This window comes from Monocercomonoides exilis (assembly GCF_001643675.1).
Source record: "Monocercomonoides exilis strain PA203 chromosome Unknown scaffold8-1962414, whole genome shotgun sequence".
NCBI lineage: Eukaryota > Preaxostyla > Oxymonadida > Polymastigidae > Monocercomonoides > Monocercomonoides exilis.
In genome coordinates, this window is record NW_027150553.1 from 653,146 (window position 1) to 791,557 (window position 138,412).

The following is a 138,412-nucleotide window of genomic DNA, read 5'->3' on the forward strand; positions in this document are numbered from 1 at the left end:
TATCGTTCATCCATTCGGCTGTCCCATTGAATTCAACTGAACATGAAATGCTCAATCAAACAAGACAAATCGAATAATTCGATTTTTCTTTCATCAGAGCAGACAGTATGACAGAACATGAATCAATGAACTTGTCACTCCCTTCATTCAGACTGAATGCGATTCAAAAAAAGAAAGATGAATTCCTTCCATTGAAGACTGTTCATTGTTTTCACCCAAATTAAGAAATGGCGATTTGTGCACCATCTTTGTGTTTCTCAAGACTTAGTTGCTTTTGCTGTTTCATTTTTTCAGTCTCGTTCTGTCTGAAAGAAAACCGCTTTTTCTGTTGAATTTGCAAAACAATTCGCAGTTCAAAAAAAGTTCATTTTCTGCTCTTCTTTTGTTGTGTCTTTGTCTGCTTTTCAAAATGAAAACCTTTGTTGTTGGAGTTGGTCTCTCAAATAAAACTTTTTTTGCTTAATTCCAAATTCCAAAATGTCATTTTGGGCTTGGCGAATTTTGTTCGGTTCTTTCTCCAAATTAGTTTGTTTTGCATTTGCATCCTTTTGACACAATTGCCCTTTTCTTTTGCTCTTCTTATCTTTTTTGATTTTTGAATTCTTTCATCTTCAACAACTCAACGAATCATTTTAATAAGAAGATTAAAAAGAAGGCAAGTTGAAAAAAGATCACATTGTTAAGGTGTGCAAACATTTGTTCTCCTTGTTTCAGTCAGAATTGATGAATCCAAATGAGAAACATATTTATTCCTCAAGAATCGTTTTATTTGCCCGTTTCTATTTTCTCACAAAAAGAATTTCATTTGTTTCTTAGAAGCGGTTGCAATTCCATCTCAGAATGCATTTGCTTCAAATTGAAAAAAGACAAAAAAAAATATCATCATTATGAATTTCTGTTGGTTTGATCAATCAGAAACAAAAAAGTTTTCCATTCTTTCCCATTCAGCCGAGCTCTGCTGTCTCGTTGAACATTTATTGCAAAAACAATTATTTTATAGAACAAAGCAATTTGTGTTGAAGTTGAACTTGCTTCTTGAAAGAAAATAAATGACGTTTGAATTTTTCGTTTATTTTGTTGAGAAAAGAATGAATATGAACATGTTATTCACTGAACATGATAAGCAAAAAGGATTTTCGAGCTATTGATAAGTCTATCGATGAGTTCAAAAAGAAGTCATCAAATGAGCATTTTTCAGGTTTGTTCATGATTCTGTGATTTGAAAGCCCAATTCTGTTTGTTATTTTATCATTTTCGAAGAATTTCTTCGTGAGCTGGGGCGTTGCGATGGGAATGCACAAAGACAGAAAATCCTTGAAATGAATGAAATAATTGAAGAAATGGAGGAAGAAGAATTTGAATCTGTCTTCACAAAAGAAATGTTCGATGAAATGGACGAAATGATTAAAGAGGGGGAAGTGAAAATTGAAAATGCTTTTTATTTGCTGAAACACCTTGGATATTGCATCGTTTTGAATGACATGTGGGTTTCAGGTTTTGGGTATTCTTCATTGAACAAAAGATTCGAGAAAATGATTATAAATGAAAAAGAAAAGACAGAAGATAAGGATGAAAGGCTTCTGGTTGATCTTTGTAAAAGTTATGCTTGTATAAGCACCTTCTTCTCAAAGGAATTGATTTCAATCTGTGTACCGTGCCTTCTGAAAGCTGCATCGAGCAAGAAGAGAAACAAGGAAACCCAAAAGGAAATAGAAATGGCGTTGTTTGCTATATGTCACATTGGGAAATGTTTTGTATGATTTTTCTTTTCTCTCTTTGTTGAATTGATTTTGCTTTTTTTTATCTATTTTTTTTTGATAAGATATTGGATTATGAACTGTATCGTTATAAGATCAAAGAGATTATCCTTTATCATCAAAAACACAACAATCTGACTCGACTTGCATGTCAATCATCTTGGCAGTTTTTGGTAAACGGATTACCATACTACGATTGCTTTGAAGGGGTAATTGTGAATGAACTGCATTTTGCGAGAGAAGCAGCAAGAGAATTAAAAGAGCTGATGAAAAGTGTGGATTGGAAGAGAAAAAAAGAAGAAAGAGGAAGAGAAACGAAAGAAGAGCTTGTTTTATTGAGATGGCTTAAAACCTTGGAACGTTATTTTCTCTCTTGCACAATGTGGAATGAAGAATTTGTCGGACTTTTAAACAGTATTGTTCGGGTATTTCTGGCAGCTAAGGATAATTACAGAGAAGTGTACCTTCAATGCATTCATTTATTGAAAAAAATAGCAGATAATAAAGCGATAGAAATTGACGTCTTATTGAAAGGAGGAGCTGTTAATGCAGTTTTGGAGAAGATGCAGCTACAAACATTGAATAAATATGAAACATATCAATTCATGTTATTTTTTATTGAGATTTCAATTCGATTGAAAATAAAGAAGAAGGATGAAGTGGAAGAAGCGAAAAGAAAGGCAACAAAAAAAGAGTTTTTGGAAAAGATGGAAGAAGAAGGATACGAAGACACCATCACAAGCTTTCATGAAATTTTTATTTTTTTCAACAGACAATATTGTCATGGACTGTCGTTGAATATTTCAGACTATTTTGTGAATGTTTAAAGAAAAAGAACGTGTTGAATTTTGAAACTCAAAAGTTGTTCTTTCTTTTCTTATCATTTCACAAAATGGAAAACAATCCTTTAAAAAGCTCTTCATGGATTTCTCAACAGATAATTCTGCAAGGAAAAATTCGACCGTTGATAATTTTCTGAAAGGTTCAAATACGAACATCATCTGAATTAATCAAGTGTGTTCCAATTAAAAAAAAGTTTATTCTGTTGCTGCATTTATTTATTTGATTAGAAAGTTTTGTCCAAATATGAAAAACTATATCTTTATTTCTTTATTTCTGAATTTCAACTATTTTTTCTTGTTTAGTTAATTCAACAATTATCTTGAACAGTTTTTTGACACTTTTTTTGTGAAGAATGACAATAAAAATTTGTATGAGAAGAACCATATTGACTTTATTTTTTCAATTATTTGTTAAAAATATCGTTTTTTTTCACGCATATGCGGACTTGAAGAGAAACACCTGTGAAATCATTGATAAACATGTGTGTGATTATTTTCAAAAAGAACGTGTCTTTGAAAATGGGTGATTATTTTTGTAATCATAACTATTTTCGGGGTATCGAATTTTTATATTTCGTTTGTCAATGAATTGAATATTATTATTCCAGTATTTTTTAAATTGCATTTGTATAATGAAGCACATTTTAAATTGCATTAATGACATTTTTTTGAAGATAGTGTTATCACTTTTATATGTTCACTGACAAATATGCAAAACAAATTTTCAAACCAAATATTTTTACAAAAAAAAAATGATTTCAAAAAGGATCAGCCATATTTCAACACATCGAATAATGTGAAGATTTCAATAATTATATCTAATATGGCAATGTGTGCTTAAAAAAAAATATTAATTTGATTTCATTTTTTTTATTGAAAAAAAATGGTTTGCTCAAAAAAAAAAGGAGAATTTCAAATAAGTTTTTTTTCTTTTGTCAAAAAAATATTTTTTTGGAAAAATCATATTTGTTCAATTTTCTGAGGAAATAAAAATATAGCGCATTTTGATTAGATTCTTGTTCCGGCCAACGAAATTACATATGAATTGAATAAATATCATTATTTATGAAAAATTCCAATTTTAATAAAATGTTAAGTGCCTGAAGTGAAATTCTTTCGAAATGTTTGATATTCTTTTTCACTTGAGTATGAAACAAAAGATATTTTCACAAAAATATTATTCAATTGCCTGATTGCCTTTGAACCATTTTGGATATTTTTTGAGCAAGCACTCAAAATGAATGATCCACATATTTTGTTTGATGAACAAAATCGAATGTAATTATTGACTATTATGACAAATGAAATTATTGAAACAGGATGAAATTCTTTCGGGTTTTGCTCAACTTTTTGTGAAAATGTCCGATTGTGATAATATCCCAAATTGTTTGAAACAGAGAATTCCAACGCTGATATTTATGATCAATAATTTATCTTTCAAATTTTTTTGATATTCATGAAATTCATGTTAAATTAACGTTTTGAAATTTTGGTAATTACTATTTTGAGAGTTTTCTTATGTCATTGATTCTGACAAAATCGTTTATTAGAAAATTTGAAGTCTTTGATGAAAAACTTATTTCCCATTGAAATAAGAACCATTTTTTTTTTGAAAAGTGTATTTTGAAAAAAAAATTTCTTTGTGATTCTATGAGATGGGAAATTTATTAGAATGTGTCAAAAAAATGTTTGTTCACAGAATGATGTGCTGATATCCGATATTGATCGTTATCGATGTGATTGGATAGGGTTTCGACTTTGAAATGAACTTATGAATAAGCGTTAAAAAGGAGAAAAAATAAAAACAAGAAAAGAACCAAATTTTTTCTTCATTCTCAAAAAATGACCATTATCCCTAATTTTTGTCCTTCACTTCTTCCGATTGTTGACTTTTGTTTGAAAATCATTTTTAACATTCACTTTGTTCAGTTTTTCATTTTGCATATTTTTATGTTGAGGAGGAATCAAAAACTTTCAAACAAGTGGACAAACAAAAAATGAATGAAAACGACTTATTCGAAATTCATATTTCAAAAAATCTCACCACTTATTTTTTTGAAAATCCTAAAAAATTTCCATTTTGAATTTGTCTCATTTTGAACATTTTTTTTTTTTAATTACAATTTCTTTTTTTCAAATCTCAAACAATAGAAAACAATGAACTTCAAAATCCTTCGAAGAATAAAATATCTAAATACAAGTGTTTGAAAATTTAAAATGGATTTTTGTCCTTTTTCGTGAAACAAGTTGATATGATATTTTGAAAAGACATTTTTCTCGAAAGATAATTATTGATTAATTCAAATCATTCTTCTTAAAGGCAAGAATAATTTGCATAACTGTAATAAAGTCGTTGCACACAAATGCGTTAATAAGTTGAAAAAATAAACAATAAATAATTACAAATGTTGAGTTTTTTTTATTTTGCGCAACCATAACAGATGCTTTGATAACTATAAAATCCAAATAAAACCTTATTGTGAGAGCAGCATCAAAAGGAAAGGGCAAGAACTACTCTGCTCTTTGCATGCGATGGAGATGCGGAGGGGAAAGGGTTATAAGCGAGGGTTTTTTTGAAAGGAGGGAGAATAATCAAACACGTATTCATCCAGACAGCTCAACAGCTAGAACAAACAAAATTCGGAATAAAGGCAATACGTCCAACAGATGCTTCAGCAGTGGGAACCTTTTCATCTGCAAGAGCCAAATTGTTGCAAACAGCGGAGGAGATGCTGATCATTTCGTCAAAACGCAACAAACGTCATCCGCGTCGACAGAGAATGCCTTTGAGTGCTCCGCTAGTTTTTTTTCCAACGTCACCTTTTTTTTGTTACATGTATTATGTTTGCCTTGGCAAGAGAAGCCAAAATTATTTCATTGATTTTGCCAATATCCCAAATCAACATCCAATTTCATTCCGATTTGCATTCTTCTCCGAATATGCTCCCATTTTAATTGCGAATTTATTGGATTTGCGAAAAATGCATTGGTTTCCTTGAATTGAAAAATAATTCTCGGAATAGCACTTTTGCATCAATAACTTTGAAGTTGTTGAGAGGTTTGAATCATTTATTTGTAAATTCAATTCAATTAGCTTTCCCGTTATCTTTCCCTTTTTAGATAATTTAGCACGAGATATTTCGAAGATACACCAGATTTTGTTCAAAGACGTGCAATTGATCAGAAAAGCTGTGATTTTGAACGATTTTTCATTGGAAGGCTTTGGACAGAAAGAAAAGACAACATTGTTGGAGGACAAGGAAGAGAGCGAATGAAGAGAAAGAAGAAGATGGAAAAGAGAGTGAAAGGAAGGGGTTGATGAGAAGGAGAAGGAAAGAGATGGAGGCAGAGCCAATGAAGAATGGAAAGCAAGGAACAAGAGATTGCGAAGACAGAAGAGACAGACGGAGAAGGCTATTAGAATTTGACAATGAGAACGGTTGGCTAACGGAGAAGGAAAAGATGCATGCTTTCTTGTTTGCAGTAAAAAATTATTTTTTTTATTTTTTCTGAATGATGAAAGATTTGTGGAATTGGAAAAATTGAAAGCTCAAGAATTTTTATTTTATTTTTCTTTATTTTGCAAAATGTGTTTATTTTTGAGAGATTACAAAAAACAAGTTTGATCCCTTTGTATATTTCTTTGCAATTTTTGATGTTTCTGATTTTATCAAGAATATATGCAGAGAAGGTTTGCATGACATTCACTTTTGATTGGAACAAATGGTTTCTTTGAGACATCTTTTCTCAATGAGAAAAGCAGAGAAGGATATTTTTGAATTGCAGAACATCAGCTGTTTGCAAAAATGAGTCAGCATTAATTATGGAGAAGAAGCAAGAAAGAGGGAGAAGAATAACAAAGAAGAGGTTATTTGGATGTTCGTGGGTTCGAAGCAGACGAAGCTGAGTGAAAAGACAAAACAGGTGAGAGTATAAAGAGCATAATGGAAAAGAAAGAGGAAAAGAAGAGGAAAAGAAAGAGAAAGAGGAAAAGAAAGACTCGCCATTTGATTTCAATAGGTGAGGCGATAATTGATAGCTAGAAACAACACATTTCAAAGTGAAATTAAGAGCGTATATGTTTTGACATTACTTTAATTGCTTTGAAAGCCTTTATTGGACAGCAGTTTCTTCTGAAAAGGTTTTTTTTTTCTTTTATTCAGTTTTATTCCTATTTTTTTTTAAACTGTTATATTAAATTAAATTTTTTTGTGTGCAAATATTTCACCTGAATCAGCATATAATTCATGCCCGACAATAACAAAAGAAGAAGCATGCTTTGGACGTGCATCAACTGTTTTTCAAAAAGCCGCAAAATGATTGCAAAAGAAAAACTTTGATTTTTCCAATTGTGTTGAAAACAATTATTAAGGGATTGTTTGATCATCCAGAAAATATTTTATTTTTCAAATCAAAATTTATCATCATTCCGCATGAGAATGCATTTGTGCATTTTTGCATGCTTGCTCCTTGTGAAGACATTTGAAGCACAAGATATCTCTGGAACATCCGCATTGGAGAACAAAGGTTTTCTTTTGGATTGTTATTATTTCAATAATTCTCTTTATTTTGGTCAAGGAAACTCAAATAATACACAATATCTGTCAGAGACTGATGTTGAATTATTATTTGAACAGAATGCATTGTTAGAAGTGAAAAGATTACAATCAGGACTTTCTACAGTGAAAAACACATTTTTGGGATTCTCCAATTCTACAGTTGGACTGAAAAATGTGGCACTTGAACATTTATTTTCATCTTTGATGTTTATTACTGAAAAGTCGAGAGTCATGTTGGATTCCTGCAATTTGCTCCAAAAATCAACATCTCCTTTTCTTTTGCAAAGAGGGTCAATCAACATGGTGAATTTGAGTTTGATTTCTCAAAAGAATCTGAACCCTTCCAGTCTCATATTTTCATCGGATTATTCAAATACTGCTATTTTGAGAAATTCCATCATGGAAAATCTAGTTGCATCTTCTTCAGACAATTTTCTATTGTCAGGAAAGAGCAAAAGTGAAGAGATTGATAATTGCGCCTTCAGAAACATGTCTGTGAAATCTGATAAGAAAAGCGATCATTATGTGGAACATTCATGCTTTCGAAGTTCAATGGATAACTGCCTCATTTATTCGTGTGTGAATGCATTTGAAGGAGGGATTTCGAGTGGATCTTATTCTTCACATGAATTTGTCTGTAAAAACACAACTGTAAGCTTCGGGAAAAGAGAAACGAATGCTCTTGAGAAAAAAGGGCAAATGAATTTGACAAATAGTCAATCATTTTCGTTGTGTGAATGGGAAGATTGCACAGCCGAACAAGGAGGTGCTCTCTATGTTCATGACAATGAAAATGCGACTTTAACTGTTGAAAATTCGTCATTTGTGAGATGCAACGCTTCATCCACAAGAGGTGGAGGAATATATGCTTTGAAAATCGCTGAATGCATCGTGCAACATTCAATATTTGTTCAATGCACATGTGCTTCGACAACAGATTTTGGCGGAGGAGGAATAATGGGAGAGTTTATTTACGTTCAATCAATGGCTGATGATTGCTCCTTTCAAAATTGCTCTGCAGGAAATGATGGAGGGGCACTTGAACTGTTTCCGACAAACACTCAAAGACAAAAACGTTGCGTTACTAATTCTTTGTTTGATAACTGCCGATGCAACAGTTCCTCTGATAGCGCAGGTGGAGCATTTATTCATTGGGTTCCAACGGACAAAGTTATAATTTCAAACTGCCTATTCCGAAATTGCAATTCAATGTGCGGAGGAGGCGCTGTGATACAGTATATAAATGCTAATAATAATGGAACATTGCTTTATTACTGCTTTTTTCACAACAATTCATGTGTGAAAGGAGGGCACGATATTGCTCTTCAAGAATCGAATTCAAACAATATTGATTCCACCTGCTATTCAACAAGAAATACAACAAACAGAGTTAGCATTATATATAACTCAATTGTTGATAAAAGTGAATGGCTTAAAAACTATTTTGAAAGAATCAGATTTGCCTCCTCAGCGCAAACAGAACCAAATTCCATTGACACATATGCATGTGGACGGGATGAAAGCCATCCATGCAGAACCATCAGCCATTGTCTCACTCAACTTATTCCAGACTTTGTGAAGGATATCAAGATCCTATCAGGAACGATTACAGAGACCAAGAATGTGGATTGTGGAATTAACACTTATTCAATTTACGGTCAAAGCGATATGAGCACAACAGTCCAAACAGAATTAGATGCAGCTGGGATGTCTCTTTTTTCTGTCTCGACAGGCGCATTCTCTTTAAATTTCATCACCATTGAGCATGATCCTATGCAAACGAATAATCGTGGCTCAAGGCTATTTGAGATCACAGGAGCAGGAGAGATGCATATCAGCAGGATGAACATTTCTGCTGGAAGTGAACAAACCGGAAATTCAGCATTTGCTACAGAGCTGATTAACATTCAGAGTGGTATGCTGCAGATGGAAAATGTGAACTGGGCAAAGACAATCTCATCAACCTCGTTGTTTTCGCTTTCTTCAACAAATGAAATATCATTGACGCTTTCAGGCTGTGCCTTGAAGGGTATTGAAAGAACAACGAGCGGAGCGGCAGTGATGTCGTTTTCCGATGACAAGGCAAGCATTGATGTGAATTGTTGCAGTTTTGAAGGATGTGGAAGCAGAACATCGGCTGATGGGGGATCGATGATGCTGTGTGTCGGGAGTGAAAATGAAGTGAAAGTGAAAGGCGGACCTTTTGATGGATGCTTTTGTTCAACAACAAATGGACTTGGGGGAGGAATCTTTCTTCGATTGCTGAATGAAAATCCCAATTTCCTGATATCCTCTTCTTTTGGTGCAAACACTGCCAAATGGGGGAATGATATTTTTGTCATTTCGCCAAATCTAGAAGTGACTGCAAAGCCACAAAAAATCACGTGTGTGACAGCCACCTTGGATTCTATTGAGAAGGTGAGAGGATATGACAACGGAAACACAAGTGTTGCTATACCTCTGTGCATCTATCTCCTTCCCACTCCAAAAGAAATAAATGTGAGTGGCACAGATGCATCTGACAATTCGCACTGCGGAATCGTCAAATTCCCCTGTTTGACTTAAAAGCACTCCCTCACACGTAAAACGGGGCAAAAGAAAGTTGTAGCGAATCTAATGATTATGATAGATGATGAACTTAACTTTCCCAATCGCTATAATGAAATTCGAGGAAATAATGATCAAAGCGGTTTGACAGTTTCTGATACCACAGCAGGAACAAATATGGCAGTGGTGACAGTTGGGGTTGAAACGGAATTATCGAAACTCATCTTATCTCTTCCGTCATCCCTTTTTCTTCGCTCCATTTTCATTCTCTCTTCATCATCATCTCTTCTTCTTCAATTCCAAACACAAAAATATGCACATTGATCAGATGGCGAAACTCCAACACACTTGCCTCCCTTTCACCATAATTGTCTCATGCATTTACGCCACAGCATAATCCTCCATGCATCCAACAGGATCCAAACCACAATTTCAGATACACTCTTCTCCTTTAACTACCATAAAATCATCAACAAGTCCACTTCTGCTTTTTGCAGATTTTTCTTCTCCAGAAACTCAAGCAGCACTTCTTTCTCCGCATCCTGCGACATATATCCCCTGTCTCTCCACTCTGCCACCTGCATCCTCCCTTCTGCTTTCACCCCACCTTGAGCCCTCGCTCTCTGCTGCAACACACATTCGACGAAATAATCATCAAATGTACTTGATATAGAGCAAACAATTTTCTCAGCAAGAAGCGTAACGTACAAAATTACGTGAGAGTGCTATCATACTTCAGTGAATTGCTTTATGTCCTTTTCGCATTGCCACTTTGCAGCACGATCGATCCTGTCGCTTACATCAGCACCTCTGTCGACATCTACGAAGATGTCGTGCTCATCAACACCGCTTCATACGTATACACACGCACCTCATGCATCTTCTCCCACTCCACAAACTTCCTCACCTTCCATTCTTCCTCAATCACCTCCCACTCTTCGCTCACAACATTCAAAAACTCCTGCACAACCATATGCTTCATCTTCATTCGTTTCCCCAAGCCATTCAACTCCAGCCGTTGTTTCCTCTCTTTCCTTCTCCTTCTTCTTCATCTTCTCCTTTCACTTCTTCGGTTCGACTTCCCTCTGTTCTATCAGCGCCTGCTTCACACTCATCTCATCCAGAGATATCTCCTCAACGAATCGCAGTCATCCCTTCTTCTTTTCCTCAGCATTCGCCCTGCTTGAAAGTTCAAGAATTCCAATATAGCATTTCGCTTTCTTCTTAGTCGCCGTCACCACATTCATCAACTTCTTCTTCTTCTTTATCTTCTTTATCTTTTTCTTCTCCTTCTTCTCCTTCTTCTTCTCCTTCTTCTCCTTTTTCTTCTCCTTTTTCTCCTTCTCCTTCTTCTTCTTCTTCTTCTTCTTCGTATTCGTATTCGTATTCGTATTCGTATTCGTATTCGTCTTATATTTCTGCCACATCCCAATCAATTTCATCATTTTCTCCGATGCATTCTTCATTTATAATAATAAATACATGACGAATCGGAAGTGATGTTCTTCTTTCGTCTTCTTCTTCTGATGCTTTGCTGTCTTCGCTTTCGCGCAAAATTCTATTTCATCAAGAACAGATGAATATTCAGATAAAGATGAATGCTACTGAACTGATATTGAATGAATGGAGAGAAATCAAAAGAATAGGAGAAATGAATAAAGAAGATGAAAAAAATGAAACAAAATTAAAAGGAAGAAGAAAGAAATGCAAAGAAGATGATTCTGGTTGTTGAGGGAGAACAGATAGAATGGACAAACTGGAACAATCACTCACAATGCATTCAAATCATCAAAAGCAGCAGCAACAACATCAACATCCTCTTTTGAACAACACTCCATTTTTTTGCAAGAATAACAAAAGTTCCCATAAACCAAGTATTCTATTGACATCTGCTGGTGATGTTAGTTATTCGTTCGCTCCTCTACATGCACCGTTATTGCAAGTTGAAAATGGACATCTCTGCAGAAAATATGAAAGAAAAAATATTCTTTCTTTCAGAGAACAGAAAGAAAAACGTCTTGAAAGAAGATTAAGCTGAGGCGAATAAAGAGATGGAAACAACTTCACAACAGCGGAGACGTTTTCTTTTGTTTGATATGATAAGTGGAAGGAAAGGCGAGTAAACGCCGATTTCCAACTTCGATTTTGTTCAGCTTCAAGAAACTCATTCGTCATCTTCTGCTGCCGAGCTGCTGTTTCAGATGCATTTGCAGGTGCAGAATAATCTTCGGTTTGATTATTCTTCTTCTCTTCCTAATTCTTCATCTTTTCACGGTTGCTCACTATCTTTTCTGGTTTCATCTCTTCAACCACACGGAAGTGCAGGCTATTAGATGAAAAATTCTGTAGTGACAGAGACGAAAGGGAAAGATGAAGCTTAGCTATGACAATACACAGAGATGCAGGCGCATTCGGCTGGGTGCTCATATCGAAAGGTGAGAAATGTGGAGAAGAGAATAAGGGGAAAGGAGGATATATAAGATTAGGGAGAACGAAAAGGTGGGAAAAACGAAGAAGATTCTGAGAAGGATGCTGCGAGTGCACAAACACCAGAATCTTTTGAAGGAGCATTGAATGAACAGTCTAATTCACTAAATCTGAATAATTTGATAGAGCAGCCACCAAAACAACTTAGCAGCAAGAATTTATATCTTCTATTGTTTCATCCTCTATCCAATCGTCATAACAGACAGTTGAATACGAGGCAGCTGAACTTTGCTGGTCGAAATGCACTGCTCTTTTGTGGCTTCTTCTTCTAAAGCAGATAAAGAAGCAGAAGAAATGCAAATGAAGATAAAGAGAAATCAGTTCCTGGTTTTATTGAATGTAATGCACGGAGATAAGATAGAAATTATTTTAGAGATTTGAGTTGAAAAGAAGAATAAAGGAAGGAAGATGAGGAAAGAACATTCAGATCAAAAGAGAATATGTTGATAAACAGAGGAAGATGCTTGAGAAGGGAAAAAAAATTGAAAAGCAAAGCTGCAAATAGGGGCAAATGATGAAATTCAGAAGAAATCAAAAACATGAAAAAAGTTAGAGAATAAGGAATATGACGAGAGGTGATGATAAAGAAAAAACAAGAGATAGAAGAAAGAAAGAAATTCCATTGAAGAATAAGAAAAGAAAAGCAAAACCTGTCATTTTTCTCAACGTTATCAGCTATTCCTGCGTTCCACACTCTTTTTGTTGGGGTTGTTGAATCACAACTTTCAAACGGAGATTGAGTAATGGCATCACCATTGAAGAACACATCATTTCCCCTTCCATTTGTTACTGTATTTCCATCGAAGAAGCAAAATGAGATGAATTTATTTCCGCTCATCCAATTTGACGTTCTTGTGCAGCACAACGCAGCACCACCGTAGGAGGATGGATTTTCGACTTTGCTGTTTATGAATTGGCAATCATTAACCAAAAATTTCTCTGGTTTATTTTGTGGGGGCCAATGAAATGTGAGAGAGCCAGCAGAATCACCACCAGAATTTGCGACACACCAACATTTGGAAAACAGGAATTGACCGTTTGATGGCAAAGAATATATATCAAAATACCAGCCGGTTCCACACCAACTTGTTATTGAACAACTTTCCACTCTGTTTTCTGAGAACGTCCAAACAGAATTTGATTGTGGGTTCCTTGCGTGAACTGCTCCTCCATGTAACGCAGAGCAACTTGTAAAATTGGATTGGATAATACTTAACTTCAACGAACGATTACAATACAATGCTCCGCCATTATAATTACCTGTGGTTGAACAATTGAGAAATGAGCAAGAAGTGATTGTGAGATTTGCATTTGTGCAAATAACTTTAAGTGCGCCTCCATGATCACTACCACCAGTTGAATTATTCCATTCGCACCATTCGAAGAGATAGCTGTTCTCGTCAAACGAATCCAACCTTCCAGGTTTCGCTTTTTGAGATTCAGTTCCAACATGAACAACAGCAGCATTTGATAAAGAGCGTGTTTGGTGGAGGAAAGAATCATTGAAGGCAGAGAGAGAAGTGGATGGGCTGTTGAGGTTGGGGAGAATAGCGCCATAGATGGGGTTGTGGGTGTGTTTGAAGATGGTTGAGTGGATGGAGAGAGATGGGCGAAGGGAGAATGAGGGGATTTCACTGATATTGATGACGGTGGAAGTGGAAGTGGTTATTGTTGAGATGAATGAATTGAGTGAGAGAGAAGGAATGGATGGAAGGGTTGGATGAGATTTGGGAGAAGAAAAGAAAAAAAGAAGAAATAAATGAGAAGAAGAGTTTATTTGAAAAAGCCAAAAGGGATGGAAAAATTTGAAACGGCGAAATTGTTTAAAGTTATTCAGTAATTCTTTTTAAAATTTTCGTTTGCAAAATATATTATCATATGTGCTTTTATCAAGGAAATTACAAAAAGATTAGCGAATAATAATTACATCAAACAAAGTCTATTTTATTTTTGTTTTATAAACTTTTTTTTATATGTTATTTCGAATTTTTTGGAAAAATATATATAAATTGAAGAAAATTCATTTGAAATTATTCATCAATAAACTTTCAATGTTGAATTCATACATTATTCAATATGGATATGTTCAATTGAAAAATTCCGAATTTGAATTATTAATTTTCGAAATTGATTTATTTTTTTTCCAATTAGAATTATTTTTGGTGTATAAGATAGAAATGACATGTTTCAGAAGATATTGATTCAAATAAATGTATTGTATTATCTTTTAAACTGAAAATAACAATTGAAAATAAGGAAATAAAATGAAGAAAAAGAAATAAAAATTTCTCTGATACACATATGTCTATATATATCGAGATTAAAATGAATACAAAAAAATAAATATTATCCAAATTGAAAAGAATGTGAATAATAAGTTTGTGACTGTTACAAAATTCAAATACTGACATCCATGAAAATGTTAAAAAACGATAAAACGTTTATTCCATTTTGTGCACAACTTTGTTATATTGAATGATCAGTCTTCATCCATTCTGGAACATCAGTCTTGACATAGTTATTCCAAAATGTTTTCATTGTCCATCCATTCTTGTTGCTAATGCATTTGTCATGTCTCATCCATCGAGGTGGTTCTGTTTTGACATATCTAATCCAGTACATAGCCATGGTCCTTCCATCCTTATCCGCTTGCGTAATTCCATGTCTCATCCACTCCGGCGGTTCTGTTTGAACAAATTGAATCCACAGCATGGCCATTGTTGATTCATCATTGTTGCGAAGTGTGATGTCATGTCTCATCCATTCCGGGGGTTCTGTTTTGACGTCTTGAATCCAAATCATAGCCATCGTTCTTCCCTTCTCATCCGCAAGCGAAACGTCATGCCTCATACATTCTGGTGGTTCCTTTTCAACAAATTGAATCCATATCATAGCCATTGTTGCTCCATCATTGTTGCGAAGTGAAACATCGTGTCTCATCCATTTCGGTGGATCGGTTTGAACAAACTGAATCCATAGCATGGCCATTGTTGATCCAAAATAGGTGTGAAATGTATTGTCGTGTCGCGTCCATTCTGGAGGTTCTGTCTTGACATGATAAATCCATAGCATCGCCATTGTCCATCCGTTCTTATTGCTAAGTGAAACATCGTGTCTCATCCATTCTGGTGGTTCTGTCTTGACGTACTCAATCCACAACATGGCCATCGTCATTCCTTTATCATTTGCAAGCGTTATGCTATGCCTCATCCATTTCGGTGGATCTGTTTTTTTCTCCACAATCCACTTCATCGATAATGTCCTCTCACTCATCCAGCCTTGCCCATTATCCATTATCATCCACAGTGGAGGATCTGTTTTGATGATTGCAATCCAGTGCATAGCCATTGTTCGTCCTTCCTTGTCTGCAAGCGTGTTGTCGTGTCTCATCCATTCTGGCGGTTCTGTCTTGATTTCCCTTATCCACCACATCGCCATTGTTCGTCCATCCCTGTCAGCAAGCCAAATTCTATGCCTCATCCATTCTGGTGGTTCTGTCTTGTTCTCAATGATCCACCTCATTCCCGGCGTTTGTCCTTTACTATCTTTCAATGTATCATCAAATTTCATCCATTTTGGCAATTTAGTTTTAACAAAAATTTTCCAATAATCTGCCATTGTCGATCCGTAATTATTTGTAAGTGCAATATCGTGTCTCATCCACTCTGGTGGCTCTGTTTTTACGTGTTCAATCCACTTCATCGCCATTGTCCTTCCACTCTTATCAGAAAGTTCTGCATCGTGCCTCATCCATCTTGGCGGCTCTGATCGAACATCTTCAATCCAGTGCATAGCCATTGTTTTTCCTTTTTCATCTTTAAGTGTTACATCGTGTCTCATCCACATTGTTGGTTCTGTCTCCACATATTCAATCCATATCATTGCCATTGAGCATCCTTTATAATTTGTATATGCAATATCATGTCTCATCCATTCTGGTGGCTCTGCTTTGATATTCTTTATCCAATGCATCGCCATAGTGAATCCTTCTTTATCACCAAGCGTGATGCTATGCCTCATCCAATCTGGCGGTTCTGTCTTTGCATGTCTTATCCAATGCATCGCCATTGTCTCTCCACTCTTATCAGAAAGTTCCGCTTCATGTCTCATCCATTCAGGGGGCTCTGTTTTGACTTCTTGAATCCACTTCATCGCCATTGTCTCTCCACCGCTATCGCGAAAAGTAATATCATGTCTCATCCATTCAGGGGGCTCTTTTCTGATGTGAATGATCCACGTCATGGCCATTGTTTCTCCATTCTTATCATCAAGTGTAATACCGTGTCTCATCCATTCTGGCGGTTCTAATTTATTCTCTATGATCCATAGCATTGCCATTGTCTCTCCTCCTCTATCGCGAAGTGTAATGTTGTGCCTCATCCACATTGGTGACTCTGTCTTCACATTCTCTATCCACAGCATTGCCATTGTTCGTCCAAACTTATCGGCAAGCGTGTTTTCATGCCTCATCCATTCTGGAGGTTCTGTTTTTATCTCCATAATCCATATCATCGCCATTGTTCTTCCCCACTTATTCCTTACCGAAATATCATGTCTAATTTCTTCTGGTGGCTCTGTTTTGTTCTCCGTAATCCAATTCATTGCTCTTGTGTATCCATCTTTATCTTTCCTTGGATTTAAAGAACCCTCTTCGTTTCCCATTCAGATTGTCTTTTGGATCACAAATAATTGTGTGCTCCTTTCGTTTTCCTTATTTCAACATATGGGAAAGATCTAAAAAAGCTTATTATTTGTGCAAGAATGCACATATGCAGACCTCAAATTTTTTGAAAATTTTTGCAAAAAAAGAAGAATACGGGAGGAATCGAACCCGCATCCTTCTCGTCCTGTCGCAACACCCTAACCTGTTGTACTATTTCTGCACCCCAAAGGGTTCTATTTTCACTTATTCTTTTATCTATATCCCTAACCCTAAAAATTTGGTCGATTAAATAATTCACTTTTCTCATCAAAACCCTAAAAAGAAGATTCGAGCAACCCTGGGTGACGTGAAAAAAAAAGTTCGTTACGTCCGTCACCAATTTTCCACTTAGAAAAAAAAAAAATTATTATTATTATTATTATTATTTAATTAAGAAAAGAACAACCAAAAAACAAAATATAAAATATTTGAACATTAATAATTTCTTTTTTGAATTTTTTGTGAATGATCAAGATATCCCATTGCAGAACAATTCATTTTTTAAACAAAAATAATCTTCGAAATGGCTTATTCATAGAACAAATCAGTTTTATCTTGGTGCGAATTCAAATTTTTTCACACTTATTCTTTTATAAAATTTCAATTTCTTTCTTCTTTATTAACATGTGTTTATTTTGTTTGAATTGTTGAAGTGTGACACTTTCCAACTAATATTAGTCAAAAAAAAGGGAGAAGAATATTGAAAATACGTATTTGGGTTTGCGTTTTATGTTGATGCTGAATTTGTAATGATTGTGATAATATCTTATTTATTTTATTCAGAAATGTTTTCTGACTTGAAAGATGCAATGGAGATGCGCAGACAGCAAACTGAAGAAATGCATGGAGTAATTGATGCTATGTGTGACAAAGAATTTGATGCTGTGTTTGCAGAAGAACAGTCAAAAAAATACACAAAATGATCGTTCATTTGAAATTGAGTCTGGAACTGAAGCTGTGTTTCTGGAGGATGTTGAGTATTGGAAATTTATGATGAGCGTGAATATTGATGGTTTGAATCGTTCGTTTCTTTGTGAAATATTAGAAGTTTATTCTCGAAAAGTAGAAGAAAGAAGAACAAAAGAAAGAAATACTCTGGTTTATCTTTGTGATTGTTATCTGCTGCTCTCTAATGGTTAATTTTCAAAAGAAGTTCATTCCATTTTTGTTCCTTGTTTTTTGAAAGCTGTTTTGAACAAAGAGGAAAATGAAGAACTGCAAAAAGAAGTGAAAATGTGATTGGTGTTTTGTGTTGCATTTGGGCAGAATGTGTGAATATTTTTTTTGTTTATCCGTTGTCAGGTTTTTTTTTTTTTTTTTTTTTTTTTTTGTTTTTTGTTTTTTGTTTTTTGTTTTTGTTTTTATTAAGTTTGCCGAGCAGAGACTGTATCTGAATGGGAAGAAGGAGTAATTTGATATCATCAGGAACACAACATTCTTTCTCATCTAAACTATTATTCTATTCGGGAATTTCTGATTCAAAAATTCTGTTTCAAAAGAAGCTTGGAAGGTATTGTTGAAAATGAGCTGCATTTTGCGAGAGAAGCAGCGAGAGAACTTGAAGAGCTGTCGAAATGTGTGGATTGGAAGAGAGGAAATGAAACCAAAGAAGAATTCATTTTATTGAGATAGTTCAGAATTTTCGATTATTTCTTTGATTCATGCAAGCTGTAGAATGAAGGATTTACTGGACTTATTGAAAGCATTGTTCGAGTGCTTCGAACAGCAAAGGATAGTCATGGAGAAATAAGCAAAAAATGCTTTGAATTAATAAGAAGAGCAGCAGATAGCACAGGAGTGAAGGTTGAAGACTTGTTGAAAGTGGGAGCTGTTAAAGTTGTTTTGGAGGAAATTCAGCAATCAACAATTGATCACAAAGCAGCATATGACTGCTTATATTTTTTTATTTCATTTCATGGGGAATGAAAGAAAAGACTGGTAACAAAATGAAAGAGGCAAAGAGAAAGATAACCAAAAGGGAGATGCTCAAAAAGATAAAAGAAGAAGGATATAAAGATATCGTTGCTATTTTTTTGCGAATAGATTTATTTTTTTTATGAAAAATATTTTGATTAATTGCCGATGAATATTTTTGTCTATTTAACGTATGATTGAGAAAATAATAAAAATGAATATTGTCACTTTGATGTTTTATTTTTCTTTATTTCTCCATTTCACAAAATTGAAAACAGACTTTTATTCGAAATATGAAAAAGTTTTGTTTGTGAATTTTCTCTTTTCTTTTTTTTTTCTTTTTTTTTGAATGAAATAAAACTTACAAAAACAGAATCAATCAAATAATCTTATTGCTTCTTTTCTTCCACAAAAATATTCGAAATGACTGGCTAGAACACCATTGTGCTTAGAAGAATTCTCAAACTTGTTCGTTTGTTAAATATTTCGTCCCGTTTAATAACCTTTTTAGAAATTTATTATACTTTTGGCCTTTCATAGCTTTGAAAATCAAATATGCAAAAGCGTTCTACGGTTGCGCGTAATTCATCAATTTTTACAAGACAATTGTAAATAACGCTTCGCTCGTCATTAAATGTGAGCATCCCTCCTATATTTGATCTTTAGCACCTCAAGAAACAATCATTTTTAGACAATTCATTATCTTCAACAACTGAATTAATCTCCAAAAGTTTTTCAAACACAAAGATGTTGAATCGACTTAATATTCATTTTTCTTTCAAAGACAATATAGCAGTTTAAATCATGATTGAAAATATTCAAAAGAGATATATTTAAAATGAATAATAACAAAATCAAAACCTCGACAACAAATCATTTGCAATGTTGTGCAATTGCGTTGAGAAAATTATAAATGGCATTATCATGTTCTTTCTTTTAATGCATGTATTTTACTTAGAAAAAAATGGAGAATTGAGGAAAAAATAAGAAAAATTATGGAAATAAAGCAGAAAAACAAAATCCATAACAATTCTTTAACATAACTGACAATTTGGTTCTTCTTCGCATTTTAAAAGCATTAACACATTTCTGACTTAACGTGACGTCTAAGACAGGTGACGTCAGTGACTTGCCAAAATTCCGATTACCGCTCACACGTCAGTGAAAAATGTGTTATGGAAATTTAGATAAATATTTTTCTTTTCAGTTTTTTTTTTCTTTCTTTTTTCTTTTTTCTTTTTTTTTGTGACGTGCAAAAATCTGTCAAGTCCGTCAAAAATCGAAAAGGTCACGTCAGAAGTCACCACGTCACCCAGGGTTAGATTCGAGACACAACCCTTCACCTAAAACAACTTTTTTAGAGAAGATTTTTATGATAACCCTAACCCTTAAGCAACCACAAAAATCTGAAATAGAATTTTTTTAAACCCAATGAAATTTATTATGGTTCTATGATCAAAAGGGTCCGTATATGGGTTATTCTTTTTGAAAAGTCGCAAATGTTTAATTTTCAAATAAATCAAAAATTTCATATTTAGCTCAAGTTTTCGTTGGCATACACCAAACTTCACTAATATGGAATCTATTTAAGGATAATGCTATTTCACTCGTTCCAAAGAAGATTCGTAAGTGGAAACGAAAATTTGAACAAAATATGAAGATTAAACATTATTTGAAAATAAGACATTTGCGATTTTTCAAAAAGAATTACCCATATGGGGCAAATTTTTTCATTTATGAAAAAAACAACGATTTGTTCCAAACTTTTTCTACTACCTTGTCATGAGAAATCTTGCATTCCTATGTAAAAATAATACAGAAAAATTCTTAAACAAAGAAAAATACAGTTTGTGCAAAAAATACCGGATATCGCAAAAAATACCGGACAAGATCGATTTCTCAATAACAGCAAGAAGAAAAATTCTGAAAATTTTCCTCAAAATACAGGCATAGGTCTATTTTGTACCAGTTTAAAAAGGCTTTTTAAAATATTTTTATTAACATATTATTAATTCTCATAATTATTGCAAACAAACTGCTAATGGAAAATCGAGTAATTCTTCCATCAAAAACTTGATATTTTTTCTTTTTTTCTCAACCCATAATTTTATCTTTTTGATCATGATCTATTTAAAAAGATTTCATTACAATGCCATTTTAATGAAATGATACTTGATCATATTTGACATTGTTGCATTGACAATTTCCTTGTTTTTATTTGAAGGAATACAGACCGATGAATGTTTGAATGTAGAGTATATGAAAAAATACACATTTGAATGTTTTGTTCGCCTTAACAAATTTTTTTACTGATATGACGCAAGCAGAAATATGTTGTTCCCCTTTAATGATCAGATTTATAGTATGTTTATTAATTTGCATTGATAATATATGAATTTTTACATGTTTTTTCTTTCTTTTTTTGTTTATCGTTTTTTTGATGATTCAGCAATTGTGTGTTTAAGTGAATGACATTTTCATATTATCTTTTTGTTAGCATCACTTTATATTTCTCCATTCAGAGGAGGATAAAAGGATTTCAGCAATTACCTTTTTCTGTGCAAAATATGGATCAATTGTTTGTTTTTTATTCATCATCATCGAATATCGTTAAGTTGTGTTTTAACAAAAAGCTTACACAACTTTTCAATATGATTTATTGTCGTTTCCCTTTCTTCCACGGATGCAAATGCTCAGCCGATTCTCCACTTGGCCACGATGCGAATTATGTCGATTATAACAATGTCTTTTTGAATTCAGACAATCCAATTTATGAATGCTACACAACAAACGCAGATGATAAGAGAGTGTGCTATGTGTATAATTATTCGAGTTCAGGGAGTTGGGTGTATGATCAAACATCAAAAAAGGATTGGCTGAAAGACAAGACGATATATGTTTCAATGAATGGAAATGATTCATATGAGCTGTGTGGGGCTAATACAACAAATCCGTGCGAAACAGTGAAGAAAGCATTTGAGATGTGTGAGGTGCAGATAAGCTTGGCAATCACGCTGATGGATGGGAATCACATAAGCGAGACAACAACAATTGAGATTGGATCAAAGAAGATTTCAGTTATTGGAATGGGCAAAGAGAAGAACGTGATTGGAACAGGAGCTGTTTTGCTTTTATTCTCTGCTCTGCAGTATTTTTATTCTCTTCCTTTTATTTTTTTCATCTCCTTCAGACTCGTCTTCTTCGTCTTCTTCGTCTTCTTCGTCTTCTTCGTCTTCTTCATCTTCATTTATATCTTCTATTTCTGTTTTGTTATCTTCTATTACATTTCCATCATCGTCTATTTTTAATATTTTGGCTGTTGGAATTATTTGGCTGGAAGCTATGCTGAGAAAAGGAAATAAACAAAATTTGGAAGCAGAAGAGGACCAATTTCATTGGCCGTGAGATAGAAAGCGGAGATGGAGAAGAAGGGTTTTGAGATTGAAATTGGAGGGATGAAGAAATACTAGTCGGAGGAGGAGAAGAAACGACGAGGAAGAAAAAGTGTGTGAAGAAAACTCAAAATAAAAAGGTTTGCTGTATAATTTGTTTTGTTTTTCTTGTACAAAATTAATCTTTTGATGTTTCTGTAATATTTTTTTCATATTTTTCTTTGAATAATTTTATATCATTTATTTTTTATAATTATTTTATTTCAATAAGGATTTTTGGGTAATTATTGAAAAGGGATGAAAGTGAATGGAGTTTTTAAAAGAAGACATCAGATTATAGTGGCAGAAAAAGAGAATTTGTTGAAGATGGATAATGAAGAATGTTTGAATGTTGTTTCTATTCAGAAGCATTGAAGAAAAAAGATGCTTTTCTGCTTTTAATGGGAGCTCATCGTCTTCAGCAGAAGAGGCGGGGAAAGAATCTGACTTTAGAAAATATTCTGCTACATGGCGCGGAGATGCAAAACAGGTATATAATCAAAAAATTAAAAGAGAAGGAAGCGTTTCAGTATGCGAATCTCTCATCTCATCTTCTGCCCCGTTCCTTTCATCGCCTTCCATCCCTTTTGTATCCTTCTCTCATCTGATATTTTTCAATATTTCAACAGCAAATGATGCATGCTCACCTTCAACCACAATGTCAACCCAAACCACATGTTTTATAAGCAGCTGCTCATTTTCATCGGTGTGGGATGTTTATGATGGGGGCATTGTCCCCTCGCTCAGCAGCCCCTCATCATCCTTGTCTGCCTCGAACACCTCGTTTGTCAGGTGCTATCGCACTCAGAATGTTGAAGTCAATGGGAGTGAAGGGAATCCATCGAAACCAGCGAGACAGCAGATAGCAGACAATGGGGCGAATTCGTTCACTTGGTGTGTGTGGAATGGGTCAAATACAACTGGAACAAACTCTGGTTATTCTTATGGAGATTCAAATGGCGGAGCGATTTACATGTATAACAAGGCATCAGGAACACTTTCAGTGAAGTTTTGTTCGTTCAATGACTGCACTGCATATTGGGATGGTGGAGGAATTTTTTGCGTTTCAATAAATTCCATCAAGATTGAGAACAACTCATTCAATGCGTGTACCGCAAAAAATTGGGCTGGAGGAGGGATGCTTGCTGAATCAATTTCGTTGTGTGTCAGAATAAGTGGTTGTGAATTCAAGAGTTGCAAAGCGAAAAATTATGGAGGAGGGCTTTATATTAACAATTTTAATGTTTCTGGAACCAATTGTATTGGGACAGAAAGTGGGAAAGGGGAGAGCGCTTGTGTGTTTGAGTGCTCTTTTTCTACATGTTCTCTGACAGGTTCACATGGTGGAGGAATGTATTGCGCAAAGGTTCCAGCTGGATTCAAAATGTCGAGCATCCAGTTCCTTTTTTGCTCCGCTTTTCAAGAAGGAGGAGGAATGGAATTGAATCCGAGTCAATCAGAAGCTCCAAGCAACAATCATTATTGTTATTTCATCTTCTTCCACGATTGAAGTTGCAGTAATTCCACTTCATCTGGCCGCGATGTGTATTTTTCTGATGGAAACAATCTTTTTTCTTCGAACAATCCGTTCTACGAATCGTACACAACGAATAGTAATGATAAGAGAGTGTGCTATTTGGTAAATGGAGCATATCAGCATACAGAAAAGATGTGGTGGCTGAAGGAAGGGATGAAGGATCGGTATGTTGGAGTGAGTGGGAATGACTCGAGCAATCTGTGTGGGATGAGTGAGGCAGCACCTTGCAAGACAGTGGAGCATGCGGTGGGGCCGATCATGGCGCAGCTGAGCTCTTCGATCACAGCGCTTGGTGGAAAGCATATGAACGAAGAGAAGACGATCAGTGTTGGGGAAAAGAAGATTAATGTTTTGGGGAAATGAAAGGAGACGAGCGTGATTGGAACAAAATCACTTTCATTATCTTCAACAACGCTGTTCAGTGTGACGGGTGGGCAGTTGGAGTCGAAATATTTTTGCTGGCTGAAATAACAGAAAATCCCAGGTTAAAAGACAGTCAACTAAAAAAAGACCATTCGTATTTGTGCTGGCTCGGATACAGCTGCCAATAACTGCCTTTGAGGTGTTTTAACAAAATTCTACTGCATCCTCTCGTCTCCAAGCTGCACTCCTCCCAATCTCCGTTTCCATTGCTCCCATCGCATCCCCAGCTGTTTTGGCCCATCCAGACACCAGGATCATCGAAAAATTCTTCTGTTGCGAAACATCTCCAGCTGCGCCCTGCCGAGAAATAAAAAACGAAAAAAAAAAGAAATAAAAAAGGTGCAACACATTAACAGCTCCCTCATTAGGCAAACAAAATAGCGCACATCCACCAATATGGCTGAAATGATAACTTAGTGAAAGGAAACAATGCAACCCGCCGACGCCAAGCTGCCTCACAAGCCCGCTCATACGGCCAATTCACTACATTTTGCAATGACAGCAAAAAGAAAGAAGCATCAAAAACATGCTCCATGTGCAGGCACAGCCATCTGGCCGATAAATCTCTGCCCCATTTCCAAGTCAGCCCAGAGGCTCAGCACCAGTACCACCTCAAGGATCGAGTCGCACCCCTCAGAGGGTGCCATGTACCATGTCTTCTCCAGGCTGCAAATCCTTTTTCTACATGTTTTTCGTTTTTTATTTCAAATAACATATGTGCGCAAGTCATTCATTGAACTTTTCCCGATCTCTTTTTTTAAACGAAAAAATTCTTCAAAAATTGAGAAATGAAAATTTTTCAAAAGCAAAACAAAAAACGTAAACATTGTCATTATAGTGTTTTCTGTGAACTTACAGCAAAATGCAGAATCTGAAAAACTTGAGATGAATAAGATGAGTTCTGATTGGATAAGAACATAAAAAGAAGATGGAATGAAAAAAGAAATAAATGAAGTGAATTAAAAATTAGAGAAAACAGATTTTGAAAGTCATCCACAAAAAAACTTGACGATTTTTGTGGATTTTTGAGTTGATTGCCATCCGTCCCAACGTCGCATCTTTCAAATGATCGTTTTCCTTCTCTTTCCATCTTTTCTTCCTCCTCTTCTTTCTCTCGAACCAACAGACTTCACACTTCCAATCCTTTATATCTCCTTTGATTATTATTTCTCGCTTTTCCAAAATAAATTGCCCCTGCTCTCTCGTATATTTCTTCGACTCCATCTGCTGCTCCATGAGGCTTGTGCTCTTAAAAAATATCCTCATCTTTGTTTGCTGACTTTAAAAATGCATTCTCTTTCATCGATTTCACTCCCCATAAACTCCGGCTCATCATTCTCTCTTTTCTTTTCGTTCTGCCTGCTTTTTCTGTTGTCTCTACTCCGAAATGAGCAGCTTCTTCCACTTCCTCCATCTCCAACAGGCTCGCCGAAGGTTAAACCAACATTTCTGCAGAATACGGATTTTTCACACTCAAGCACATCACGACTCCTATCATTCGCTCATCACATCTCTTTCTTCTCTTATATTTCTTATTTTTTCTTTCACAAAACATTCCTTCAAAATTCAACACAAAAACAAAGCTCAAAAATACATAACCTCATTTTCCCAATGCATTGAATGTCCCTCCTTCCTTCCTTCTGCACTGCCATTCTTTCTTCCCAGAAAAACTATACATGAAAAGATCTGCTTTACTGGTTTCCTGCTTTCCTTCTTCCAACGAGACGTCTTGAAGCCGAATTCCAGCTGTTCATCTCTTCTTCTTCCTCTTCCTCTTCCTCTTCCTCTTCCTCTTCCTCTTCTTCTTCCTCTTCCTCTTCCTCTTCTTCTTCCTCTTCCTCTTCTTCTTCTTCTTCCTCTTCCTCTTCCTCTTCCTCTTCTTCTTCTTCTTCTTCTTCCTCTTCCTCTTTCTCTTCCTCTTCCTCTTCCTCTTCTTCTTCCTCTTCCTCTTCCTCTTCCTCTTCTTCTTCTTCTTCTTCTTCCTCTTCCTCTTCCTCTTCCTCTTCCTCTTCCTCTTCTTCTTCTTCTTCTTCCTCTTCTTCTTCTTCTTCTTCCTCTTCCTCTTCTTCTTCTTCTTCTTCTTCTTCTTCTTCTTCTTCTTCTTCTTCTTCTTCTTCTTCTTAATTACAATCATCTGAAAATTTATGCGACTGCGAAGAATGCAACTGCTCCAATGAACTTTCTCCATTTCCTCAAAATTTCAACAAAAGATAACCCAATTGAAGTGCGAAAACAACAAATAAACCACAAATACGTCTTTTCCTCCCCTGCTTTTGATAATCAGGGGAATCCTCTTCAGCATTTCTGCTGCTTCAGCCCTTCTCATTCATCAATGGCATTCGATGCAAAACCTTCTGACTATTTCACTTCGCTTATTGCATCTTATCCAACTGTAAAGTCTCCATTGGCTTCTTTGCTGTCAGATTCAAATTGTTCTTTTAATTCTTCCTCTTCATCGTCATCATCATCATCATCATCTTCTTCTTCTTCCTCTAATAATCAAAATATTCCCCGTCAAACAGATCCCTGCATCGCTTTCCCATTCAAATCCACTTCAAAACTTTCCTCTTCCTCTTCCTCTTCCTCTTCCTCTGAACAATCAACATTCACACCATTCTATCCCTCTCTTCTTTCTTCTTCTCTTCCTCCCCCTCCTTTCCTCCCTGCCCCAATCTCCCCCGTTTTCACCCCAGAGCCTTCTCCAGTCATTTCCTCTTTCTTCTCACATGTTCTGTTTCCAGCCCATCGCATCGTCAGAGCGGTGTTTGCACACACTAACCACTCGTGTCGAGGAAGCATTGCACCCATTTTGGATTTCGTGCTGCCGAATAACACTGAAAGAGCAGGGCAGACTGTTGAATGCTGCTTGAATGAAGAGAAATTGCTGTCAAAAGAGAAATCAGTTGGAAGTGATATTGTGAATGACTTGTCATCAGAATCAGTTATTTCATCTATTTCTCCTTCTTCCTCCTTCCTCCACCACCCACTCCATCTTCCGCATCTCCTTCACGGGAGACACCAGCCCCACCCACTTCTTCTCATCTGAGGCGCAGTTGTCCACCATCCTCCTTCACGAGTGCGCCCAGCAGGACTCCGATGAGGGACACGCCGTTCAGCAGCAGCACTCCACAATCTCACAGGCGCTCCTTGTGGCAGAGTCCATGTGCCCTGTGTGTTCTGTCCTCACTCACTTCTCGCAGCGGTTCCCGAAGTCGATGAGCGGGACGGAGATGCTGAAGAATCTGGGCGCAAAGAAGAGGGAGATGCTGGCAACGCTGTTGGCACTGCGGAAGATGAAGGAGATGAGAGAAATGAGGGAAATGAGGGAGATGGAGAAGGGAGAGACAGACAAGAAGGAAGCGAATGAGGGAAAAAGAAGCAGGGAAGAGGAATGCGATAAAATGATTGGGAAAAAGACAGAAACGCAAGACGATGAACACAGGGACAATGAGGAGAACGGTGTGGAAATTGAAGCAGCAGCGAAAGAGACACACAGTGCAGAACGAATGCTGGAAAAGCTGGAGAGTTTGGAGGAAGTTAGAAGCGTATTTGAGGAGTTGTGTGCAGATAGCGAGGCAGGCAAAGAAGCCCAAACTGTGACACTTGAAGCAGCAGTAAATGCTCTGATGAGAATTGCAGTGGACGAGACAGAAGCAGAACACGACGAAGGAGAAGATGAAGATGATGACAAGATGATTGGTGAGGAAGCACACAGAGTGAATGAGTTGGATTCCTGGCTTCAGAAGATATTACGCAAAGCAGCAGCACTTCTTTCAAAATGTGATTTCAATTCAACAATTGGTCCAGTCACAGACGTTGTTCTAGCAACGGATTATCTCAGCATCTCCATCATTTCGCGTAAAGATGCTATGGAAAATACCTTTTTGAGGAAATCAATTGAGCAATGTTCTGGGCAATTCAAAAATGGATACTCAACATTATCAAGTGCATTTATCTATAAACCTTCAAGCGTAGATTCATATTTGTTATTGCTTGATATTTTTGCGCTTGCCAATGATAACGATTCTCCTGAAAAGAATAAATGAAGCCTATTTTTTCCGATTATATTTTTTTATTATTTTCAAAAGATAAGCCAGTTTAAAGAAATTATTTCTGATCAAGGCATAGCATAATAAATTTATTACTTCAAAGAATTATTGTTTATGGAGCAAGCAACGACCATCCATACAGCCCGTTTACTACCCGCAACTTCTGATTCAAATGCATTGTTGTCACCTCTTTACAGTGCTCCCACGCTTCGTGAGGCCTTCGAAAAGCAAATGCCGGGGTTTTCAACGTTTGTGAAACAGCGCCAAAAGGAAACGCTTGAAAAAATAGTTTCTCCAGAATATCTGAAACGACTGCTTTCAGATTCTTCGGAAATGGCGCTCGCTTCCCTTGCACGCAAATAGCACACTCGGATTCTTCTCTTTTCATTTCTTCTCCATCAAAATCATTTCATGCACATTTCGCTTTGTAAATTTATTGAGTGTTTGAGTTCCTTATGTATGATGGTTTATTAAACGCATTTTCTGTCGAGAAATATTTCTCATCTTTATTTGCATTATTTTTCATTTCATCCAAGTCTTTTTCAATAAAAAATATTGAATCACTGAAAAACATCTCAATCAACTCTTTCATGCTTAAAAAGCAATAACTTGCAATTCAAAAAGAGAAAGAAAAAAAATTTAAAATATCACTTAGATTGACTAAAAAGAATAAATGATCCAAACAGATATGGAAATTGAACTTTAAAAAACACTCAATTCATAATAATATATATTTCTGAGATTAGCTCCCTTCAAGAACCAAAATCGCCGAGTTAAAGACTTGAATTTTTGTTCTCAGTGAACAATCCAAGCTTCTTGTGCACTTGCAGAAGCATTGCTTATTTCAAAATGCATATGCATGAAAAATCAGCTGTAAGCTAAGAAGCCAAAATTTTGCATCTTTGCATGATTCAGAAGATTCCTTTAATAAGAATCGGTTTGAATTTTTAAAAAAACCCAAACCAGTAAGAAATATGGTGTCTTTCACTAAGACGCTGATTGATTTTGGCAAACGCTTTATTCCATTCGCGTTTATTTCGCCATATGGGAAGATTGCTCGTTCAATGGCGAAAAGATTGGAATTCCAATAATTGAATCAAACAGCCCGCAAGCTTTTTTTGGAAAAACTGTTTTCAACTCCAGAAATTGTACGCTCACAACAATATCGCAGAGCGCAAAACCAGGAAAAACGAAATCCCAATGCCCCAGGCCATCAGTATGTAGCCATCTGCTCCAATTTTGAAATACATAAAAGAAGATGCCAGAACAAGCCCTGCCAGAAGTAGAAAATAGATAAATTCAAATGCGACATTATAAATGTTGAAACACACAAAATAGCAATAATTATATTTGTTTTAATTCTTTGGGAAATGATAGAATTTGATACCAATCAAAAAGCCGTAAACAAAGCCTGACAGAGCGCCAATGCAAATGGCTACAATCACAAACACAAAGCCCCGCAATTTAAATGACCTGAAGCTGAAAAGGCTCGCAATAAAAAATGCAGCAGAGGTGAATATCGTCGACCAGATACTTATTGCCAACCAAAGGTCGACTGTTTGATTAAACGTTTTATTCAGTTCATAGAAATGATGCTCCATTAATCTGTATTTTTCCTCGGGTTTTATGCAAAATTGGAAAAAATTTTGAGAGAAAAATTTTTCTTTTTTTTCAAAATGGGATTATGCAAAAACCATCTGTATTCTTCATTTCTTTTTTTGCAAGAAGACAAATTCAGAAGTTTATAATGTGTCACTTGTTTTTTTTTTTTTTTTTTTTTTTTTTTTTTTTTTTTGTTTCGTTTTCAGGAAAAAATGACATATGAATATTCTCATGCAAAATTTTCAAATGAAACTTTTCAAAAATTTACAGAAATTTAATCTTTTCTTTCTCTTTCAATTCTCTTTTCCCTTTCCTTTCTCTCTTTCATTCTTTTTCTTTTGCTTTTTTTTTGAGAAAATTGAAGAAATTTTTAAATATGAAAAGATTCAAGCGAATAAAGAATTATTTGAATAACAAAAGAAAACGAAAATGAAATTTCTCTCTCCAATCTCTTTTTTCTCGCAATTACTTCTCCTTTCGTTTCAGCATATTCTCCTTCTTTTGACATATAAAAATAAAAACAAAACGATAAAATAATACAATACATATTTTATTCAAGTGAAAATATCAAAAATTTTCACGAAATACATAAAAAAATCATCATATTAGAAGTGTTGAAAAGTTTTCCAAATGAATAAAGATATTATCAAAACTCTTCAAAACAAAAAGAGAAATCACTCTCCTTTATAAAAATTAAAAATTTGACTTTATTTAATAAAATAGTTGAGAGAAAAGATTAAGCAAAAGTGAATTTGTATATAAGGTATGGAAGAAGAAATTCTTTGAATTGAATCCTAAATTTCTTGTTGAAGGATGGAAAAGTCCTTCGAAAAGGACAAAGACCAGCAAATATCATAAGAAATGTTGAACTGTGGTAAAACTGCATCTCAGATATTTGTATGTCATCTGATTCAGATGAAAAATTGTGTTTCTTTCTGTCTCAGAAAGCAAACATTTAAAATGAAACAATCAACCGTTCATCCAAGATGGTACCTCTGTGTCAACATGAATTCTCCAATGATCCCCCATGGTTTTTCCTTCCTTGTCTCTCATGACCGCATTGTGCCTCATCCACTCTGGTGGCTCTGTCTTGATGTTTCTAATCCAATGCATCGCCATTGTCCTTCCACTCTTGTCAGCAAGCGTGGCATCGTGTCTCATCCACACTGGAGGATCAGCTCTCACGCAAATAATAAAATACATTGCCATCGTCCATCCATCGTTGTCTGCAAGTGTTTTTTCATGCCTCATCCATTCTGGAGGTTCTGTTTTCGTATGTGTAATCCACAACATGGCCATTGTATTTCTATTGATATTCCCTAATGTTGCATCATGTCTCATCCATTCTGGAGGTTCTGTTATAACTTCTTGAATCCATTTCATTGCCATTGTCCATCCACAGTTATCTTTATGTGTAATTTTGTGTCTCATCCATTCAGGCGGTTCTGTCTTCACATTCGCAATCCAGAACATAGCCATTGTCTGTCCTTCCTTGTCTACAACTTCATTGTTGTGTCTCATGCATTCTGGTGGTTCAGTTTTGACATGTTGAATCCACAGCATTGCCATTGTTTCTCCTTTCACGTCTGCAAGTGTTATATCGTGTCTCATCCACTTGGGTGGTTCTGTCTTGACATGAAAAATCCATATCATTGCCATTGTTGCTCCGTTATTGTTTCGAAGTGTGATGTCATGCCTCATCCATTCTGGTGGGTCAGTTTGAACAAACTGAATCCATATCATGGCCATTGTGTATCCATTCTTATTTCCAAGTGAAATATCATGCCTCATCCATTCTGGTGGTTCTGCTTTGACATTTGCAATCCATATCATGGCCATTGTGAATCCGTTCTTTTTTCCAAGTGTTGTATCATGTCTCATCCATTCTGGTGGCTCTGTCTTCATACTCTCTATCCAATGCATAGCCATTGTCCATCCGTTATTGTTGCGAAGTGTAATGTCATGTCTCATCCATTCAGGTGGTTCTGTCTCGACAACAATAATCCATATCATGGCCATTGTGTATCCATTCTTATTTCCAAGTGAAATATCATGCCTCATCCATTCTGGTGGGTCAGTTTGAACAAATTGAATCCATATCATAGCCATAGTCCATCCGTCCTTATCTTTAAATGTAATGTCATGTCTCATCCATTCAGGTGGTTCTGCCTTGACAACAATAATCCATAGCATGGCCATTGTGAATCCGTCCTTATTGCCAAGTGAAATATCATGCCTCATCCATTCTGGCGGTTCTGTATTCACATTTGCAATCCATTTCATTGCCATAGTACAGCCATACTTTTGAGAAAGTGTAGTATTATGTCTCATCCATTCTGGTGGTTCTGTTTTGACATTCTCAATCCATAGCATGGCCATTGTGAATCCGTCTTTATCAGCAAGTGAAATATCGTGTCTCATCCATTCTGGTGGTTCTGTTTTGACATTTGAAATCCATATCATAGCCATTGTTGATCCATAGTTGCTGAGAAGTGAAATATCGTGTCTCATCCATTCTGGCGGTTCTGTTTTGACTTCTTGAATCCATATCATAGCCATTGTTGCTCCATTATTGTTGCAAAGTGTAATGTCATGTCTCATCCATTTCGGTGGATCGGTTTGAACAAGCTGAATCCATAGCATGGCCATTGTTGATCCAAAATAGGTGCGCAATGTAATGTCGTGTCTCATCCATTCTGGAGGTTCTGTATTCACATTTTGAATCCACTTTATCGCCATTGTCCAACCATCTTTCAGAGAAAGTGCGATATCATGTCTCATCCATTCTGGTGGTTCTGCCTTGACAACAATAATCCATAGCATGGCCATTGTGAATCCGTCCTTATTGCCAAGTGAAATATCATGCCTCATCCATTCTGGCGGTTCTGTATTCACATTTGCAATCCATTTCATTGCCATAGTACAGCCATTCTTATTAGCAAGTGTAGTATTATGTCTCATCCATTCTGGTGGTTCTGTTTTGACATTCTCAATCCATAGCATGGCCATTGTGAATCCGTCTTTATCAGCAAGTGAAATATCGTGTCTCATCCATTCCGGTGGTTCTGTTTTGACAACTATAATCCATATCAATGCAATAGTCCAGCCATCCTTTTGAGAAAGTGTAGCATTATGTCTCATCCATTTGGGAGGTTCTGTTTGGATAAACTGAATCCATATCATGGCCATTGTGAATCCGTTCTTTTTTCCAAGTGTTGTATCATGTCTCATCCATTCTGGTGGCTCTGTCTTCATACTCTCTATCCACAACATAGCCATTGTTGCTCCGTTATTGTTGCAAAGTGTGATGTCGTGTCTCATCCATTTTGGTGGTTCTGTTTTGATGTCTTGAATCCATATCATTGCCATTGTCCAGCCATCCTTTTGACTTAGTTTAAAATCATGTCTCACCCATTCCGGAGGCTCTGCCTTAATATCTTGAATCCAACACATAGCCATTGTAAATCCTCTCTTATTACCAAGTGCATCATCATGCCTCATCCATTCTGGGGGTTCTGTTTGGATTTCTTGAATCCATATCATCGCCATCGTCCATCCATCCTTATCAGCAAGTGTAATATCATGTCTCATCCATTCTGGAGGTTCTGTCTTCATACTCTCTATCCACAACATAGCCATTGTTGCTCCGTTATTGTTGCAAAGTGTGACGTCATGTCTCATCCACAGTGGAGGATCTGTTTTGATGATTGCAATCCATATCATTGCCATTGTTGACTCATAATTATTGCGGAGCGTGATGTCATGTCTCATCCATTCTGGAGGTTCTGTTTGAACAACTTGAATCCACAACATAGCCATTGTGCATCCATTGTTATCTTTATGTGTAATATCGTGCCTCATCCATTCCGGTGGATCGTTTTGAACAAACCGAATCCACAGCATGGCCATAGTGAATCCTTCCTTATCAGCAAGTGCAACATTGTGTCTCATCCATTTCGGTGGTTCTGTTTTGACATTATAAATCCACCTCATCGCCGTTGTTTCACCAAAATTGTTGCAAAGTGTGATGTTATGTCTCATCCATTCTGGTGGCTCTGTCTTCACATATTTGATCCACAACATAGCCAATGTCCGTCCGACCTTATCTGCAAACGTATTGCTATGTCTCATCCATTCTGGTGGCTCTGTTTTTCTCTCCTCGATCCACTTCATCGACAACGTCCTCCCATCCTTGTCGGAAAGTGCAATATCATGCCTCATCCATTCTGGAGGTTCTGTATTCACATTTGCAATCCATATCATCGCCATAGTACAGCCATCCTTCTGAGTTAGTGTAATATCGTGTCTCATCCATTCTGGCGGTTCTGTCTTCACTAAATGAATCCATTTCATCGCCATTGTAAATCCGTCCTTATTGGCAAGTGCAGCATCATGTCTCATCCATTCCGGTGGCTCAGTTTTATTCTCCATGATCCAATTCATGGCCTTTGTCCATCCAATAAAATCTTTCTTTGGTTTTAAAGAACCAGCTTTGTTTCCCATTTCCTTGTTATTTTTGAATAAACAGGCAATTTCTTGTTGCTTGCAAACAAGTGATTCAACAAATATGTTTGATCTTTCAAAAATTCTGTTTTATTATGGGTCTTTCCCAATATTTCGAATAATAAACAACACATAATGAAACAATTAATTCAATAAGAATGAGACTAAATTATTAGTTAAAATAATGTCAAGGTCACGTCAAATTTTCTATAAAACACTTATTTTGTTGGAAGTTTCAAATTTTATGTCGAAAATGAAACATAATTGTTTAAAAATTAATTAGAAATTTTTTATCGGTTTTTAAAAAAATAATAATATGAAAAGAATATTAATGATTTAGCCATACACAAAGCATAAATTAAAGTATTAACATTTTTTTACCTTTTTTAATTTAACAATTAAGGTGACAAATAATAAAAAGATATTCTGTAATTTTTTCACAAAAAGAGAGGGGATAAAATGTATTATCCCACTTTTAAAAAAATCCGATATGAGACAATATAACGATTGTGAAAATGTGAGTAGCAGAGATGAAATATGAAATGTGAAGATAACAATAATTATGAAGAATCCATTGAAAAAAATATTGAAAATTTTGAAATAAAAGCACTTTTCGTGGATGAGTTCATATCTGGAAAACATAAATATGATGGAATTTTCCTGCATCGGAACAGAGAGTGAAAATGGGGATATTTTTGTGTGTTTGAGAGCATGAAAGTTTCGTGAACGCTCACAAATAATAACAGCTGAGAAATGTTTAACTAAAGTTTTCCAGTTGAATTCAAAATGATGAGCCTCCAGTTCATTTCGTGCTCAGCGGTGTCGAATGGTAGAGGAATGGTGTTGTATCCAGACCAATCAACAGCCTTTTGTTACAATTGTTATTACTATTTCTTATTCTTCCACGATTGCAGATGTAGTAATTTCACTCCATATGGCTATGAAGTGTATTTTCGAAATGACTATATACTCTTCTCATCAAACAATCCTTTCAGTGATTCTTATTCAACGAAAAACAATAATGCTTGAGTGATCTGTTCTTATTATGGTTATCTGCGTACAGAAAAGAAGGATTGTCTTAAAGAAGGGATGAAGGATTGGTATGTTGGTGTGAGTGGAAGTGACACGAGCAATCTATGTGGGATCAGTGAGTCTGCTCCGTGAGAGATTGTGTGGAATGATCAGATCGGAAAAAATCAAAAAGGAACCAATCATCAAGAGTATAAATGGAATTACTCTGGAGTTAACAGGAAGATCATAGCAGAAGAGTTCTCCTATCCAATACAAATCCATTTTTATTTACCACTCTCTTTTAAAGCATGCTCTCCTCCTTTGCCATTTTCGCAGTCTCGCTTTGATTGCATGGGCTGCTCATTGGCTGAACAGTTCAAGACATGCACTTCCATTTCAGCTGCCAGAGATGGAATTACTACCTCTGTTCAAACATTACATATTCCTCTGTCTTCAAATAGATCGTACTGTTCCTCTCCCTCTCCCACTTCTACTTCTTCTTCTTCCCATCCTCCTTTTTTTTCTTTATTCTCTTCTTCGTCACAATTTCCATCAATGTTTTATCCAACTTCTCCGGGTGTACATCTGAATTGCTTTCCTCTTCCCCAGAGGCGCATTCCGCTCTGCTTTATCGTTTCGAACGACATCCATGGCAGGATGTTCAGAATGAGTTGAAAGGAGTGGATGGGAAATGCACAGGGGCTATCAGGTGCAAAGCGCTCGTTCTCTCGTTTTTCAACACCGCTTAGAAACGAAGAGAGACGAGAGCATGTTCAAATAGAAGAGGCAAAGAAGCTGGATTTCAGATGCAAATTGAGTGCAGAGGAGAGGAAAGGGAGGCGGTTGGAAGGGCCACATGCGAAGATGAAGACGAAAGAGAAAGACGAGTATCACACATCTCAATTGAAGCTTTCGACACAAGGTTTCCACAGGCATCAACAGAAAGGAGGAAGAGGGATTGGGGATGAAAATAAGGATGTGATGATGAAGACTTACATCAGCAGACATTTCATCCGCTCGTTGGTTCACTGTCATCCACTTTGTTGCACACTCCACACTTCACAGCTTCCTCAACATTTACCACTCCTCCTTTTTCTCCCTTGCCGCACACACTATTATCTGCACCTTCTATTCTTGTTGGAACTCCACTGAAGCCACTCGCACATTTATCTCCCGCCACAGACTTTTGTTCACTCACACAGAAGTTCCTGCTCATTACAAGCTGTTGCTCCACCTCTTCTTCTTCCTCCCGGCTTTTTTTTTCATATTTTTTTCCAATATCCTCAACAAATGTTTTATTCGTTTGTGTTGTTACTCAAAAGGATAAATATCATTTCAAACTTGAAAATGAAAAGAAAAGGCAGTTATTCAAAGTCTGCCAATGAGTAACAGATGTTAATATTCGTTGATAAATAACAGATAATCAGGCACATTATTTGGATTTCTATTTTTAAGTCAACTTGAACTGCATGATTCAGATAAGACGTTTTCATTTTTTAAAAACACCATTGCATTAAGCCTTTGAATCATTCACTTCACAAATTCCATAGGATAATTAATGAAATTCTCAATCACTTCGTCATCTTCTTCTCCTTCACCATCTTTGACGATTCTCTTGCTTTATGCTCGAACAGACCATCTGCCTTCTGATTCATTTATGCATTTCATTCAACAGAGCCACATTATTGAATAAAAAATTATTTCTTCTCATTTCTTCCCAATAGTCAGTTACTGATGGAATCTTAATTTCATTTTTTATTCAAAATTTTGATGATGAAATAAAAGGAAATATGGAAAAAATGATTTCATTTCAATTGTTTTCTTCAACATCTCCTCCTTTGATAAGCTGCATAATTATAAAAATATGCACTTCATTCAACTGCCTTCGACTTCGGCTCAAGGCATCATCTTTTATGCTATTCTTAAAATAAAAGCGTATATCTATTCTATTACAAAAAGTCAGCCGAAATTAAAGAACAATAGAAGTGATTTTGAGTTGATCAAAGCTGATCAGTTAGGGAAAAATCAAAAAAGGAGGGCGATTTTGACTTTTTTATTTGGAAGATGAAAGAAGCGCAGATCAAAAAGAAAGAGTGTTAGAGCAATTTTTTCATGAAATGGACGAGTTCCAAAATAGATTTTTTACAGATTACACTTCTTCAAAATTGCAGAAGGCTGTGGAAAATGAAATGATGAAAGGAACAGAATTAATACGTCATTCATATTTAATGGAAAATTCAATGAAACATCCGAATTTCGAGCAGACATGCGAAGATTAATCCATCAAAAGTGTATTTGAGTCAATTTCTAATTTTTTGTGTTTGTGCCTTCTCTTCAAATTTCTTCGACTTTGCCTTCTTTTGCACATAAATTCACCGACAAGTCAGCTGATGAAATGATTTCTGCCTTATGATCTGCACCTTCTCCAGAAGACACATCGCATTTTGTGTCCTCTTGCAGGACATCTTTGATAGTCAGCAACACATTGCTTTGATACCAAGATGACTATCCACATATTCATTGTCAGCTGTGTGTACATCGAGAAATATAAACAAATCGACATTACAGTTGCTTCTGTTCTGTCATGTCCAACAACCGAGTTGTCTTTCTGAGTGATGCTTATCATGAAGGCGAACAAGGGTTCCTTCACGGAAGCGACAAATGATTCACACAAAATACACATCTCTTCCGACACTCGCCTTGTTGGATGAAAACACGATATTGGTGATGGAAAAGGTTGCGGATGACACTCCTGAATCATCCTTGTGCTCTATCATGAGAGCTCCACCTCTTCCTCCAGAATTTATATCCTCGCTCACACAGCAGGTGGAGAAGGTGGAATTCCTCACCAAAAATGCATTGTCAGAGACGGATGAGGCGAATGAGATGCACCCGCCATCTGTGGCGGTCTGTTGGTGTTGTGGAGCTGAGTTGATGTTGGTAATGGTGCAGTTGGTGAGGGAGATGGAAAGGAGACAGGTGAATGAGAGAAGAGAGGTGATTGAACCTTCAGTTTGAAAGAAGAAAATGAAGAAAAGGAAGAAAGAAGAGTTTATTCAGATAGAGCGAAAAGAAGACTTCACGTGTCTTGGAAGTGATTTCTGATTAATAATAAACAGAAAAGGGATTCGAATAATTTTGGAGTGTAAAAGATGAATGAAAAATAGCTGTTGATGGAAAAGGAAGCAAGATAGATTTGAAATCAGGAGAATATAGAAAGATATATGAAATTTATGTTTTTATTGTTCCTATTGCCATTCGTATCTCAGACGTTTTATACATCATTTTCTGATTCGATTTAGCTTCACATCTGGACTGAATACTTAGAAATGAAGTTTCAGCTGAAGAAGAAAGAAAAAAAACATTTCTTTTTCAATAGAAAGATACAAAATTTCATATTTATGTATCTTTCAAACTCTTTCATCATATTTTCTTCGAAAAGCATTGTTCAACATGTTTATCATCTTTCATTTTATCTTTTTGATGAGTTTGTTATTATTTCTTTTGATATTTTCACACTATTTTTTAAATTTGATAAGAAATATTCTAATAACTCTCAAAAAATAAACAAGGAATGCTTGTTTGTTATTTATATTACTAATGGAAAAGTGAATTATGTGTTCATTTTGAATAATTGGACATGTCAAAAAAATTAAAACTTTGATTTTTTTTGTTATTTGTGTTAGAAAAGGCGATATTTTGGTGAAAACGAAAAAATGAATGAAAGGTGATGGAAAATGTTCCTAATTATCTGTTAATATTCATCATTCAATAACAAAATATTTTCAATTATTTTTGTTTTTTTCACAAAAAACAATTATTGACAAGTTTTTGGATACAAAATTTTGAATAAAACAATTTCGATTTTCAAAATTATTTGTCGAATATTTTGGATTTTTCTTCACATCAACAAACAATTCTGATTATTTATTCAAATAGATCGACAAAGCCCATTAATTGAGCTCTGTTATAAATATGATAAAGAGCTGCGAATCAACAAATTCTCTAACGAAAGAAATGTTTTCTAAAATGGATTCTGCTGAAGAAGAACAAAGTTTGATGAGAGAAGAGATGAATGAAATGCTAAAGAATATGGATAAAGAAGAATTGAAGCTATTTTTCTCGAAAGAAGAATTCGATGAAGATTACAAATTGATAGAATTAAAACAGTGTCCTTTTGAAAAAGCTCTAATGTTACTGAAGCATGCTGGATTCGAGAATGCGAAAGAATTTAGAGACCGCCATATTTTTACGGATGATTCCTTGAAGAAAAGATTTGAGAGGATGATTGCTGAAGAGGGAAAGAAAATAGAGGGAAAGGATGAGAAATTGTTGACTGATCTTTGTGAATGCTATATTTTTTGGATCAGAGCATATGAAATGATTGGAGATGATCTGCTGGTGATTTGCGTGCGTTGTCTTTTGACAGCTGCATTAAACAACGAGGAAAGCGAGGAAATTCATAAAGAAGTGGAAATGGCTTTCCTTGCGTTAAGTTACATTGGAGAATATAGTGTATGAGAACCGCCAACTTCATTTTATTTTTTATTTATTCTCTCTCTTTTTTTTCAGGATGTTCCAGAAGAATTGTATTTTATGGAAATGATAAAAATCATACAGTATCATCAAGAACATGAAAATCTTACTCGCCTTGCTTACCAGTCGGCTTGGGAGTTTTTGATCAACAGATTACAAAAAAACAAAAATTTGGAAAAAGTCATCGTGAATGAGCTGCATTTTGTGAAGGAAGCAACAAGAGAACTGAAAGGGCTGACAAGAAGTGTGGATTGGAAGATAAAAGATGAAGACAAAAGAGGGAAAGATAAAGAAGAAACGATGATGATAAAGAGGTGGGTGAGTGTGTTGCAGTCTAATTTTTACTCATGCGAGTTGTGGGGTGAAGAGCATGTTGAGCTTGTCAGGAGCATTGTTCAGATATTTCGAGCAGGAAATGAATGTGATAGAGAAGTCGGTGATACGTGTGTTGATACATTGACATGGGCAACATTTAACAGAGCTGTGAATATTTATGATCTGCTGAAAAATGGTGCAGCTGAAGTTGTTTTTTCGAAAATGAACAGTACAAATAAAAAATTCTTGATAATCGATGATTGCGAGCGCTTTTTCAAGAATGTCTGTGAAAGATTGAATGAGAAGACAGAGAGCGAAGGAGAAAGAGAAAGAGAAAGTGAAAGTGAAAAGGCAAAACGAAAAGAGACGAAAAAAAAAGTGATTGAAAAGATGGAAGAGGAAGGCTATGAAGATTGCATTGTCAAGATGCGCTATTTCAAAACTGTTGGGGTATTTGGTGACCATTTGTTGATTAAAAACATTGAAGATTATTATCTTTGGTGATGAATCATATGTTTACATAATTTTGTTCATTTTTTTATTTTATTTTATTTTATTTTACTTTCTCTCTCTTTTTTTTAATTCAGACTTTTAATCGTAAATTGTGAGAGTTACAAAGATTTCTTTTGTCATTCCTCTATAAAGTTAATTATTTTATTCTTTGGCAGGTGTTTTGCGATCATCTCTAACGATTCTGTTATTTATTGGAGATTTATTTGCTTCATTTTGATTTTGAAAGCTTTTTGAAAGAGAAATCAACAATTTAATTTGTCGATTTCGGTTATTTTTGTTGTTGTTTCTATGAATTGTGATGCAGGAATTATTCAAAAAGCAAGCATTCTCTTTTTGTTGAGTTTTTTTCGTTTTCATTTCTATTTCTCAAATAATCTGTGAAAGTGGTGTTTGCATTTTTTTTTAATAAAATAATTTCTTTTTAAACAAGCTTTTCCACAGGCAGAATTCCATGGCATCTGACACTTTTCATCAGTCTGTTCATTTTTCTAATAAAATGAAAAAAATAAAATAAAATAAAATAAAATAAACTCAAAATTCATTCAGATGAAAACAATTTGTCCTTCTCATTGACTCATCTCAATCCTCTTTTTCATGGAAAATAAAATGACAAAAATTGAAATGCATATCAAAAAAAAGAAATGTTCCTTTTCAACAGTTATTTCTTCCCCTTCTGAATTAAAAAAAAAAAAAAAAATGGATTGATTGAGAACTTCTGTTTTTGCCAAATTGTGAGTGCCAAAACAATCTGAGCTGTCCTGTTCTGTTCTGCCTGCCACGTCGTGTGTCAATCCTGAATGAACAACAAAAGCAGAGGAATTGTGACTGAATACACAGCAAAATTTGATGCAGCTGGAAGACTGTTGAGTCGGCTGTGCAAGCCGAAGAAGGAGAGGGAAGCATCGACAGAAACAGACCATCCAATTCATCGTCCATTTCGAAGGAGAAAGAGAAAGAGCAGATGCAATGGCACAGACACTGCAAATGTCACACATGTCACACATGTCTTTTTTGGAGAGCAGAAAGCAGTGAGTCGATTGCTTTCCTTTGCAGCTTGTTGAGCTGAGCTGTCTGTTGCAGCTGAACTGGCTGTGCTTGTGTGTGGCTGAGAGAAAGCAAAGGCTGAGGCATCGAAGCTTTCTGCAACAAAGTCGGTCGTCTCACATCATTTTGAGTTTGTCTTTGGCTTCTGAATGTCCCTTGCTTTGCTCCGACATCGTTCACTTTCTGTTGTTTCTGTTTCTGTTGCTATTGTATCAAAAATATCTTCTTTCTCATCTTCCCTCTTTTCCTCTTGCTTTTCTTTTTCCACCTCCACGTCTCTGTAATCAACTGGAATGTGCACAAAAAGCTGTGTTTTTCCCATCCCTTCCTTCTCTTCTCTTCTCTTCTCTTCTCTTCTCTTCTCTTCTCTTCTCTTCTCTTCTCTTCTTCTTCTGTTGATTGAATATATTTTATAATCATCCCTCCTTCTCTAAATATTGAAGAAGAGGAAGAAGAAGAAGAAGAAGAAGAAAAAAAAAAAAAAAAAAAAAAAAAAAAAATAGAAATATAACTTTTCTCTCTCTAACTTCTTCTATTTTTATCATTTTATTCTTCTCTTCCTTCTCTTCTTCTTCTTCTTCTTCTCTTCCTGTTTCAACATACACTCAACCTGCTCTGAAGGATCAATGTGCAGATAGAATATCTTGTACCGTTCATCAAAGTTGTGTTTGAAGAGCTCGTCTTGTTTGTAGCTCAGTCAGATGTGATTGCCAGGCATTGCAGCTGAAGATGATAACGATGAAGAAGAAGAAGAAGAAGAAGAAGAAGAAGAAGGAGAAGGAGAAGAAGAAGAAGAAGAAGAAGAAGAAGAAGAAGAAGAAGAAGAAGAAGAAAAAGAGAAATAGGTGTTATATTGTTCAAAGACAGAGGAAGGCTGTGATGTTTGAGAGGATGAATGAGATGGGGATGCAGAAAGCAGTGAAGAAGAACATGAAACAAATGAAGAAGAAGAAGAAGATGATGATGAAGATTTGGAGGAGGAGGAAGAAGAGGAAGAAGAGGAAGAAGAATATAGTAAAATACGGCTGGTGGCAATAAAATATGAAGAAGAAGATGAGCAGATGTTGTGAATAAAATTCCTCTCTCTCTTTCTCTCTCTGTTGGCGTGGCTTGTGGTGAATTTGAACCAAATAAGAAGAAGTCAGCAGCATTTCCAGCAGAAAATTCGGCAAAACAAGAATCGCCAAAATTAACAGCGCTTTCAGTAAAAATATTTTGTGCGTTGAATCGAACAGTCATCGGACATTGAAATGTTTCTGCTGTAGCTGGCGCACTATCAGATGGAATGATGCCGATGCAGATAAATCTTTTGCTGATGAATTTTCACAACGTTTTCCGTCGATTCAGCTGAACATACATTTTTTATTCGCTTTTTTCATCCCTTTTTCTTCTCACCCGAGTTGATCTGAGTTCACAAACAAAGAAATGAAAGGCCCTCTCAAAAAAGTTGTCGTTCGCCATCCGAATTGAAGTTCTAAGAATTGGTGTATCTTTGTTGCTGTTGAGGAAATTTTATTTATTCTTCTTCTTCTTCAAAGCCACCTCATCCTTCGTTCTTTCAGCATTCTTAAAACAAAATAATAATCACTTCAAAAAAAGAAACAACAAACCTTCTAAACATATTTTTAAGCCAATGTCTATATTTTATCCTATTGGCACTTGTTTTCTTTATCAATTTCATTATTCCTTCCGTTTCCAAGTGTTTCATCATCTGATTCCCCAATCGTCCTTTCCAGAAGTCATTTTCCCATCAAATGCATCGATTTCCCTCTCTTCTGAAAAATATGAAACTTATGTATTTTCTTCAATTTCATCTTTCTCAATTCAAAACAAATTAATTTTCTTCAGAAAACATCATCTCCAATTTCCTTTCCTATCCCTTCATCATATACACTTTTCGTATAAATATTCTCTCTCAATACCATGGTCAGCCTGCACAACGAGATATCCTGCTTTTATTTATTTTCATTCATTTCCGCCTCCTGCCCTGAAAGAAACACAAAAATCATCAACAGATAAATATTCATATATAGAAAAATAAATAAACAACAAACTGTTCTTCATCTCTTTTTTGTCAACACACTCATTTCCATCATAAAAGGCATTAACAAAATCTCTTCAGAATGTCTAAGAATACATAATTACTCTTGTAATCTCAAGTGATTGCATTTAACTTTGAATCAAAACATTTTCGAAATGGAAATGAATAAACCACTTTCAGAATGCAATAAAAAGCAAAAACCCCTTTCTCAACTACTTATGGGGATTACGGAAACGACAAATGAGTGTTTGGCAACCATTAAAGTCTTGTGAAGCTCGACTATCATCAAGTTCGGTAAAAATCACAAAAAATCGGGAAAAAGGCAGAATACTTTTAAAGTTTGAAGCATTCATAAAGACGTTCCAATAAAAATTATGGACAAACACAAACAATAAAAAAAGAGCAATAAACCCAAAGAAAACCTTCGTTTGCTGATTTTTGAATATTTTTTGTGAAAAGAAAAACAATGCAATTGCAATATTGGGCCAAACATTCATATTTTCTCTCTGATATGATAATTCTCATTTCAACTTAGAATATCAGAAAATTTACATTGCTGAATGATCAAGTTTTTTATTCCATAATTTATTTTTTGTTTTATTATTTTTTGGATCAAACTTAAAAAGCCAAGCAACATGGGCAATAATGCGGGGGCAATAAAAATATGGGATAATGAACGTCAATACACACGTGCGATGCTATGGATTATGGCGTTTTTTACAGAACCACCTGAGAAAATAAGACATAAAAATACTATTGTTGATTCGGTTGGAGAAACGATGGCAACGTATTGGATCAAAAATGTTAAGACAGAGCCTCCGAAGTGGATGAGGCACGATATTTTACTTCGCAACACTTTTGGTGAAACAATGGCGATGCACTGGATAAAATCCGTAAAAACAGAACCTCCGGAATGGATGAGACATAAAATTGAGCTTGCTGACGAGAATGGATATACAATGGCAATGTGGTGGATAGAACGTGTGAAGACAGAACCCCCAGAATGGATGAGACATGACATCACACTTCGCAGCAAGTATGGATCAACAATGGCCATGTTGTGGATTATAGTTGTCAAGACAGAACCCCCAGAATGGATGAGACATGATATAACACTCAGCAATAATTATGAGTCAACAATGGCCATGTTGTGGATTGAGTGCGTCAAGACAGAACCACCTGAATGGATGAGACACGATATTACACTTCGCAATAAGAACGGATGGACATTAGCTATGCATTGGATAGAGAGTATAAAGACAGAACCTCCAGAGTGGATGAGACATAGCGTTACATTGCACACCTATTTTGGGTCAACAATGGCCATGCTATGGATTCAGTTTGTTCAAACCGATCCACCAGAATGGATGAGGCATGACATTACACTTGGCAACAATAATGGAGCAACAATGGCTATGATTTGGATTCAATTTGTTGAAAATGAACCACCAGAATGGATGAGGCATGACATTACACTTGGCAATAAGAACGGATTCACAATGGCCATGATATGGATTGCAAATGTCAAAACAGAACCTCCCAAATGGATGAGACACGATACAACACTTACTCAAAAGGATAAAGAAACAATGGCTATGTTGTGGATTAGAGATGTCAAAACCGAACCACCAGAGTGGATGAGACACGACATTACACTTCGCAACAATTATGGTGCAACAATGGCAATGATATGGATTCAATTTGTTCAAACTGACCCACCAGAATGGATGAGGCATGACATAACACTTTCAAATGATAATGGATGGACAATGCCCATGTTTTGGATTATTTTTGTGAAGGCAGAGCCACCAGAGTGGATGAGACATCGCAATTCATTGAAAGATAAGGAAGGGCCGACAATGGCAGATTGTTGGAAAATATTTGTAAGTACTGAATTACCGAAATGGATGAAATTTGATGAAACATTGAAAGATGAAAATGGACAAACAGCTGGGATGAGGTGGATCATTGAGAACAAGACAGAACCACCAGAACGAATGCGGCACGACAACACGCTTGCCGATAAGTTTGGACGAACAATGGCCATGCTCTGGATAAAACATGCAAAAACAGAGCCACCAATGTGGATGAGGCACAACATCACACTGCGCGATAGAGGAGGAGAGACAATGGCAATGCTATGGATTATGGAGACAAAATCTGAACCGCCAGTCTGGATGAGACATGACGCATCGCTTGCAGACATGGATGGGTGGACAATGGCCATGACGTGGGTCATTCACATCAGAAAAGAGCCCCCTGAATGGATGAGACATGAAGAGGAACTTTCTGATAAGAGTGGAAGGACAATGGCGATGCATTGGATAAGATATGCAAAGACAGAACCGCCAGAACGGATCAGACATAACATCACGCTTGGTGATAAAGAAGGATTCACCATGGCGATGCATTGGATAAAGAATATCAAAGCAGATCCTCCAGAATGGATGAGGCATAGAATTGCGCTTTCTGACAGTTATGGAAGGACAATGGCGATGTGGTGGATAAGGAAAGTCAAGACAGAGCCTCCGGAGTGGATGAGGCATTACAATTCACTTAAAGACAAGAGTGGAATGACAATGTCAGATCTCTGGAAATATTTCATTGAGACCGAACCACCAATTTGGATGAAAGGTTGATTATTTCATTTCATATGTTAGTTTTAGGATATTGAAAACATTTTCGATGTTTGTTCGAATAAACATTTGATCAAATCATCGAACTTATGTTCCGTTGAAATTACACAGAATCCATGTTGCATTTCATGTTCCTCTCTCTTCTCTTATTTGTATCTTCATATGCATCGATATGAGATCGGACTCACTTCAATGTGTTTCCATTTCAATCTCTTTCCTCTTCTCCACATTTGTATTATCATCTCATTCAACAATTAATGATTCACACTTCAATCTTTTAATAATTATTTTTATTATAATAATTACTATTATTTTATTCGTTGTTGAATTTATTGATGCTGCTGTTTGTTTATCAAAATTAATACACCAAAAATTATTCAATTTCGAAATTAATATTTCAACTTCGAATAAAATTTTAACTTCATGGTATTTTTCAGCTTTTCTTGTTGATGAATATAATAAAAATACAAGCTTTAATTCAATCAATGGCGCACTGTCACCATAATAATAATGATTTTTTGGTTGAAACAAATAACTTGTCAATTTCTTGAAGATATTATTAATTACAATTGTCGACAATCTGATGACATAGGGCTATAATTTTATCTTGACCTTTTTTCTTTATCTAGACCTTTTTCTTTTTTGCCATGCTTTTAGCTTTACACAAGCCCGCGATAAATAAAAAATAACCAGAAATGTTTGAAATGTTTTTATTTCCTTATTCTGCATATTTTTTTCTATATTTCATATTTGACTCAAAGATCGAGGATAATGAAATTTTTATGTTTTGATCATTGACTTGCTGCTTTTCCATCAAATATTTTTTATCGGAAGTTTTAAGCTTTCATATCATCAAACATCGTTTATTTTTTATAAGTAAAACTTGTTTTAAACTTTCTCAACTTGTTTTTTTAACATTTTTTCTCATATCACACATTTTTTTAAAAAACACAATTTCAGAGACATGCATCCATTTGTTTTTAAATTTATTGAAATGACAAATAAACATTATAAAAATAAAAAGATTCTTATATGCTAAAATATTTATTTGTTTGTGTATGTTTAATAATTTGAATAACAAAAAAATCATATATACTTGCTTTTCAGTTAAAATTCTTGAAGAGTTCCTTTTCATTTCAATGCTTAATACAAAAAACGATAATTAAGACTTTGTGTATTTTTTTCATTTTAATAAAATTTGACACAAACACTTGTTTATATAAAAAATCGTGTTTTAAGCAAAAACAGTGAAATGAGAAAAAAAGGTCAAAAATTAAATTGAAAATGTTAAAAATAAGTTAAAATAGAAATATAGGAATGTGGAATGCTGATGCTGTGGCTTAAAACGTTCGGAATGAAATATTGGCTTCACAGCCAGCAAGTCTTTGATCTGGGTCCAAAAATAACAAAAATTATTAATATTTTTGTGAACATTAAAATATCAAAAAATTTTTTAACAGAATTCTGTAAAATAAAAATATCAGAAAGTCTATTTATTTTGTTTTTGTTTAAAGCCTTTTCACAAATCAAAAAAGCAAAAATAAGTTTCAAAAAAACAGGGTTGAGATAAAATTTTGAGGTCAAGATAAAATTTGCGCCCTATTAAAAATGAATATTTCATTCTTTTTGAATAACCTCATGAAAAAAACTTTTTGTTGAAGAACACAAACAGAAAAAAAAAAGTGAAAGATGTCTTTGTGTATCATTAATAATTGTTGTTTCTTATTTCAATATCATTAATAATTACATTTTTTCCCTAAAAATGAGTTTTATTCATTTTTTGGAATTTATTTAAACAAAAATATCAAAAAAAAACAAAATCGATCATTTTTCTTCAATCAAACGAATGAATTATTAAATTTTAAAACTAAGTCTTTTGTTGAGACAAGGGTGATTATTTTTAAAATCGTAACTTTTTTCGGAGTGTTGATTTTATAAATGTTGTATTTCTTTGAAGAAGAATTATTCTTTCAAAAGAAAAAATAATGCAAGATTATTGTGATTTAAAAAGTCTTTGTGACGTGTTACAACATTTCTATATCATGTTATCCCTTCTTTGAGTGAATTGAAAAACAAACAACATTAATTGAAAAATTTTGATATTGACTATAATTTCACATCACTTTTTTTTTAATTGAAGTTCTAGAGAAATTTCTTTTTGTGAAAACACTAATTCATGTTGTTCCCTGACATAATTAAGTTAATACTGTCAAATGACATAACGTAAAAAAAGATTTGTTATAATGACGGGCTTTATCAAAGTTTTTTATCACAATGTTTTTTTAACGTTAATTGAAAATTTTTCTCTCAAGACAATTGCAATATTTGACATGAAGCAATAACATTCGAAATCGGATATTATCACATCGGTTTTTGTACGACTTTTCATGCTCACATTTCATTGTGATTGTATTCGATGTTGCTGTGCACAGAAAAAAAATAGAAATCAATCAATAAACTGATTTATTTTTGGTAATATTTGATTAATGAATATTCTTCACAAATACATTTTTATCAATTACAATAAATATTTTTTATGATTTTTTTCATAATTTTTTTGAAAAGTTCCTTTTGTTAAATTTTCAAATAAAGAAAAATTTTCATATTTCGATAAAAATTATGCTCCCCCTCACCAAATATCGTTGTCATGAAAGCAATATCTTGACAACGTTTGTATTTCCTCTTTTGTGAAGTTTCGTTCGTTGGAACAAAAATTTGATCGTAATATGTAATTCTTTCTTTATAAAAAAATTAAGCATTTGCGACTTTTCAAAAAGAAATACCCATTTAATCACAATTTTTTTCATTATGGGTTCATTTTTCAATGAAAAATCGATTTTTTTGAACAAAAATTTCAATTTTTCACTTTTTCAAAATCATGCTCGAAAAAATCAATATAATATGTATTAGTGATAAAGAATAGTTATTTCCATTGAAAAATGTGTTTTTCTGAAGAATTTCTAAAAATTAAAAATAGACACATAATTAATTATTTCTAAAATAAATTTTTGTTTTTTTCTGTGTAAAGTTACATCGTATATTATCACAATCGGATTAAGTCACAAAAAGTCGTACAAAATCCGATGTGATTATATCCGGTTTTGACTGTATATGCATTTCGCGCTGTGATAATATGCAATGGAGAATGAGTGAAAAATTGACCAAAGATGTTTTTGCATGGAAAAATGAAACTTGAACTGGTGTTGACAATATTCGATGCGAAAATCACCGGTCTGGGTTATATTGCATAAAGCTCGGTTTCAATTTAGTTTTTGGTTCAAACAAAGTTGAAATCATTCATGGTCGTTTGATCTCCTTTAGCAAATTTATTTGAAAAATTTTCAGGTTTTTGATTTGTTACTATCGCAAAAAAGGAAATTGTCCTTTAAGAAACTCTTCACATGTTATTTGGAGAAAAGAGATTAATTTTGTTTAAAAAAAGGACCGTTCGAAATAAATTAATAATTTCCAAAAAACATTAATTTATTTCTTTGAGACTTCTAGAAATAATGAAATTTTCATTTATTAAAATTGAAACATATTGATTGTGCAACAAATGCAGGACATTGTGCAAAAAACCGAACAAGATCGTTTTTTCTAAAGTTGCAATTATAGAAATTTTTTAAATTTTCCTCATAATACATTTCATTGCTTCAAACTCAATTGATTCACGTATCATTTATTTCCTCTTTATTAACACATGGTAAAATATATTTTTTTTCAATCTCAAAGATTTTGGTTTTTAGGTTTTTCCGAGATTTCAATAAAAATTTTTAACAGTATTCAGTCAAAATGAAAATGAAATTATCTTTAGCCAAAAAAATTAGTTTTATTGAAATGGATAAAGGGGAAAATTATCAGACTTTCTTCTTTTGAATCAATTGAGAAAACGATCTTTAAAGGTGTTTTGTGCGATGTCTGAAAGATTATGCACAATCTTTAATTTTTATATTTTTTTAAGTTTTCAGATAAAGATAGGGATGAAAGAATGTGATTCAAAAACATGGGTAATTATTTTTGATATCAAATTATTTCTATGAAAATTTTCTTTCTGAGAATTTGAATTGAATACAAATAAATGATCACAGAAAATAAATTTCCTTTTTGTTGATAATTTAACAATGAACTTATCTCAAGCATTGGAACATGATAGTACAGTTTGTACAAAAAATACCGGACAAGATCGATATCTCAATAACATCAAGAAGATAAATTCTGATAATTTTCCTCAATATATATCTCAATGATACAAACTCATTTGATGAACGAGACTTTCATAATTTCCTCGTTTGAGCTCAGAAAAAATATTCAGTCAAGCTCGGTTATAATCACTATCCATTTTGCACGATTTTTTGTGATTATAACCGAACTTGATTATTACCGAACCATCTTTCTCATTGAATAGGATTTCTGAATATTTTTTTGAAGATAAAAAAAATAAATTCAATATTTATTGAAATCCACACATTTGTTTCGATTTTTCAATTTTTGATGTTTGAATGAAAATTTTTGTTAATCATAAAGCAGAAAAAACAACTTCCGTTTTTTCAAAAATTTTCTAAATAGACAGAAAAATACCCATTTATTTACAAAAATTGTGATTATTCACGATTTTCGTGTGATTATAACCGATGAATATACACAAGGATTAATACAAATTATATTGATGCACGAAAAAATGTGATTATTCGTAATCTTGATTATAACCGAGGTGATTATAACCGAGCTTCACTGTATATCGAAATTTTCGGAGAAACTCAAAATTCTATTTCTCCGAGATTTCGATATATATTTTTTCCGAGCATTAACGAGGAATTCATGAAAGTTTTGGATATCAAATGAGTTTGTATCATTGAGATATATTTGAGGAAAATTGTCAGAATTTTTCTTCTTGCGGTTATTGAGATATCGATCTTGTTCGGTATATTGTGTGATGTCCGGTATTTTTTGCACAAACTGTATTGTCAAACATTTTTCATAAAATAGAAATATTTCCAGTCATAGAAGAACAACGTTTGAAAAATCAATACACCTTAAAAAGTTATGATTTCAAAAAGAATCAGCCAAATTCCTAATGAACATATTTCATAAATTAACAACAGTTTTGAATAATTTATGATGTAATTGTTCTCTTTAAAAAAACTATTAAAATTACAAGAAGTCCTTTCAACAATTCGGGGAGTTATACAATCATGTGAGAATAAGAAGAAAATAAATTGAAATGAATATTCTTTGAAGTGAATCCTTTATTTCTTGTTGAAGGATGGAAAAGTCCTTCGAAAAGGACAAAGCTCAGCTAACATCATGAGAATTGTTGAACTGTGGTAAAACTGCATCTCAGATATTTGTATGTCATCTGATTCAGATGAAAAATTGTGTTTCTTTCTGTCTCAGAAAGCAAACATTTGAAATGAAACAATCAACCATTCATCCAAGATGGTACATCTGCGTCAACATGAATTCTCCAATGATCCCCCATGGTTTTTCCTTCCTTGTCTCTCATGGCTGCGTTGTGCCTCATCCACTCTGGCGGTTCTGTTTTGTGCTCCATAATCCAATGCATTGCCCTTGTCCATCCAAAAGAATCTTTCTCAGGATTCTTCCCCAAATTTTGTTTTCCATTTTTGTGTTATTTTTGAATAAGCAGGCAATTTCTTTTAGCACACAAAGTCGTTGTTCAACAAAAAATGAAAGATCTTAAATGAGATTTATTGTATTATGGGTCACACCTTTATAAAGAAGTAATAAATTCTTCATGATTTGATAATTCAAAAGAAAAAAATTTTACAGTATTCATTCTGTTAATTGCCATTTATTACAGATCACTTCTGTTTATATTTTTAGTACTCTTTTTCTGAAAAAGTATTTAGGGCTATAATTTTATCTTGACCTTTTTTCTTTATCAAAATCTTTTTTTTTTTCAAACTTTTAGCTTTACACAAGCTTGTGATAAATAAAAAATTACCAGAAATGTTTGAAATGTTTTTATTTCCTAATTCTGTATTTTTTTTTTTCAATTATTCATATTTTTTTACAAAAAGATCGATTATTAAAAAAATTTTTTTGTTTTGATCATTGACTTGCTGCTTTTCCAGCGAATATTTTTTATCTGAAGTTATAAGTTTTCATATCATAATGCATCGTTTATTTTTTATAAGTTGAACTTGTTTGAAACTTTCTCAACTTGTTTTTTTAACTTTTTTACTTATTTCACACATTTTTTCAAAAAACACAATTTCAGAGATATGTATTTATTTGTTTTTAAATTTAATAAAATAAAATAAAAAGAAATTTGAAATGAAATGATATCTCAAAGAAAAAACAACAAAATATTTGTATATGACGAACAATTGTCAGATCAAAATTTTTATATGTTCTACCATTTCACTTCAAATTCTTGTTCAATTCTTTTTCATTTCAAAATTAAATAAAAATATACAATAAATAACATCTTGTTTTTATTTTTTATGTGCTTAAAAATTTACACAAATTCATATTTGTTCCAAAAATCGTGTTTTAAGCAAAAACAGTGAAATGAGAAAAAAAGGTTAAAAATTTTATTGAAAAATTCAAAAACAAGTTAAAATGATAATATAGGAATGTGGAATGCTGATGCTGTGGTTTAAAACGATCGGTATGAAATATTGGCTTCACATACAGCAAGTCTTTGATCTGGGTCCTTAAATAATAAAAATTTTGAATATTTTTTTGAACAAAAAAATATCAAAAAATTTTTTAACAGAATTCTGAAAAACAAAAATATCAGAAAGTCGATTTATTTTGTTTTTGTTTTTAGCCTTTTCACAAATCAAAAAAGCAAAAATAAGTTTCAAAAAAACAGGGTTGAGATAAAATTTTGAGGTCAAGATAAAAAATGCACCCTATTAGATATTTTGAAAGAAAAACAACAATCTATAAACTCAAGATTTTCGAATGAGTTGAAGTTTCAATAACAAAGAAGCATTTGTTACTGATGCACTTTGTGAAATTTCTTGAAACAATTTTCGTTTTGTTGGAAACATCATTTCTTTGAAAAGAAATTTTGTTTGATGAGGTTATTTGTTATTTACAAACAGCGATGATGAACAATAAAGAAAATTGAAAATGGAATTCAATAATTACAAAATCATTAGTATTTTTATCGTTCCAGTTCTGCTGTGTGCTTCGTTATCCATTCTTTCAGTAACAATCATCACTTTAACTTTTTCCAGAAAATACTTGTGAAATGTCAATTTTCCTAGTAAATGCATCATCAAACATGGTTTTAAGGAATATTTTAAATTAAATCCTGAATGATGAGATGTGGGAAAAGAATATTTTCAACATTTCAAAAACAATTCAACAATTGAATACGAATCACATTTATCGCAATTTTCCAATTCTGATTCCAATGGAAAGTCTTTTTTCAAAAAAAAAAGATAACCAACAATTGAAAAGCACTTGGAAAGAAAAAAACAAAGTTACATTTCATTTGAACAGATAGTTGAAAGCATTAACAAAAGCAGGAAATTTATGTGGGAAAAGGATGGTGGAGAAAGGAGCACTGGGAAACAAGGGAAAAGGAAATTGACAGCATCAGTGATTGAACAATTTTCTGCATTTGCTATATGGAGGACAGTTGTGTTCTTTTGAGGAATTTTCATAATCAATGCAAAACTAATTGTTATTATTTTATTATTTTTTAATCTTTTTTTCCATTCCAGCCAACAGCATTTTTTGTGTTGAGCGTCATTCCTGGTGACAATCCATTTCAAGTTGCATTTTTGCGGATTAAATGGTTTCTTCTTCTCCTCCTCCAATCTCTTCATTGACGAGATTTTTTAAATTTGACAGATGGAAAGAACGTCTTCTTCGTATTTGAGAATTTTGTTGTTTGAATAGCCATCATATTCTCATGTTGCAACACACAAAGAAACTGCTGTCTGTTGCTGCTATTGGCTGTTATGAAATTAGAATCCATTCATCATTTCTTCATTTTCTTCAAATGAGTCTCGCTCACCTTTTTCGCCTAGCTCGTCCAAAGAGCATCATCGAACTTGTTTCATTCCATTTTTCTTTTTGATTCTTTTCCTTCTTTTCCATCTTCTTCTTCTTCAAAATAATCAAATCCTTCATTTATTGAATTGCCAGAATAAAAAAAGAAATAATCAAAAAAAAATCATCAAACCTTCGGAACATATTTTTCAGTCAATATCTTTATTTTATCCCATTGGTAACTATTTCCTCCATAAAATTCATTATTCCTTCCGTTTCCGAGTGTTTCATCATCTGAAATGCTGACCCACCTTTTCAATATCCTTTTCTCCTTTAAATTTCTCAAATTCTGGTTCTTCTGAAAAATGTGAAATTCATTCATTTTCTTCAATTTCATCTTTCTCAATTCAAAAATTTCCTTGCTTTTCGTCTGAAAATATCATCTCCAATTCCCTTCCCAATCCCTTCACCCTGGGCACTTTCCATATGAATTCGCTCTCCCAACTCGATAGTCACCCTGCACAACGAGATATCCCGCTTTCATTCATTTTCATTCATTTCCATCTACTGCGCTGAAAACAATGCAAATCAACAATATTCGAAATTTCAAAAAAATCTTTATTATCAATTAATTTCAAAGCGAACCTTCTCCAATTTACTTGTCAAGCAAAACATTCCAAGTGGCGAAAATATTCAAAATACAGAATAAAAGCAAAAGGAGCAGCAGTACTGTTTGTTATATTGCATAATAAAGCATGCATCCTTTTGTGACAAAAAAGAAATCGATTTTTTTTAAAACAATGAAAGCAAACGAATACTTGTTTCAATGCAGTTTCTCATAAAGACGTATTTTTAATAATTGGCTGAATCATGAATTTAACAATATTTGCAAATTCATTTTATCTGAAAGAAGGAATTGTATTGAAGATTGAGCGTTTAAATTAATTTTTAACTTTATTTAAATTGTTTCAAATGCAGTTTTTGGTCATCCACATTTTTCAGAAAAAAAAAAATTGAAACAATTTTTATTTTAAGATAGCCAAAAGGATTTGCAATCATGAACTATTTGTGATTGAATAATTATGAATATTTGTTACAAAAATATTTGATCTCAATGATCTAATCCGTAATCCAGGCATTCATTTCAAATTTTTATTATGAAATGGATTCTTCGAAGTCTGAAGGAAAAGAAACAACAGATGGCCCAGCTATACCATTTCCTAAAAGGTATTAGAACGCGTCTTTTTTAAAATAGAAGCTTTTATTTGTTTCACTTGCGCTGTGTCTGTGCTTCAGTTTCAAAACATTGGAAATACTGTTTGGATCTGTGTTGCAATATCAGCTGCAATGGAGGATATCGCACAATGTGTTTGCCCCGCATGTGAAGTTTTCAGAGCTGAAAAAGCCCGTTGAAGCGAGCTGCAAGCAGTTTGGTGAATTTTTTCTTTTTTTTCTTCATTTTGACATGTAAACATTGAAACATTAAACTCTGCAGCTCTCTTACCCCAGAGATCATCGAAAAGTTCAAAGCAATCTTGCCTGGTGCAATTACAACAAAGAAACTTGACGGACAGTTTGCCATTTTATTTTTGACATGTTCAAGAATTTGCTTTTTTTTGTCTGGTTAATTTGTTGGCCAGGAACAGCGAAATAGCTGGAAGCGACTTTTTTGTTGAGTTTGGATTTCGGAAGCAGAAGTTGCCAGAAAGCAAAGTGAAGATGATGTGGATACAGACAGGATTGGATTCAGATCAAAATGAGCTGAAAACTCGATTCCACAGCGCTTTGCAGGAAATACTGTTGCGGGACTTTGAGGTATGAGTCTCAATATCGTTTGTTTCTGCGGCTGGTTTTATAATCAAAATTTCATTTTGTTCTATTCTTGTTGCTTTTTGTGAATCAAATGAATCATCTGTTTGCCAAATAAGAAATTCAAGGAAACGCAAATGGGCGGTCTTGCGTTGAATGAAAAGCAATCATCGCGCTTGTCAAATGCTGTTCTGAAGAAGTATTCAGATTCCATCAAAAACGATATTTACTGCCCAGAAATACCATCTAGCAAACAGAGTGAAACGAACAGGAAAGACACATTGGAGACTCAAGAACAAAATTTATCTTCAGTTCAATTTCTTTCGCCTGCAAACAGCAAGCCTTCGACTGTTGGTGCGATTCTATCTCCTCTGAGAAGGCCTTCTTCGCTTCGCAGCCCGATTTCAATACAATCTCCAGCTGCTCATCCATCGCCTGCTTCGATCTTTGCAAACTTCCTTTCACAGAACTTGAGCACTCCTTTGCCGAGTCGGCTAACTGCTGGGCGGCACTTCCAGAATGACAGCCTCGAATGGGCTGAGAATGAAAGCGAGCCTTTTTCTCCGTTCCGCACAAACAAATCGGTCGCAGCGAATTCAGAGAACAAAAAAGAGAAGATGCAATTTGGGGAGATGATATCATCAGCATACGAAAAGCCTTCTCTTTCCTCTGCCTTCGACACTTCTCTGTTAATAACACCATCGAAGCGTGGCGCATTGGGAGAACTGTCTTTGAGCCAAGCAGCAGGAGTTGCTGAGGCAGATGCCAAAACAGAGGCGAAAGGGCAGATTCAGTCGCCGTTGTGTCTGTGTGTGTCAGGCGGCGATCCGATTTTGGACGGGCTGAGCATCCCGCTGAAAGGGCTGATGGAGCAAATTGGGCGGCAGAGCGACGAGGCGCAGAAGGAGCGGCAGCGGCTGGCGAAAGAGAGGCAGCAGAAGGAGAAGGAGGAGAAGGAGAAAGTGCGGCACTTTTTGATAGAGCAGCGGATGGTGGGGAAGGTGAGCGAGGTGAGCAGCAGAATCAACAAGTTCATGCAGAATGCAATTAGCACAGGTATTTTAATGAATTTTTTTTTATGAGAGGGACATTTGGGAAGTCGTATTTTATATTGAAATTCACAAAATTATTTTCTTGTGGGAATGATTATTAACTTATCGATTTTGTTTATTTTATTCATTTCTTTCATTTAATTTAATTTTATTTAATATGTGTGCTTTTTAAATGGTTCAATGCTTGATGATTTGCTCAGCTGCAATTGCTGAATATGTCCGAGCGATTGGAAAAGAGAAGCCGTTTTCGCTGAGCTGCTACAACGGAGAGCTGATTCTGTCTCAAGATTTTGGCTATTGTAATCTTCTGCGCTGAAAAAAGGAATGAAAGAAAAATAAAAAAGAAAAACGTAGTTTTTAAAGCTTTTTCATGTTTCTCCAGCTGGTTTTGCTTGATCGTTACAGAGGGACAGCTGAAAAGCAGATTGATTGGAGGGAATTGTTTTATTCTTTGTGCAATCACCAACAAACACGGTGAGCTGTTGATGAAGATTCTCGCAACAGGAACACATTTGAGAAAGAAATGACAATGTGAAGCTAGTTGGACCAATTGGAGAAGATGTATTTTAATAATATTTGATTAGCATTTTGAGAGTGAAGAAGCCGAAATTTTTAAAAATTGCATATTTTCTTTTTCAATTTTTGAAATTTTAATATTTGGAATCAATAAAGAACATTAACGATAACAAATTACAAGCCTTATTTTAACCAAATAAAACTCACACAAAAACTGAAGAGACTGAAAAATGAATTCTCAATAAAACAGTTTTATTTTCCTTTACAAAATGAAAAATCAACCTTTCAAAGAAAAAAAAAACAAAAATGCAATTAAAAACAATTTGAAGTGGAATAATTGTAAAATTGTTGTTTAAATGGTCCTATCCAAATGAACAGATTACTTGTTAATGAATCAAAGCATGCCATCACTTTCCAGTTATTCAAACTCATCCTTATTTATCCATCATAATGCGTTCTTTCTTTCTTTCTCTCTCTCTCTCTCACATAATCATCTCCTCTTCCGCATCGCCATCATCTGCGAGGGTGTCATCCCCAGCTCCTCCATCCGGTCCTTCCGCATCATCTGCGCCTGCCGCAGCCCGTCTGCCATCATCCGCCTGTGCGGAATCTGCATCCTCGCCCCATCTGCTCCTCCCATTCCACTCATCCCTCCCATCCCTCCCATCCCATTTGCTCTATTCACTCCGCTTCCTCCGCCTGCGCTGTTGGCTCCGCCGCTCTTCAGCCGGAACCGGATAAGCTCGTCAATCACACCTTCTGTCTCCAGCCGCCCTGGCTTGTTTCGCCTCTGTTTGGGATGCCTTTGGCTCTGAAAAGTGGAATTGGGAGAAAACTGTGTGTTTGTGTTGGCGCGGGGAGAAGGGCGGAAGGGAGAATAAGCCGAAGAGTGCTGGGGAGAGGAAAGAGGAGAGGAAGAGGATGGGTTGTGGTGCTGTATGGAGGGAGGGAGAGAGATTGAGAAAGAGAAAGAGAGAAAGAGAGAAAGAGAGAGAAGGAGAAGGGTGATGAGATCGGAGAGATAAAAATGAAAGAAGAAGATAAATAAATAAAAGATAAATAAATAAAACAAAAAAAATATTTGTTTATTTGTTTATTTTATTTATTAGAATATCAATAATAAAAAATTCTTAATACACACTCTGTATTTGCTGAGTCTCTTGTCGTGCTCTTCCAGAATTGCATCGACATTCGACAGAACATCGTCAGCCATTCCTCGAAGCGTCTTCCCTTCTGCTGTTTGGCTGTGGCTATATTAAAAAAGAAAAGAAAAGAAAAGAAAAAAAGAAAATAAGAAAAAAATTAAAAAAAAATGTAAGAAAAAGACAAGATTTAATCATCAAATGAGATATAACAAGAGGAGAAAGAAGAAAAGGTAATTTTGTGAAAAGAGAAATAATATTAAAAATAAAAAGAAAGTCAGCAATTTAACAGACAAAAATATGAATAAAACAAACAAAATAAGCAAAATAAAAAAACATCAATATCAACATAATTATTCTTAATTATTAATTAAATCCCAAATAATCAAAAAAAAAAAAAAAAAAAAAAAAGTAAAAAAAAAAAAAAAAAAAAAAAAAAAAAAAAAACATGAACATCAACAAATAGTCTTTTTATCTTCATCTCCCAACACACACCCGCAGGAGCACACGAACACGTTCTGTGAGAACGCCACGAACTTCACCGTCGTTGGTGGATGAGCAATCTTCTTCAGCTCAAAATAGCGTGCAACCACAGGCGACATCGTGTTTATGCTGAAATGCGCATGTTGTGTCATCTTCTTCCCGCACACGTCACACACAGCCAGATTGGCTAAGTTGGAGAACGGAACGGAAGAGTTGGAGGCATTGGACGAGTTGCTGAGGAGGGAAACGTCGGAATAGAAGGAGGAAGAGGAAGAGGAATCAGAAGAAGAGGAGGAGGAGGAAGAAGAAGAAGAACGACTTTGATGAGAAAAAGAGGAGGAAAAAGAAGAAGGACGAAGAGAAGGAGGAGGGGCTGTATTGGTGAGTGAGTCCACTTTTCATCTTTTTGTGTGTTTTCAGCCCCGTTTCTGGCGCCTCCCCTGACACCTCTTGTATCTCTCACCCAGCTGACCTTCTTCAACATCTCCACAAATCCATCGAAAACAACACATTTTGCTGAAGGGCTGAGCCAAAGAGTGTTTCTGATGAGTGGGTGCTCATTTTCATCAGTGTGGGATGTGTATGATGGAGGGATTGTCCCTTCGCTGAACAGCCCCTCATCTTCCTTGGCTGCCTCAAACACCTCATTTGTCAGGTGCTATCGGCCTCAGAATGTCGCTATTAGCGGGAGTGAAGGGAATCCATCGAAGAAAGCGAGACAAAATAAAACAAACAATGGGGCAAATAAGGAAACAAGGTGTGTGTGGAATAAGTCAAGTACAACCAGTGCAAATAGTTCGCACAAAGATGGCGCTTCGAATGATGGAGCGATTAATATGTATAGTCTATCATCAGGAACGCTTTCAGTGAAATATCGTTATTTGGTGATTGTCCTGAATGTGACTTGATAATCGTTTCGCTTTTGAGACCAACATTTAAATATAATTTCATATTAAAAACTATTTTTTTTTTATTATTAGGTTTCATTTTTATTCATTAACTAAAAAATATTGAATTGACCCATAACAAAACAGAGTTTTTGATTGATCTTTCATTTTTGTTGAATCGCGAATCTGTGAGCTAAAAGAGATTGCAGATTTTTACAAAAATAACATAATAATGGAAAATAAAGTTGATGCGAAGAATCCTGAGAAAGATGAATGTGGATATACAGAGGCAATGCGTTGGATTATGGAAAACAAAACAGAGCCTCCAGAATGGATGAGACATGATATTACACTTAAAGATAATTGGGGAAAAACAATGGCCATGATATGGATTAATAATGTGGGGACAGAACCTCCAGTCTGGATGAGACACGACAACACACTTGCCGATAAGTTTGGGCGAACAATGGCAATGCACTGGATAGCAAACGTTAATACTGAACCGCCAGAATGTATGCGGCATTATAATGCGCTTGCTGATAAAGAGGGAAATACAATGCCCATGCTGTGGATCCAATCTGTAAAATCAGAGCCACCAGTCTGGATGAGGCATGGTGTTACACTTGCTAATAAAGACGGATGGACAATGGCTATGATATGGATTTATAATGTCAAAACAGAACCACCAGAATGGATGAGACATGACATTACACTTGCCAATAAGAATGGATACACAATGCCCATGTTGTGGATTCAAGATGTCAAAACAGAACCTCCAGAATGGATGAGACACGATGTTTCACTTGCTGATAAAGACGGATGGACGATGGCTATGTTGTGGATTCATTTTGTTCAAACAGAATCGCCAGAATGGATGAGACACGATGTTTCACTTCGCAACAATGATGGAGCAACAATGGCCATGCTGTGGACTTATCATGTTAAAACAGAACCACCAGAATGGATGAGGCATGACATTACGCTTGCTGATAAGGACGGATGGACAATGGCAATGCTGTGGATTTATAATGTCAAAACAGAACCACCAGAATGGATGAGGCATGACATTACGCTTGCTGATAAGGACGGATGGACAATGGCTATGCTGTGGATCTATTTAGTCAAGACAGAACCACCCGAATGGATGAGACATGATATTACACTTGCGAATGATAACGGAAGGACTATGGCAATGAAATGGATTGCAAATGTGAAGACAAACCCTCCAGAATGGATGAGACATAGTAATTCATTGAAAGATAAATGGGGAAAAACAATGGCGATGAAGTGGATTCAGTTTACTGAAACTGAACCACCAGAATGGATGAGACATAAAAATGAATTTAAAGATAAGGACGGGTGGACAATGGCAGGTTATTGGGAAAGATATGTTAAAACTGAATTACCAGAATGGATGAAGCGTGATGAAACAATTGCATCTGGTGAAGCAGATGAAGCTGGTGACATAATCGTCAACGTGATGGATGATACTGCTGCTGATGATGAATGGATGACAGAGATAATGAATTCGATCAAAGAAATATTAAAGAAACATCCAAAGAAAAGTGGAAAGAAAATACACGTAGCGATAAAAGTCGAATAGTGAAGGGAATAATGAATATTTATTATTTGAAGCGAGATCCATTGCCATCACGAATGAAACAATGCATTTCAGCTGAAGACGAAGGCGAGAGGGCGAGTGTTGAAATAGATGCACCAGAAATGGAAGAAGACTGATAATACCGCAAGAGTGATTGAATCATTTGCATTGAAGATATTATTTCTGAAGCATTGAGCAAACGAACCAACAAATTTGCATGTGTGCAAATTAAGGCTGCTTTGCAACATTTCTAAATTCATGATTTTTCTTTCTCTCTTTCTCTGAAGCTGCTTTTGCTCTATTGGCAGATGCTTGGACATGCTTCGAAGATATCTCATTTTGATCTACTTTCGATTTGCTTTCGATTGTTTTTTCATTTCAGCAGAACAATTGAAGCTGTTCATTTCAAAGTTTTTATTTTTGTTGATTTTTCAAAATATATCTTTTCAATTTTTATTTGATTTTGTAAATAATGAAAGATAATCTCAAATCAAATCATCTTATTTTCTTTTTTTTTTCTTCTTTCTTTCTCTCTCTCTTTTTTTCAATTTATCAATGTGACTGAAAATTCACTTTGGCATTTTGAAAATGAAATGAACATTTCTGTGATTTGGAGTTGAGAGAACTGTTGTTTTTGGTTGTTGTGCTTTGACGATTTTGTTGCAGCCATTTTGATCAGATTCAACAGTTGCGATTCAGTTAATAATTGGCTCATGTTTGTTCATTTTTGGGAATTGAGAGTGTTTCGTTGCTGTCTTGAAAAAAACACAGAATATTCACAAAGACAACACCTGTTTTGACATTCAGATGTTTCATTTGATATCATACAAAGTGAAGATTTTGAGAAAGACATTACAAATGTCTGTCAGTGTCACATTAATGATTTATTAAAAAAAAGCTTCGAAGAAATAACATTTTTATATCGCATTAACAAATCACATTACACAATAATATGTGTGAAAAAAAAAGATAATTAAAAAGGGAAATCCTTTTGTGAAATAAACTCCATTGGCGTTGTTGAAAACTCATTTATTGAAGTGTGAGAAAAATTAATGGATCAATCACAATCATCTGAACATCTTTTCCGCTGAAGAAGGTTCGGCTGAATGCATCTTTAGCAAAATGTTCAGACAAGATTCTTTTAATCGGAATGGGAGGAAATTAAAATTTGAAAGAAAAATCTTTAACAAATTATGTTGTTATAGTTTGGAAAAGAAAAGAAAGCAAAGAAGAATGCTTGTATTTTGTCTCAACTAATTGCGAAGAAGCATGAATGAGCGTGTCAAATGTCTTCAGTTCAATCGAGAAAGAAACAGGATCAAAAACACATCAATGTATGTGTGCATTTGTTTTTATACTAATATTTTTCATTTGCACAACGCCAAAAATCATAAATCAACATTGAAGCTCTTTTTTCATAACCTTTTATTCATATCTTTGACATGCTTTATTTTACAAAAAATTTGAAGAAAAAAAATAAAATAAAATTAACTGCTCAAAAGAATGAAGTCAATAATCAGTCCAAAACTTTAAATAGAAATTGCTATTCATGCCAACATCAAACAGAATGTTTCGCAAGAACTGTTAAGTACGGATAAACACAGGCGAAGAAAGCGGAGCCAGCCCTGAAGGAGTTTTGTGCTTCAGATAGAGTGAAGAGTAGAAGCTGAAAGGCGGCTGGAGCTCAGAAACACGAGGAGTTGGAAGGGAAGATGGAGGCAGCTGTGTGGCTGTGGAAGAGCTGCTGGCAAATTGGCTGCTGAAACCCTGCGATTGAGCTTAAGTGGCTGGAGAATGAGAAGGAAGAAGAAGAAGAAGAAGAAGAAGAAAAGAAAGTGTTTGAGGATGAGCTTGCAACTGGATAGAATGTTGATGAAATTGAGGTAGTTTGCGAAAGAGAACTGGATTTTGAGGAAGTAAAACATGAGTTGGGTGAAATGAGTGATGGAGAATGCTGATAAGAAGAAGAAGAAGATGATGATGATGAAGGAGAAGGAGAAGAAGGAGAAAAAGAAGTGAATGAAGAATAACGAGTATTTATGTTACTTGGCGAAGAGTAATGATAAGGCAATGAGCCAACTGATGATGATGATGATGATGGTGATGAAAGAGAATGACTTGTATTTTCACTTGTTTCATGCGAAGACTCCGAAAGAGTCGAGCGAAATGCATCCAGCGTCTGGTAAATTGGAACATTTTGAGAGAAAATGGAAGAAGAAGATGTTTCAATCAGCTCAAAAAACGAAGGATCTGGCTGCTTCCCACTCGCCCTCAACATTCCCATCGGCTTCTCTGCCACTTGCCAATTGCCATTGAACGAGCTTTTTGTTGCATAATTGTCATATCCATCTTCTTTTTCTCCTTCTTCTCCTTCTTCCTCTTCTTCCATCTCCTCTTCTGCCATCTCCTCTTCTAAAATTGCCTCTGGAAAGTACTTCTTCAGCAGACAAACAGACCTCTTCTTCACACTTTCATATTTCTCCATCGAAAGCTCAACAAAACTTTCCACTCCGCCTTTGTCTGCAAGCTGCTCAGCAACTTTGTTTTTCCGCTTTCTCGATTCAACAAACAGCTTCGATTCTTCTCTTTCTTCTCTTTCTTTCTTTTCTCCTTCTTCTTTTCTTCCTTCTTCTCCTTCTCCTTCTCCTTCTTCTTTTCCTTTTTCTTCCTCTTCTTCATTATCCTTCTTCTCCCACTGCCCCAGCAGCACCCACAGCAGGTCCATTGCCTCGCACACCACACTCCGATGCCTCCCTCTCTTCAGAATCTGCGCGACTGCCTCGACACACCCAGCCTCCACAACCACCCCCGCCGCCTCCTTCCCCAGCAGCCCCACGTTCCTCAGCGCCCTCAGCGCGTGGCACTGGGCGCTGTGTATGTCTGCGCGGGCGATGTGGCAGAGGGCGAAGACACACCTCGGCCGGAGGAGCGTGCATGCCTGGGAGGAGGTGCCGGCGCCGATGTTGCAGGCGAGGAGCGCAGCCTCGCGGCGCAGACAGGACGAGGAGGAGGACAAGTGCAAGGCGAAGACATCGAAGAAAGAGGGCTGCAGCAGCAGACGCTGGATGTCTTCGTCGCTGCCGCACGAGAAGTTCACAAAGAAGCGGAACGCCATCACTCGCAGAACAGACACAGAATCACTTTGAATGAAAGGGTTGACCATTTCATTTGAAATATCATTCAGATTATTGTTATTCATATTCATAGAATATGTTGATGAAAGTTCAAAAATAAATATAATGCAAATAAATAGAACAAATAAAGAGAGAAAGAGAAATAAAATAGAAGCATATGTCAAACCTCATCAATTCCACAACAAGCCCAAGGAGCACAGGATCGATGAAGAACTTGTTATTGTTCGGATTCTCGTTGATGTTGGCGAGTATTTGCAGACAGCACTCGATGACTGCCTTTTCTGTGGGCAGCTCATCGCTCTTCATTCCTTCATTCTCCATCTTCTGCTCTCTTCTTCTCATCCTTTCTTCTTCACTCCTTTTGGCTTCTTCTTCATCTTCTTCTCTTTCTTCTTCTCTTTCTTCCTCCTCCTTTTCACCTTCACCTTCTTCCTCTTCTTTATCCATCCTCCCTTTCATCTCATCCCCTCTTCCTTCTCCTGCTTTTCCTGTTTTCTCTTCATTCTGCCCAAAATTCATTCCATTTTCATTTTCATTTTCATTTTCATTTTCGCTTTCATTCTCAAACACATTTTCGTCTATCGGCCCAAAAAGAGGACTTTCTCCTCTTTTTGTGTTGTTTTCTTTGCTTTCTTCACCATCTTCTTCCATTCCATATTCTTTTCCTACTTTTCCTTCTTCTCTTTCTTCTTCTCTTTTTCCTTCATCCATTCTCAAGTTGCCATCTTCAGCTTCATTTTCTTCTTCTGTTCGAACACCAAACATCCCTCCTTCCATATTAATTCCTCTTCTTTCTTCTTCCAATTTCTTCTTCCCTTTCTTCTTCTCTCCTTCCTCCTCCTCTTTCTCTTTTTCTCCTTCTCTTCCTTCTCTTCCCTCTCTTCCTCCCTCTTTCCCTCTTCTCCTCAGCATCCCCTTCGCCGCTCTCCTCATCCGCATTTCCCTCAGCACTTCCTTCACAAACATGGCGGCGTCGAAGAAGAGCTGGTCAGACTGAGAGGAAAGCGTCAGCGCTGCCAGAAGCTGAAGGAGTTGGGAGGTGGTGGCAGTGACTGGGAATGGCGAGGAGAAGGGCTGGGTGGAGAGATGGGTGGTGGAGAAGGAGGAAGAGGAAGAGGAGGAGGAAGAGGAAGAAGAGGAAGAGGAAGAGAAAGAGAAAGAAGAGGAAGAGGAGAAGGAAGAGGAAGATAAAGAAGATGATGAATAAGTTGATGAAGCTATTGTATTGAATGGATTGGTAGATGCAAATTGGATTGGTGACTGTGTTGAAGAAGAAGAAGAAGAAGAAGATGTTTGTGTTTGTGAAAGTGAATGTGGAAGCCCTGATGAAAACTGAAGTGAAGAGGAATTTGTGTGAGATGATTGAAAAAGAGGAGGAGAAGGAGAAGAAGGAGAAGAAGAATCAAAAAGAGAAATGGAATGAAATGAGTTCGACGATGCTCTTTGGACGAGCTGAGCGACAAAAGCGAACAAGACTCATTTGAAGAAAATGCAGTCAAAATGGACAGATTCGAATTTCATAACAGACAACAGCAGCAAGAGAAGGATGATTTATTTTGTGTTGCAACATGAGAATTTTATGGTCAATAAGTTCTCAATGACGAAGAAGGTGCTCTTCATATTAGCCAAATTAAAAAAATCTCGTCAATGAAGAGATTGGAGGAGGAGAAGAAGAAACCATATAATCCGCAAAAATGCAACTTGAAATGGATTGTCACCAGGAATGACGCTCAACATAAAAAATGCTGTTAGCTGGAATGGAAAAAAGATATAAAATAAAATAATAATAATTAGTTTTGCTTAAATTATAAAAATTTTTCTAAAGAACACACCTGCTCTTCCTATTGCAAATGCACAGGATTGTCCAATCGCCGATGCTTTCAATCTCCTTTTCCATTGTTTCACAGAGCTCCTTTCTCCGTCATCCTTTTTTCCCACATAAATATCCAACTTTTAATGTTGTATTCCAGTTTCTTTGTCAGAAAAAATATCTCCGAATTTTATTCTTTCCCAGTGCTGTAAAATTGTTGGCATTCTTCTTTTCATTCTCATCAAAATACTTTGAAATCGAATTTCTTTTCATCTCCTCTCCCAAATGAATACAAAAAAATTGCAATTCACATCTGCTGATTGTATCTCTGCATCCAGCTCTCTTCTTATGATCTCCTCAGAAAATCAAAGGAATGGCCATTTATATAATTTGTCAGATTCTTGCACTCTGAAAAGTTAACAAATAAAAATATCGTCTCAACGAACAAGAACAATAACAAACTAATACATCATAATTATCAAATGCTATTTTTGAAAATGAATTTCCTTCAAAGATAATTTTCATAAAAATCATCTCGCCCAATTCCATCATCAATTCCCCGCCGTCGCTGTCTCGTGCCACCACACAAAATGATATTGCATATCCTACAGAAAATATTCGTTCGCTGGTCTCTCATCTTTCCAATGGTAAATTTCGATAATAAAACAAAATGATCATTGAATCCATAACAAATAAAGAAAATAGGATAAAGCATTGCTTTTCATTTCTTTTAAATTCTTGACCAGAATGTCAACAAAAGAAAAAACGGTATAAACACATATTTATATGACTCTTTTGAGTTTTTATTTTTCATCTATTTCTTCTTTTTTAACAAATGCAAATTCAATGTGAATGGCAAAACTGCGTTGTATTCTGAATGTAATATGCTTCAAAAATGCAGACAACGAGTGCAACTGAAAGATTTAATGGTTTGTCCCCGTTGTTGTATTTGAATTGCTGGAGGTTACATTTTTTGCTTATTTTTTTAAAGAATTGTTTTCTGAAATGGAATGTTGCAATGCGGAAGAGCAAAAACATAAAATCGAAGAACTGAATGAAATGATGGATGAAACGGACAGAAATATACAAATACTAGTTTTCACAAAAGAGATGTTCAACAAAATTGACAAAATGATTGAAGAAAAGAACTTTTCTTTGGAAAATGCAATTTTGTTTTTGAAGAATGTTGGATATTGCAGTGCGATGAAACGCATTTATGGTCATGCATTTTGTGAATCTTTATTGAACGAAAGATTTAAGAAAATGATCATTGAACAAGAAGAGAAAAAAGAGGGAAAGAACGAAAGTCTTTTGGTTGATCTTTGCGAATGCTTCTCTTTGCTAAATTTCTACTTTATTTCAGACGAATTGATATCAATTTGTGTGCCTTGCCTTCTGAAAGCTGCCTCAAAGAAAAAGGAAAGCGAAGAAATGCAACATGAAGTGGAAATGGCTTTGATGGCTTTGAACTACATTGACGAATTATTTGTTTGAACATTTCTTTTTCATTTTTATTATATTTACTTTTTTTCCTTTCATATTTCTTATTAGTTTATCGAACGAGAACTGTATTTGAAGGAGATTACAGAAATCATCGAACATCAACGGAAAAACAGAAATCTTACGCAACTGGCCTATCAGTCTACTTGGGACTTTTTGATTTACCGATATCGGGTTGACTATAGCTTGGAGGGAGAGATTTTGAATGAGATGCATTTAGCGAGAGAGGCAACAAAAGAATTGGAAGAGCTGACAAGAAATGTGGATTGGAAGAAGAAAGAAGAGGAAATGAACAAAGAAGAAGCGAATGCAGTGCTGGTAATCTGTAGATGGATCCAAGCACTCTCTTTTTTCTTTGAGAACTGTCTTGTGTGGAATGAAGAATATATTGAGCTTTTCAGCAGCATTGTTCAGGTGTCTCGAGCAGCAAGAGATAATTACAGAGATATTGGTAACAAGTGCATTTCCTCCTTGAGAAATGCAGCAGAAAACTGTGATGTGAGAGTTGAAGACTTATTGAAAAGTGGTACTATAAGTGCTGTTTCGGAGGAGATGCAGCGACGAACAGTGGATGACAAAATTGCATTTGAAAGCTTGCAATTCTTTTCGAATGTTTCATATCGATTGAAAGAAGAAGAGAGAGATGAAATGGAAGAAGCGAAAAGAAAGGCAACGAAAAGGAAGGTTTTTGAAAAGCTTGAAGAAGAAGGATTTGAAGTTATCGTCATTAGCATTCATGATATATTCAATAAACGAAACAGACAAATTTATACTCAATTAATTATGATTGTTTTGCTCCTTATTTTAAAGGCTTGAGGAAATGCTTCACATTTTTTGACACAAATTTTTTATTTTTATTTTTTTGCCATTTCACAAAAGAGAAAACAAGAGAGCATTTAAAAAAAAAAAGAATGTTTTTCAAAGCTTCGAAAAGAAATAAAGCAATTAAAAAAAGATAAAAAAGAAGAATTCCAAAATCATATAATGAAATGTCTTATTCAAGGTTCAACCTCAATTCACTTCGCAATCATTCAGATTATTCAAGCAATTGAATGAAGAAAAAACAGAGTTGATACACAAATTAATACTCTCTTTCGCTTCTTTCGCTTCTTTTTTCGTATTCGCATTTGGTGTCTTTGTTCATAAATCTTCTGTAACAATTACCTGTTTTCTAATCATTTCCATTTGGAGTGTCTGTCAATAACAGATGTTGGGAGATACATTCTGATATCAAAGCCCTCAAAAAGTGGAGGAGGGAAAAGGGGGATTCTTGATTTCTTTTGTCTGTTGTTGAAGAATGAATTGAAAAAAACACTCGGAGAATTCAATTCAGTTAAGATATGAAAGCAGGTTGACAAATTATCTCACTGGAAAGAAGGAGACGTAGAAATAAAAGAAGATGATGAAGGTGAAGAGGAGAAGGAAGTACTGTTTTGTGGGAAATTTCGTACCTCAATTACATATGGAAGTGCGAAATGTGGAATAACTGCTGAAGTTGCTGTTGTTTGAGGAGAAAGAGAAGGAAGAGGAAGAAGAATCACAATTCTTGTTGTGTTTGTTTGATGATTGGGAGATGAACTTTCCAAATTAGCACACAAATTGTGGATGCTGTGTGTTTGTGAAGTGGAATGCTTGGAAGGCACAGGTTGTGGAATTGATTCAGAACGAGGAAGAGGAGGATAATAAGAATTAGAATTGGAGGAAGGAAATAAAGTGGAAGAAGATGAAGAGAAAGAAAAAGAAGGTGAAGAAGGAAAAGATGATGAAAAGTCGGATGAAAAAAATATTCTTGAATAACATTCAATTGTCAATCATTCATTGAATTCACAATCTTCTTCTTCTTCTCTCATAAAAACCTCCAAATCCGAAAAACAAGAACAAAAAAAGATTTTATTTCTCCCTTGCCATTTTCCAACTGCAATAAGAATCTTATCTTTCTTTCGAGAATGGACATGTTTTCATCTCGTTTCATCAATCCGAATGCTTCAAAATCATCACATTCATCTTCTTCTTCCTCTTTTTCCTCTTTTTCCTCATCTCCTACCCTTCCTCCTCCACCTCCACTTTCATTTTCTTCTTCTTCTTCTCTTTCTTCATCTTAACTTTCGGTTAATGAACAAGATACGACCGGTCACAAAATTGTCATATATCACAGCTCTAATGATTCCACATTGTATACATAAGTCTTTTTCTGCCTATTGTGTTCGGAAACTGTAAAAATACAGATATCGCATAAAATACCGGACATCGCACAAAATACCGGACAAGATCGATTTCCCAATAACTGCAAGAGGAACAATTCTGATAATTTTCCTCAAAACACATCTCGTCAATACAAACTCATTTGAAAAACAAGACTTTCAAAATAGCTTCATTCATGCTCAGAAAAAATTAATGATTGATATCCCGGAAAAATATTACTTTGAGTTTCTCCTGAATATCAATCATTAATTTTTTCTGAGCACGAATGAAGCTATTTTGAAAGTCTTGTTTTTCAAATGAGTTTGTATTGACGAGATGTGTTTTGAGGAAAATTATCAAAATTATTCCTCCTGCAGTTATCGTGAAATCGATCTTGTCCGGTATTTTGTTCGATATCTATAAGTTATTTTCAATTATCTTGAAAATTCTAAATCCAGTTCAATTTTCAACGAAATAAATGAGTTTTTTTAGTGTTTTTATTTGTTCGCTTTTTTTATCACAGTATAAATGGTGGGGTTTTATCCAAAATCAACTTGTTAGGGTTTAATTCTGTTGCATAAATTGCTCAATTTTATTAAATGTAAAATTTATTTAACATTGATCAAAAAATGCTTTTTTCAAATTGGTGTCAAGTTAAATTGAATATGTTCAAAGCATATTTGAGTGCATTCCAGTCGAATTTAAAATATTAATCTGTTTATTTAGTTTATTGTTGAATATAATTGAAGTTAAAAATTTTTGATAAATACCAATTTAGAGAAAAATAATTTGATTCATTTTGAAAAAGAAAATAGATATTCAATTTCTTCTCTTCATATTTGAGAGACCATAGCTAATTTGGAGCTTAACTTCTACAACACATTTGAGTTTCTGATGTTCCTGCGCATTCTGATCTCTCATGTCTTCGCAACTGGGCTCTTGTTCTTATTATGAATGTGTCTGATTCCTAGTCCTTCTGCTTGATTTTGAAGCAGTTCTAGTCTGCATCTTGCTTGATTTTTCTTGAAAAGTTGAACTGTTTTTACCTTTTCGTCTTTCACAGCGGATCTTTGTGATTCTTCCAACTTCAGTCTCTATTCTTTCCATTGCTTCGCCTTCCGACTCGGTCTCTGAACGAATTTGTTTGGTAACTTCTGCATTCGTATTTTCTAATTCTCCATTTTCTGAGCGGCTTCTTTCTCTTTCCATAGTTGTCTCATCCATTGCTGCAACAATAACGTATGCCATTGATTTGGATAATCGACTCTTGTTGTAATGTTTGATTAACACATTTGTTCTTGGTGATTGTTATGCAAACTTTGCAATCTGGACTTGTGGAAAATCGGCCATTGTCAATGCAGATATAATTGCTGATTTTAGAAAGAAATGTGTGAATGTTTTTGAAATGCTCACTCCTTCCATTGCATCCTTCGCCAGCCTTCTGATTCCAGAAACAGTTAGGGGCTCAAAGGTTTCTGTGTAGAGCTGCAAATGAGAATAAACTTTGTTCCTTTGAAGAACAATTTCCTATAACGTTCTGATTGCTGAAGCTGGGCAAATGAAAGGTACTTTTGACAGAAAGGGAACTGCGATCTCTGTTCTGGTGATTGATGTTTTTAAGGAGGTATCCAAATTTACACCATCCTCTGTAATTCCAAACTGGGACATGTCCACCCTTTCCAATTCAGTAAACCTGCAGTCGGAAAAAAGCATTGTCAGAGTTATAACCTTCTGTATAAGTGCTTTGGAAGAAAGATTGATATTGTGTCCCAGTTCATTATCGTGTTTTAGCTGTATTTTTAAATTTCATATCTCTGTCGCTGTCTTCTTTCTAACAATGTCTGTTTTCTTGAAAGAATGAAATAGTGTTCTGATAATTGATATCTCTTCCAAGGCTGTGTTGAATGTGAGCGATGAAAAAAAGGAAACCGCTGCTTTGATCATCTGAAGCACAGACACTTTAACCCCTTTATTCTTTAAGGATTAAAACACGTCTGCACATTTTGCAGTCCACTCTGGTAGGCTGTCTGGTATTACTGAGTGTCCGCATAATTTCCATTGTTCAGCAAAACGTGCAAATCCAAAAAGGTATCCATTCCATGTGGATTGTGCAACGCCTTGTCTGCATTGCTCACCAAACTCCTCTGAAATCTTTCGTTCCTGCACGACTTGTTTCCACAACTGTTGATTTTTTCTTTTCAGGGATTCAGAAGAATTAGCCTGTGCTTCCCTGGAGGAAGACATGCTCCTGTCTTCTTCATTGATGGACCTTCCATCAGTTCCTGGAAATTGTTATTCAGCTCCCAACAACAGAAGTTGCTGTAGAGCAAAAGAACTTCCCAGTTCTGGACTTTCCAGTTCGGCAGGAGTAGAACAATTCGAGCTCTCTCCTGCTGCACTTTCCGAATCACAATCGGAATTAGCGGTATCGGAGGATGAGAAAGAACACATTCCTGACTCCAAGAAACTGACAGCCCGTCTTCGGCTATGGGGCTTCATATACCGCACCATCTTTCCAGCTTGTGATTGTGATGAGCCGCAAACGCATCGAGAGTCGGTTTGACTTTGATGAGCGACATAACTTTTTTGAAGGTTTCTTCTTTTTTGGTGTAGTCTCTCGCTCTTTCGAGTCGAGATAATTCATCTGCTCTGTTGTTCCGTGTCCCTGGAAGATATTGTGCTTTCATCTGCACCTTCGTTGCTTCTGTCCACTTCCATATCTTTCGTAGAACTGGCCTGAGATTCTTCCCCGCATTCCACCGATTGATGTTGAAGACAACAGAGCTGTTGTCCGACCTCAATAGAAGTTGAGATATTTTGTTGGTTCTGATTATTTGTGAGAAATTGTGGAGTGCCAATAGCACAGCCAACTGTTCCCTGTAAATTGAAGATTTGCTGAGTGCATATTTGTGGAACTTTGCATTCCAGTCCAGAATTCCGTTGTTGATTCGAAGTATCGCTCCCATAGCTAGCTCCGATACATCCGTTGTGAGTGTCGCTTGGGGAGAAAATACTGTTTGTAATTGTCGAGGCTTGTTCAGGTTCAGAATCCATTTCCATTCCAGTAACTTTTTCAGAACAGAAGCATTAATCTTCATCATCCCGCTCCATTCTGATGTCCTCACATTCTTCTAAAGCAGACGATGTAAAGCCACCATCCGGAGTGACGCGTCTTGTCTGATAAAGCGAACTGCATTTATCTTACCAACTAGTGAAGCGAAATCTTTTATACGAACTTGTTTGGCTTAAGTGCACTTTCTCTCCCAAACACTGAGGAGCGCTTCAAGAGAAGAAGCTCTGTCTTCTCCCAATCTTACTGTGAATTCGTTTGTGTCCCAGTCGAAGCCCAAATATGTGAATCTCATCGTTAGTTCCAACTGGCATTTGTCCTTGTGAACCATGAACCCCAAACTTTCCAAGGACAACATCACTTGGCTTTTGATTATTTCTAAAATCCGCTTTGTCCTGGTGGAGTATTATCATATCGTCGAGATATGCAATCACTCTCACGTTCCATTTTTCCTTTATGGCTCTTGTTTCCTTCCTCATAATCTTTGTGAAGATCCTTGGTGCATCCATAAATCCAAATGGCATTCCTTCGAATGAATAATCTGTTCCTTCGAAACTGAAACTGAGATACAGTTTTAAATCTGGTGAGACGGGGATGAGGTAATATGCTTGAGCCAGATCCAACATTATTGCATAATCGTCTTTCTGAATGAGGTATTCCACAGTTCTCTCGCTCTCGTATATGAAGTGCAATCTCTTCATTGTTGCATTTAGTGGACGACAATCAAGAATCTGACACCAGGTCCCCGACTTCTTTTTGACTAAAAACACATTGTTTCTGAATTTGACCTGATTCACAGAACTTATGCTGATTATGCCTGAACCCAGTTGCTCCTTTTGCACACTTCTGAAAACACTCCGCTGTTCCTCGCTCATTCGCTTTGCTCCATCTTCCCAAGCTCTTTCTTCCAATCTTTCTTTTGCGCTTTTGTCCTTCCAGCAAGCAAATGCTCCAAGTCTGATTAATCTTCCTCCCTTTATCTTGTCCCATTCCTGCAAATACATTGCAGTTCAGCCTCCAATTATTTTTTGCGTGCTCCTTAATATTTCTTTCCTCCCTCGGAACGCACTGAAACTCACCTGCTCCAAGCTTCCGCTGACCTTCCATGGGAGTTTCAAAAAGGGGGTTGACTTCGAGGCGTCCAGGGCCAACTTCGAAAAAACTGCCTTCTGCAATGGCCCTTTGCCTGCGTTGTTCTGAATGATGATCTTCCGACGTTATCCGTTCTCTTGCAATTTATTACTTCCGTGGCTTTTTGAATTTGCTTCTGTTCAATACGAACCTCCTAGAAAATGTCTTGCTGCCTCTTTGTTAATAAGCTTCCCGTTGCATCTGCCTCCATCTTTCTCGCTGCTGAAAACCCATATCTGCCTTGTATCCGAGCTCTTCTGGCTTCTTGAATTGTCTGATTCATTAGTAACAACGCATCTTTTGTCATCTCACGAGATAAATCTGGTTTCATCATTATGTTCTGAATGGATAATAACATTGCTTTGTAAGCTGGAAATAAATTTCTTTCGACCTGCTCGCCTGCCTTGTCCAATGCGTCGTGATAAAAGAATTGTGACCTAACTGCTGCTGGTGAGCTCTTGCTAATTACAGGATTAAAATCAAGCTTATTGTAAAATGTTGCAACATCTTCCAATTCAGATCTTGATAGCTTTAAATCAAAGAGGGAAACTGTTGGATCTGATTTGCATATTGCTGTTAAAATATCATCCATCGTTTCTATTTGTTCTTTAGCACCTTCTCTGTCATTTTCCTCTGGAATTCTTCCTTGCGGCTCTGATCAACATTTTGCGGAGGCAGCGTGAAGATAGAAGGAGCAATTGGTGTCGGCGCTATATCATTGCTTGCTGAAATTGTTGGCCCACTTCCAAGCGTTGCTTGTTCAGTTGAAAGCGCAATTCCGGAAGCTATTGGAGGTTAGGAGGCGCAATGCATTTTGATCGAGAAAGAAACATGCCCCATCAAAGTGACTTCTCTCAAATTTGAAGAGAAGAAATTGAATTGATAATTTTCTCGAAGATTAAAATGCTCTGCATTTTAATTAAAATAAAAATTTCAGCACAAAAGAAAGACATAATAACTTAACGAAACAGTTAACAATAACGTTATAATCATCCTCACAAATTTTTATTAACTGTCGTATATAGTGCAATAACCCTTTCATATGTTATTTTGGAAAATGAATTTCCTTCAATTATGCGTTTCATATGAAACATCTCCACCAATTTTATCATCATTTCCCCGTCGTTGCTGTTTCATTCCAACGCACAAAATAATATCGCCTATCCTGCAGAAAATATACGTTTGCCGATCTATCATCTTTCCAATGCTTAATTTCGTTCAAAGAAAAAAACTCGATCAGATCATCCATAACAATAAACTTGAAAAGTTAAATCATTGTTTTATTCTGTGAAATATCTTGCCAAAAATGTCATTATTCAGTTTGATGACGTGAATGCATATATTTTCATGACTATTTTGTGTTTTCTATTTTTTGTTGTTTCCGCCTTTGAAGGATGTTCTTGTTGAATGCGAATGAGAAATTGGGGATGGCTTCTGTGTTTCTGTGGATTTGCAAAAATGCAGGAGAAGGGCGAATTGAAAGCACTCATCGGTTTGGAAACATCGATTCCCCCGAATTCGAAATGATTGTGATGATTTCTCTCTGTCTCTCTTTGCTTGTTTTTTTGATGAATTGATAAATGAGCTGGCACACGGAAGAGAAAGGACAGAAACAGAAAATGGAAGAAGAAGAACAATTTATGTCTGCTCCGATGCCTGAAATGCTTGACAAAACGAAAATGAATAATAACGAATGAAGAAAAGAAAAACAACAATGGAAAATTTAATGCAGCAGTTGAAGCATTTGAGTTATTGCAAAGAACTGAATGGAACAAGGATTGGTCGTTTTGTTAATCCTTTACCGAGTTGAAAAATTGGATCGATGATTGTTGATGAAGAAGAGAATGATGAAAAATCACTGATTGTCCTTTTCGAATGATGTTTTTCATTGAATGATTGCCTTTGCAATTTGTTGAAAAATAGCTTGAATAAACGTCAAAAAGCGGAAAGGACTGTTTTGAGGTTGTGTGACGCTGATAAATAGAATGTACTATTTCACTTGTTTCATAATTGATGATTGCAATATTTTTTTTTATTTTTTTGTGTTGATTAATTAGGTTTCTTCAAAATGATGGCATTGAACGAGACGTCATCAGAAGCGCCTCGGCCACACTGAGCTTGGCATTGTTTGCTTAATTGAGGATATTTTTTGTGAACAGATGATTCAATGAAAAATATTTGGAAGAGACCGTTGCAGAGCGGCTGTGCTTGGTGAGAGAGGCGACCAGAGAATCGGAAAAGAAAGGGAATGGAAATGGCTTTGGAATAGGATTGTTGGAGGAAGAAAACAAAATGAGAAGAAGAGAGAGTTGAAAAGATTGAAGTTAGAAACAGAGGAAGGATATGAAGAAGAAGGAAGGATGTGAAGAAGAAGAAGAATGGAAAGAATGATCGCATCTGCAATGAGGGGTGATGAGCCGTAGAAAATGAAAGTGAAAGAGAAGCCTCCTCAGAGGAATGAAGAGAGGCAGAAACTGGAGTCAGGACTGTGAGAGATAATGATTGCAGCAGAGATGCAACCACAGAAATTCATGCACTCATAAACGAATATGTGGAAGAACCGAAAAAGCGAAGGAGATAAAGATGAAAAAATAGAAGACAAAAGAAGAAGGAAAAAAAACATGGCGAAGAGAAAGAGGCGTTTGAAGGAGAAAAGAAGGAAATGGTTGGATCAGTTGTGCAGACGATAATTTTCCATATTTCTTGTTTATTAATTCGTTGGCCAGATTGAGCACCAAAGTCAACAACAGAACAGACACGAATAAAAGATGGAGCGTATCTGCCAACATTTCTCCCACAAAAGTGAACAAGCAGCATCAAATGCTCTGAAAGGATTGTCCAGATTGAGCATATCACATCCTCCTTTGTTATTCACATCTTCATTCCCATCACCAGCTCTGGCATCTTTCACCTCAAATACTGATGAGGGCAGAAGGATTTCGTCCTCCTCCTCATGATCACTCATGGATGGCATGGCTGTTGATGAAGAGATGGATGAATACATCGCATGCTCAGAGAATTATGAAGTGTGAGAATATTGATAAGTCATTGAAGATTATTCTTTGTCTTCGTGAAATGAATGGAAGATATTATTTCCCACCACAAATGGGAATTGAACAGCTGTTTTCTTCTCATTCATCTCGTTTCTTCCACCCAACAACAAAAACAGCGAACCCCTCAAATCCACATTCAAGTGATTGGTAAAATCAGATTCAACACGAATGAAGTGGTTGGATATAAATTCTCCTGCATGGCAAATGAAGATTCTGTTTCTGTTGTTGAAGTGAATGGAAAAGAAAATCTTTTCCAATTCTCATCAAAAGATTCATGTCTGAACATTTGGCTAAAAATGCATCCAGCTGAACATTGTTCAGCAGAAAAGATGTTCAGATGATTGTGATTGATCCATTTATTTTTCTCCTTTCTTCAATGGCATTTCCATAGTTTCCATCTCAAACAGTTCACGAGTCTTCTTCATGGAATCATTCACGCTCTCTCCTCGAGGTTTTCTTCTCTTCATCTGTTTGCCTTCTTCCACAATTCGAAAGAGAAAAAATTCGATTCGAACTCTGATTTTTGTCATTCAGATATGTTTGAAGAGGATTTCTCACACTTCAATAAATGAGTTTTCAACAACACCAATGGAGTCTATTTCACAAAAGGATTTCCTTTTTTAATAATCAATTTTATTCTTTCCACACATGTTGTTGTGTAATGTGATTTGTTAATGCGATATAAAAATGTATATTTTTTCGAAGCTTTTTTTTATAAATCATTAATGTGACGCTGACAGATATTTGTTGTGTCTTTCTCAAAATCTTCACTTTGTGTGAAATCAAATGAAGCATCTGAACGTCAAAGTTCATGTTGTCTTTGTGAATATTCTGTGTGCTTTTTTCAAGACAGCAACGAAACACTCTCAATTCCCAAAAATGAACAAATATGACTCAATAATTAACTGAATTGCAACTGTTGAATCTGATCAAAATGGCTGCAACAAAATCGTCAAAGCACAACAACTAAGAATAACAGTTCTCTCAACTCCAAATCACAGAAATGCTCATTTCATTTTCAAAATGCCAAAGTGAATTTTCGGTCACATTGACAAATTGGAAAAAAGAAAAAATAAAAAGAAGAAGAAAAGAAAAGAAAAAAAGAAAATAAGATGATTTACATTGAGCTTGTCATTCATTATTTACAAAATCAAATAAAAATTGAAAAGATATATTTTGAAAAATAAGCAAAAATAAAAATTTTGAAGTGAACAGCTTCAATTGTTCTGCTGAAATGAAAAAACAATCGAAAGCAAATCGAAAGGACATCAAAATGAGATATCTTTGAAGCACGTCCAACCATCTGCCAATAGAACAAAACCAACTTCAAAGAAAGAGAGAAGAAAGAAAGAAAAGTCATGAATTAAGAAATGTTGCTAAACAGCCTTAATTTGCACACATGCAAATCAGTCGGTTCGTTTGTTTAATGCTTCAGAAATAATATCTTCAATGCAAATGATTCAATCACTCTTGCGGTATTATCAGCCTTCTTCCATTTCTGGTGCATCTAATTCAACTCTCGCCCTCTCGCCTTCGTCTTCAGCTGAAATGCATTGTTTCATTCGTGATGGCAATGGATCTCACTTCAACAAATAAATCTGCATTATTCCCTTCCCGATTCTATCTTCAACTTCAAGTGTATTTCCTTTCCACTTTCGTTCTGATGCTTTTGTAACATTTCCTTGAGCCAACGCATTGCATCTGTTGCTCCATCATTATCTGCAACAACAACAACAAATTCATCAAATTTCATCCATTCCGGTAATTCAGTTTCAACAAAAAATTCCCAATAATCTGCCATTGTACATCTTCTCTTATCTTTCAATGAATTACAATGTCTCATCCATTCTGGGGGTTCAGTTTCAGTGAACTGAATCCACATCATCGCCATCGTTAGGCCGTCTTTGTTACGTAGAATGATGTCATGCCTCATCCATTCTGGAGGTTCTGTTTTGACGTCTTGAATCCAAAGCATGGCCATTGTTAATCCGTTCTTATCATAAACTGTGATACTGTGTCTCATCCATTCTGAAGGTTCTGTTTTGACATTTGAAATCCATATCATAGCCATTGTTGCTCCTTTATTGTTGCGAAGTGTGATGTCATGTCTCATCCACTCTGGTGGCTCTGTTTTGACTTCTTGAATCCACTTCATTGCCATCGTCCATTCATTCTTGCTGGCAAGTTTAATATCGTGTCTCATCCATTCTGGTGGTTCTGTTTTAACATATTCGATCCAATGCATGGCCATTGTCTGTCCTTCCTTGTCTACAACTTCATTGTTGTGTCTCATCCATTCTGGTGGTTCTGTTTTGACGTGATAAATCCATATCATAGCCATTGTAGCTCCGCTACTGTTACGAAGTGTGATGTTATGTCTCATCCATTCTGGTGGCTCTTCATTAACATAGATAATCCATATCATAGCCATTGTTGATCCATAGTTGCTGCGAAGTGTTATGTCATGCCTCATCCACTCTGGTGGGTCTGTTTTGACATGATTAATCCATATCATAGCCATTGTTGATCCGTCTTTATCAGCAAGTGAAATATCGTGTCTCATCCATTCTGGAGGTTCTGTTTTAACACGATAAGTCCACAGCATGGCCATTGTTAATCCGCCCTTATCAGCAAGTGAAATGCCATGCCTCATCCATTCTGGTGGTTCTGTTTTAACATGATAAGTCCACAGCATGGCCATTGTTGATCCGTTATTGCTGCAAAGTGTGATGTCATGTCTCATCCATTCTGGTGGATCGGTTTGAACAAATTGAATCCATAGCATGGCCATTGTTGCTCCGTTATTATCAACAAGTGTAATATCGTGTCTCATCCAATTTGGTGGTTGTGTCTTCACATTTTCAATCCAGAACATAGCCATAGTTGATCCAAAATTGCTGCGAAGTTTTATGTCGTGTCTCATCCATTCTGGCGGTTCTGTTTTTACATTATAAATCCAATACATGGCCATTGTCAAGCCAAAATTATCAGCAAGCGTAATATCATGTCTCATCCACTCTGGTGGTTCTGTTTTCACAAACAGAAACCAATGCCTGGCCATTGTCAACCCCAACTCATCAGCAAGTGTGATGTCATGTTTCATCCACTCTGGCGGTTCTGTTTTCACAAACAGAATCCAATGCATGGACATTGTCCGGCCCATTATATTGGAAAGTGTAACATCGTGTCTCATCCATTCTGGCGGTTCTGAATGGACAAACCGAATCCACAGCATGGCCATCGTCCAGCCATCTTTATCAGCAAGCGTAATATCATGTCTCATCCATTCTGGCGGTTCTGTATGGACCAATTCAATCCATAACATAGTCATCGTATAACCATCCTGATCACAAAGCGTAATATCATGCCTCATTTCCGATGGAGGATCTGTCTTTTTCTCAACAATCCATCGCATTGCTTCTGTTCTTCCATCCTTGTCCCTTTTCAATGGATCACTTTTTAATTTTTGCATATCTTTTTTGCATTCCATTTTATCGCTCAACGCTTCGATTTCGCTGCTCGTCCTGCAATACAAGCAGAAAAAATGTCAATCGTTAAAAAGTATTATTTGAAATATATATTATATATTTGATCATAAATGAATAAAATATTGAAATACTGTTTATCAACTTAAAATAAATAAGAAAATGAGCATAAAGTGATTGCATGATTTTTGGCAGTGTTGCATTTTGTTAATCAAACATTTTTTTCAAAACAGAAAAAATTTTCATATTAAATATTCAAAATTTTATTTTTTTTGACTATCATTTTACAAATTATAAGTGAATGAAAATGAAAAGCCAAGTTGTGAAAAATAGCAAACCTGTGAATTAATGATGAGTCTTCAATTTTCTGCTCTTTTGCTTTTGCACCTAAACTCTCAGAAACACTCTTAAAATTGAGTTCAGTCATTTCTTTTCACCAATTCATTTCTTTTTTATTTTTCATTCACATTTCAAATCTCTTCAGGGATGAATTCATTTGGAACAGCCACAACAAGAGTTGAGTGAGTGAGTGTGTGTGTGTGGCAGAAGAGAAGGGAAAGATGAATGCCATTCATCCACTTGGACAACTGAAAAGAAGAAGAAACAAACAAACAAACAAATAATAATAATAATAATAATAATAATGGATGAAATTTGAATAAGAAATTTCAATTCGAATAACTTCATTTTATTCGAAAAAAATATAAGTTTATTTGAATAAGGCACACTTTATTCAAATAAACTCACTTCACTCAACGATTCCCAACTTCATTTGAGTTTCTGTTTTGTTATGTATTCATGAAGAACAGAATAATGAACATTATAATTTGAATGTTAGATAAAAATTATTTTTATGTGTTTTTAACTTTTGTGAAAAAGTGAAAAGATGATTTCTTTTTTCTGAAATTCAAAAAAATGAACACATTGGTTATTATGCATTTTAAAGAAATTCCAAACATGCAAACTTTATAAAAACATTAATTAGAAACAATTTTTGACTTTTTTCTAACTATGTGAAATTGTAAAAAACGAAAAATAATAAAAATATGGAAATGCTTTATTACAAATGTTCGATATTTGGCTAACACAACAATTGATCATTATGCAAGCGAAATGCATGGAGCTAACAATTTCTTTTAAAGCGGATGATAATTTACTTTTATACGCAAATTCTTGATGGAATGTTAAATAAAGATTAATAGTTAAATTGTGCCTTCTTGGCGCATTGATGCAGTGTTGATCTTGAAATATGCAGATACGAACGAGAAATAATGCTTTATGTTTGTATAGAATGTTTGTTTTTGAAAGATGTTGAATTTATTGAAATACATCATTTGCACGTTCGTGTTTAAATTAAGGCTTCAAAATGAAAAATGCAGAACAAAAAGAATGAGCAACACAGAGAGATATACTTTGTTGCTTTGAAAAGGAAGAAATCCATTTGCTCCAAGATGAGGAAAAGTGAAGAAATAATTTATGAATGAAAGAAAGGCAGATGAAAAAAGGGAGATATCCAAAGATTGAGAGTGCAGCAAGATAGCACAAAACACATGTCATTTGATCTTAATGATGAAATGTTAAAGTTGAAAGATGTTTTGATCGAAACAAAGGAAATGAAAGAGGAAAAAGAGGAAAGGAAGAAACAGAAATGAATTGTCATATGTTTTCTATTTTTGTTGGCAAGAGGAAAAAAGGCACTCCGGACGTTTGAAGGATTCACTGGTTACTGTTCCAAAAAATAAAGTCACAGAAGCAAAAGACACAAGCATGAAGAAAAGGATTCCATTGAATTTCTCTGTAAATAGTTTTTTAATATTCATCTTCACAATCAATAGCTAATCGACTCATTCAACTCGTTGGCCGACTTTTTCTTCAATGAATTGAAGCCTAATCACACAAATTCTTCGACTGCTTCATCATTCATTTCGTCTGATAGAATATCTTCGATTTTTGCATCTGTGTCAGAGGTAACAAGAGAAATGAAAAGGAAGCAAAGCGACCGACCTTGGTAATGATGTTTTATTCTGAAAATGATAATGAGTATTTAAACAAATGGCAAATGAAGACAGGCAAGAAAACCAACTTAAAGCTTGTGAACCTGCTTTTCATCTGGAATTGGAGCTTAGCAGACTTCATCTTTTGCGGATAACATAGCAAGCATTCTGTGGAATCTGTCTGATGCCTCATGGCCTCTGTGGGATTTTTGTTCGAATCAACAAAATGAGCAGATGACAGCAACTACAACATTTTCCATTTCTGAATTGATCTTTTCACATATTCCACATTTTATTCATCTGATGTTAGACCAGAACGATTATTCAGTCATCATAAGCATAACTTCTTCATCTTCTAATTTCAACACAACTTTTTAAGAAACCCTGTTCCATCTGTTTCCATCACTCGAGAATGGCGATCTTTCGCGGCTGGTTGATCTTTCTGATCCGAATGTGGATGCTGTGTTTGTGGATCCAATGGAGCTGCTGTACGACACGAAAGCCTATTTCAAAAAGCTTCTTGTGGCAGGGGCAGCGCAGCAGTCGTCTCTTCGCTCAGCGCCTTCGTCTTCTTCAACAGGAACGGCACGCTGATCAACTTCGACATTTCGGAGGCGGAGAAGCGAAGAGAAGAAAGTGACAGGAGATGATAAGCCATCATCAGCACCTGCGATTGACCATTCGGATGCATCTGCGGTGGCGGCGTCAAACAAGTCGGCTGGAGCGATGGACGATATCGAGAGGCAGCTGGGGTGTATGAAAATCACAAGAAGTCGTAACTGAGGGAGCAACATACGCTCATGGATATGTTGTGGCTCGGCGGAGAGTGCTGTATGGGGGTGTTGTGTGTGCGTACGATGTGGCGCTTTCAGCGATGCTTTTGGTTCCGCTGGTCGCCCCGCTTCCGTCGCTTGCAGCGTCGGTGGGCACGAAGTTGGGGAGCAAGCGGATCTTTGCAGCGGCAGATGTGAATGTGTTCCCGTCAATCTTCGATCTGTTTGACCCTTCAATGCAGATATGGTGATCGTCTCAGATGTAATGTTTGGTGGTGAAGCAGGATTACGAAGTGATGGGGCGAGGGGTTACAGCGTGAAAAGTGGGGGAGATTGTGCAGAAGGGGCCGGAGGCTGTGGGGCTGAGGATGGAGGATAAAAGATGAAGTTCTCCAACATGCAGCGATTACGCTGTCAATACTGGAGGAAAGAGAGCAAGCTGAAAAAGGTGGAGCAGAAGAGGATAAAGATAAAGAAAAAGAGGATTTGAAGTAAATTATTAATGAATATGAATTACAAAAGCAGAAGGAAGAAATAATGAGATGGATTTATGAGATCCAGGAGAGGAGTGGATGCGTAAATTAAGCATCATCAAAGGAAGATTTGAAATATTCAGAGGAGAAACGGTAGAAATAGGAAGAAAAGGCAAAGAAGAAAAGAAAGAAAAGTCTGTGGGAATATGGTGTATGGAATTTATTTGAAGGAAAAAAGGGAGAAGAGATGAAAGGGAGCAAATGTTGGTAATCTCTTTTCCAAAAGTTCCGATATTTCAAACTCTTTTCGTTGGAATTGATGATCTGCATTCTTCAAATGGGGATTAAGTGAAGGAATTACCACTGAAGAAAACATTATTCCATCTGCCACAAGAGCGTTGTTGTTATCGAAGAAACAGAAAGAGATGAATTTGAATCCGCTCATCTAATCATTTATTCTGGTGCAATGAATATTTGCACCACCATAGGAAGTTGAAGTGCTTGTCAATTTGTTGTTGATGAACTGGCACTCTTGGAGCAAATATTGAAGAGGTATTACTGGTGGAGGATAATTAAATGTGACTGCACCAGCAGCATCACCACCAGTATTTGCAAAACTGATTCATTTCGAAAACAGGAATTGATCATCTGATTACATGTTATTGAGACCAAAATACCACTCAGTTCCAACACTTCTTGTTATTGAACGACTTTCCACACAATTTTCTGAGAATGACCAATCAGAATTGGATTGAGGATATATTATTTCTGAAGCTCCTCCATGCAAAGCATATCAACTTGTGAAATTGGATTTTTCAATGTTGATATTTAACAAATATATGCGGAATATCGCTCCACCACAACATCCATTTAATGTGGTTGAACAATTGTGAAATGAACAAGAAGCGATTTCGAGATTTGCATTTGTGCAGTTGACTTTCAGAGCACCTCCGTGATCACTTCCGCAATTTGAGTCATTCCATTTGCACCATTCAAAGAGATAGCTATTCAAATCAGAAAAGGATAATCGACTAAATTAATTTCTTTGAGATTCTGTTGCAACATGAACCACAGGGGCATTTGGAGAAGAACGTGTTTGGTTGAGAAAGGAAGTGTTGAAGGCAGAAAGAGAAGTTGATGGGCTGTTGGGATTGGGGAGGATAACACTATCGATGTGGTGACAAGTATGGAGGATGAGAGAGAAAATAATGCAAAAAGAATGGAGATATGAAGAAGAAAAAGAAGAAAACAAAGGCTTGTTCATAAGCTTCCAAATTGCATTAAGTGCATTTTTACAGTTATTTATGTTTTAGACAATGAAACTGTTCGGAGCATTTCACTTTTCCTCTCAACATTTTTATCCTAATGAAAATCGTATCATTTGTGCTTTTTTTCAAAATAAACACAAAAATATAAGCGAAACAAATTGTCAACTCACAAAATTTTTATTTATTTTGTATTTGAAGCTCATTTTTTTTTTTGCAATTTTGCACATTTCCAATAAAAGACAAAAAGATCAAAAATGTTGTAATAATTGGGTTATAAATACTTTAAAAAACAACACCAAATGAACCAATTAGCAATTTTGAAAAATGTTATATAATTTTTTAATACTTTTCCAGGATGGATTTCAGTGTTAATTTGAATAAAAATGCTTCATTTAAAAATAAACCAACTTCATTTAAAATAAACTCACTTTATTTGAATAAAGCCAATTCATTTGAATTGAAGGAGTTTATTCAAATTTCATCTAATAATAATAATAATAATAATAATAATAATAATAATAATAATAATAATAATAATAATAATAATAATAATAATAATAATGGATGAAATGCGAATAAAAAGTTTTAATTCGAATGATCTGACTTTATTCGAATAAAACCCCTTATAATTGAATGAGAGGCAGTTTATTCAAATAAACGTCTGCTTTCTCGAATCAACCATGAAAGATTCGAATAAAAATTTTAGAGATATGATAATAAAAATATTGTGCAAGTTTTCGATGTTTTTCATGCGTTATTCACAATTTATAAATAATTAAAAACAAGTGATCAAACATTTTTTTCGTGAAATTTGGAGAAATATTGTTTTATGAAGATTATTAATTTATAATTTTCATGATTCATTTCTTTATTAGCATTTTTAATCACAAAATTTGAGGTTTTTTATTGAATAATCTTCTTAAACAACTTTGATCACAACATAAGTTGGAATGTTTCATGAAAATTTCTATTTCTTCTTCTTTTCACATTAGAACGAATATTTCATGTTGAAAAGGTTATTCACCAAACTGACTGATAATGTATTTTAATATATTCTTCTTTATTTTGCGTTTATCTTGTTTCACAATCTTCATTTTTCGATTATGATTTTTTGTAATTATTATCCTTAATTTTTCGATTATGATAGTTATTTAACAAAAAAGCCGTTTGCATATTAGCATGCTCGTCCAATTGCCGGATGGTTAACAATGCAATTTCTTTTATGTTTCAATGTTTACACGAATAAATAAAGTCCATTGGAAAATAAATATATTTCTTTATCTTCAAATATTTCGAACAATTCGACATGAATAATAGTTTGAAAACTTCTTTTGATAAAAATATGGATGTGTCAATTGTTTATTTACTTTGATTCATTTTTTTTTCATTGCGAAAATATATTTCATTTTTTTTAGCATAGCTTTTGCATTTTATCCACTCAATATCATGAGTTATTTTTCTGTCAACTTTGTTTTCTAATACACCCAGCCACTCATTCTCGTTCCAGTGAAATTCATCCACCGGATCAGTACAGAGATGTTATATTTTACCCGTTATTAGCTGCTCAAATTATTATTCACAGAACCGCCATTTTCTGCACTGCTCGACACACACCTACACATTTGTCTTGTTCACAACAACTTCCACCTCACCTTCTTCCCTGCTCCAAATAACAGACGACTTGTTCGCTGTTTGCAAAATACCTGCCTAAGCCGATCTGAAGATGGTAATTGATGAAGGGTGATTGAGAGAGCTGTTAGAACTGCTTGCTGCTTCGAAAATGGAGCAGTTGGACAGGCTGCATGAAGAAATGTGGATGGCATCGAATGTGCCTGCTGATCCTGCATGCAGCAGAAACATCGAGCACAGGAAATGGGCGTTTGTCGACTCAAACTGTGTGCAGGTGAGACTTCCCGCTTCCACAACAGCAAAGGAATAAGCACCAAACTCAGCGACACTTGTGTGTGGCTCAAAAGCACACTTGTCCAGAGCCAATGAACCCTGCTTGCTGAGGATGATTGCACTGGCTTCGTTGCTGAACACATTGACAACTTGGAGGGAGATCCCTGACAGGGAGAGGCTTCAGCTGTTCAGGAGAAATGGGTTGGATCTCTAGCTATCTTCCTGGAACAGCAGCACTGACCGCGCTGCTTCCTCGCTGGGCAACGACTGGCAGGTGAAGTTCGACAAGTCGGCGGGACGGCTGATGGCTGTTGAGCAGCCGATGCTGATCGTTTTGTGTGCAGCCGAGGCGTCGATGTGCTCGAAGCCAGTCACAAAGGATCGGCAGGGATCGTTCGGCGATCCACACCGGGCAATGTCGAATCCGGCATCCGACAGGTGGATCTCACTGGATGAGTACGAAATAAGGAAGCAGAACAGGTCAGCATCTCAAAATGTTTGGTCGCTCCCTACAAACTCATGCGGATCATTGAAAAACAGTTCGTATGGGAAGTTGAAGATGGCTGAGGTGACATTCGCACTGATATTAAAGCAGTCCACATATATGCACATGCCATTTGCTGCATCTTTATTCGCAAAGGTGACTGACTCGAAAAGGAATGGCTGCATGGCTGGATCTTCTTCTGTGCTCTTCGCATACAGAACATTTCTTCTGTCTGCTTTGTTATTGTTCCATCCGTTGTTAAACTCTCACAAAGCTGCACTCAAATGGTGTTCGCTTGGAAGAATCACTCCAATCAGTTCACTTTCATCACAATCCAAGGTTCAGCTCTCTTAAAATACACTTGCGTTCATCTCCACAGATCTTCAGATGCGCAGGAGAGATAAAGAGGGAGCAAAAGCATAGACACGCATCCTTCCGTCTGTACGCTGCATCCTTCAGCACGGACAAGTGCGCCTTCAACCTGAGGAGAGCTTGCTGGAGCAAACGTCTTGCTATCAAGCAGAAGTCGATCTCGAGATGTGGAGGAAGACATGAGTCGGAGTTACGAAGAAAGGAATTTTTGACAACAGAATATTCAGTACAGATGAAGCTCTGTATATCTGTGATTAGGACAGTACAATGGTGGGTTCCAACGAGTGCGACTGAAGAAAATTATAATATCGCCTTTTCAGAGCTGCTGGAGGAAACTGATAAAAATTTTAGGTCAAACCCGTTTTGGACAAGCTCCGATTCCTCGAAAGCAAGCGTCTTGCCTGCTGAACCTGAATTAATGTTCAGCATGCATCACCAGAACGATGCTCAAAGACGTATGTCTGAACCGCACCCCAGGATATCGAAGCCGTTTGGAGGGATACAGGTGCTAGAGAACACGTCATTTCACATTCCCTTAATTTCTGAATAGCATAAGAAAAAATGAGAAAAAACTCATTTTGTTGAATATATCAGAGTTTTCCCAGCTATTCTACAGAATTCAACACCTCCGTTTTAATGACACTTATTGAATTTTCATTTTTCATTAAAGAATTAACTTTTTTCTCAATAAGTTCATTTGAACTTATGTTCACAAACGTGCTTTTGAACACATATTAAAGTCAGTTGTTTGTCGTATGTTTCGTTTTATCAATAAAAAATATTTCTTTCAGGAAAACTATTCTTAAAATTTTTAACAATTTTTAAAAGGAGCAAACATATTTTTATTATCCGATTTTTCAGATTTTTAAAGTGAATTCGCAAAATGAAATGTGAAATGAATGAAAATTGTTATTAAAATATTCAATTCACATTTTAAAACATCTTTGAAACATCAAAATGTTTTGCATTATTTCGCATTTTGATCGAAAAATCCCATAATAAAAAATAACTCAAATAAAGTGCTCAGTTTTCAAATAAACATGGTTTATTCGAATAAACTGCCTGTATTTGAAATAAAGGCTATTTATTCGAATAAACTATCTTTATTCAAATAAAAATGTCTTTTTCGAATTTCATCCAATAATACTAATAATAATACTAATAATACTTATAATAATTATTATTATAATAATAATAATAAAAGGTGCTGAAGAAGAATTCGATAGAAATGAAATGAAATATATTCGTTTCGAAGAACTTTTTTCATCATCAAAATTGTGAATGAAAAATTGAATGAAGGCTCATTCAACGATTGATCTGCAGAGACAAAGGAAAGAAAATGAAACAATTTTTGATTCAATTTGGCTGCTCGCAGAAGTGAATGGCATAAATGCATTTGAAGATCGATGCTCTGACCCACCAGGAAGTGAGAGGAAAAAGAGGAAGATAAAGATGAAGCAGAAGAAGAAGCAGAAGAAGAAGAAGAAGAAGAAGAAGAAGAAGAAGAAGAAGAAAGTCTGGGGTTAATGAAAGAGTGGAGAAAAAAAGAACTTGGGGGAAAATGGTTATATTGATGATGAAGATGAAGGAGATGAAGGAGATGAAGGAGATGAAGGAGATGAAGGAGATGAAGGAGATGAAGGAGATGAAGGAGATGAGAGAGATGGAGAAGGAAGCGAAGATGCTGATGGTGCTGTCGAAAGTGAAACAATAGACAATAAGCGAGAAGAAGGAGGTGTTCAAGAAGATGGCTGAGAAGCAGAAGAAGAACAAAGCAGTCTGAAAAATGATGATCCACAAGGGGAAAAAGCTTTTCTTGTTGAACTTTGCACAGATGTGGCTGTTTGGGAAGATTTAGAGGAAGGAGTTCAACAAAAACGAGGCATTCGTTCTTCTTGTTCTTCAACACGGTGCTTGAAAGGGCAGAGGAGAAGAAAATCAAGATGTTATTTGGAGAGTCTGAGAAGATGCAGTCAAAGATGGGAGTGGCTGATGTGTTTGTGTTTCTGGGGTTTCTGCTGAATAATAACAGGACAAAAGAAGATAAGCAGAAAGTGGAGATAAATTCAATGAATGATGTCTCATGTTCTGGTGACCCATCCACTTCTTCCTCTTCATCGTCTTCATCGTCTTCATCGTCTTCATCGCCTTCATCGCCATTGTTGGTGGCTGGTTGGTCATCGTGTTCGATGAGGCGAATTCTTTTCTGTGTGTTCCATTGGCAGACTCCACAGACACACCCTGTGTTGTCGTTGAGGATCTTCTGTGATGCATCCAAGCTGCTTTTGTTTTCTCTGCCTTTTCCTTCGTATCTGTGCTGGAGACATGTCTTTGCCACGATTTCTTCATGCTGCTCATTAGCCATCTAGATGTGTGTGTGTGTGTGTGTGCAAAGAAGATTATTTGAGAGCGCTTCTGTTTCCTTCAGAGGACAATCCGATTGAAAAGAGAGAAAACGCCAACATTTTGAGCAACTGATGAAGGTGCTGGACAACCAGGCGTGTATGCTTTTAATGATGCCTGTGGGAGGGTATTGGCAGAGGTGGAGGTGAAGTGGTGGGGATTGGGCTGAAGCAGCCGGTAGAAGCTGTTTGAAGCTGAACAGCCGGTGGCACCAAAGAAAGAAGGGCAGCTGATGGTGTTTTGGATGGCGATGATGCTGGCAGAGCTTGTTGCAATGCAGTTTTGGAGGAATGATGAAAAAATAGAGATCTGCTTTTCGGTTGCCTCGATCTAATGGGCAGAACGTTGAGAAGATTCACAAGGATATGGCGAGGGGAGAAGCAGAGGGAGAAGGAGTTCTGTCTTACCATCTGTTTCATAACAATCATCATCCTCTTCTTCTTCCTCTTCCTCTTCCTCTATTTCTTCTTCCTCTTCCTCCTCTTCTTTCTCTCTTCAATTCCCTTTTCTCTCTTTTCTTTTTTTAAATGCACACACTTTTCCATCTTCTTCAACTATCTTCTTCTCTCTCCGGCTCCTGTTTCGAAAAGCGCACATTTTCATTCAAAATATTTTTCGAATGAAATGAATATTTCTTGAATCCCAAAAAAAGTGTTTCTTTCTTTAACACATATATCTGAGCAAAACACATAGAAAGAAAAAGATGATGATGAAGGTGAAGAAAAAGATGAATGAGATGAAGGAGATGAAGGAGATGAAGAAGAAGAAGAAGAAGAAGGTGAAGAAGGTGAAGAAGGCGAAGAAGGTGAAGAAGGTGAAGAAGGCGAAGAAGGTGAAGAAGGTGAAGAAGGTGAAGAAGGTGAAGAAGGCGAAGAAGGTGAAGAAGGTGAAGATGATGACAATGGTGTTGTTGAAGACGAAGAAACACTTAAGATTTCAAGTATCGGATATATTCTGTAAGAGGATATCCTTAACATAACATCCACGTTCTCTGCTCTTGTGGATAACGCTTCAATGATGGAATTCCAACGGCGATAGCAAAATGATTCGGATCCATTAAACCTGTCATTTGCCTCCAGCTGCCTGTATAACGCCAAAATGACAGATTAACTCGTATTTGTGGCTCTCAAATCAAGGAATCAAATCCAGTTCCATCCCTCTCCTAAGTCCATAAAAGCAATGTTCTTTCCTTTCGATACGAAGAAATGTGCCTTGTTCTGCTGTAGCTGCTGCCAATCTCCTGTTTCAGTCATCTGCCCCAATCTCTCCAACAAATGAGTTTGAAAATATCTCCTCTCTCTTCAAAAATCGCTTCCTTTTCAGAGAGATTGGGCGTTCTTCCTTTTTAGCTTTGAATATCTTCCAATCCCATGAATAACCGCTTCATCAAAATTCATTTTTCATCGTTTTTCTATCCATCGCACATCCTGAGTCAAAAATAAGTAGCATAAATATTTATGATAAAATACATTCATGTTCTAATATATTTGTAAGATATTATTTGGCTTGTTCTTCCCTGTTTTCAAAATAACGAATAAACTGACTTTTTCAAATAAATTGTCTGAATATCGACTTTGGAGAGGATACAGATGAAAATATCTTCACAATCAAAAGAACAATAAAAAGCACATACACAACGTCTTTTGTGTTATGAATTAAATTGTTGGGTTTTTTTTGTCCATCCAATTACCAAAAATCAACTGACAGAATTTAAATATTTGTGCACTGCCATCACTGCTTGATGTTGCCTCAAGAAATAATATTTCTAAATTCCGCAGTATGAATTCATTCGTCAACTTTCATTTTGCAAATTGATATTCCAGTTCAAATAATGCTTTTCAATCATTGAATCCATAACAAATAAAATAAAAAGTCAAAACTTATCTTTTTTTTTGTAATTACTTGCCAAAGATAACATACGAAAGATGCTGGTGTGAGTGCACGCACTTTGATTTCCATTTGTGTTAATATTTTTCTCCAATTTCCTCTGCCCAAACATTCGCGTTTTCAATGTGAACAGCAAAACTGCATTGCGTTCTGAACACAATGAACTTTAAAAAATGCAGGACATGGACAACACAAAAAAGTTCAATGGTAAGCAGTTGTGGTTGCTTTTGAATTCTTGTTGATTGTGTTTCTATCTTTTCTTTTTTATTGAAGGATTACTTTCAGAGCTTGGAGATTGCGCCGAAATTGAGCAGAAAGAGATAATTGAAGAAATGAAAAGAGTCATTGATGAAATGAATAAAGAAGAATTATATGCTTTTTTTAAAACAGATATATTCTACAAAATACACGAAATGATTGAAGAAAAGAAAATATCTTTGGAAAATGCAATTTTGGTGTTGAAGCATATTGGACATTGCAGAGTGCTGAAAGGTGTGTGGAATGAAAGATTTGGAGGATCTTTGTTGCAGAAAAGATTTGAGAAGATGATTATTGATGAAGAAAAGAAAAAAGAAGAGAAGAATGAAAAGCTTTGGGTTGATCTTTGTGAATGCTATATTTTATTGAACAAGAGGATTTCTCAGGAATTTCTTTCAACTGGCGTGTCTTGCCTTTTGAAAGTTGCACTGAATAAAGAAGAAAACGAAGAAGCTAAAAAGAAAGTGGAAATCGCTTTGGTGACATTGGGCTCTATTGATAAGTGGGAGGTAGAAAGAGAATTGTTTTTGTTGATTTGTTGATTTCTTTCTCGTTTTTCAAAGTGTGTTGAACAAGAACTATATTTGCATGAAAGCAGAGAAATTATCCAATATCATCAGGAACATCACAATCTGTCGCGATTTGCTTATCAATCTGCTTGGAAGTTTTCTATTCTCCGATTATACAGGAATAGAGAGTTTGAGGAAGTTATTGTAAATGAGCTGCATTTCGGAAGAGAGGCAGCAAGAGAATTGGATGAGCTGGCAAAGTGTGTGGATTGGAAGAGAAAAAAAGAAGAAAGAGGAAGAGAAACGAAAGAAGAGCTTGCGATAACAAGATGGCTCAGCTTTTTGTATCGAAGTTTTTGCTCTTGTCTGTTGATGAATGAAGAATATTCTGGGATTATCCAAAGCATTGCAATGTTATTCAGAGCATCAAGGGATAATTACGAAGAAATAAGTAAGATTTGCAAATATCCACTAATGGCAGCAGCAGGAAGAATCACGCATATTGAAGACTTATTGAAAGGAGAGGCAATTGATGCAGTTTTGGAGGAGTTTCAACGACCAACGTTGAATGACGAAATAACAAGTGGGTTCTTGGAGTGTTTTGATAATATTACAAGAAGATTGAAAGAAAAGAAAGATCGCACAACTGACGAAGAAAAAAGAAAAGCTTTGAAAAAGGAGATTTTTGAAAAGATGGAAGAAGAAGGATACGAAGATATCGTTATTAGCTTTCATGAAGTATCTGGTATTCTTTATAGTAAATATCGTTATCAATATGAATTATCAGTTGATTTTTCTAATTATCTTGTGAATGTCTAACAAATTAAAATACTTCATATTTTGTAATTCAAAAATTTGTTTTTTTTTATTTGATTTGATTTCACAACTCAACATATTTTTTTCATTTTTTTATGTAAAATATAAAATTTTTTAACTCCACTTCACTTTGATGAAATGGTGAAAAATTTTTTCATTGATGAAAATATCCACGTTTAGTTCCAAACTTGTTCTGCTTTCAAATTGCAATGTTGATATCATAATTATGATGAAAAGGAATAGAATAGAAATTCAAGATAATAATTTCTATTCTAATTTTAATTTTTTTTTTTTATTTTAATTTTTATTTATTCATTTATTTTGTTTATAAACACATTTTTTTAAACAAAATCTGAAGAAGATATTCATTTGGTGTGACTAAGATCAGTTCGATCCGATTATTTCGAAACAATGCATAATTATGTTTATCAAAATTATTCTACAAGTAAATCATTATTATTAAAAGTATATGTGTGATTATTTTTGTAATCATATTTTTTCAAACGAAATTTTCGGTACAAAAATATCTCTTGAATATTAACATATGAACACTGAAAAGTGAAAAGGCTTATTAAAAACAAATTTTTTTTTATTTAACTAAAAACATTTGAGTAGAAAAACAATTATTATGCTATTTATCTTTTGAATTAATAATCACTTTCGAATAATCAACAATTTTTAAAAAATCAACACCCCTTAAAAATATATGATTTCAAAAATAAACACTCATATTCAAATTGAAAAACTCAGTTTATTCTTTTATGAACATGAAAATATGAAAAAACCATTTCTCACAGACAATTTATAAAAAAATTTTGTCTTAAGAATTCTTATTTGTTTTTGATCTCAAGGCACGTGAACAAGATCTTCATGATGAAGAAAACATTTCTTCGCTGAATAAACTCTTTCACGACGAAACCAGCACGTTGTAGTGGTTCAAAAAAGAAATAATTGCTTTGAGCCTCTCAATGTGCAGAGTCCACAGATGCTGTCAATGAATTAATCATGAAAAGAATTGTCTTTTTAACGCTTGTCCAAAATGCAAGATTAAAAAAAAAACATTCTTACAGGAACATCTTTTGGCAAAATAAAGATTGGATTGGGAATTACTCTTCCGATTTGTTTATATTACTGGCTAGGAATTTTTAACAAAACAATTGGGTGATTATTTTTGAAATCATAAATTTTTTCGGGGGTGTTTTTTTTTTGAAAACATTTTCAATAAAACAATCTCAAACAAACAAAAATTATCTATTTGTAATATAAACATTTATTTCTTTTCTTTGAAATCACTCATTGAAAGTTGGTCCAAATTTCTTTCTGGCATGGATCATTTTAACCATAATAAAGTTTGTGAAATGGTGGAAACAGAATTTATATTTTTTTGATATCTCTTGAATTATGTGCTGAAATTTCTCATGCAATACGTTCATTAATATCCAATTTTGCAAGTGTGTACTTATTATTCACTATTTCATTTTATTCAAAAAAATATAAAACTTTTAATTTTGATTGGCTTTTTTTCACAAATATGATTTTTAATTCCATCAAAAACGAGAGAATAGATTTAACGTTGTATAAAATTTGCTTTTTTCCATCATTCAAATGTTTATTTCAACTATTTGGAAGCTCATTTCACACTTCATTATATCACTGATTTCAAGAAATTATATGTATTGCCTCATTTTCCATATCATCAATTCACTTGTTTTATTATTATTTTCACCAGAAACCAAAACTGTTTTAAATTTTGTGACATTATATATCAATAATTAATAAAATTTTATTTTATTGAGATTTCTGTTAATTCACAATTTTATTCTTCTCATTATCTATTCCTTTTCATTCATTTGATTATCAAAAATATTTGAGTAAAATTTGATGAAATCAACTGAAAGAAAAAAGCTGAAATTGAGAGATATAATGCAAACGTTAAAGCTATTGAAATGTTAATCACATGATTTGCATTTGATGAAAATGAAGTTTCTAAAAGGATGAAAATGTTTGAGTTTGTTTCGAATGATGTATTTGTTTTGCTTTTTTATTAATTTAATTAAAAAGAGAGAAAATGATCATTTGTTAGTATTATCTTTCATTGAAGGCAGATATAAAAAAGCATTAATCTTCATAATTATTATTTTTTAATAATATGCACATAAGAATCATTTGGTGATACAGAAAATTCACTGTTTTAAAAGATTGCTTTCTAAATTAAAACAATCTTAAGTCAACTATTTTTTTCTACACATATTGAAGAACGTCAACATTTCGAAAAGAGAAGAATCGGATTATTTTTCAAAAGGAAGATCAAAACAGTTGTCAGCAATATCTTCTGAAGAGCATCAATCACCTGCTCCCTTATCTGGTTTATTTATGAAAAGTTGCATAGACAACGAATCCCTCAAATCTGCAATCAGCTCTTCACGAGAAGACAACCACGCTATTGTATCCACATGATTCAACTTGGATGAAGTTGTTGGACACAAATACTCCCCTCGAACAAGTGTTGAATCTGAATCAATCGTCGAAGTGGTTGAGGTGGATGAAATAGAGGGAGATGGTGTTCTCTTCATTATCTCTTCCTCCTCCTCCTTTTCCAATGCCCATTCAGGAATCTTGTCTGAATCTCTCCCCAAAATATATTCCGTTGAACAACTCTCACTCAGCAAATGTTCTGATGATTCTGAATGTCCCAAACTTTTCGCACACACCCTCTTCTTAAACCTCTCATCATTCTTCTTCTCTGCCTCCCTTTCTGATCTCCTCCATTGCTCCTCGGGAGACATCTCCATCGTCACCATCTCAAATGCCTTCGGATCTTTTCTGATGTTGTCATTCACGATCTCTCTCAGATCTTCTGCTTCATTTTTAACCTTCTTCCATCGAGCAATGAATTTTATTGATACAATAAGAACAATCAATAATATAACTACAAGGATAATTACAATAATTGGCCACAATGTTCTTTCTTTCTTTCCTCCTTCAGCAATTCTTTCATTTCCATTTCCCTTTGTTTCGCTCACATTCTTCAGAACAAATGATTGAGTTGATGAAGAAGACTCTGCGTTTCCAAACAAAATGCACACGCTTACTTCTGTTTCATCTCCACAACTGTTGATGAGATCCTTTTCCACGCTTCCTTCTGCTTCTCTTTCGGATAAAAACCCATTTGAATCAAAATCATAATGTTCATTCTCTATCTCTTCTCCCTTCCTCTTCACAATTGAAAATGATAGATTGCATGGAACAAGAAGCATCGCTTTGAATGTCAGTTTCATTCTATTTGCCTCTTCATTTGCTTCCACACTCTCCAATACAGGTATGAAGAATGATGAATCTCTCTCTGAAATAATCCCTTCAAAACTGCACCCTTCATTTAACATCCAAAGTGAAGAATTATCCTTCCATCCATCACCTCCTTTCAAATTCATCACATTCAATGTCCCTGAGTCTGAACAAATGACATTTCTTCTCAGTGATGGATATCCTTCAATTGATGGATTGTTATCTACAAATTCAACTTTCTCAATATTTTCATTTCCTCCACAAACAGAAAGACCTCCATCAGAGCAGTTCACAAAACTCGTATCCCTCATCACCCCTGAGCTCTCCTTCACCTCAACAACTGATCCATTCCATTTGCACACATCCGCTTCCTCATTCAATTCCTTTTTTCTTTCTTCCTTTCCATCAAACAAGCATTGCTTCATCTAAATATTTTTGCACATCAAAAGAGACATCATCTTCACTTTCTTTCTTTTTGATGAACACACACCAAACGAACTGTTCGAAAACTCCACATTTCCTTCTATCGTTTCAACATCAATTACACCTGCACTCTCATCCACACATGTGATGTTCTCAAACGAAGACGACAAAATTGAAATAGAGAATTCACTTTCTTCTCTGTTCTTCATTTCTTCATTTTTTCCATTCGCCCTTCTTATCCATCCATTATCCATTCTCGAATTCCCAGCTCCACTGATCTTCATACAGTCTTTTCTTCCCTCAATATTTCTGAGCGTCAATCCACTCACTTCAGTATCCTCTTCCATAATCATGGCTGCTTCACTCAAAAATGAAAGCCACATAACACTCACATTCCTGATTTCACATTTCACTCTTTCCACAAATATCAGAATGAATGGCACTTCCACCATTTCCTTCTCAGCTGAGCTTTCTCCCTCAAATGAACACATGCTTATCGATGTCTTTCCTGAACTTATCTTCATGAATGATGAATGTTCAGTTGGAAGTGGAGTTGATGTTGATTCCACTTCTTCAAAAGCAAATCGAATCCATCGCACATACAGCTACCCAGTCGTTTCCACAATCATTTCTTTGCTGCAATTCATCCTCTCTTTCACAACCACTCGACTCTTTTCTTCATGCATCCCGCTCACTGTGAGTGTGCTTTATCCCACTTCCTCATCAATCACAGATACCTCATCGACAAACATCTGACTGAAGAAATCGTTTGGAAGATGCTTCAGCCCAAGCCCAATTGTTGTCCATGGAAGTGAAGAATTCACATGCTGCTGCTGATTATTGTTTCCTCTTTTTCGTTCTTTGTTCAAGAGCCTGATTGTGCATGATTTGAATTTTTCAAAAACAGGAAAATAAGAAGAAATAAGTTTGATATTCGCTGAAATCAAAAACGAGAAAAAAAAATACAAATAAATGAGAACTCTCAAAATTATGTGAATGTCGACATTCACTAAAAAAAGACTAATAAATCAAACTTTTGTTTTGAAACAAAAAATGATTCCAACAGAAAGTTTATCCTGGGAGGCTGATTCTGGCCCCAAAGCCTGCAAGGGATTGTGCTGGACCGGTCACAGCACAATCCCAGGATGGAATCAGCCTAGCCACTTCATTGCATCAATGCAAAAAGCAGTACCCCAAAATTATGTCAAAAACATAATAATTAGAGCTTGAGCAATAAACATTCCTGTTGGAAAAATATTTTTGTTTTCAAAACAAAAGTTTGATTCATCAAAAAAAGTGAAAAATCAAATATTAGGTACAAAGCTTGAAGCTAAACTGCAATCACAAAAATTTGAACAATTATTAATTCTATTATTTAGCATATTTTGTGTTTGATTTCCAATTATGTTCTTTGAAGGATTTGACTTGAAACATTCATTGTTTTTTCTTTTCCTTTCGTCTCTTGATCGCGACTCCTTATATGCTATTCTTGATTCGCCTTCAGAGTTTTTCGGTGAAAAGACAGAGCGAAGAATTTCCTTCCCTCGTTTTTCGTAAAACAAATACGTTTTCAATGACTGAACTTCCATTTTCTTCCATAGTATGATATTGCTTGGAATGTATCTGAAATTGTAATCAAAAAAAAATGAACATTATATTAATACAAGAAAAGAAAACAAACTTTAAAAAGTATCTTCTTATAGAATTTGATGATTCATTCAAATTGGTTTCAGGAGACATTCCATTAAGAGAATATTTCTGAAAAAACTCAATCAAGTCATCAATATTATTCAACTCTGTTTCACCGTCAATGTTGTCGTTGATGCACCTTGTCAAATAACCGAATTCTCCGTCGCATTCACACTTTCCGTGTTTCTCGCAAAAGAATGAAAGTGTGCAATGCTTTCCACGCGCAAAGCGAGAAGAATCAGATAAGAGATAATGGAGAAGATAAGAATTTCGAAAGTGTGTTCCAGTGTCACACATAAAATGAAAAGTCTTTCTTTGTTGCAGAAAACTCAATCTCAACACGTTATCGAGACAGTCGATTACAAAACGATAATCGTGTGACATCACGTTTGACAAAAAATTGAAAACATGCTTTTCTATATTATTTTCTTTATTTCTCAGATAGACAATGATGCACAGATGAGACACCTCCTGTTTGTTGTAGAAGTCCTTGCTGATACTGTTTTGCTTAATAGGCACATTCCAGTTTTCTTTAAAGTCGAACAAAAGCAATGCTTCATCTTTCGATATGCTATTTTTCAAAAGACGAAAGTGAGATTGTTGATTGGACGCAATTTTCTTATGATTCTCAATTAATGACATAATGACATTTTCATTTGCATCAAGTTGCTTTCCTTGTGTGATTAGATACTCCTTCCTCTTTTGAAGCGATTCATATCTCTGACAAAGATCACAGAGATCAGAACGCCTTTTGGCGCGCTTTAAGTGAGTCGTTTTTTTGTAGAATGTGCTGAGAGACATTTTTATGTTCAACTCTTTAAATTTTTCGTATAGCTTTGTTTTTGGCATGGAAATAAGTCTGGTTGGTTGCTTGTGCACAGTTGTCTCTCGCTTCGAACTTGCTTGATCATTAGATTTCAACGGATGAGAAAAACAAAATTCTTTATATTGATGATAATGAGAAGTTGAATGCATATTTCTTTGAGTTATTTTATTTGGTGATTTACATGTGGAGTTGGAAATGATAGATTTTGCGTGTTGTTTTTCATTTTTGATACAGATAATGAGTTGAAAAATGATTGTGTTGTATCATCAATTGATCTTGAATGATGTGAAATGGAGTTTTTTTCTGATTCAATAAATGAATTTGATGAAGTGTTTGTATTGAAATACTGTGAAGTGAAGTTAGAAGTGTTTGGAATGTTGGAAATAAAATCAACAGATGTTCTTTGTTGATTATTCTGTTGAAACGAAGAAGTGGGGAGCACTTGTGAAGTGAAAACATTTGAGATTGTTGAAAAAGTTTTCTCAGATGAATTCTGTTGACGAGAAATAAACGTGTTGTTCGTTAGTGTTGGGGAAAATGGAATTTCAACAGAGTCCCGCTCATTATAGTTCACTTGAGCATAGACTGAAAGAATTGGTACGTTTCCACAACTTGCTTGTTCATCAATGATTGTTTGAATGTTGTTGCGAACGAGTGACACGTATGAATCGTTGCAATTAATCCAACCCAAACTTTGATTTGAAGATGAATAACTGAACAATTTGTGATGTTTGCATAAGCAAAAGAAATGCCCATTTTCATTTTTCTCAGTGTGAAAAAGCAATGCGATAAGTGAATAATTGTGAGCTCCTTCAACATGCTTTTTTAAGGCGTTGATTTCTCCATTTTCTTTAACAAAGCTAATGTTTTCGTCAATACAAAAATTCACGCTATGTTTTCCTATTTCTTTTTCCAGAGAAATGGCAAAAAATTTGGGAAAAGAAAGAATTTGAAAATTTGAAAAATGATTTGTTGTTTGTTTGCAATTTGAGCAAAATGCTTCCTTGTTGTTTGAATTTGAAAATCCAATAGTGAATGATTCATTGAATGATTGAACAATGTTGCTTCCATTAAGCCTAATAATCGGCGTTGATTCCAAAGCGCCAATTGTTTTGGAACCACAACAACAGCAAATTCTTGGGAATGTTATGTTCATGTTCATCAAGTTATTCAATTCTGGCAGCACACAGATTAAATCACTGAACATATTTGTAAATGTGAGATAAAATTCTTGTTGAGCCCTTTGCTCAAGCCTGTGCCTTGTTTCCCAATTTCTTGCAAAAGGCTCCGTCCACGAACAATTGTCAAATGAATGCGTTGGTGATGAACTTTTCGATGAGTAATACACAATTGAGAACAATTTTGTATGAAATGAAGACAGTTTTCCTTTTCTTTTTTGAATCTTGCCACAATGAGTTACAATAACTCTAAATATTTGAATGATAGAGGCAAGGCAACACGTATTTCCATAATTGTGCAGTGATAAATTGTTCAGAATATCTGATAATTGATCATTGTTATCATTTTTATTCACCTGATGGTCATCAAAATTTGAAGCTGGTTCAATAATGGTATTATCAATCTGATTGTCAAATTGGTTGCTTGAAGAATGACAGCAGTCAGTATCCATTCGTATATCTTCATTTCTCAGATATAACATATCTTTATTGCTGTCATGACAACGCTCAACATCATCATGCAAACAAATAATTGGTGTTTGTTCAAAAAGTTCTCCAACTTCACACTGCAATGATGAATGAGCACCTTCGTATTCAATTTCCATGTTATTGTCATTTTCATTCGTAAAGGGGAAAATATTGCTCTCTGAAAATTCATAACTCGAATTTTCTTCAGGAATGAAATGGTTTTTCAGAGGATCATCGTCCTGCTCCATATTCGAATCACTGTTGATGATAGTAAAATCGTCATCAAAAGAAACAAAATGATCTTTCTCTGTTTTTTGATTAAAGAAAAGATGTTTAATTTTATCAATTTTAGAAATTGTTCCAAAATTAGTAATAAAAAAGCAGACTTTTTTCGAATGAGAAATTCGACAGATATTTTCAGACGATTCAGTCGAATTTTCCAATAAAAACTTCTGAAAAACCGCTTCATCTTCACTTGATAATTCTAAACATTTATTTATAAAGATAACAAAGAAAAGAAATGAAAATTATTTAAAAAAAAAAAAAAGAAACTTTTCTTTGAAGGTGGAATAGGAGGTTTTTGTGGAGATCCAATTTCAAAGGAGAGATTGCTGCTGTTCTGTTTTGCGTGGTTGTAGTTGCCGTCCGAACAGCTGAATCCAAACTGCCGCAAATGCGAAAGAGAGTATTCATGACATACACTCTTTAATAAGGCAACTTTTGTGTGGATGTTTTGTTCGTTGTTATATATGCTGGCAATTCTCATTAAAACGAAATTGTTTGTATCTGATGAAATAATGCGAATTGTTTGATTATTGATTATAACAAATAATAATAAATTATAACATACCATTAAACATTTTCTGAATTCTTGCTGAAATAGCTTTCCCCTTGTTTGTGTGCAGCAGCATGAACTCCAGCAGCTCAGACACTTGGTTGGATGAAATTTTTTCCATGTATTGCCAAACAGCGGAACACTTCTCGCTTTTTCTTGAAGGAGACAAAATAGAAAACTGCATTTATCAATGTGATAAATTGGTAAAAAATTATTTTTGTTCACAAAGAAAAAATGAAGCGATTAAGGTTATCGCTTCCATAATCTGAATATATATCTCCTTTCTTTTCACAATGGAAAATTTCATGTGAAAAATTTCCTTCAAACAAGCAAATTCAATCCATTATTATAATCCCTTCCGTTTTCATTTCTTTTTCTTTTTGATATTTTTTTTTGATTGCTTTTTTATTCAACTTTCGGCTTCTTCTATAAATTGAAGTTGCAATTTCAAAGACGAAGTGTACGCTGTATTGTCATATTGGAAAGACAAAAGCTACTAAAAACTTTGAGTGCTATGCAAAGAAGTTCGTTGATGATTGTGTTGAAGATTTTCAACATCAGAAACTATTTTTGTTCGTGAATTGCTCTGTGGGTTTGAATCGAATTGATATGAACACTTGACAAAAACAACAAACAATGCAACATGCTGTGCATTTATGTGAATGACGGAAATATTTAACGATCGTGCTAACAAAATTTTGAGTGTTCTCTGAGCTTTCATTAATTCGCAATTTTACAGATTTTTATGGAAAATTAACAATGTTTCACTATTTTTTTAGGAAAGTTCTTTGATTTCAAAAATTTATTTCTATTCATCGTTAAAATTGATTTTTTCAAAATCCAAATCAAAGAAAAATCTCAATATATAAATCTTTTTTCAAAACTTTTTTTGAAGTGTGTTCAAACAGAAAAGTTCTTCTTTTGAAGATTGAAATATTCTCTATATTTGTTTTGATATTGTTTTATTCAGGTTATCTTGAAAGTTTGTTCTTTTCAAAATAGAAAATTCCTTGAAGTGTGAATAAATAAGCTAATGCGTCAATACATCTGTTTGAATCAGAATCAATAACAATAATAATAATACCATCCTGCTTTTTGATATCTTTTATTTCCCTTCCCCAAATGAAGATTTTTCATCTCATTCATTCACTCCTGCTCTTCTTCTTTCTTTCTTTCTCCTTTTCTTTCTTTTCTATCTCTTATTTTTCATCTTTCTCTTCCATTTTTCCTTTTTCTTCCTCTCTTCCATGCGGCACTAGTGCTGCTTCTTCATTTCTCCTTTCTCCTTCTCTTTCTATTTCGACTCCAACGTACACAATTCATCCTTCATCCGTTCCTTCCATTCCTTCTTCATCAACATTCAACACAATCTGAAGAAGCATGCCAACCTGGTTCTCCATTAAAGATATGAGGAAGCAAAGAGAAGAAGACGGTGAAAGGTGAAAAGCCATAATACTTATCAACATCATTTCAGCACTTGCAGTTGACAGTTCGGATGTGTCTACGACGAATGCTTTATGCACATTGGCAGCAGTGATGGACAACATATAGAGGCGGCTGCATATTGTGGTGCCTGAGCCAGCTGAAGTGAATGAAAATCACAGATAGTCGTTTCTGAGGGAGCAACAGACGCTGCGAAGATATGTTGTTGTGCGTTGGGGTGTGATGTGTGGAGGTGTTGCTTGCACCTGGATTATTGCACTTTTTGCAAAGCTTTCGGTTCTGCTAGTGATGCAGCTTGAGTCACTTGCAGCGTCGGTGGGCACGAAGTCGGGGAGCAAGCGGATCTTTGCAGCGGCAGATGTGAATGCTTTCTCGTTGATCTTCGATCTGTTTGAATTTTCACTGCAGATATGGCGATCGCTGCGGTCGAGGCGTGTGGTGGTGAAGCTGGACGATGAAATGATGGAGCGAGGGGTAGCAGTGTGTGTGAGAAGCGGGGGAGATGGTGGAGAAGGGACTGTTAAAGGCAGAGGGGCTGAGGATGGGAGATGGGAGATGTGGTTCTGTTGCCTGAGGAGATTGCGCTGGCTGTGCTGTAGGGGAGAGAAGAGGCAGAGGAAGGAAATGGAAATGAGGAGAAAGGTGGGTATCCGACAGCACACAGAGAGTTTGTGGAGAAAATCAAAGAGAAACAGGGGAAACTGGAAGAAACGATGTCGCCGCTGGTTGTGGAGGCGCTTGGGCTGAGTGGGCTGAGGTTTGTAAAGGCAGAGGCTGAGGCTGGTGCAAACAAGCAGCATTCAGAAGAACCAGAATTGTGCAGTTCTTCTCCATCCGATGGAACCCAACTGGAGAACAGGAGGGCAGAAGAAGAAGAGGCAGATGGGTCTTTGGGCATAACTTTTGATGGAAGTACAGAGGGAGTGAGAAAAGATGAGGAACAAGTGGAAATGTCTGCGAATGGTTTGGAGATGAATGAGGAGCGAGGAAAAGAGGGTGGTTTGATTGACTTGGAGGAAGAAGTGAAAAAGAAAGAGATAATAAGGGATTGAGGAAAGGAACACACAACAAAGTATTTCAATACCCTCAAAAGCCAAAGGAATATAAAAAACTGTAAAGAATTTGACTGGGGATGAATTATATGACACATTGGAAAAGCTTGAAAAGTTGCCTGGGTCATTTTGTGAGGAAGAAACGCTGCCTCTTCTGCAGCCATTGGGAGAACAGAGGGAAGAAGGAGGGGAAGGGAAGAGAGGAGCAGCAAAACATCGTCTTCTTGGTTGGAACAATGACATTCGGAATTGTTTGAAAAGACGGAATATGATGAATGAGCATCATCCTTCTCCTTCTTCACCATTATCACCTTCATTTGCCTAAAATGCATTGAATGATGGGAGTCAGCCTCATTTTTAGCATCTGAGTAGAAGTGCTTCAGTTGTGATGCAGCAAGAAGAATGCAAACAGATTCCTCTATCATCATCATCTGTTTCTTGTTCTTCTTCACTGCTTTCTGCATCTCCATCCGATTCATCCTCTTAAACAATCCAGCCTTCCTCTGCCTTTTGGACTGTATTACACCAACTTCAATTCTTCTTTTTCACCATCTTCTTCTTCTTCTTCTTCTTCTTCTTTTTCTTCTTCATTTCCTTTATCTTCTTCCGATTCTTTAATTTCTTCTTCGTCATTTCCTTTTCCACAAGCTGTACCATCTTCAACTTCATTGTTATATTCTTCTTTAACTCCTTCAATATCATTTTCACTCACTTGATATTGGATCAGATCATCGACCTTCTGATGTGTATTTGCTGTTCAATCTGCAGCTCCGCAAAACCGAAAGGAAAATAGCTTCATTCACTTTTCCTAAACTCGGCAGATCAATCGTCAAATGATTCTTCGTTTCATTTTTTTTTAACAATTCCGATGGTGAAAAAAGCGATCTATTCAGCATCAGTCTTTTCATATTATCTTCTTCATTGTCTTCTTCAACGCCTTCTTCGATGAACATCAAGAATTATGTTGATTTTTTCATATCATTCAACTCCTCTCGAATTCACCAAGAGGCATTTAAATCTGCTGAAATAGGAAACTCAAAAGAAATGTTCATTCTGACATAGAATTTCAGCCAGACCTAACACGGCAATGAATTGAGATATTTTGATCCAGAATAGCAGATCAGGAGATATTCATTAAAAGAAGGAGTCGAATCTAACTTTTTTCATTTGGAAGATGAAAGAATTCACCGAAAACATAAAGAACAGGACAGGATAGGATGTTTGGGGCGAATGATTATGAGGATGACCTTCGACAAATTTCACAACGTCATGTGCCTTCAATGGAATGAGAGGATGATTAAATAAGGAGAACATAATTTATTTGAAAACAAATAATTGAAGGAAAATTCTATTAAAAACGTGGAACGAATATCAGGTTGACATCTGAATCAGAAAGGTGAGGAAATTATAATTTGTAGAAAACCTTCGAATGAGCTTGAAGAAATTATTTTTGAAGAAAGGAAAACGGATGATTCCATTTAGCAACGAGCTTTATTTTCATTTGATGAAGAAGCCAAATCAAATGGAAAATGACAAAGAAATAATATAACCTGTGCTGATTTTGGGCTCTTTGAAAGATATGTGATGATATGTGCTTTAGTTGAAAAGAAGATGGAAGCTCATAAATATGAAGTGAAATGGAAAATTATCAGAATTTGAAGAAATAGTTTTGAAAATTGTGATAAAGTTCATCATTTGTAGTGAATTTTGTATCGACAGCGCTGAATGTGAGAGTCTTTGTGGGAGTGAAAGTGGAGACGAGAAAAGAGAGAGAGGCATCGCTAAAGGGAGCAACGCATTCGAGAGCACACTCCACTGTGGCACAGGAGCTTTGCTGTGTTTTTCCACAGGTATCGACATCACTTCCACCATTTGCAACTATTTTGTTCTGGTTGATGATTGGAAGCCAACTGTTGCACACTGCATTGTCAGCTGTTCCTTGATTCCACACTCTTTTTGTTGGAGTTGTTGAACCACAATTCTCAAACGGGGATTGGGTGATGGAATTACCATTGAAGAACACATCATTTCCTCTTCCATTTGTTGCTGTGTTTCCATCAAAGAAGCAGAATGTGATGAATTTGAACCCGCTCGTCCAATCATATGTTCTTGTGCAGCACAGCGCAGCACCTCCGTAGGTAGTTGGATTTTCGACTTTGTTGTTGATGAATTGGCAATCACTGACTAAAAATTGACTCGGTTTGTTGCTTGGAGGATTTGAAAATGTTAGAGAACCAGCAAAATCACCTCCAGAATTTGAGATGCACTTACATTTAGTGAGCAGGAATTGACCGTTTGAAGAAAAATCACCAATATAGAAATACCAACCAGTTCCATAAATGCTAGTTATTTGACAATTTTCCACTCTGTTGTCTGAAAATGAATAAACGGAAGATGATTGCCGACCATCAATGCAAATTGCCCCTCCATGGGCAGCTGTACAATTTGAGAAATTGGATTCTGTGATATCAATTTTCAACAATCTATCGCAATATAACGCTCCACCATGATTTGTATTTGAGCAATTATTGAATGAGCAAGAAGTGATTGTGAGATTTGCATTAGTGCAATAAACATAAAGTGCACCGCCAGATGAAGATCCACCATTTGAATCGTTCCATTCGCACCATTCGAAGCGATGGTTATTTGTATCAAAAGCAGTCAATCTTCCAGGTTTCACTCTTTGAGATTCAGTTCCTTCATGAACCACAGCAGCATTTGATGAAGAGCGTGTTTGGTGGAGAAAAGAGGTGTTGAAGGCAGAGAGAGAAGTGAATGGACTGTTGAGATTTGGGAGGATGGCTCCATCGATGGGATTGTGGGTGTGGAGGAAGATGGTTGAGTGGATGGAAAGGGATGAATGAAGGGAGAAGGAGGGGATTGAATTGGAGTTGATGTTGGTGGAAGAGGAAGTGGAAATGGAAGAAGTGGTTGAGATTAATATATTGAGTGAATGTGAGGGAAGGGATGGAAGAGATAGAGGGGATTGAGGAGAGGAGATGTTGGAGAAAAGTGTGTTTGAGAGATGGAGATGGAGGTGGATTTGGAGGTGAGGATGGGATTGGTGATAGATATGGAGAGGGGAAGGGGAAGGGGAAATCGAAGGGGAAGGGGAAGGGGAAGGGGAAGAAAAAGAAGATGATGTGGATGAGGATGAGGAAGATGAAGGAGAAGAGGAAAGGGAAGGAGATGGAGAAGGGGATGGGGAAGAGAGGGAAGAAGGAGAAAAAAGGAAGGGCTGGATGAGGGAGACGAAAGAGGAGAAGAAGGAGTGGGAGATGGAGATGGAGGCAGGGATTGGAGAGTGGGCATCTGAAAGGAGATTTTTTGGGAAGGAGAAAAGGGGGAAAGAGAAGATGGCAGGTTGAGGGGTGGTGAGGGTGAAGTTTGTGAGGGCGAGGGAGGCATGGGCAGAGAGGAAGAGGGGGCATTGGTGGTGGTTGTTGTTGTTGAGGGAAGGTGGGTGGATGTGGAAGGTGGAGGAGAAAATTGTGAAAGCAAATAACGCTTTCTAGTGATAAAGAATGCGCAGTCAACAAGAGGGATTACGCTGAGGAAGCTTATTCATAAATAGGTGTTGATGAGTGTGAAATTTGTAAAAGGACAACATATGCAAGTTAAATATTTAACTTGAACATAAAAAACAAATTCTTTTTCTTTCTTTAAATTTCTGTCACTCTTTTTTATCTTTCCATAAATCAATATTATTTTTGAAACGACGAATTCACAATAAATCTTTAACAAAAGAAATTGCTTTTGAAGTTAAATTTTTGTCAATTCTAATAATAACTGTCAATTCCTTGCTCACTTTTTCTAAACTCAAATTTTTTTAAATTTTGTGAAAAACTCATTAAGTTATATTCATTATTTTCAAATAAATTTATATGAAAAAAGCTGTTTGTGCTCATGCATGTGTTTTTGTTACTATTTCTCGAAACTTCAATAAATAACAATTTTTGAACAACAAAAAAATATAAAGAGATATCTTTCAATTCATATTTGTTCGTTATATATTGAAATTGCTTAAATGAAGCAAAAACATTTGAAAACCATTCTGAAATGTAATTTTTCGAAAAGTTAGACAAAATTGCTTAGACTGTTTCCTAAACAGTCATCTCAAAAATATAAATTCAATGTGCTCTGATAGAGATGACTCCTTTGAAAATAGTATCTCCTTGCTGAAAAAAACATCAATAAAAAATCATTTCACTGGATAAAAAGTATTATTTATTTTGCGATCAAGAATAATTATTGAAAATTACTATCACTTTTTATTTTTGCAAATATTAAGAAAAAATACAGATTTTTGTTTTAACATTTTGGTTTTTATTGATTAAATATGTTGTTTCGTAATTCTCATGCATCCGAAAAAAAACAATGAAAAATAATTATTTCAAAAATAATCACCCAATTTCTTCGCTTCTTTCTGTTGATAAGGACACAGTCGGATACTGGGGAAGTGTGATTAGGTGCACTTGCTCACAAATGTGGAACGAAAGACAGTGAGTGATTTGAGGTGAGGGAACAACAGCAGAAATTGATAAAACAATTTGGCGAAAACAAAAGAACAGGAGAAGAAGAAAGAAAAAGACAATGTGGATTATCGGAGGGGAAAAAAGATTAGAGGGTGGTGGAGCGGGGAAACGGTTTATGGTTGTTGTTGTTAACAAAAAAAAGGAAACTTCAATTCCAATTATCAAGAAAGACATCAAAACTGGAACATTTATTATTTCATATGAACCACGTGCTTATTCTTTGATGGAAACACTTTGACATACACATCAAAATGCGTTCCGCAAAATACATTATAGAAACCCAGAAACTGGTGTTTATCTTAATACAATTGAAGGATTATGGAAACATTTGCGATGCACTTTCCCTCGATTTGAAACAATGATCAGACTTATGCATGATTATCTTTCACTGTTATTGGTGAAATCAACATTTGATTAAACGTTCATTCTATTAATAAAATGACTGTGTTTTGTAAAGGAACTTGCACATGTTCAAATGGAAAAAGAAGAAGACGAAGAAATCACTGATAAAAATAATAAAATTCCAGACATGGATGATGTTGTCAATGAAAATAGTGATGTTGAATCTGATAAAGATTTCGGAGCAGGAGATGGGGCAAGTTCCTTTGAATATGAGCCTTAAATATAATTTTTATTTGAATAATATCATTTTAATATGTTTTTCATTTTTTCGAAGCTTTAAAAGAATTAATCAGTCACTTTTTTTAATGAAAATATAAAAATATTTATTTTTGATCAGAAAAAATCTTTTTCTAAAATTTCTCCATAAACACATTTCTGCAATTTTCCATACTCATATCAAGTATGAACTATGCTCAATATTATTATTATTATTATTATTATTATAATTATTCTATTCACAAAAAATTGCTCATTAATAATAATCACATCCATATTTATTTTCTTTTTTGTTTTTAAAATGTTACTGCATTAAATGAAAGCTCTACTGTTTTCAACACAATTATCAAACAATTTGGCCTAGCTTTTTTATTCATAGAAATTGAGAATGAAGAGCATTTTTTAATGCATAGAAATCAATGAATGAAATCTTTTCAAAAAATCATAAATTGATTTCTTTTTCTTTTCCTTTCTTTTCTTTTGCTTTTTTTTGGAAATTTGTTGTGATTTTGTTGATTTCAATGGGAATAATTACAAAACAGATTTTTTTTAACAAAGGAAATTTCTGGTTTCCTCTAATTTTCAAATAAATCACAACAATATTTAGAAAGCAGAAACTATAGAAATCTTTCCTGTTTTTTTTGAATAAGTTGGTTCATCATCGAAAAGAAATAAATATTATGTTGAAAGATGACATTTCACTTGAAAAACCGAATTGAATGTAATAGTGAGCGAAAAGTTCTCTCCAATGAATTCAATCCACTGATAATAAATTGAAAATTCTTCAATAATCAGGATTCAACTGATGAGACAAACAATCTTTCTTTGAAAAATAAACAGTTCATATTTCGCAAATTTTTTGTGTTTTTATAAAAAAAATTTCTCAAAATAAGTGTAAAAAAAATAAGGTGCGTGAAAAGAGAGGCCAGCAGCCAAACGCTATATCCTCAGACCATTTCAACGATGTTCAGAATCTCAGCTGCAATCCCCCTAACAGGCAGCCACTGCGGCTTCTCCTTCATCTCAGCCAACGCGTCGACGATGCTGCCCTCCTCAGGCAACGAGACCAGAACTGCAGCAGCCACGTCGTTGTCCAGGCACACCACACCCAGCGCCTTCAGCAGCGTGGCCAGCGAATCCAGCGCCACCGGCCTCTCCTCCAGCACGTCTTCCTCGTTCCTGGCAAACTCCTCCCCTTTCGCCTTCCACTCCTTCCTCACTGCCCGCGCCAGCACCGCCACCCCGCCCTCGCACAGCGCCTCGCACTGCCCCTTCCGCTCTCCCAGCCGCAGGGCAATGTTGTGCAGCAGACACGACCCCGCCAGCTGCACCGCTGCTGCCCCACGCGCTGCCCTCGCTGCTTCTTCTTTTCCTTTTCCCTCTTCTTCTCTTTTGGCTTCTTCTTCTTCTTTTTCTTTCTCACTGTCCTCCACACACGACACAGCTGCCTCCACAAAGAACGGCAGACGCTCTGGGCTCGTCACAAATGCAGCACCTGTCTCACTCGCAAAGAGATTCACTGCTATCCGCATACACACCAGCCGCAATGCTGCTGCTGGAGATGACTTCAATGAAGAAGTGGAAGAAGAAAGAGAAGAAAGAGAAGGAGAAGAGGAAATGGATGTGTTGGTGAATGATGATGATGATGATAAGTTCGGAAGAGCATATTGTTTGAACAGGTTGATTATTGACAGCGGGGCGTGGATGCGGGGCTTTGCATCAGTTGGTGATGATGAAGGAGAGGAAGAGGAAGAAGGCTCTTTGCAGAGCAGCTCAGCGCCTTTCGGGTGCAGCGCGAGGATGCGAAGGAGGTCGACAACAGGGACAAGCAGCTCAGATGGCCAGCAGCAGCGCAGGCGCGTCAGCACACCCACAACGCCTGCCGGGATGGCTGGAAGCGATTGAGGCGAATGAGCTGCATTGGATGTCTGCTGCGAGTGCTGTGTCAGCACACAGCTGAAGAAGTCCTTCACGGCCTTCGACTGCAGAAGAGAGAGATCGAATTCTTGCAGGACACCTGGATTGGAGATGGATGCTGATGAAGAAGGAGAAGAAGGAGAAGTAGAAGAAGATGCTTTCAGCAAGCTTTCTTTGAAATGAGTGTGGTTCTCAAGCAGCTTCGCCAGGATGCGGTCGTAATTGCCTGTCTCGTAAAGGTACTTGGCAGATGCCCCCAAAATCGGAAAATGAGAAGGAGAAGAGAAAGAAGACGCTGCTCCTGCTGCTCCACTCGCCTGGCCTCCAAAGCTCCCTCCTGGCTGTTGCACACATTGCACCACCCCCCCACAAATTATATACAGGAATATTTGGAATTATGGAAAATAAATAAGTAAGAAAGTAAGTAATGAAAGAAAAAATCATTTTCCATACAACTGCTCTTCCTTGAAGTGGATCTCCCCCTCCAAAAAACGAATCAATCAACGGCTTAAACTGCTGTCCAACTGGAGTGGAAAGAAATTCTCGTGGAAGATCAATAATATCTTTTCATAACCAGACTATAAAATTCAATTCACTTACAGCCAAACATCATACAGCTTGGAATCTGCTTTCCCGTCAGGAACTGGCACGCCTCGTTTGTAAAGTTGTTGCAGTTGTGCTCCAGCAAATTATACGACCCCATCGTGTATCGAGGCGAGATTTCATTCAAGAACTGCTCAAACACATCTTGCGGTATCGTCGTCTCCCCCATTCTACAAAAAGTTCGCATTTCCTTTGTGAAAAAAGAATCGTAAGAAAAATTTAACTCAGCAAACGGAATAATTTTCGTCGGTGCACCAGCTGCAGAACGCCCCTGAAACAAAACAAATATGCAACAAAAATTAGACCCAATACAGCAACACCAAATAAGCATGCAGGAAGATCGCTTTTGAAGCAAAAAGCCAAACATCAAAACTCAACAATCAAATCGCTCGAAACCTTTGAATGCCCCCGCTGTAATAATATTCTTTGCCACTTGAAAAATGATGCGTTTTCGCGTCGAATTGCAAAAGCATTTATTTGAGCGACCATTAACAACAGCTCCAATTGAAATTGCCAATTTCTCAAGAAAAATTGAATTCAAACTACACAACAATCCCCGTGTGCCACAGGCCTTCCAAAGTTTTTCCAATTAGCATGGCCGACATGGACCGCACCATTCCATGGCTTAAATCATACAAATAAATCTGAACATCAAAGCTCGACATTTTTAATAATTTTTTATTATGGAAGTTTCAAATTATTCTTTAAGCAAATTTGAAACATTCATCAATGGCAATATCGCATTGTTGAATGTTTAATTTATTATTTATTTTTCGAAAAACACGAACATTTTCAAAAAAATATTATTTCTATTTCGTTAAAAAATTTATTCTCATTTCATTTTCTCTAAATAAATAAATTGACACTTTATTTTTTGATGAGAAAGTTGTTTCAAAAACTTCAAAAGCATTGGCTTCTTCATGACTTCGAAATCTGACAAATTTCCACTCACCTCCATTTCAGTTACTTTTTTCTGCCTCATGTTTACCAAATGGGATCTGAAGCGTTAAGCATTCCCACAGCATCATCCCGATCGAGAACACCACAGACTCCTTTGTTGCCCCAAATTTATTGTTGATCAGCAGTTCTGGTGCCTTCCACCTCAAGCACTCTTTTTTGAAGCTATCTTCATCTTCAAAAGCAGATGAGGGAAGGGAGTCACTTTCATCATCATCATCACTTGCAGACGTGACAACAGTTGATGATGAAGAGATGGACGATGAGTCTGAACTATCATCTGACAATAAATCAGAATGCATGACGATGCAGATGACCATATGTTCTGAGAACAGCACAATGTGGGGACTCAGATTAGTAAGCGATTGAAGAGGGTTTTCCATCTCGGAAAATGAATAAAGTGCCCCATTTGCCACCCAGAACAGGACCTGTGCTGCTGTCTGCTCCCTCTCCTGCAAACTCCCAATCGCCATCTCCTTCTTCTCATTCCTTCCATGCAACAGCATGAACAATGAATCCCTCAAATCCACAATCAACTTCTCGTGAGGTGATGAGCAGGCCATTGCATTAAATAAATTCAAATTTGATTAGTTCTTTGAATATAAATCTTCAAATTGCACAAAGGTGTATTTAGCATAAGATATTGCACTTGCAAAATTTATGACAAACAAGCAATTCTCAAGTAGAGTTACACTTTTACTCTGACCTATATTTTAACCCACACCTTTTTTTTTGTGGAGCTGGCTCCAGCTTAATACAAGCTCGTAGCCAACGAAAAATGACGAGAAACGTTTATTTTTATATATTTCACTTATGTAGAAAAAATTTTTTAATGAAATTTTTTTTCCAAGAGATCTCCGTATTTTTTAATTTTATTTTTTGATCATTAAATTGATGGTCTTTCCATGAATATAACATTTTGGAAGTTTTAAGCTACATCATCAATGCACATCATATCCTTTTTATTGCTTTTTTAACTTTTCACATTTCACAAGCTTCTTTTTCACTTGTTTTCTCATTTCATCCACTTTTCGAAAAAATGAAATTTTTGAAGAATGATGAATTTTTGAAAAAATTTTGAAGGTGATCCTTAATATATGTTGAAATTGTTAATTATTCAGATATACAAAAAAGTTTTGCAAATTTGATTTTTAATAGAAATATGAAAAACATCGATTCTGGTATTTTTGATTTTTAAAACCAAACGCACTTATTCAAAAAAAAATTATATGAGTGTAAAATAATATATTGAGTTTTAAATAAGATACAACTTATTAAATTTAAAAATTGTTTTTAATTCTATCAAAAATTTCATTTTTTCGAAAAGTGGATGAAATGAGAAAACAGATGAAAAATAAACTTCTGAAATGTGAAAAATTATTAATACAATAAAAAGGATATGATGTGTAATGATGATGTTGCTTAAAACTTTCAGAATGTTATATTCATGGAAAGATAATCAATTTAATGATCAAAAAATAAAATTTAAAAATACAGAGATCTCTAAATCAAAAATATTCGAAAAAAATTTTTTTCTGTTTAAGAAAAACATATTAATATATGCATTTAAACATATGCGTCACCTTGAAAAAGGTGGTCTCTCGTCAGTCATTGCCCGGCACTTTTTTTATTTTTTTTTTATTTTTTTTTATTTTTTTATTTTTATTTTTTTTTTTTTTTTTATTACCTGAAACAAACTATATTTTAAATTATTCTCAGAAAAGGATAAAACACTTTCCAATAATTCAAAAGTTTCAAAACAAAAATTTTTTCGCAATTCACATTCAACAAACCTTAATTAAATATTCATTTATTTAATTTCTATTTTGCACTTAAACAGAAGTCATTTCATTCTATAAAAATTACATCAAGATTTTGCAATTTATTTTTTTATGTTTTTGAAGCTTTGTTATCAGTGTCTTATTTTTATTATTAATCTTTTTTCAAAATCTTTTAACCTAAGTTAATATTTATGTTCAACATGTTTTATCTTCGAAATACATAATTATCATATTTTAAATATTTATTATTTTCAATTCTCACTATACAATTTTATCCTTTCGATTTAACAATTGTTTTTAGAAGCAAAAAAAAAAATTTGACATGTTGTTCGCTATATTATCGAAATGATAGAATTATAATCTATGAATATGAATTAAAACACTTTATTTTGAATATGCTAAAAAACAATCTGATTTGAATTAAAAGTTTATTACAATTTAAGTCTCTTTTAAATTTTAGTTGTTCTTTTCAATTAATTGTTGCTCTGATTTTTTGTGATCGTTTTTACTTTGTTCAAATGAAAAGTTAGTGAGCATCACAGCGATTTGCATTGACTTATTTGATTTTCTTCATCCCCTTTTTTATTTATATTCAACTTTATATTTATCTTTTTCTGTTTTTTCTTTCTCTTCAACTCCTTCTTCTACCTCTCCTTGTGTAGATATTACTTTATCCAATTAATCATCTTCTGTCAACTCATTTCAAATACTTCAGAAAAATTCTTCTTTTTTTGTTCTTCCATCAAAATATTTGCATTTCTTTCTTTTTTCTCTCTTCTACTTCTTCTTCTTTCACCTCCAGCATTTGAAAAATGTTGCATCAAGTTTATCAAAAGAATTTGAAGAGCTGACAGCTGAGCCATTGAGAATGGAGTAAAGTGTATCGGCTGTTCAACAAAGACCGCTGTCGAGAAAACAACAGCAACATTTTTGTGTCAAATTAATCGTCTTTCTTTATTTCTTTTCTAACTCTTCCATGTAATATTTATTTTCTCCTTTTATATTTCTCTTTCTCTAAATATATATATATCTTTTTTTTCTTTCTCTCTCTTTTCTTTATATGATTCCCATTTCTTTGTTTTTGTGTCAATTCAGAACAAAGTGCATGCGAGTTTGTTTATTCAAATCAGTTTCAATGCATAACGCTTTTCTTTGTAATTATTTGTTAATTTCTCTTCTCTATTATAATATTTTCTTCTATTATTCCATTTCTCTTCTCTACCTACTCTTCTCTCATCTTCGTTCCTCTTCTTTCTCTTCCTTGTCTTCTTCTCCTTCCTTTCCTCTTTCTCCTTCTCCTTCTCCTTCTCTTTCTCCTTCTCCTTCTCTTTCTTTTTCTCTTTTGCATTTATTTTCTTCTTCTTCTTCTTCTTCTTCTTCTTCTCCTCCAATTATCTTCTTCTTCCTCTTCTTCTTATTCTTCAACAGAACAGCGTGCTGCTTCGCCTTCACTTTAAATGTCACCTTCTTCTTTATCCTCTTCCACATCTTCATCTTCATCAACATTCACTTCTTCTTCTTCTTCCCCTTCACTCACCTCAGACAACTCTCCGTCTTCCACCTCACATTCTGTCTCATCTTCATCCTCTTCTCCTTCTCCTTCTTCTTCTGTTCCATTGCAAACACCTCAATCACCTCAGTCATCTCAACCAATTCAATCTATTCAATCAATTCAATCATTAAATACATAGCAATCATATCAATCATATCAATCACCACATGACCCTCACTCTTCCATTGCAAAAGCTGACTCCACAGGCAGTTTGCTGCTGAGAAGCAAAGAAACCGTTCAAAAACACTCCTCAAAGGAAACAAATTGAATGCTTCCTTTCTCTAACAATCAGCTCTATTCATCCACATCCTTCGCTTCTAATCAATCAATGATCTTATCTTCCCCTTCAGCTGTGCCTGCGAAATCAATCCATGGAAGAACGAAGAGCGATGTGATTAATTCTGGAACTTCTGTTTCTTCTTCTGCTGCTTCTTCTTCTTCACAATCTTCACATCCTTCTCAGCACCTCCACGCACAACAAAGCACGTTCCAGCCTTTTTCTCTCAAGTCCTCCCTCCGCTTTGACGAGCTGCAATCCCATTCAACATCCTCTTTCCTTCGCTCTATCAGCAATTCTTCTTCTTCTTTATCTTCTTCTTTCAAAAGACGTTCAATGCTCTGTGAAAGGCCTCTTGTTCTGCAGTCGTCACGTGCGCCGGCAGCCTCGCTTTATCTGCGTCTGCCGTCAGACGAGGTGGAAGTGCTGAGAGGAGTGACATCGCTCCTCTGGTCGATGAAGGCTGCTCTTTCTTTGCTTTCTCCGCTTGGCGAAGAAAACAACAGTAACCGCAACTGCAATAGAAGCAGCAGAAGTGATAGAAGTGATAGAAGTGATAGAATCACAGATTATCCTCTTTTTGCAGGTGAAGATGGAAACACAGCCAAACTCGGTTGCCTTCTGCCTTCTTCTGCTTCCTCAAAGCACTTGGCAATGCTGACAAAAGCGAGTACAGGAAGATTGTTTGTTTCACCAGGCAAAGGTGAGGGACAAATACATTCTCATTCGCAGTCACAGACACTGATGAAAACACAGACACATACACAGAATCGCACACAGTCAACCATATTCTCTCCAAAGAAGCGAGCAGGGTCGTTCACATCCTCAATGTTTACGAGAGAAGTGACCAGCTGCAGGATTCAGCTTTTGTGTGGGACTGTCCTTCCGTTTAACCCGTTTCTATCGCGTATGATGGCATTGGTGGATGGGAAGCATGTGCAGTGTTCTTCACAAATCAAAAGCAATTAACTAGTCCTCCGGAAAAACCAGTTATCTTCCTCAGATGCATACCTTTTTGTCTTCATCAAGCTCATTGGTGTCTTCTTTGAACACAGATTCATATGGTCTTTCAAAGAGAATGTCAAAAACACAACACACAACAAAGCATTCCATCAACCATTCAGCAGCTGTCGTTGAAGACTCTCAGCTCAACTATTCCGATCAAAAAGGCAGAGGCAGATCAAATTCAGTTCCTTAATTCAACAAAACTTAATCAACAGCAAATATTTCTTCTTCTTCTTCTTCCTCAGAATCCTCGTCTCCCATCCACATCTCCCACCCAAATAGTATCCGCTCCTTTTTCACCACTGCCGCCAGACTAATATCATGCACATACGTATTCTTCCCCCACCGCGCCTCGTTCTTGCTGAACTCCAATGGCTTCATCTCCACCTCCGTGCTCCCCGAGCTCTCCCCACATACATAAACTTGCATCGCCCACTGAACTGCGAACACAAACACATTGAATTTGTTCATCCTAATGCTGCTTTACTGTTTTTGCTTCAGATACTTCTCAGCTCCAAGATCCGCTGACACAGTTCCGCCTTTCCTGCTTTCTGGAGCACTTATATTCAAAAGATTCATTTCCACAGACTTGTGTGTCATTTGCACCACTTCAATCACTGTCTCATAAAGCACACTCACTTCATTCTGCAGCACGACACAAGTATTCCTAACCAACAGCTCCAAGCCCATGCCATGCAAAAGTTATAACTCTTCCGCATCGCATGACTCTGTTTCCTCCTCTGCCTCCAGACTGTTTAACACAGCTTTATTATCCTACACATCCAGCGGATTGCCTCCCACCATTAACGCATTCTCTGCTCCATTTCCACACCGGTCAGATTCTATTCTCCTTAAATCACATATTTCGTCTTTTCTTTTTGCTTCAGCTCATTCAATTTTCAGAAAATTAACTTCGATTTTCTGTCAAAACATAAAAACATTAAAATTCTGTTCTATATTTCAGCTTTTTGGAAAGGTCAAGCGATATGGGAAAGAAAATGAATAAGTGACAAACAAAATGATCGATTCAATAGATTCAAAACAGAAAAAATTTATTCCCATGAGAAATAAAAGACGAAGAAGAGCATTTAGTGTTCTGTCTGAAATATTGTGGCTACGATCTCCAATTATTTTTCGGGCTTTTAAAAATATTCATTCACAGAATGATTCACTGCATGGCGAAGTTATTATACAGAAAGCTATATTAGAAAGTATTGTATGTGTTTCACTGAAGGAACCAAAATCTTGATAAAAAATGTAACCATCTTCTTCGATGACTTCTTCTTTCTCTTTTTTAGTAATAATTCTTTAAAAACACTTCATGTATTGAGACTTTATTCTGTTGTGCCTTTCGTCCGTCATATGATCTAACAAGTCTCTAAAGAATGCCACAATCCTTCCAAACCAATCAGAAAATAAATAATCCCAAATATTTTTCAAAGTTTGGTTTTCTAAATCAACATTACATTCTTCTATTCTTCTGAAACAAGAAAAATTGCTAATGAAATCCACATCACTGTCGCTTTCGTTTTATCTTTCGTTGTTTTCTTCATTTCTCGTTCGTTCTTTTGAATTTGTTGTATTTTCTTTATTAATTTGTGCTCTTTCTGATTTGTCTTCTGGCAAACTGTCCGATTTTTCATAACGTTGAGTAGTTTTTCTAGTGCTGTAGAAATTGATAAGATTTGATTGATTGCATTCATACAGAAATTCATCATCCTTTTCTTCCTCCTCCGCCAAAATCAACCCAAACAAATCTTGTTCTTCAAAATCATCGGTTTCATATCGTTCATCAACTCCTTTTGCATTTTCCTATAAATTTGAACAAAGCGTTGATATGAAACAATATAATTCTTGAAGCTTTGAATTTGAAAACTCGACATTTTGAGTTTTTGCGCAGTTTGTTGCATCAGAAGCAGTGAAAGCTGAAACAGAAACGGTCTCACTTAATTCCTCAATTGCTTTTTCAGAGTTTTCAAAAGCTTTTTGCAGTATTTCTGTAGAAAGAAATGAAATGTCTTGTAATAAATGATCCGATAAAGTTTTAATATTAGGATTTTGTATTGACAGAAATGGTGTTGAATCATGGAAAATGGAAAACGTGGGGAATAAGGAAATATTTGTGGAGGATGGGGAAGAAGAAGATAATGATAAAGATAAAGAAGACGATGACGATGATGATGACGAAGATGACGACGAATAAGAAGAATGAACAGATAAGTTTTGAATCTGACACATTGATTCAAATGAGTCTTTGCTGCAAGAACGTGATCGAGATTCACTTGATTTTTTGGACACGTAAATTATTGTTTCTGAAACTTAATAAAATAAAATTTTCGAGATAAAAGAAAAATATGAATAGTTTTATAATAATATTTGTTTTTTGAATATATCCAAACGTTCTCTCAGGTAACAAGTGAATTTGTTGGTTCGATGTTTATTTGATCCTGTTGGAGTTATTGCGTAAGTTGTTGCAAGTAATTGCCCAGAAAAATTACAAAGTGGATAGTTATATAACAGAATGACTATATCTGTCAATGCATAATGCCATTCTCCACTCTGGAAATATTCATATATTGAAAAAGAATAAAACAAATTCATTGCTTGAATAACAACAGGAAAGGCATCTCCAAGTTTATAGATTCTTTTTCAAAAATCAGATGCATCGAATAAAGTGGATACAGCAACAATTCAGAAAGTGCAATTTCAAATATTTCTTTGTCTGAAAGCATTTTCGTTTTGCTTATTATTGATTGATTCTGCCTTATAAAGAAACAAATATTATACAAACACAGCCATCTTGTAGCAATAAATGTTGGGCATCTTTTTTTCAAACTGTTTCTGAAATTTGATAAATGTGCTTGCTGACTGAATTTAATAATCAATTCCTTCATTTGCTTCAGTTTTGCATTTTCCGAAAAAGCGTGACTGACAACCAAATTGATTAAATGATTAAGACATCTGACAAAAATTGGTCTTGGATAATTATATGCACGTGATGAACCACACAATTCCGTCCAATCATTTGTTGATATTCTATTCAAAGCCAAAACTTGTGGTTTCAGTCCATCCGAGCACAAAGCTCTGACAGAACATCTATAAGCACTCAACTCGGTCATTATTTCTGTTCCCAAATTGTAATAATCGGATTCTGATCCACAGCCTTTGTACAACTTCCAAAAGATAGGTTTTGATAATTGATCCATTGTTGTTACGCCAACTGCAGTTTAGCTTCCTCCCCCAACAACTCCTCCGTCAATTACAACTCCAAGGGGATTGTTCGAAATTATAGAAACTGCTTTTTCAATTTTCTTTGAATTCGTTTTATGAAGCAGTCTACTCACATTTCTCTCTGTTAAGCGATGGAAAATATCTTCTCTGCTCATGTGTGGATTCGCTTGTGATGACTTTATTAATGCTGTAATAAAATCATTGAATTCATTTGTTACAACTGATAGAAAAGAAATATTGCTTAGGGCAACGATATTGATGAAAGATTCAGTGAGCTCTCCTTTCAATGTTGTTTCAGAACAGCTATTGTCAAACTTCGAATTAACTGACCGTGTTGATAAATTGGACTTCTGTGAAAAGAACAATGATATCTGATTATTCTGAATTAAATTACATTTGTGATTATAAATCATAAAGTAGTCCTTTCGACCTGTCACTCCACAAGCAACACCATCTTTCTCACATGGACACATGAAAAGTCTGTTCAAATCCTTTTTCGAAGTTCTGTTTTTATTCAAAGGAGTGAATGCAATAAACAATTCGCGATCAACGACGTCGAGAGTAGGTTTGGAAATGATTAATTCTTCCTGCATTGGATGATAATAACTTATGAAAAAATTAAATATTAGTTCCAAATTAATTTGAAGAAAAATCTTTTAATTCAAACAGTTTGTGTACTCATTGGATTCTATTTTTTTCAGTTTTATCCACTCGCGTCTGTGTGATTTGAGCATTTTCTCAGTTTCTTTATACATCTCGAACTTTTTTGATCAAGAAGAATAAAAAAGTGTTATTGAAAATACAAAAAAAATAAAAATAAAAATAAAAACTATTAACAAACTATTTCTGGGTTTTTTAATGAAGAAAAAAATATTTGTGAGGCATCCATGAATAACAAATAAAGAAATTTTGCTGAATGCCTTATTGACAAGAATTACGTCAGTGACAGGCAGTGACGCGAAGGCCTTAGTATTTATACCATTAAAAATTGATCACGACACAACCCATTGTTCATACAAAAATTGAAAATGAACATTTGGGACAAAGTATTTGACTTCAGGCATTTTCATTGAAAAATTTTGCATCTTTGATGAACTTTTTGTGATCAAAAAATATGAAACAAATGGATTTATTTTTTGTAATTCGTTTGAGGTCACAAAACTTTTAGTTATTTCATCAATGATGTTTGTTCGCATTAATGAAAATCTAATTTGTTTTGAAATCAAGTTAAGATTGAAAATGGTGTGATTGAAACAATTTTTTCTAGCAGAGTGCATAAAAAACTTTAAAGTCCATTTTTTCCCCCATTTATAAAAAAGAAAAAAATTTAAAAAACCCTCTAAATAATGAAAGATGAATTACAAAAAAATAACAATTATTCTTTGCATGTCTTGTTTTTTATTTTTTAATATTTTTTTATAAGTATATGCAATTTTTTCAGTCACGTCATGTCACTCCTAAAATGTTCACGTCAGAAGGCATGTGACGCAGATGTTTATATGCATTTCCAGTTATTTAACGTTGGCTACAAGCTTGTATTAAGCCGTAGCCAGCTCCACAAAAAAAAAGGTGGGGGTTAAAATAAAGGTCAGAGAAAAAGTGTAACCCTATTCCAATTCAATATCCTCCTCCTTTGCTTTTCGGTTTTCAAACGCACCATTGGAACCTTTTCCTGATTACTATCGTTAGAAACCATGGAACTTTTCAAATCTCAAACTTTTTCAAAAAATTCATATTTTTCAACAAAGTTTAAAAATTAAATTATGATAATTCATGCATTTACACATCAGTATATAACATATATAATCATGTGCAAATTTTTATTTATAGTGCTGTATTTATGAAGAAATAAATAATTTTTATTTTTGGAAATCTGACTTTTGAAGAATTTTTCTGTTTTAATAAAACGATTCAGTTCATCTTTTATATATAAAACTTATTTTTATTTTATTGTTAACTGTTCTGGTTATTTTTCTTATTCGGCAATTTGCTCTTTCCAACGGAATGAAAAGCTGTCATTTTGAAAAATGCTTTTTTTTCAAAGAACACAAATGATTGAAAATATACTTGAAATAAATTGAGAAACTGAGATCAATAAAAGAAAATATTGTGGGAATGCATACTTTTCCATTTAAAGAGCAGAGAACTTTTATTTGTGAGAAAAACCGCAATCTCAAACAACTCATTATTAATGGAGTGAGCTCTGCATTATGGGCTCAGCCGATAATAAAACTTGAAAGGTTACAATTATGTTGGAAGGACCTGTATAAAAACTGATCGAGATATTCCTTCCATGTGGTTATTCTGGCTGTATAGGAATTGCACATTTCATCTCCATTCCAACTTCAGGTGCACACAACTTCCAATTCCCAGCAATATGGGTGATTATTTTTGATATCATAAAAAATTCCTACATTTGATCGAAAAATTTTTTCATTAAGGGTGGGATTGATAAAAAAATTTTTTTGCAAAATAATACGAAAATATTACTTAATTCATTATTATAATTAATTATTTGTTGATTTTTTATGTTACCAATTGTTTTTATTTCATATTTTGAAAAAAATATTATAAATAATTCAAAAAATATCAAAACTTAAAAAAACCAAAGCTTTCTGGAAAAATGAACATGATAACAATAATTGCGAAAAAATAGTGAAGAAATTTTAATTCGCAAAAATTTGTTATATAATGTGATTGAAATTGAAAAAAAATAAGATTGGTTGAAATCGATAAATATTAATAGAAATCATCAATTTTTGACAATTAATAATTTTCATAGTTGATTCACCCACGTTCGCTTCTCTTTCAATTGTTTTGTAATCATCCTCTTTTGAAAAATGCAAAATTATTGTTTCTTGTCAATTTCACGCTTATCATCCAGAAACTCCTTTTTCCAAGAATTAGATATTCAATTTCCATCCCCATCTCTCAACCATGTGCACTTTCCATATGAATTCAATTTTTCAATCGGATGGTCGGCCTAAGCAATGAGCTATTCTGCTTTCATTCGTTTTTATTCATTTCGACCTCCTGCCCTGAAAATGAAACACAAAAACAGTCAACAGGCAAATATTCATATAAAGAAAAATGAATAAAGACAAAACTGCCCATCGTCTGTTTTTTGTCAAACACACTCATTTCCGTAGCCATCATCATTCCAAAGATAAATCAATCTTTTCATTTAAGCTTCAGAATGGTTGAAATGCAGCATGGAATGCATCTCCACAAAATACATCGTGTATCTCACTGGAGGGTCTTTTCAGCCCGTACACATTGTGGTGGCTGTCCAGAGGTGTTTTTTCTGGTTTTGTCATGATCATCTTCTCTAATAATATTCTCAACCACCAAAAGAAGTATTTGAGGTTTATCTCATCAACGCCATGCACATGAGGGATATGGGGCAGAGAAGAGATAGAAGAGAATTATTTGTGGGAAGGGGAGGAAGTTGAGTGTTTTTTGGAATGTTAATATTTCAAGAGGGGTTTTTGAATGAACAAAATTTGGAGACAAAGGGGTGAGGAAGGAACAGGCAGAGATTTATAGAAGAAAATGTAGAAAATATATAGAGAAGTGGCTGAGGACGATGAAGAAGGTGATTATTGTTGACTGGAGAAATGGAATTTGAAAAAAAGGAAAAGAGGGCAAAGGCGGGAAAGAAAAAGAAAATTGAGAAGTGTTTAAATGGAAGGAGGGATATTTTTTAATGAGAGGAGAAGATATTTTGGAAGATACTGCGAAAGATGAAGAAAAGGAAGGGAATTGATATTTTCTGAGTGTTTTGTGAGCTGAATGGAAGAGGAAAATGGAAAGGAATGGAAATTGAGAATAATTAACATTTTCAATTTCTGAGTGAAGGGCAGAACATTTTCAAAAAGAAAGTCAACGAACTGCGGATATCATTTTTCATCAAATAATTTCAGTCAGCCTTTCACAAATATTGCGATTACGATTGTGTCACCATATATGAAATCAACTCATTGAATAAAACATTTGGTCCAATCAACGACTTCAAACAAATTATTTTCTACTTCTTGAATTTCGTTCGACTGATTTCACATTTTTCAATTGCTTCATCTTCTTTGCCTTCTTCACATTCATCTCTGTTGATCCTCTCACTTCCGTCTGGGTCATAGAATCGAACCAATCATAGATTATCTTGTCTTTCTTCTGAAGTTCATGAAAGCTATTGGAATATGAGAGTCTGTTTCTATGATACTCACGAATCATTTTTTGGAGAGCTATTCGGATCACAATATTCGTTTTCTGCGTAATCAAATAGCGTCATTGCGTGCTTGAAAAGATATTTTTTATTATCAAAAATGTTAAAGGACATCCATTTTGACTATTATTTTGTGTTTGTGTGTGCGCTTGCTGTTTGAACTTGTGTCCAGATGAATTTGAAAGCATGTGCTTTTTCATTTTGTTCTGAATTGGAAGGACGTTTCAAACTTATTCTTGGGATTTTCGACAATTACCCCGTGGACAGAGAAAATTTGGAGTGGTTTGCGTTTTTGTCATTTTATTTTAATTGATATTTTTGTCAACTCGTTTGTTATTTCTGTTGCTATTTTCTGCATTTCTGGGGTGCTTAACAAACAACATACTTTTCACTTCATCAACACAGGCTTCAATCATTTGTTGGGCGTGTTCTTTCTGGCATCTTCAGCCTTGCAGGTACTCGGCATGCTGTGTCATCGGCCTCTTTGCAACCGATCGGATCAGAGGCGCCAGCGATCCCCATTGCATAGCGAGAAAGGCGGTTTATTAAGTCGTTGGGGAAGCAGCAGAAAACACACGCAGCCAACGATCCACGCTTTCCTGCACAAATTCCTGTAGAGTTACCACTCCCTTTTGCAGCATGCACTCCTCCCCTTCCATCTGCACAGCCTCGCTCTGATTGCATGGGCAGCTCATTGATTGGGCAAGACAAGACGGACATTTCTCTTTCAGCAGCCAGAGATGGAACATCTGGCTCTGTTCAGATCCCGCAGATTCCTCTGTCTTCAAACAGATCGTCCTGTTCCTCTTCCTCACCTTCTTCGAATTCTTCTTCTCCCTCTTCTTCTCCCTCTTCTTCTTCTTCTTCTTCACATCCTCCTCCTTTTTCATTATTCTCTTCATCATCATCACCACCAACAATGCATTCTGCAGCTTCGCTGAATGTGCATTTGAACTGCTTTCCTCTTCTGCAGTGGCGCATTCCGCTCTGCTTCAGATTTTCGTACAGCTTCAGCGCTCCGGCTGTACTGAACAGCGTGAATGAGGTGAATGGGCATCGAATGAGAAATGGCGGTGGAAGAGGGAAGGAGCTTCAAGGCACATTGTATTCATCTGCTCGCTTTATGATACTGCCAAGAAGCGAAGAGAGAGAAGTTCAAGTTCAAATGGAAGAGGCAAAGAAGGCGGATTTCAGGAGCAAGTTAAGCTCAGAGCAGAGGAAAGGAAGACAGCAGGAAGAGCCAAAGGCGAAGACGAAGAAGAAGGAGAAAGACGAGTTTTGCACATCACAAATTGATGCATTCGACACAAGGCTTCCACAGGCAGTAACAGAAAGGAGGAGGAGGGACAGGTGAAGAGAAGAAGGAGGTGATGATAAAGATGAACAACAGCAGGTGTATTGCTTGCTCGACAGCACACTCAAAACATCACAGCCTCCTCAGCATTTGCTTCTCCTCCTTTTTCTCCCTTGCCACACACATAGTTGTCTTCCCCTTCTGTTCTTGTTGGAACTCCTCCAAAACCACTCTCTCCTTCATCTCCAGTCACATGTACCTCTTCACTCACGCAGAAGTCCTTCGACATGTCTTGCCCAAGCTCTGCGTCTTTATCGAACATGTCTTCTTCATTTTCTTCTTCTCTTTCTCCTTTTCATTTTATTTCTTTCTTCTCGCAGACACCGCTTGTGAATGTGCCAATCCCTTATGAGATTCTCAGGAAGAGCAGATTGGACAAGGCTGGTATGTTTGGGAGAAGCAGCGCGTCATTCATGAGGGATGTGCTGAGCTGCAGATGATGGTATTGAACCACACAGCTTATGTGGTTGGATTGAAAATTCTTGTGGGCAGTGAGAAGGAAGTGAAGGGAGAGAAGGTAGAGACAGAAGAAGACCCAGAAATGATGTCTTTCATGAAAGAGGATGAAAGCAACAAAAAGGAGGAATAAGCCTGTGAAGATTTTGACCATAATTTGATTTGACTTTCTGCCTGAATTCAGGACTCAAAGAAGGATTCAGCAGTTGATTATCGAAACGCCATCCACTTTCTCAACATATGCATCTGCAAGCACATCAAGTTCATTCTTTTCTTTATCATTTTCAACTTTATCATCATCATCATCTTCTTCTTCTTTTTCTTTCTGGAATTCGAAATCAACATCTTCCTCCTCCTCTTCTTTTTCCTCTTCCTCTTCCTCTTCTTCTTCATCCTCCTTTCATCACCTCATCGCTCACGCAGCGGCCAATGAACTTAATGTGAAGGCAAATTAGTTTTAAGAGGAGATTAACAAGCAATCAGAGCTATCGAGGTTTGCAACGAGAAGAATTTCACAGAAAGTGCTGGAGAGAAATCAAGCAACTTCAGAGACATGTTCAAAAGGAGGATTTTGAAGAAGCTGAGTTGAAATGTGAAAAATATGAGTTCGAATCAGTTTTATTCATTGATTATAGATTTCCTCGTATTTCATTCAGTGTTTGATGAAGCAACTGAATCGAAAAGAAAGGACTGATATTTTGTTATGATATTTCAGTTGAAGTCAAAAATAATGTGAAGAAAACCAATATCTTTCATGATTTAAAAGTTATTTAATCTATTAATTGTAACAATCTTTTTAACAAACTTTTTCAATAAAGTTTTTCAAAGTATTCTTTATTTATTTGGATAGTTTAGTGAGTTGAGAAACTTGATATCTATCTTTAATAGTTTTATTTTTTTATTTTTCTCATTCTTTTTTCTTGATCAATAAATACATTTTTCGCTGAAAACATAAAAAGGTATGTTTTTTTAAATATGAACAAAACAAACAATGTTGTGATTATATAAGCCATGTTCTTCTCAAAAATCGATATTTTATAGATGATCTTAAGTTCTACAATTATATTTATTATTTCATTTTTTGATCTTTTTTTATGATGTCAAAATAAACACCCATATTGGCGATCTCCTCAACTACCTCAAAAACCTCATCATCAATCAGTTCATCTTGCACATCTCACTCACAAAAACAACCACGATTTGAAGCAGCCAAATTCTGCTTTGCGGAAAACTTGCAGAGTCCAGCATTTGCGTATCATGTTGATCAAGGAGGTCTATTTCAGACATTGCAAGATTTTGAATCCTTGTCTATCCCCACCTTCCTTCCATCTACGATCCATACACATTCACAATTTCAAAGTTGGTTATCCTATGCTTTCGATGAAGGAACGTGCAACTCTGTGTCCTTATAGTCACCTGCTTTGAAAGCGATGTTGATGGCAACACGCAATTAAACAGAAAAAGCACAAAAAATCCAGTGAGATGCAATGATGCTTACAGTCGCAGCTCTCCGAGCTGCACGCCACATGCGCATCCAAGCCAAATTCGGTTTCAAGGAAGCCAAAACACTTCAGGAAGAAAAGGATGATCCGTTACTGACAACAGATAAGCTGGAGAGGATAAAACCAATTTTGCAGGCCAGAACAGAGCGGAGACATGTGAGCGCTGTTTCACATTTGTCACAAAGAACAAGGAGAATTGGTTCATGGAGAACTAGATCAACAAGCTCGGGAACTTGAAGATCAACACGTTCAGCCTCAAGAAGCAATTTTTTTCGGAGAAAGTTGGTGTCCGCACCCAAGCCTTTGCAGAGGAATGGAAGAAGATCGGAGTGTCAAACTGGATATCAGACGGGTTAAGACCGTTTTGGATGGGGAGAGCTGCAAGAGACAAGTTGAACCAGGAAAAGAAGAAAGGCAGAATCTTCCTGTGCTGCAGAGAGGAGAAAGAGGCTTGTTTAGAATGAATTCAAGAAGGACTCAAGACAGACATTTAAATGCAGTTAGAAGAAGGAGATGTCTGTTGCTTTAACAACAAATTTTTCTGCTCGAAGAAGACAGGGATATTCCGTTTGATCCTCGATTGCTGTCCACTCAATGCCGCACTGAAAAATATGCATTTCAAAATGGAAGACCATTGCACTGTGGAGAGGTTGATCCGGAAGGAAGATTTCACAACCTTGCTTGATATTTCTCAGGCTTATTTCCTGATTCAAATTCACAAGGATTTCACCTCATTCGTTGCATTCAAGTTCGACAAAAGATACTACGGGTTCAAGAGCATGCCCTTCGGATTCAAAGACGCACCGCGAATTTTCACAAAAGTCATGAGAAAAGTTTCGCAAGAAATCCGAAGAAGATGGAAGGCGAGGTGAATTTTATCCTTGGACGATGTCCTATTACTGGATTTAGATCAAGTCAAGCTGAAGACTGCAACTCAAGAAATTGTCGAGTGGTTTCAAAAGGAGGGGCTAATCATCAACACTGTGAAGAGCGAGTTTAGTCCCAAGAAGAACTTCAATTATTTCGGATGGATATGGAAAACGAGTTGTATGATTGTCTCAGTGGAACAGCAGAGACGCAGGGAACTGAGGAAAGAGTGTATAAAATGGATGAAGAGAGTGAGGAAGAACAGCTTTGCAAAGACGAGAGACTTCGCTTCATTCATAGGTCAGCTCAGCACTGCATAGTTCGCGTAAAAAAACTCCTCTTTATTCATGAACAAAATGTACCATTTATTGAACAAGGAGGTCAAGAAAGATGGTTGGGAAGGAGCGGTTTTCTTGAACAACAGCATAAAAAGACAATTGGACTTCTGAATTCAAAGGCTCAAGGAGAATTTCATCAGAGAACTGGTGGACTTCTCGAAGCCCGACGCCATATTAACGACAGATGCTTCCCCTTGGGCTTGCGGAGCAACCTTGGCAGTTGGAGGAGAGAGATTTAACTTTCACAAACAGTTCAGCAACATCACAAGGCTCCAAACATCCAATTTCAAGGAGTTCCTTGCAGTTTTATTGGCTCTCAACAATTTTTCATTACAAATCACTCGCAACCATGTGTGCAAGATCCTTCTCCGGTCCGACAACACCAGTGTAGTATTCAACATCAACAGGTGGGGTGCGGGAACCAACCTCCTGCAGTTATTGAGAAAGATCAAGGCCACATGTCAGTCGATGAAATTGACGATGACAGCAATCCACATTCCAGGGGAGAAAAACACAACCGCAGACGCATTGTCCAGGTTGGAGGCCGCAGGAGATTATATGATAAGGAGTCAATGTCTGAAGGAAGCGGAGAGGGCTCTCGGAGTGACAGCAGAGATAGACGGCTTCGCAAACGAAGGAAACAGGAGGAAGGAGATATAGTATGGTCCAGGAAGTCCGTTCGCTCAAGATGGTCTCATCGCAGATTGTACAATAAACACAACGCCCATTCCTCCCCCGATTCAGTTGATTCTTCCGAGTCTCAAGAAAACAAAAGCAGAGAAAGCGAATGCGATTATTCTATTTCAGGCATGGAAGAATTAGAAATGCAGCAACTTACTGGAAGAGATGATACCTCAATATCACATTTGGAGCTCCTCGAAAACGGTTTTCATCCCTGGAGCAAATTTGATGAGAGCCAGTTCATCACTGCCTCCCAGTGGATACATGGTAGTGACACTTTCCTGTGAAGAAAAGAGAGAGAAGAACGGTGGTGTGAAAGCCTTAGGCTCTGCGGAGTCCCAGATAGGATCATTTTCGTGATGAATGAGAGCATGTCCAAGATCACATGAACACCATACTCCATTGGTTTTGCTCACGTTTGCAGAGAATGGGAAGAGTTGAAACTGAGGCAATTCCAGAAATATTTCGATTAATGGTCATTGAATTCGACTTATTGCCTTTTCTCCTTGAGAGACTAAGTTGGAAAATATTCCTGCCTGTGTGCTTCAAGGTCAGCGATTTCACTCTTTTCCAAGAAGATATATGGTAAGAACTTGAGAAAGGTGAGTTAAATTAGTACAATATTCCGATTGTTTTAATTTTCTCAAACCCATAGAAAGTCGTACACAAAGAAGTGGAGCCCAGACATTGTGCTGTTCTATTATTAAAACCACTGAATGAACGAATATCTTACCTTTTTTGAACTCACGGTGAAGTATGTTTTGTTAGTGATGCTGTTCACCCCCTGTGGATTTCATGAGCTCGAGCAGAAATCAATGACCAGCTTTTTATTTTGAAATAACGCAATCTGTTTGTTTGCAATATTCAAGACTTCCAGATCCAGTGAAAACATCACAGTTCCATTCCTCGAGGAGCGGAACAAGTGAATATTCCAAACAACAGCCACTAGCGCCTTTAAGGATTGAGTAAAAGCAACACACGAAATAAGAAATACGTTCCTCCTCAATACTTCGCACCAAACACAACTAACCTCAAAGTTAATAACAACGCTTCCTTGAATGGGAATGCTAAAAGCTAAGGTAACTGAGGAAAAACGACCATTCACATAAAAGCACACATCGATATCCAAACTATTGTCAAGTGAGATCCCGGAGGATCTTATCGCAAAGCAAGTGTGCTCATCAATAACTACTCATACTCCGTCCAGATCATGCTATAAATCGAACCTGGCAAACCGAATGGCCCGCGTGCTCCTTGCCCCAGAGGAAAATAGTTCACGATGGGAAGAAGACACAATTATTGAGATAATCTATTTTTCCAAGCAAATAAATAGAATTTCATTTTCAACGACACAGAGAACAACTACCATAATGTTTGGTCTACCACCAATTTATCTATCAAATCTCTCGAATATATCAACAATACCATTCACCTTCATAAGCACTGCCTTCAATTCCTCCTCCACAACAAACGATCCTCGTGACTAAGACAGTTCAAACAGTTATATTTCCTTCGAGCGTTGAAGAACCAGAGGATAAGGAGACTGGAGAGAAGAAAGAATTAGGATCAGAGAAGACCGAAAAAGGATCCGAGACTCAGTGGACAATTAAATGCATCAAGACAAACAAAAACAATGATTTGCCTAATAACGAACACTCTTTTAATAAAGAGGTGTTGAATATAACAGTTTTTCGTTCAGAATATAAATTTTATGAACTTTGATTTCGGGAGAAAAATATATCAACAACGCCTCTTTTCCCCACAAAAGCGTAGCTCATCCCACAGCTTCATGCTTCTTGTTTTCGAGAAATAAAACCTCACAAAACTGATAATGTCAAATAATTCCCTCGATATTTAAGCTTGGACCTTCTAATCACAATTAATAACCAGGAATAACGCATGAGATAAAAGAGGAAATAGAATGACGAAGAGAAAAATTGAGTCAATATGGCACAGATATGATTGGAGAAATATACAAGCCAAACCAAAGACGAAGCCGCACCAGAATAATACAAATAACATATGCAGTTAGCCATATCGAGAACAGATGCTGATAGCCGCGTGCGATTTCCAATGCCTAAATCGAGCGCCATTCACCAAATGCCAAAACAACGTCCCAAGCCAAGCCTGAGGCTATTACCGAGTGCAACAACGCCTCAGTATACCATTAGGCAAATTGCAAGATTATCGTTTTATAATTATAACTCTTCATCCATTGGAACACATCACTTTTGTATGGGCTGAGCCCATAATGCAGAGCTCACTCTCTTAACAAAGAGGTGTAGTAGATAGATTTTTCTCAGCGAATTATTTTGAATCCCGCATTTCGATAAATACAGAGTTATTTGGAATTTAAGAAAAATAATATCAACTGAATAAATGCATCTATATGCATTACCTGTTTTTTAATGGGGGTATATGAGGGAGTTAAAAGCCTCCCGTTGAATTTTAATCGATAACAGATTGATTCGAATGAATTAAATTCAATAAAAATATGCATTTCATGTACAAAAAACTTAATTTCAATGAAAATTGATATTAACTTCTATAAATTAAATAAATTGGCTTAATGATCATAACACAAAAAATAAAAAAGGAAAAAGGAAGTTGCAAGGAAATCTACTGAGGGTCAGCTGAAGCTGCGTGAGGCTATGCTATCATTCAAATATCGGCAATTTCGGAATCCTCTGGAGCGAATGGCGCATATTGTTAACGATGGGGCTGTGCGTATGGTGGATGCATACAACAGCAAAAAATAAAGCAAAATTCGTATCAAGCGTGCGGTGAAGGCTGTTAGGCAAGGAAGATTGGTTTCAAAAATTATTAGTCCAGCAATTGTCGATGAAGAAAAAGAGCAAACAGTGCTGGTTGAAATAAAATTCGAATCACTGTCTGGAGCTAGCCTAATTATCAAAAAAATGCGTGAACTGGTTTGTATAAATATCCTTTGAAATGCATTAATTAATAAGAATAAGATCGAAAATGTTATTAATGATTTGAAGCCAGAAAACACTCCAGATGTAATAGTTTCTTCATCAGTTGCCTACGATTTCATCAAGATACCCCTATCTGAAGACTTCAAAGTGAAAATTGTTGATGCAAACAGACTTGCGGTATCATGCCAACAAGTTCAAAAGCCCAGGGATGATATGCTCAATGGATTACATCAGAACAACAGTTACAACAACGCACTGATTTTCAACGTGGACGAGTCTTCACTCAGAGTTCCCGATAGCTCCAATCGGAATGTTGTTCATCCGGCAAGTGCAAAACCATGTTTCGCTAAATCTGCTGCGCGAATGTCGAATTCTACACTGATTGCGGTGGTCGCAGCTGATGGACAATCAGTTCCTCCACTTATTTTGTTGCCGAATCTCAAACTCCCTGATGACCTGAAGCCTCTTCAGTCTTCAAATCATGAGATTTGGGAGAACAAATGCAGATGGATTGAATCTTCGAAGTGAAGGAAGAAGACATTGACAATTCTTCTCCATTCGATCAAAGAAAGAAGACATTGCATGTTATTGAACGAATTATACTGCTTGCTTTTGATCGACTCCCACATTTCTCGAGCAGATCCAACAATCTGGCTAGAGTTCAAAAAAGAAAATGTGGATGTTGTGACATTCGTCCCTCGCAGCACACACATCTTCCGTCCAACGGACCGAGGCGTATTTGCTGTTTTGAAGTCTAAGATGAGTTTACAGTGCGAAGCACCTTCGTCATTGTCTTCAGCAGCAAAGAGAACAGCTCCAGTGGAAGCTTCAAAACAATCAATTCATTCTGAGTTATCACCTTCACCTTTTTGAAGAGCTTTCAAAAGCATCAGTATGCTCAAGGACTCATCTGGGCCAGTTCTGATGAAGCTTCCTCTATCATCGACTTATTTTCTTCCTTCACATAAAATTCGATTTGACTTTAACGGCGAAGAAATAACAGAAGAAAAGGTACTAAAAGAGTGAGATGATTATTTGAAAAAGAAAAGCGAAATGGAAAATGAAAAAGAAAACATTTCTGATGAAGAAAATGATGACACAATGAATTTCACAAAAAAGCTGAAAAGAAAATTCAAAACACTTCTAAATGAGAACGACGTTGAGAAAGAATCATCTTATGAAATTGAAAGAGGAACGGAAAAAAGAATAATTTTTAACAATTTTGATTCGAGTTTTGTAATTTATTTTTCGTATGTTTATTTGCATTATTAATCATTAAATGTTAATAACTAATTTTAATTTTCATTTAATATTAGAATATATTTTAACTTTCTATTATTTGTTATCCCTTGTGGTTGAAATTGAATTAATGAAACTTTCATATTTTTTAGCTCATTTCATTGAAACCTTGGCATATCACAACATTAAGTTCTATTCAGTCACTCGTTTTTTTAAGATTTTTTGTGATAAAAAAATTTAAAAAAATATTATTAAACATGCAAGGGATGAATTTTTCATTCTTGCTTTTCTTATTTTTCAACGAAAAAAATAAAAATTTCAAAAAATTATAGCTATGACCAAATTGATTTCGAAAAATTTTAATAGAAAATTTAACGATATTGTGGAAAAATAACAGATTATTTCGAATTGAATAATAAAAGAAACCTAACAATCCAAAACTTGTTGATTTAACATATTTGAAGTTTATTTTTGTTTGTGTAATTATTTATTTGGAGAATAAAAATTTGTGAAAATGAACTTGTAGGGTTTTGTTCTGCTTTGGGGTTATCTCTCGATTTAGTGAATTAGGTTTTTTGTTTGTGTTTTATTTTTGTTCATTGTTTTTCACAAATATGTCGAAATATTTTTGAAAAATTGCTTTCGTTTAATTCACAAAAAAATAAAAATTTCATATTTCAATCAAATTTCTGTTCACACTCACCAAATATCATTGTCTTGAAAACAATATCTTGACTATGTTTTTATTTCCAATTTTGTGAAGTTTCATAAGTGGGAACAGAAATTTTATCGAAATATGAAATTTGTGCAATATTTGAAAATTAAACAAAAAAAACTTTTCAAAAAAATTTGGACATATGGTTAGGGTTTGCATCAAAAAATCATTTTTTCGCGCGTCAAAAGCGTGTGTTTCAATTATTGTTCAAGATGAAATGATAAATTATTAAATATTAAAATAAATTTATAACTTTAAAACTTTCTTTTAAATTAATATAAAAAGATAAATTATGAATTCCTTTCAAATTTTAACAATTCTTTTGATAAGTAGATTTCAATCAAAACTTATAGAAATCAACACAAATCATATCAATTCTTTCTCCTTTCAGTCTGTTTCAATCTTTCTTCATCCTTAAAAGGCTCAGTCTGAAACACAACCAGATGAATGAATCCAAACTCCTTCAATTAAACTGCAAGAGTAAATAGCAAAAGTAATTGATTGCTTTCATGTTGAAGCTTGATTCACGATAAATGTGTTACATTCAATATTTCAAGTGAGAAAGAGAAGGAGATGCTCTGTTTTCGCTTCCATATAGATTATTCTAAAAATGCTCCTCTTCATTAAAAATCCCTTTTCTGTTGAATACCCAGACATGCATCATGAACAGTACAGTAATTGCGCATTCCTTCAAAATAGCTTTTTAATTTGCAGCAGATGTGACTGAAAAGTATTCAAAAAGTGGAGGAAGACATCCATTTGAAGAGAGAGGTGAAAATTGCGAGTGATGAAAGAAATATTGGTTGAGGCAGATAATGATGCATTATGCATGTTTTTTTATCTGTAGAATTGTGATATGTTTGCATGTTCTATGTTTGCTTGAAAGATTGAGCGGATGAAAGAAGATGAAGGGCGTTGTCGCAATGCAGATAAATGTGCAGAAGATGAGGTATATGAAGCAGAAGTCGTTCTGAAATATGTGTTGAAGAGCAGTTCTTTCTATTTGAAAAAGATATCCAGCTGTTGTCTGTGACGTAGTCGCTGAATAAGCGAGAAATATCGATATATTTCATAAATCGAGCAATTCAAATTTGTAAGGTTCATCTTTCACTTTCTCTCATTTTTTATAAGTCTCATTGCCTTCAAACAAAAGTGGATCTCCTGGCATTTTCTTCAGAAAAGTGTATCCACTGTGTTGTTTTTATTTTCTCTCTCTTTGTCTTCCAACTCTTCATTCCTTCCATATAAAAGATGCAATTGTGAATTTTTCAGAAATGATTCTGTTGTCACATTTCTGTTTCATTTCCTTCTTCGAATCTTCTTCATCAAAAAATGAGTTCGATGTTGTTTAAATGATGGATAAGTGAGAAGCTTCATGAAATGCATGCTTCTTCCTCACACACTTTTGCAACGAAATATCACATATTTATGTTGTTTAGCACAAAAAGATAACGACCAGATAATCTTCATTTCATCTCTGCGTTTTTATTCTCCTCTCCAAGTGAACAGAGTGTGTTTGTATTTCACAGAAAAATACTTTCATCGAATCCCGCTGTATCTCATAAATGAGCCTTTTGCATCCATGTGATTCGCAATACTCATTTCCTGCGCACAAGAAGGAGATGGTTGAAAATGATTGCGTTTCATCTGAAGAAGAAATTACTGTGAATGTATTTTTTTTGTTTGTATGGCTGAATATTTTGTTATTTTTCAACATAAATCATCATCATTGTTGTCTTAACAATCGATTCATTGGTTTCTTCATATCTTTTGTATAGTTCCTGCTTTTTTTGTTCTATTTCTTTAAATGCTCCATTCGAAAGGAATTGAACTGTAAAGTTAAAAGAAGTTGCTTTAAGCATTGTATTTCTTCCACTCATTGCTAGATAGCGATTGGTTCAGAATGGAAACACATTGATAATTTTTCTTCGCTCAAATGTAACGTAAGTTGATGTGCGAGTATTCTTTATAAGAAGAAGAAAAAGTGCATGAGGAGGAGAAGGAGGAAGAGA

At 35.5% G+C, this 138,412-nt stretch overlaps 38 protein-coding genes across 38 annotated transcripts; 20 read left to right on the plus strand and 18 right to left on the minus strand.

The window, feature by feature from the left end:
* Positions 1–1,116: 1,116 nt before the first annotated feature.
* On the plus strand, positions 1,117–2,671 carry MONOS_16205 (uncharacterized protein; the record flags this gene model as incomplete). The annotated part of the gene is made up of 3 exons (XM_067869121.1): positions 1,117–1,198; positions 1,261–1,754; positions 1,823–2,671. The coding sequence occupies 3 exons, from the start codon at positions 1,117–1,119 to the stop codon at positions 2,582–2,584; spliced, it is 1,338 nt and encodes a 445-aa protein (XP_067732921.1). The 3' UTR covers positions 2,585–2,671.
* A 4,268-nt stretch (positions 2,672–6,939) lies between these two features.
* On the plus strand, positions 6,940–10,164 carry MONOS_831 (uncharacterized protein). The gene has a single exon (XM_067878711.1). It carries the CDS (start codon positions 7,033–7,035, stop codon positions 9,721–9,723), a length of 2,691 nt encoding a protein of 896 aa, XP_067732922.1. The 5' UTR covers positions 6,940–7,032; the 3' UTR covers positions 9,724–10,164.
* MONOS_830 (uncharacterized protein) lies at positions 10,161–10,678 on the minus strand (the record flags this gene model as incomplete). Its single annotated transcript, XM_067878699.1, has 3 exons — positions 10,161–10,331; positions 10,440–10,554; positions 10,605–10,678. 3 exons carry the CDS (start codon positions 10,676–10,678, stop codon positions 10,161–10,163), a joined length of 360 nt encoding a protein of 119 aa, XP_067732923.1.
* A 3,571-nt stretch (positions 10,679–14,249) lies between these two features.
* Positions 14,250–16,905, minus strand: MONOS_829 (uncharacterized protein). The gene has a single exon (XM_067878687.1). It carries the CDS (start codon positions 16,852–16,854, stop codon positions 14,659–14,661), a length of 2,196 nt encoding a protein of 731 aa, XP_067732924.1. The 5' UTR covers positions 16,855–16,905; the 3' UTR covers positions 14,250–14,658.
* A 7,003-nt stretch (positions 16,906–23,908) lies between these two features.
* Positions 23,909–24,511, plus strand: MONOS_828 (uncharacterized protein; the record flags this gene model as incomplete). Its single annotated transcript, XM_067878676.1, has 1 exon — positions 23,909–24,511. One exon carries the CDS (start codon positions 23,909–23,911, stop codon positions 24,137–24,139), a length of 231 nt encoding a protein of 76 aa, XP_067732925.1. The 3' UTR covers positions 24,140–24,511.
* A 2,609-nt stretch (positions 24,512–27,120) lies between these two features.
* Positions 27,121–28,245, plus strand: MONOS_10457 (uncharacterized protein; the record flags this gene model as incomplete). Its single annotated transcript, XM_067862909.1, has 1 exon — positions 27,121–28,245. The coding sequence occupies one exon, from the start codon at positions 27,121–27,123 to the stop codon at positions 28,243–28,245; it is 1,125 nt and encodes a 374-aa protein (XP_067732926.1).
* A 2,134-nt stretch (positions 28,246–30,379) lies between these two features.
* On the minus strand, positions 30,380–34,442 carry MONOS_10456 (uncharacterized protein). The gene has a single exon (XM_067862908.1). It carries the CDS (start codon positions 34,351–34,353, stop codon positions 30,820–30,822), a length of 3,534 nt encoding a protein of 1,177 aa, XP_067732927.1. The 5' UTR covers positions 34,354–34,442; the 3' UTR covers positions 30,380–30,819.
* Positions 34,443–38,025: 3,583 nt separating this feature from the next.
* On the plus strand, positions 38,026–38,382 carry MONOS_10455 (uncharacterized protein; the record flags this gene model as incomplete). Its single annotated transcript, XM_067862907.1, has 1 exon — positions 38,026–38,382. One exon carries the CDS (start codon positions 38,026–38,028, stop codon positions 38,380–38,382), a length of 357 nt encoding a protein of 118 aa, XP_067732928.1.
* A 734-nt stretch (positions 38,383–39,116) lies between these two features.
* MONOS_10454 (uncharacterized protein) lies at positions 39,117–41,123 on the plus strand. The gene is made up of 2 exons (XM_067862906.1): positions 39,117–39,879; positions 39,937–41,123. Exons 1-2 carry the CDS (start codon positions 39,340–39,342, stop codon positions 40,717–40,719), a joined length of 1,323 nt encoding a protein of 440 aa, XP_067732929.1. The 5' UTR covers positions 39,117–39,339; the 3' UTR covers positions 40,720–41,123.
* Positions 41,124–42,469: 1,346 nt separating this feature from the next.
* Positions 42,470–43,393, minus strand: MONOS_10453 (uncharacterized protein; the record flags this gene model as incomplete). The annotated part of the gene is made up of 2 exons (XM_067862905.1): positions 42,470–42,881; positions 43,383–43,393. The coding sequence occupies 2 exons, from the start codon at positions 43,391–43,393 to the stop codon at positions 42,470–42,472; spliced, it is 423 nt and encodes a 140-aa protein (XP_067732930.1).
* Positions 43,394–44,393: 1,000 nt separating this feature from the next.
* MONOS_10452 (uncharacterized protein) lies at positions 44,394–46,929 on the plus strand. The gene has a single exon (XM_067862904.1). The coding sequence runs from the start codon at positions 44,449–44,451 to the stop codon at positions 46,450–46,452; it is 2,004 nt and encodes a 667-aa protein (XP_067732931.1). The 5' UTR covers positions 44,394–44,448; the 3' UTR covers positions 46,453–46,929.
* Positions 46,930–55,549: 8,620 nt separating this feature from the next.
* Positions 55,550–57,974, plus strand: MONOS_10451 (uncharacterized protein). Its single transcript, XM_067862903.1, has 6 exons — positions 55,550–55,650; positions 55,720–55,851; positions 55,919–55,996; positions 56,064–56,238; positions 56,352–57,288; positions 57,485–57,974. Exons 1-6 carry the CDS (start codon positions 55,586–55,588, stop codon positions 57,598–57,600), a joined length of 1,503 nt encoding a protein of 500 aa, XP_067732932.1. The 5' UTR covers positions 55,550–55,585; the 3' UTR covers positions 57,601–57,974.
* A 316-nt stretch (positions 57,975–58,290) lies between these two features.
* MONOS_10450 (uncharacterized protein) lies at positions 58,291–59,577 on the minus strand (the record flags this gene model as incomplete). The annotated part of the gene is made up of 3 exons (XM_067862902.1): positions 58,291–58,734; positions 58,942–59,050; positions 59,438–59,577. The coding sequence occupies 3 exons, from the start codon at positions 59,575–59,577 to the stop codon at positions 58,291–58,293; spliced, it is 693 nt and encodes a 230-aa protein (XP_067732933.1).
* An 873-nt stretch (positions 59,578–60,450) lies between these two features.
* On the plus strand, positions 60,451–62,618 carry MONOS_10449 (uncharacterized protein). The gene has a single exon (XM_067862900.1). It carries the CDS (start codon positions 60,545–60,547, stop codon positions 61,913–61,915), a length of 1,371 nt encoding a protein of 456 aa, XP_067732934.1. The 5' UTR covers positions 60,451–60,544; the 3' UTR covers positions 61,916–62,618.
* Positions 62,619–62,916: 298 nt separating this feature from the next.
* Positions 62,917–66,288, minus strand: MONOS_10448 (uncharacterized protein). The gene is made up of 2 exons (XM_067862899.1): positions 65,213–66,288; positions 62,917–65,052 (listed from the first exon to the last, which is right to left on the minus strand). Exons 1-2 carry the CDS (start codon positions 66,010–66,012, stop codon positions 63,597–63,599), a joined length of 2,256 nt encoding a protein of 751 aa, XP_067732935.1. The 5' UTR covers positions 66,013–66,288; the 3' UTR covers positions 62,917–63,596.
* A 1,255-nt stretch (positions 66,289–67,543) lies between these two features.
* MONOS_10447 (uncharacterized protein) lies at positions 67,544–69,265 on the plus strand. Its single transcript, XM_067862898.1, has 3 exons — positions 67,544–67,624; positions 67,758–68,344; positions 68,408–69,265. Exons 2-3 carry the CDS (start codon positions 67,862–67,864, stop codon positions 69,170–69,172), a joined length of 1,248 nt encoding a protein of 415 aa, XP_067732936.1. The 5' UTR covers positions 67,544–67,624; positions 67,758–67,861; the 3' UTR covers positions 69,173–69,265.
* Positions 69,266–71,485: 2,220 nt separating this feature from the next.
* Positions 71,486–71,785, minus strand: MONOS_10446 (uncharacterized protein; the record flags this gene model as incomplete). The annotated part of the gene is made up of 1 exon (XM_067862897.1): positions 71,486–71,785. The coding sequence occupies one exon, from the start codon at positions 71,783–71,785 to the stop codon at positions 71,486–71,488; it is 300 nt and encodes a 99-aa protein (XP_067732937.1).
* Positions 71,786–73,819: 2,034 nt separating this feature from the next.
* Positions 73,820–74,611, minus strand: MONOS_10445 (uncharacterized protein; the record flags this gene model as incomplete). The annotated part of the gene is made up of 1 exon (XM_067862896.1): positions 73,820–74,611. The coding sequence occupies one exon, from the start codon at positions 74,609–74,611 to the stop codon at positions 73,820–73,822; it is 792 nt and encodes a 263-aa protein (XP_067732938.1).
* Positions 74,612–78,692: 4,081 nt separating this feature from the next.
* MONOS_15027 (uncharacterized protein) lies at positions 78,693–81,373 on the minus strand. The gene has a single exon (XM_067867876.1). It carries the CDS (start codon positions 81,279–81,281, stop codon positions 79,395–79,397), a length of 1,887 nt encoding a protein of 628 aa, XP_067732939.1. The 5' UTR covers positions 81,282–81,373; the 3' UTR covers positions 78,693–79,394.
* A 2,400-nt stretch (positions 81,374–83,773) lies between these two features.
* MONOS_15028 (uncharacterized protein) lies at positions 83,774–84,064 on the minus strand (the record flags this gene model as incomplete). The annotated part of the gene is made up of 1 exon (XM_067867877.1): positions 83,774–84,064. One exon carries the CDS (start codon positions 84,062–84,064, stop codon positions 83,774–83,776), a length of 291 nt encoding a protein of 96 aa, XP_067732940.1.
* Positions 84,065–87,564: 3,500 nt separating this feature from the next.
* On the plus strand, positions 87,565–88,524 carry MONOS_15029 (uncharacterized protein; the record flags this gene model as incomplete). The annotated part of the gene is made up of 2 exons (XM_067867878.1): positions 87,565–87,662; positions 87,918–88,524. The coding sequence occupies 2 exons, from the start codon at positions 87,565–87,567 to the stop codon at positions 88,522–88,524; spliced, it is 705 nt and encodes a 234-aa protein (XP_067732941.1).
* Positions 88,525–89,835: 1,311 nt separating this feature from the next.
* Positions 89,836–90,297, plus strand: MONOS_15030 (uncharacterized protein; the record flags this gene model as incomplete). The annotated part of the gene is made up of 2 exons (XM_067867880.1): positions 89,836–90,064; positions 90,125–90,297. The coding sequence occupies 2 exons, from the start codon at positions 89,836–89,838 to the stop codon at positions 90,295–90,297; spliced, it is 402 nt and encodes a 133-aa protein (XP_067732942.1).
* A 183-nt stretch (positions 90,298–90,480) lies between these two features.
* Positions 90,481–90,900, minus strand: MONOS_15031 (uncharacterized protein; the record flags this gene model as incomplete). Its single annotated transcript, XM_067867881.1, has 1 exon — positions 90,481–90,900. One exon carries the CDS (start codon positions 90,898–90,900, stop codon positions 90,481–90,483), a length of 420 nt encoding a protein of 139 aa, XP_067732943.1.
* Positions 90,901–91,544: 644 nt separating this feature from the next.
* On the minus strand, positions 91,545–91,922 carry MONOS_15032 (uncharacterized protein; the record flags this gene model as incomplete). Its single annotated transcript, XM_067867882.1, has 1 exon — positions 91,545–91,922. The coding sequence occupies one exon, from the start codon at positions 91,920–91,922 to the stop codon at positions 91,545–91,547; it is 378 nt and encodes a 125-aa protein (XP_067732944.1).
* An 878-nt stretch (positions 91,923–92,800) lies between these two features.
* MONOS_15033 (uncharacterized protein) lies at positions 92,801–94,968 on the plus strand. Its single transcript, XM_067867883.1, has 4 exons — positions 92,801–92,876; positions 92,966–93,039; positions 93,106–93,599; positions 93,654–94,968. Exons 2-4 carry the CDS (start codon positions 93,006–93,008, stop codon positions 94,416–94,418), a joined length of 1,293 nt encoding a protein of 430 aa, XP_067732945.1. The 5' UTR covers positions 92,801–92,876; positions 92,966–93,005; the 3' UTR covers positions 94,419–94,968.
* Positions 94,969–96,757: 1,789 nt separating this feature from the next.
* MONOS_9472c2 (uncharacterized protein) lies at positions 96,758–98,614 on the minus strand (the record flags this gene model as incomplete). Its single annotated transcript, XM_067879976.1, has 2 exons — positions 96,758–98,125; positions 98,189–98,614. The coding sequence occupies 2 exons, from the start codon at positions 98,612–98,614 to the stop codon at positions 96,758–96,760; spliced, it is 1,794 nt and encodes a 597-aa protein (XP_067732946.1).
* A 6,661-nt stretch (positions 98,615–105,275) lies between these two features.
* Positions 105,276–105,614, plus strand: MONOS_17131 (uncharacterized protein; the record flags this gene model as incomplete). The annotated part of the gene is made up of 1 exon (XM_067870022.1): positions 105,276–105,614. One exon carries the CDS (start codon positions 105,276–105,278, stop codon positions 105,612–105,614), a length of 339 nt encoding a protein of 112 aa, XP_067732947.1.
* A 2,967-nt stretch (positions 105,615–108,581) lies between these two features.
* Positions 108,582–108,860, plus strand: MONOS_9474 (uncharacterized protein; the record flags this gene model as incomplete). The annotated part of the gene is made up of 1 exon (XM_067879978.1): positions 108,582–108,860. The coding sequence occupies one exon, from the start codon at positions 108,582–108,584 to the stop codon at positions 108,858–108,860; it is 279 nt and encodes a 92-aa protein (XP_067732948.1).
* Positions 108,861–111,613: 2,753 nt separating this feature from the next.
* On the minus strand, positions 111,614–112,299 carry MONOS_9475 (uncharacterized protein; the record flags this gene model as incomplete). The annotated part of the gene is made up of 1 exon (XM_067879979.1): positions 111,614–112,299. One exon carries the CDS (start codon positions 112,297–112,299, stop codon positions 111,715–111,717), a length of 585 nt encoding a protein of 194 aa, XP_067732949.1. The 3' UTR covers positions 111,614–111,714.
* Positions 112,300–113,410: 1,111 nt separating this feature from the next.
* On the minus strand, positions 113,411–113,952 carry MONOS_9476 (putative PPPDE peptidase domain; the record flags this gene model as incomplete). The annotated part of the gene is made up of 4 exons (XM_067879980.1): positions 113,411–113,457; positions 113,521–113,558; positions 113,684–113,719; positions 113,831–113,952. 4 exons carry the CDS (start codon positions 113,950–113,952, stop codon positions 113,411–113,413), a joined length of 243 nt encoding a protein of 80 aa, XP_067732950.1.
* Positions 113,953–114,246: 294 nt separating this feature from the next.
* MONOS_9477 (uncharacterized protein) lies at positions 114,247–114,807 on the minus strand (the record flags this gene model as incomplete). Its single annotated transcript, XM_067879981.1, has 1 exon — positions 114,247–114,807. One exon carries the CDS (start codon positions 114,805–114,807, stop codon positions 114,247–114,249), a length of 561 nt encoding a protein of 186 aa, XP_067732951.1.
* A 2,451-nt stretch (positions 114,808–117,258) lies between these two features.
* On the minus strand, positions 117,259–117,519 carry MONOS_9478 (uncharacterized protein; the record flags this gene model as incomplete). Its single annotated transcript, XM_067879982.1, has 1 exon — positions 117,259–117,519. The coding sequence occupies one exon, from the start codon at positions 117,517–117,519 to the stop codon at positions 117,259–117,261; it is 261 nt and encodes an 86-aa protein (XP_067732952.1).
* A 386-nt stretch (positions 117,520–117,905) lies between these two features.
* MONOS_9479 (uncharacterized protein) lies at positions 117,906–118,823 on the plus strand (the record flags this gene model as incomplete). The annotated part of the gene is made up of 1 exon (XM_067879983.1): positions 117,906–118,823. One exon carries the CDS (start codon positions 117,906–117,908, stop codon positions 118,821–118,823), a length of 918 nt encoding a protein of 305 aa, XP_067732953.1.
* A 355-nt stretch (positions 118,824–119,178) lies between these two features.
* Positions 119,179–119,549, minus strand: MONOS_9480 (uncharacterized protein; the record flags this gene model as incomplete). The annotated part of the gene is made up of 2 exons (XM_067879985.1): positions 119,179–119,299; positions 119,365–119,549. 2 exons carry the CDS (start codon positions 119,547–119,549, stop codon positions 119,179–119,181), a joined length of 306 nt encoding a protein of 101 aa, XP_067732954.1.
* A 7,445-nt stretch (positions 119,550–126,994) lies between these two features.
* MONOS_9481 (uncharacterized protein) lies at positions 126,995–127,666 on the plus strand (the record flags this gene model as incomplete). Its single annotated transcript, XM_067879986.1, has 1 exon — positions 126,995–127,666. The coding sequence occupies one exon, from the start codon at positions 126,995–126,997 to the stop codon at positions 127,664–127,666; it is 672 nt and encodes a 223-aa protein (XP_067732955.1).
* Positions 127,667–129,609: 1,943 nt separating this feature from the next.
* MONOS_9482 (uncharacterized protein) lies at positions 129,610–129,861 on the plus strand (the record flags this gene model as incomplete). Its single annotated transcript, XM_067879987.1, has 1 exon — positions 129,610–129,861. One exon carries the CDS (start codon positions 129,610–129,612, stop codon positions 129,859–129,861), a length of 252 nt encoding a protein of 83 aa, XP_067732956.1.
* A 796-nt stretch (positions 129,862–130,657) lies between these two features.
* On the plus strand, positions 130,658–131,797 carry MONOS_9483 (uncharacterized protein; the record flags this gene model as incomplete). Its single annotated transcript, XM_067879988.1, has 2 exons — positions 130,658–131,048; positions 131,190–131,797. The coding sequence occupies 2 exons, from the start codon at positions 130,658–130,660 to the stop codon at positions 131,795–131,797; spliced, it is 999 nt and encodes a 332-aa protein (XP_067732957.1).
* Positions 131,798–134,428: 2,631 nt separating this feature from the next.
* On the plus strand, positions 134,429–134,974 carry MONOS_9484 (uncharacterized protein; the record flags this gene model as incomplete). The annotated part of the gene is made up of 2 exons (XM_067879989.1): positions 134,429–134,440; positions 134,513–134,974. 2 exons carry the CDS (start codon positions 134,429–134,431, stop codon positions 134,972–134,974), a joined length of 474 nt encoding a protein of 157 aa, XP_067732958.1.
* Between the last annotated feature and the right edge of the window lie 3,438 nt (positions 134,975–138,412).

Bases quoted from the DNA above. Each gene is read 5' to 3' on its own strand.
- MONOS_831 (XM_067878711.1), top strand. From the start codon at position 7,033: ATGAGAATGCATTTGTGCATTTTTGCATGCTTGCTCCTTGTGAAGACA.
- MONOS_829 (XM_067878687.1), bottom strand. From the start codon at position 16,854: ATGGGAAACGAAGAGGGTTCTTTAAATCCAAGGAAAGATAAAGATGGA.
- MONOS_10456 (XM_067862908.1), bottom strand. From the start codon at position 34,353: ATGGGAAACAAAGCTGGTTCTTTAAAACCAAAGAAAGATTTTATTGGA.
- MONOS_10454 (XM_067862906.1), top strand. From the start codon at position 39,340: ATGATAAAGAGCTGCGAATCAACAAATTCTCTAACGAAAGAAATGTTT. The intron at 39,880-39,936 runs GTATGAGAACCG...CTTTTTTTTCAG, and splicing joins GTTACATTGGAGAATATAGT to GATGTTCCAGAAGAATTGTA.
- MONOS_10452 (XM_067862904.1), top strand. From the start codon at position 44,449: ATGGGCAATAATGCGGGGGCAATAAAAATATGGGATAATGAACGTCAA.
- MONOS_10451 (XM_067862903.1), top strand. From the start codon at position 55,586: ATGGATTCTTCGAAGTCTGAAGGAAAAGAAACAACAGATGGCCCAGCT. The intron at 55,997-56,063 runs GTTTGCCATTTT...TTTGTTGGCCAG, and splicing joins ACAAAGAAACTTGACGGACA to GAACAGCGAAATAGCTGGAA. The intron at 57,289-57,484 runs GTATTTTAATGA...TGATTTGCTCAG, and splicing joins GCAGAATGCAATTAGCACAG to CTGCAATTGCTGAATATGTC.
- MONOS_10449 (XM_067862900.1), top strand. From the start codon at position 60,545: ATGGAAAATAAAGTTGATGCGAAGAATCCTGAGAAAGATGAATGTGGA.
- MONOS_10448 (XM_067862899.1), bottom strand. From the start codon at position 66,012: ATGTTTGTGAAGGAAGTGCTGAGGGAAATGCGGATGAGGAGAGCGGCG. The intron at 65,053-65,212 runs GTTTGACATATG...TTTCATTCAAAG, and splicing joins CTTGTTGTGGAATTGATGAG to TGATTCTGTGTCTGTTCTGC.
- MONOS_10447 (XM_067862898.1), top strand. From the start codon at position 67,862: ATGGAATGTTGCAATGCGGAAGAGCAAAAACATAAAATCGAAGAACTG. The intron at 68,345-68,407 runs GTTTGAACATTT...ATTTCTTATTAG, and splicing joins ACTACATTGACGAATTATTT to TTTATCGAACGAGAACTGTA.
- MONOS_15027 (XM_067867876.1), bottom strand. From the start codon at position 81,281: ATGGAATGCAAAAAAGATATGCAAAAATTAAAAAGTGATCCATTGAAA.
- MONOS_15033 (XM_067867883.1), top strand. From the start codon at position 93,006: ATGCAGGACATGGACAACACAAAAAAGTTCAATG. The intron at 93,040-93,105 runs GTAAGCAGTTGT...TTTTTATTGAAG, and splicing joins CAACACAAAAAAGTTCAATG to GATTACTTTCAGAGCTTGGA. The intron at 93,600-93,653 runs GTAGAAAGAGAA...CGTTTTTCAAAG, and splicing joins GCTCTATTGATAAGTGGGAG to TGTGTTGAACAAGAACTATA.